We start from the raw sequence: 140,217 nt of genomic DNA on the forward strand, positions 1-140,217 counted from the left end.
ATAAGCGTGTCCTAATTGCTGACACACTATTAATACTTGTGTGTTCTGGTATATCATGGTGCCATTGTTGAAAAGCCTCAATTTTTTGTCAGAACTGTTCAGACAATGAAGGAAATTTATCCTATAAAAACTTATAGTTGTTGATTATTCCGTTATGTAGTTAAGTAGCATAACATAGTTGACGAAAGCAAAATTTCAAACATGCAAATAGCTGGATCCAAATCAGCTATGAATCTGAGCTCTCTTTATGAAATAGAACTATGTGTGGTAGAGCCATGCAGCGATTTTCATATACTTTTAAGTTGCGTGAATGAGAAATCTAGCCTTGAATGTGTAGTACTTGGAAGAAATATTTTATAGTTAATGGGCGCTTATAAGGAATGTGTACGCTTGTTCGAGCTTGTTCAATTGATGTAGTCTGCAAGAATAAACCATTTGTCACTTATCCACAAAGGTTTAAGGTTCATACATTAACGGCGATGGTTAAGGTGGCTGTAGTTTGGCTGTGTTTCCGTCACCAAGTGCGCTTCAGAAGTGCGCGTTAAACATGATACGCGGTAAAGCCTAGAACTGTAGAAGTATACGGTAGATCATGGGAATATCTATGAGTAGATGGACTATGTTTGCGATAAGTTGGCATTTTTGGTAAGTTTCTTGTTGATGTGCGTATTCATGGTAGCATGCAGTAGGCCATGCACTTGGCGTCGGGCACACTTGCTATTAATTATTCTGGGCAATCCTGTGGAACAAAGAAAACTGTGGAATAAATAAAACTATTTTCTGAGGATTTCACTATAGATCCCTTTTAATACTAAATACAGTACTGCTGTAGGCTTATAGGTAGGGTCCGCAATCCGAAAAATCAACTTCTACAAATCAATCCCCCTACCATTGTGGGATGTTCATTGTAGTATCCCATTGCTTGATCCACCATAAAACCGGAGGCACGATTGTTGTCTTCACAGAAATATCATTTTCAGTATCTCACAAGATGCAAGATTTATTTTTAAAATTTCGTGCTCAACACAAAAGACCGGATGAAACTTGCTACTTAGCCAAATCGTATCCAGAGTTGTTGTAGTTGAAAACTACGCACAGAAATAAGTAAATGGTTTGCTGGGTGCCTGGCACAGGGTTGCTTTCTTTGAAAAAACAGACAAAGAAATACGAAGTTTCGAATTCAAACTGCCCTACCACCCAGGGCAAGAGAAGCCAACTCTTCCTCATAGTGTTTCGATACGGTTGGGTGCATAGTCTGTCTATGCTGTTAGTTTGGAAAAGATCTGAGACTTCTCACCATCTGGGTGACGAGCGTAAAAATTTTTCGCAGCATCAAAGAATTGTGTTGCGAATTCTACCCATTTCCAGCGCTTCTGCAGCCACAACAATCATCAATTATAGACTAAAACTATGGCAAAAGATGTCCCTGAACGTTTGGTAGCAGCGGTTGTCAATTATTATTTCATCCACGGCTTCCACGCCTTGCTCTAAGCTATGCATCAAGGGAGGCAGCAAAATCGTCCAAATTTGACTTCACCTCTAACGCTCCACAGCAGTTTCAAATCTTCACTAGATCACCCTACATCACCATTATGCTGCAAAACATCCCAAAACAAACCGAAAAATGCACAAAATCTTTCATTTTTTATTCGAGCTGGGTGGAGCTCCTGGTGAGCTGCTGGTATACTGCATCATATGAAATCACAGAAACATCAACTACTACTACTACCAAACGTTTTGAACCATCATTTATCATCATTCTAAACAAAATTAAGTGACCAGTGTGGCATCAGAAGTACTGGAAAGCACTTTGGTACCATTGAGAGAATCCCTTGAAATGACGCACGAAAATTTTGACGTTCTTCACCCAGATGGTGAGAAGTCTCAGATCCTTTCCAAACTAACAGCATAGACAGACTATGCATCCAACCTTAACACATCACTATGAGGAAGAGTTGGTTTTTCTTGTCTTGGCTGGTAGGGCAGTTTGAATTCGAAAATTTGTGTTTCGTTTTCTGCTTTTTGAGAGAAAGCAACCCTGTGCCGGGAACCCAGTGAATCATTTGCTTATTACTGTGCGTACTTTTTAACTACATTAACTCTAGATAATATCTAGCTAAGCAGCAAGTTCTATCCTGTTCTTTGTGTGGAGCCCGAAATTTTAAAAATAATTTTTTCATCTCACGAAATACTAAAATCGATGGTTCTGTGAAGACAACAACGGTGCCTCCGGTTTCATGGTGGATCTAGCAATGGGATACTACAATGAACATCCCACAATGGTAGGGGGATTGATTTGTGAAAGTTGATTTTTCGGATTGCGGACCCTATTATAGGTTTACTTTGCCATGATAAAAAGTCCTTTTGTGTGTTCGATGAATGTGGGAATTGTGGGTCTATTAAAATCAGGAGTATATAATGGGATTTAGACTACAGTTAAAAGATATACCTTGTTCAAGTAAATCTGTCAGCCATCCAGAAAAATATCGGTAACCCTTATTGATACTTTCCAGTACCTCAGAGTTGAGACCTCGCATTTGATCATGACAGAGGAAGCCACGTTCAAACAAATGATGACAAGCTTCTAAATAAGCCAAGGTTTCTGATGTCTTCTCTACATCTGTAGCTGCAGTCTCCTCTCGATGGATAAACCAGTACAGCTCTCCCAGCACTTGTTCTTGCTATTAAAAGTGATTTGAATAACTCTAATTTTACAGATTGCCACAATCTTACCTGCATAATCTTTTCTGGCAATACATTCAATTTGGTCCAAGCGACCCACAAACAATGAGTCTCTTTCAACCGAGGTACCATCCTTGCACAGCTGTTCTCCACTCGGCCCAGTTCTCTTTTGTAAAGATCGTCTATTGTTTCCTAGCCAAACTTACATTTTCCACTGCGTTGAAAATGCTTAGTGCCATTAGTTTTTGAAGAAAACAGTCCACTAATAATGTTTTTTAGCTAAAAAAATTAAAGTTAAATAAAGAAGCATACATGCATGCACAACATACACACACAGAGCAAAAATACAGGTTGTCATAGCACACCTACAATGGCACACATACCTGATGAGATGGACAAATAAGCCCAAAATTTTGTGAGGGGGATTAAATGGATTCACCATCCATGGTTCAACTTGAAAGATATCGTCTTGGTCTTCTCTAAGTGAATATGCTCCAGTATGTCCGTGACTTTTTTTTTAATGGCAGAAATATTGGAGGATGCACCATCACAAACTAACAGACTTGTTTTGAGTCCATGAAACCGAAACAGTTTGATGGTGTCCATGACACATGCTGTGATGAATTTGCAGTCCATGGTGGTGGAAGCTGTGAAGTAAGGCCCAACAATGTCAAATTCACTTGTCAGGTCACGCCAGAGAAACTGCAGTAATAAGAAGTTTGCTGGACGCTCTCAGGCTCTTTCAACAATCGGTAAATATCATTTAGCGAAGGTAATTCTTTGTGAGTCATTGCAAGGCCCATCAACTGATGAATACGTGAATTCCACATCAGCTGGCATGCGACCTTCACTTCGTCAAATATTAGCACCCCATCTGATTTAGGCTCTTGCTTGCCAGATTCTCTACATTGCTCTTTAAAAAGCACATAACGTGCTACTTGGCTGGCTATACACTGTTTCCTTGCTCCTGGATCATGCATAAAAGCTCCTGTATAAGACTGTAGAGTGGACTTTGACGGCAACTGAATGATCCCAAAACTCTTGAGAGCTTCATAAGCAGCAGGGCTTCTAGTATACACGGCTAAAGCTGCAAAAAATGGAATATGACTTCTGTATTTTCAAAATATGGCTTACCAATTCTGATAGTTGCCATGCTCCACCTGTTGCCCCGTGCTCCAGAAACTGCAGAAACAAAACATGTTGTAAGCAAAGTGTACAAATCATTGAAAGATCAAACTCACCATTACTAGATTGGGCATGTAAATACTGCTGCTGTTGACGTTTGCTGTCAGTGTACCATACTTCTTTTATCAACTCGCCCACACCATGTTCACTTCCTTCTAAAAATACCTTCTCTAGTTCCTCATCACTAATCTCACAAACAATGGAACACATCTCCTCGTGCTGATCATCAGTTAGAGTAACATCTGCTTCACCGCACCTCTTCAATTTCCTCATCATATTAGATCTTGCAGCCTGTGCATTAGACCTTCTGTTCTGTTGGCTGGCAGGAGACATGTATTTCAGCCTTGCTCGTGAAGATGATGACTGCCTTTTCACTGTACGGCTGGGGCTCTCCTTTAGTGTTCGACGTCTCTGACAATTCAGGTCAGACACTAATCGTTTACGTGCAGAGCACTGCACTTCCTGGGCACTCTTCTCTGCTCTAGTAGCATTGCTGGCCGGTTGGAACCACAGTCGACAATTGATCGAGTCGATACGGTCAAAAGGCTCTAGTGTCTGTCTAACAGTCAGAGTTGAACCATATTGGCTTTAAATAGTATGACCTGTAATGATGTGGATCAATCCCAGGACAAAATTTGTAGTTCGACTTGACAGAAAACCTGTTGCACAACTATTGAGCATCTCTCTCCCTGTACATTTACTATTAACACAACACATCATGTGACATTATATGTAGCGTTTGTATTGATAGTTTAGCCCCACCACAGCATAACAGTATTGTTTCTTTTAAGAATGTTTGTAATAGAACTTATGCAATTGTGTCAGAGTTATATAAGAATTTCAAACTTCCCTATGTCATTCTTTGATCTGGTATTATGAAGCTTCTGCAGAGACATTTTTGTGTTATGTTGTATGCTCTTTGGATGGTATTGTAAATTAAAAAATTAATGTTTAACCTATTTAAATTATTAACAATTTTATTTATTTAGCATGGGATCTCCTCCGGATTGATGTCTACAGCTTCGGCGCTCTGTGCCAGTAGTTCAGAGAGACATATCCTATGTCACCCTTGCATCTCTCAGGGTCAGCAGTCGAGAGTTTGTTCAGCCAATACAAGCACAAAGCTGGGGCAAGTTAGACTCTGCTATTTTTTTCCACTGAGAGCATGCAGCACACTAGTCAAACAATGTGTTAAGGACCATCACAATGGAAAGGGATACAGATACAACACTTTAAGTACAGTTCAATAAAAATTGACATGTACAACCATGCTTACTGTCATTTTAACAAAATATGTATTGTTGTCCACTATTGTTGACAAATTTACTCTCTATTCTTGTATGTTGAGCTTATAGTATCGGTCTTAAGTTAGCATCTGCTTTCAAAAGCATGGGGAGGAAGAGTGTTGGATAAATACATTACTGAACATTGTGGCACACTGGATGATTTGATGCCAGGTGATCTTGTTCTTGCAGACAGGGGATTTGCTATCCAAGATAGTGTTGGGTTTCGTTGTGCTGAGGTAAAAACACCACCGTTTACAAGAGGGAAGAAATATCTTAGCAGATGTGAAATAGACTGGTCTCGTTAAATATCACATGTGTGCATTCATGTAGAACAAGTAATAGGGTTGTCAAAGCAGAGATACAAAATATCAACTTCCAATATCTTTACTCAAGAGTTCAGACTCCTGCACCATTGATGATGTCATCACCACATGTGCTGCCTTGACAAATTTAAGTGACTCGGTAGTACCATTCGATTAGGTACATTCAACCTTTTGACTAGTTATTATTATGTATAGTACAATTCATGCACATGATTTATTTCAGATTTTGATTAAACTCATAAAGGTATACTTATCATGTAACGTTTTATTAAAGTTTAAACATACACTAATCAGTCTGTATTATTTCTTTTTGGTGCAACGAAATTTCCTTTTGGTTCTACTTACTAATATCACAACAAAGATTGATTCTAGTTGGGTGTTTTTCAGGTTTAGGTGAGAACACTGCATGGTTGATAAGCCCTAATGAAGTTTTGTATCATCAGACATGCAAGGGATCACTCAAAGACGCTATGCTCACATCAAGATGTGCACTCTATCGAATTAACTATTATAGATATTGATAAAGTTATAATATTTTTGTTATTTCTTTAAGTATACATATACAACTATAGACAAAGAGATAAATACTGTGGTATACAGTAATAATGATAGATACAATGACAATATAGATGTTTGATTACAAGATAGGATAATGGCATGAAATGATGATACAGTGATAATGATATATATAATGACAATGATAGATGATAAATGATAGATAACTAACAGATAAATAACAACAGCATATTATAGAGTTTAGTTTTCAGATGAACTACTCTGGTTGTCGATGGGAATGTACCTTCTGGCTGCCGATATAAGTCCATCCATGCCATTCAATCTGATGGCTTCGAAATCTCTATCTCTGCACAGAGGGCAGCTTGCTCCTTGAGTAGATGTCAATTGCTGGACACATGGTTGGCATCCTATAATCGAATGGCAACAAGTCGACATGAAAACAGGTGGCTGTATGGGTACAGCCTGACAAATACAGCATCGTAGTAAACCCCTCAACTCATCCCTTACAGGACTGGGGACAGTATTCTCAATAAGCTGCTTTATATCTCTTTTCATTTCTGACATTTTTGTTTTGAACTCATTTTGAAAGAGCTTCATCCTTTTAGCTGGAGCTCGAGGGGCTACGTCCCTTTCATCACCATCGCTGTCGCTATCCGTGTTTGCCAGGCTCTGAAAATCTTCCTCCTTTACAGCATACACCTTACGCTTTGGAGCTCTCCAAAAAGGCAATCCTGTAATGGCATAAATTTCATTATAGCTAACGATGAAAGAATGGAACAATAAATAATACTTTGGGTCCCAGGTCAATTGTCAACTTTTAACCCATCCACACATTGCTATATGTAACTACATCACATGAGTTGTCATCATTTCTTTTGTACAGGGAGAGGGATTCCAAACATTTTGATGATGGAAAATAACCAAACAAAGTCCATAGACCACCACCTTGTCCCAGAGGCTGATGAAGCTGGCAGACTGTATGAAGAAAACGGAGGCCGATTGACAGTATTCAGTAACTTCGGACAAGATCCCCTGGAACAAAGGGAGAATTTGAAGAGTATTAGGATGGAGAGATTTAAGGAACAGTGGCCAAGCTTTGAAACTATATTTCATAGTTTAGTGAATGGCAATAAAGCCAATTTCCGTGATGGACTTTTGTGTTTTATTGATTTAACAATGCAGCTAAAAACACAAATATCATGAAACTTGTTAATGTTTTTACTTTATTTGATTTATTTTATCTATTGAACATGTGCTATCACTGTGATATATTATTAAGTTACAATATAGATAGCACAAAGGATCACAGACATCAGTAACTATTTGATTTCGTACATATTCATTATTTCAATGATGATGTAAAATAAAAAATTGTAGTAATACAAAATAATGTATATATGCATACCATGCAATAGAAAGTTACAATAATAATTTATAGTCATAATCTGCAACACAGCCTGGATGCTTGATAGGTCCATCCAACACTATAAAACAAACACAGCTTAATGTAAGCAGCGCAAAATGATTAGGTAAAGCATGGCTTGTACTAGTCACATATGTAAACTCCGTAAGTATGTGTGTGTGTGTGTGTGTGTGTGTGGGTGGAGAGTGCGTGTATGTGCAGGAGGGGAGAGAGGGTTGGCGTGTGCATGCGTGTGTGTATGTAATCTGTAGTGCTTGCTTTCTTGTTCAACTAAAGTGTATTGTCAGTTGTATGATCAGACGACAATACAAAAGTAGATTATCATTGGAAGATGACTGGCTTCAATGACTCAATGACATCTCTGTCCTGTCACTATACTAGATAGCAAAAATATACAAGTGTATCAACACATTTTGCTAATTAACACACCAATAACCAATGGAAAGAAGGTTACAGGTACACCCATGTAAAGTCAGGATAACACTGATTATACTGTGGGGTCATGTGGTACGGTACACAAACTATCTTCCTACCACATAGTAAGTGGACTGGAGTGGTTGGGTCAGGATTACTTAAAACAGTGCAATGTACAATGCATGCCGTAAAACCAAGAGTTTATAATATATATATATATATATATTATGTACTCTTGGTAAAACTATTCTTACCATTAATTATCAGTTGCAAAAGGATAATTAACAATACGTTATACAGTAAACAAACATGACACTAATTAAAGACATGCATTGACCATCAGAAAATGATGAGTGGAAATATCTGCTGCCTTGTACTGTAAGTGCTGCAGCTAAGTATTAGATGGTAGTCTACCAACCCAATTGTGGTGATGGGTACCTGGTATATGCTATTCTCTGTGTATAATCTGCAGGGCTTGTGTTAGCTGCAACAACAATAGCATAGATTTTATCCACCTTTTATGTATATCAATCATTTTTGGTTATTGTAAATAGTATGCAATGCAGCACAATAACAATGAAACTGCTTCATCATGCCTGCAAGCGAAGAGGTATTTACGTGCCTTGTTGTGGTTGCATACATCTACACTTGCATATCTAGGGTGATTAGTGTCTTAGTGTACCCCGGAGAAGCCACAGACAAAGGCCATGATGGCCACAGAATGGGGTGTCATAACAAATTTGATTATCGTAAAGTAAAGAAGGCAACAACCCAGGGGCGGATCTAGGATTTTTGAAAGGGGATTTCCAGAGGTGCAGACACATCTGGCCATGGAGTGCAGTGACCAGTCACGGTCCAAAATGTTGACAAGGTTGTTAATTTACAATTCTTGAAATTTCAAAATGTGTGTACTGAGTTGAAAATTAACCTCACAAAACTGATTATCAGATAGATTTTGTAATCATCCCAAAATAATCTGTGTGGTGACTGTTTTATTAGAGGATTTTGATTTCATTGACTGTTCTATTAGAGTATCTTGATCTTTGAAAGGTTTGCCGGTTAGCTATGCTTGCTAACCAAGTTAGTTGGTTGCTATGCTTGCTTGGTTAGCTAGGTTTGCTGGTTATACTGATGAAATGGATTCCGCATGCTGCTGCTAACAAGTAAAGTATATTGTCATGAATTAACATCTACAGGCGGATAACAATAATTCACTACTGGTAAACAAACAAACAAATGTACAGTATCTTACTGTGCAATTCACCAGAATGTTGTCCTAGCTACTTCTAAGCTCAGTTGGTACCGATGACTAGGAAAAGTATCATAACCAGTATACAGTACAAGCTGCACTCTTCATCGTCTCCTGGCAACACACATAGCAAAATAGATAATAATCTGTACATGAAATGATCATTCTATAAACAACATTTGATAGGAGGGGTACTTCTTCTCAGATGATTCAGATTTTTAGCAGACAAGTTTATTAAATTTAAACATCAATAAAGGCCTTGACAGGGGCCCGTGATATTTTTTATTCCTTTTGTTTTGTACTTTATGATGGTGTGATGAGAAAAGAGAGCGCTAAAAACAGCATTTACATTTTCCTGTTGAAAATAATATCTCGAAAATACTGAAATTTGTTGATCCACGGAAATACTTGCTCCAAACATTTGTGATTATGTGGTAACTCCGCTGCCATCAGTAACCAGCGCATCATTTATGGTATGACAGAAGTGAATGAATTACAGCAAGTAGTACTAGTACTGAAAACTATAGTATAATTTTCTATCTTAATTATTCTATAGAGAGGAACGCAAGCCTTGTGGTGGTATATATATATAGTGGCAGCTCCAGTGCATTCAAATATAGGACATGTTAGGTGCATAAAATCCTATGGATAAGACTATCGACTGTACTTGTCCATTTGAATACTATGTGCATGTTGCTACTAGAAACTTTGATGCTGCCAAATTTTTAGTTCATAATGTGTCGGAAAGATATAAACTTTAAAAGGCTGGAAAATCATGTCTCTGTCTATGCATATATACAGCAAGGCCTTAGTACGTATGTTAATATAGCAGCTGCAGAGTAATGCACTGCACACACCACTGGTTCATGCAAACCATGCAGGTTACAGTGCAGGTAACTTTATCGACTAATATGGAATATGTGATTACTAAATTAGGCCACTCCAAATGTGGAGTGCAGGCAGTCTGGTAATTACCATTATCCATTATCACTGTTCAAGCTGTGTTGGCTGTGTACTACAGCTATATTACTTGTTCATGGAGTGTATATTATTTGGTTTGTCTTGAATGCTCTATTAGAGTGAAATTTATTTCTAGTATATCAATCTAATATTCATGCTTGATGTATAGGTCTAGCTACATGCCTCTGACACAGATTCAATCTTCCAATAAGCATGTCTTGGTACTATACGCAGTCTGTACAGTGTGGCAACCTTGATCACTGACCCTCCGCTCATTACACATTTAGCAAGCTATTTGAAGGCAAATAATGAACAAATGTGCATAAGGAGAAACAATATGTGAGGCAACAAAAGCACTTTTGCGTGTTTAAAATCAAAAGGTAATTACATTGTCACCTTAAACATTTATTTTTTGATTGTAGCTAGTGGGCATGTTGTGGCCTCAATTGGGTACATGCTGTAGTACACATCAACATGGTGGAGCAGCTCAAAGAGTGGAGTCACAAATTAAAAATCCATGTTCTATTAGGAGAGTTGACTTCTATTACAGTGTCATTCACTTTACAAGAGCATAATCAGCAGAGCACACACACATTTAAGCACTATTATAGGTAGGAATACAGATTTCAATGCTGGGGTTGGTTCGTTAAAAGAACAATTGTTAGCTACCACCACAAGACGTTAATGCATACAGCATCTCCAATGTCAGCCCCCAATGCACTCAGACTGTACAACGCGTACATAATAACTTTAGCTGAGAGTGGGGCTGCATGAAAACTGAAAGAGTGCAAGTGGGCATTCTACAAATGTACGTGCTACTACTATGTGTGCAAATCTTTCTGTTATTGGTTGGTGATTTTGGGCTGGATGTGTTTCCTGGTAGTATTGACCACACAATTCCATAGGATGTGAGTCGCAACTCTATGAATATTTATTATGAAAAAGAAATCACTTTGAAGTGGTCACTGCTATACGGAGAAGAAGGTATGCTTGTTGCTTGCAGTGCTTATGTATATTGTACGCAGTCTATAATACATCCATCAAGTATACTCTATACTTTAGCTATGCTGGTCTCTTGTCAAAGTGGGGAACTCGGTCAGTGGTTAGTATATGGCTAAACTGTGAGTACATAAGCAACACAAATACTAGTCTGTCGGTCTGGGGTACTCAGGCAGTGGTAGAGGTGTGGCCAAACTGTGAGTACTTAAACCACACTAATACTAGAGTGTAGCCGTACCTGATTATTTACAAATGGCCAAACACTTTTTTATACCACATAGCTACACTTGTATTGTAAATTGGAATCAGGGAAAGTTCAATTCAAGGTGCCAGTGTGTAAGTTTCACTGTATAATGTGATTACAGTTATTTGCAACAGGTCAACAGTTGCCTTAAATGGTATTGATCAGGTCATAAATTGTAACAACTTACTTCACCTGATAATCTACAATTTAATTATTGTAGCAAGGCATCATTGCAGTAAAGTAATAGTGGAGTATTTCATGCCATGTATGATTTATGGATTAGATCCTATGCATGCAAGGTGACTCCCCACCTTGTGCATAAAGTTGTTATGCTGAGTAGCATATATGTGACCCCTTATCTGAGAAAATGGTCCATGTAGCCTTATCAATAGCACGAATTTGGAAACCCATAATTGAAATGGTGCCACCGTGAAATGTGGCCATGGTGTAGTCCTAACACACCACTGCGTTGTGGGGAGAATACATTGAAAGCAGGAAATGTTATGGTTAGTCAAAGTTGGGAATTCAGAGAGGCTATATGGCCCATTTTCACAGAGCCGGTCACATATAGCTAGCTACAAGGGAAGCCTCACAAAGAATTACAAGATGTCTTCAATTTGTTTCTTGGGTGGAGGAATATCATTATGTTTTAGAGAATCCTGTGTAATGATTAATGGCTTCAGTTAATATAGATCAATTAACACTGGGTGACCTCTAAAGCTTAGAAAACCAGTCATGGTAAATGGTGAAGCTTACAGTTAAACTTTGGATAATTGGATTTGGTGAAATCCAATTTTCAAAAACTGCAAAGGCAACTACAAAGCAACTACAAAGCATAAAACTTTAGCACTTGGCGCGCGCAGCGCGCCAAGTGCTAAAGTTTTATGCTTTGTATATATAATAGGATGATGGAAAGGTACCTCTATCTACAATGAACATCCCACAATGGTAGGGGGATTGATTTGTAGAAGTTGATTTTTCGGATTGCGGACCCTAGATTAGGTGTGTCTCTTGTTATCTATTATGCTATACTATTGTCATGCATAGGCGCACTGATGTATCAATTAAGGTCCAGAATAGGGAAACCCCCAGGGAAATCCCTCTTACTATGCCTCCATTAAAACTGCGTGACAATTATTAAGGTGCAGAGTACTATAGAATGGCATTTTCATGCATAGTTGTAGGCATTCCAGTATCCGAGATTTTTTAATTAAAAAATTCTCCGTATATTCCCCCAATAGAACCCTGGCACAAAATAACAACTCATGTTTAACTTGGGATTGCTCCGTCGTCCGAGCTCCAATCAGGATGAAAATCACTGTGGGGTTTGTCCACACGCTGATCATCATGAAAATCTTAGTTTTATCGTGCGCGTTACGTATAAGTAAGTTTTGTGTTGTTTTGTAATCTTTTCAAACCATGCAATGTATGTAGAATACTTTAAAACTTTTAAAAACGTACTGTTGGGTGGAAGGTAGTCACTGGTGCTTACTTTAAAGTGCGTAGTTACTTCGCTCGGGTTAGCGGTTTTCAGCTCCAGAGCAACTTTCTGATGGCTGTGTCATCAGCTCAAAAGTATAAACCACTTCAAAGTCAGCATAACTATGCCATAATTGAAACCATAACTCCACCTTAAGTATTGTTGCATCATTGTGGTACCTCCACTTTAGTTGTTTACCTTTATAAGTTGTTAACTTGATGTTTTTACTTACTTGAGATACTATGGGTATACACTGTTGTATTGAGAAGTGTGCAGTGGGTGAAACATATTTGCTCACCACAAAGCATACAAAGATCACTGAGATCCGATACGATCTGAAGTTACTCTCATTACATGTACAAACTTGCAGCTAGAAGCAACTGTAGTTTCAAGATAGTCCAGATTGCTAGATGGCTTCTTGATTCAATTGTGCCATTTTCCCCTTTAAAATGTATGGGGAGCCCTGGAGAAAAAATGTACCTTTTTTCAATTTTTAAGCACTGTGCATGCCAAAGTAGCTAATTCCAACCCAACAAACTATATATTTCTGAGATCAACAATCAATACTCTATCTATTGAGCATATAAAAAGCCCATTTTTCCAAAATTAAAAATCGGGCTGGAATGCCTAATAGTTGTTCTGGGTTTTTATAATAATACCATTATACAAATGCAAATAATAGGGGAAAACCCTTGGAGGACCTTTTCTATGTTTATACTGATCAGTATTAAATTATGGTCATTTTGGTGAAAATTGTGTGCCAACAGCATGTTTTAAACAGGAGATATCATCGAAAGAATGTGGGGCATCAGCTGGTGCCATTAGTATAATGTAAAATGGTTTAAAATGCTGTATGCTAAAATCTCCGTAGTGTTACACTCTTGTGCTTGTAACTTTGGCTAGGAAAATGCTATCAACATGTGGTTTGTACCAAATGAACCCTCATAAGTTGCTTAATAAGATAATTGTATTAAAACATTGGAATTTCAAATATTTAATTATAGTTGGAAATCCCTACCTTAAGCACATTTAAACAATATATTAATTATAACTAAGTACAATCACTACAATTTATTCTTAATTTAATCTGTTGTACTATAGACTCCATATGGAAGTTTCTGTACAGTAAATAAATAATAATAATAAAGTTTTTGCTAATATAATTGACTATATGCACTGCCATATACATTCTAAAAACACGTGATATTTTAATACGTCACGACGGTGAACGAATGGGATCTAATGTACATAGAAAAATGCAAAATTCGCAAAATCTCAGGAAATAGACCACTTACCAGTACTTCTTGCAGATCGATAAATTCTTTTGCCTGTATAGCAGAACAACTGAAAAGAGGAGCTGTGTCCGTAGTATCAGTGGTGAGTTATAGCTCGAGCTGCACTGATTTACTACCCGCACTTTTGTATGGGATTTACGATAGTCGTTCACCATCAAAAATTCTCGGGTGCGCTGCTGAACAGCACTAATTGATCATATTTTGATTAGTAAATAGACCACTCATATAGTCTATTAGGGATGTCAAATGGATTTTAAAAGTGTCGTAAATGCATGTTTTAGCCACAGCATCTTGTAGAGCTCGAAAATATGCTGCAAAATGATATATGGGTTTGCCACATTTGGTTTTTTAGTAGCCAGTAATTATTGTTAAATATACAAATAGGCGGTTCTCTAGACTTCTCTATTGATCACCATTGGTAGCCATGGCACAAAACAAAAACAAGTGACATATGGGTGATTATGTCACTTTGTATTATCAATTGCACAGTATTGTATTATCAATTGCACAGTATTGCCAGGAAACTAATACAGGCGTTCAAGTTGCATCTTACACTAACTGAAAACCAACCTATCGATTATCTGGAATGTTGTTGTGCATGGCGATCGACAAAACATCTTCCATACATTTTCTAGGCAGGGATCTAACATTGGGGCTTACACATGCACCTAGCTACTCTAATCACGAGGAAACTCACCCGAAGAGTACTACCTTGACCAGTTCATCATTATGAAACGAAAAAATCTAGTGGATAAACTGTCTACAAGACTCACAATTCATTGTGCCACTTTTTAATGAAATTTACGGGAGAAGAAATTTCGTAATTTTTGAGGGGTTTGACATCCCTAATATAATAAAAGTTTTGTTTGATGTTTTTGAGTAGCAGTATGTTTTTAGCATCATGATCTTTCATTATTAGGGACCCGCCGATTATTCTGGCATAATTATGAGCATAATAGGTGCCTGAAAGCATTGAGCATAATGCTAGCATAATAGGTAGAATATTTTGTAAGGCAGTATGAATTCTTGCTTATAAAAATAGCTATCACAGAAAGATCGATATGCTCTAATAGAACAGTCAGTAACTCTAATATAGCTGACTGTTCTATTAGAGTATATCGATCTTTTCTGTAATATGCATTTTGACAAGTAAATTCAGCCACTTATTATTTATCCATAAACTGGAAATTATTAGCAGAGCATGAGAACTGAGGCATAAATAATTGGGCATAATTTGAGCATATTAGGTAAGTATTGAGCATAAATTTAAGCATAATAAGTAAATTTTTGAGCAATGCAGCATAGCATAATAGGTAAAATTATGAACATAATCGGTGGGTCCCTATTCATTATACATGGCAGTTATATGGCAGTCTTTACTAGAGCTATAATAGTACACATGTTCATGTTGCATCAAATGATCAAAAGCAATTATGTGGCAATCTTGTTTGTTGTTACAAAACTAAACCAGTTCATGTACTGTAGCAGTGATACTTATATATGCTGAAAAGTTTTAATTTTCTATGATTGCAAATTTGTGGAGACCCCACTAAATTGGTGCTATGTTTGGTATTCTTAAGCTTGTGTCCTACTAAATTATGCAGATGGTCCAGATATGCCACCATAACCCTGTAGTGTTGAACTACATGAATTTCAACCATTCATTATTAGGTCACTGCAATGAGATAACTTGTTTCTCATCAGCTTCTCATAGAATAACAGATGCGGGCGGGCGGGTTATCTCATTATCTCATTATTTGTAAGTCACATAAAAACTTCATACAGTAGCTGACACATAAAGAAAAATTGTATAATACACTATTACAAAAGCAGTATGATCTATTTTTTTATTTTAGGTTTTTGGCAGTGTGCACATTGAGGGTAAAACGCTGAGTCCACATCAACTTCAACTTCTTCAGCACAGTAAATACATATTGGAGTATAGCCTGCTGAATAGTACAGCTTCTCAATAGGGTCATAGCAATTGATATTGCGCACATATACTTCTGAAAAGGGCTCTGGAAGTTCCATATCCTGTAATGAAGAGCCACATGTATAAGAATAGTTGTCAAGCAATGACTCCAGTGATGTGCGTTGTGTTTTCTTTAACTTTGTTTTACAGTACAACAGACGCCACATATCACATTCCTCACACAACATCATCATGTCAACATTCTTTACATGTTGCACACTTGCAGAAAATGGTAGTGTTTTTTAGGTGTCTTGACATGGAGAGATGGTCGATGTTCTTCAGTGGTAACTTGACCAAATATCTGGCTGAAACTTAAATAATGGTTGTCACTTCCAGGTGTAGGATCTGGCAATGAATTAAGTTGTTTAAATATTTCTTCAGATAATCGAGGTGGCTTACATATATTACATTCTAAAGAGCCACATTTACGGATCTCAAAAAAGTAATGCCGCTTCCTGCAGCAATGTTACATGAACTCTTTCAAGTTTGGGTGATCAGGCAGGGATTTTTTGTTAATAGATGTATTTATTATTGTGTCATCAATTTGCTTTAGCATAGTCAAAGACTGGTCCATAGATTCTGCAGTAGCAGCATTAAAAACATTAAAACTTTCTTGTTTTAGTTGAAGTCTTGATAGGACTTGTGCAAGACAGATTTTTGGACCAGCAACTGAATAAATTATGGCCTCTCTCAGTGTGGGATGCTTAGCAGCTGCAGCTCTAATTTCCTTCATATTTCCAGCTTTTCCCAATAACTGTTCGCTGTCATCATCCATTCCATTCCGTGCGAGTCCAACACATTGCAGTCCCAGGTTGATGACTGACATAATGCGCTCCACTGGATTTCTCCATGAATGGTAAGGGGCTGTCCTGGCTGCACAAAGATAATCTAGATCTAATTGTAGAAATAATGAAATCAGAGATAACTGAACTGCAATAAAAGTAAGCCGGTGGTCAGGACCCCCATCAGTATATAAAAACAAAATAGGCTTTGACTGAACATCTGTTTCGATCAAAGAAATAAGTTCAGAAGCATGCCTTATTGGGCTGGATGGCTCAAAAGTACCTTCTTTTAAACTAATATGGACTTTACCTGAATACCAAGAGCCAGAAATATCATCTGGGATAGCAACTTTAAAAAAGACTGATGGTATAAAGCTGAGCTTTGTAAAGTCATGATCAGCCACCAAAAACTCTGAGCCAGGTGCTGTGAATACACGACGCCCTCGCTCAGCTGCTGCTACTGGGACATTGGGCTCGCCAATTTTTATCCTATGTTTGTCATCGAGGCAATAAAATAAGCAGTGTTCCCTAAAAAGAACTGCATATTCTCTTAAATATCGAAAAACACCAGCTGCGTAATGACAATCTGGGTGATCTTTTCTGAACTGACGCTGTTGAACTTTGAAGCGTACTTTAAAACGGCCTGTGTGGTGGAGGGCTCTTAGAGAATTGGGTGCTTTGGGCCAAAACTGTAATCTAATCCATTCTACACTTGGAATTTTAGTGTCTGCTGGACATCTTGCTGCTACTTGATCTCTAAAGTCACGGATTGATATTGCACTTGCAATGTGTGTAATATTTGTATGACGACGATCATCCACAGCTGTACCAACTGATTCTTCAAGTAATTTACTACATTCATCCCAAAACACGTCATATTGAGACTTCATGCCAGAATTATTATGCCGGAGGTCCATTACTATAGATGGATCTTCCATTTCAATTGCTTGCTTCACTCGTTCGTCAATTTCGGCCTGATCAGTTGTGTCACTACTGGAGCAGTCACCTGTAAGATCTTTATAAAAATATCTTAAAACTGCTGGCTTAACTGTATGTGTTACCCGCCCAAACTTTTGAATAAATTCTTGAATCATCATCCTTGTGTGATAAACTGGAATATGCTTTTTAATTTCTTCAATGACCACTTGGCTGTTTTTGAGTGCTTGATCAAGACAATTGTCTGGTACATGCCAAACAAAATATGCATTTCCACAATTATTACCACTTGAGTAGATGAGTAATAATGCAGAAACAGATAAGCCAGCTTTAAGCTTCTTAACCATGTAATACTTTTTCTGGTTATCAGAGGGTAGATAAGAATGCAAATCAATTAGGGAATAAGGGCCTGCCTTTGAGAGCTGTTCACAGATATCTTGAAGCTCAGTGCAAACACTCCCAATTGGCTTTAAATACAAAATATCCATACTTTTGTCAATGGATCTCCAGGGTGTACCAGATGAATGAATAGTTTTCATGACTTTGCTTTTATCTTGAATTTCACATGCATAAAGATGCAAGGTGTTTGCCAGCAGTTCACAACTTTGCCTCATAGACGCCCAATTTTCTCTTGAAAAATAATTAGCTTGCAATAATCTAAATAATTTTGTACTCAAGCTTTGAATGATATCAGCAGACATATTACCTGCTGAGCGTTTGCGATGTTTTGATAATTCAGGAGCATTGAATCCCTGAAAATCTTTAAAACAAGCAGGAATTTGATATTCACGAGCAGAAATGGTACTTTGATGCCCGTCTATGTACCATAAAACCTCACACAGTGATTTTACAAAATTGGTTCCTGATGAATTTACCTCATTAGAATTCCAATGAAGTTTTTTTAATTCTAGGTAATATATGATTTCATTATATAACTTATCCTTTTTGTTTCTCTCTTGAATACATGATGGAACCTTTTTCCTTGATATTTCTAACTGAGATTGTTTCAAAATGTCAAATGCATTTGGACGTTGAACTTCCACCACACATACATCTTCTGAAGTATCAACAAAAACTTGATAAACTTTCCAAACTCTTTTGCTACTGAATTTACTGCTAAATCGGGGTTAGCCTTTAAAGATAAGGATTCCTTGCTGTTGCCAACAAATACTTCTGCAATCTGTGAATTGAAAATCTTAATAAAAAAGTAGCTAATTTGCAATATATATTTATGCCCATATTCAACAAAATCCACCTAACCAGAGCAAAAAGTTTTATTAATGCCATGCAGCAAAAGATGTTCGTTCTATATGGCCATTATAGTATAAAAAGCATCAAATAATCAAGTCTGCTTATGCATCATGGCAGCCATAATGTATGCCCTTTTCAGTATAAGCGCCCCTGGCATGTTTTGGGTTCTTTTGAGGCCACTGGGTTGGCTAGACATGGCTGGGTGGATCAATAAAATGCCATGTATTCAAGTGATTTCAATATCCCATAAACTAAACCCCACCTGGATTTTGTGGCTTTGAGAATAGCTACAAAGACCATATTTGTAACCTAATACAATATACACTGTATACTTTCCCTATACCATATTCTCCATCTTAGCTCCAGTGTCCTTTAATATCTTATCAAAAACAGCCAAGCTGTAAAAAAAGGTGCGGCCCCCAAAAAGGCCATGGTGAAAAAAGATGTGAAATCCAAGGTGGCGGCCAAGAAATGGCTGTGATGGTAGGTTAATGGTTACATTTTAATAACAACAATTCAGGTGAATTTGGTGCCAAGACCAAGCGGCACAGAATTCACCTGAATTGTCGTTATTAAAATGTAACCATTAACCTACCATCACAGCCATTTCTTGGCCGCCACCTTGGATTTCACATCTTTTTTCACCATGGCCTTTTTGGGGGCCGCACCTTTTTTTACAGCTTGGCTGTTTTTGATTAGATATCACTTCTTTTTGTATTTGTATACTGCAAAGCTGGCCTATGGCTGGCTTTGGGGCTTTTTTAACCCATGTGTTTTTTTCTTTACTACAGGAAGAAGAAGAGAACTTAAAGAAGAATTTTAGTACTTCAATTATTTTTGATTTTATTAGTAATTATACAAATTATATACATATATTTATTACATGCCCATTATGCCCCACAGGATATTTTTTTGCAGCTGATCTCTCTACTGGGTGACTTGAAATGTTGCTGAACTATATACAGGATGGTTTCTTTGTAACTGAACTCTCTACAAGGTAACCTCTTCTAGCTGGTCTCTCTACAGGGTATTTTGTTTCTAGCTGAACTCTCTACAGGTGATTTGTTTGCAGCTAAACTCTCTACATGGTGGTGTCTTTGTAGCCGAACTCTCTACATGATGGTTTCTTTGTAGCTGAACTCTCTATAAGGTGACTTCGTCTAGCTGAACTCTCTACATGGTGATTTTTTTTGTAGCTGAACTCTCTGCAGGGTGATTTGTTTGCAGCTGAACTGTCTACATGATGGTTTCTTTGTAGCTGAACTCTCTACAAGGTGACTTCGTCCAGCTGATCTCTCTACGGGGTGATTTGTTTCTAGCTGAACTCTCCACAGGTGATTTGTTTGCAGCTAAACTCTCTACATGGTGGTTTCTTTGTAGCTGAACTCCCTACATGATGGTTTCTTTGTAGCTGAACTCTCTACAAGGTAACTTCTTCTCTACAGGGTGATTTGTTGTAGTTGAATTCTCTACAAGGTGGTTTGTATGAGGCTGAACTCTCTACATGGCGGTTTCTTTGTAGCTGAACTCTCTACAGAGTGATTTGTTTGCAGCTGAACTCTCTACATGATGGTTTCTTTGTAACTGAACACTCTACAAGGTGACTTCTTCTAGCTGATCTTTCTACAGGGTGAATTGTTGTAGCTGAACTATCTACAAGGTAACTTCTTCTAGCGGATCTCTATACAGGGTGATTTGTTTGTAGTTGAATTCTGTACAGGTGGTTTCTTTGTAGCTGAACTCTGTACATGATGGTTTCTTTGTAGCTGAACTCTTTTACAAGGTGACTTCTTCTAGCTGAACTCTCTACGGGGTAATTTCTTTGTAGCTGAACTCTCTATATGATGGTTTCTTGTAACTGAACTCTCTACAAGGTAACTTCTTCTAGCTGATCTTTCTACTGGGTGATTTGTTTCCAGCTGAACTCTCTACATGGTGTTTTCTTTGTTGCTGAACTCTCTACAAGGTGAATTCTTCTACCTGATTTCTCTACAGGGTAATTTGTTTGTAACTGAACTCTGTACAAGTGCGTTTTTGTGGGTGATCTCACTGCAGGTTGATTTGTTTGTAGCTGAACTCACTAAAGGGTGATTTTGCTTGTAGCTGAACTACTTGCATTGTATCTATTTTCTAGCTGATCTCTCTACAGGGTGATTTGTTTGTAGCTGATCTCTCTACAAGTTGATTTGTGTGTAGCTGATCTCTCTGCAGGTTGATTAATTTGCAGCCGATCTCTCTACAAGGCAATTTGTTTGTAGCTGAACTGTCTATAAAGTGATTTATTTGTAGCTGATCTCTCTGCAGGTTGATTTGTTTTAGCTGAACTCTCTACAGGGTGATTTACTTGTAGCTGAACTCCTTACATTGTGTGTAGTTTCTAGCTGATCTCTCTACAGGGTGATTTGTTTGTAGCTGATCTCTCTACAAGTTGATTTGTGTGTAGCTGATCTTTCTACAGGTTGATTTGTTTGTAGCCGATCTCTCTACAGGGTAATTTGTTTGTAGCTGAACTCTGTACAAGGTGCTTTTTTGTAGGTGATCTCACTGCAGGTTGATTTGTTTGTAGCTGAACTCACTAAAGAGTGATTTGCTTGTAGCTGAACTCCTTACATTGTGTCTAGTTTCTAGCTGATCTCTCTACAGGGTGATTTGTTTGTAGCTGAACTCTCTATAAGGTGATTTGTTTGCAGCTGAACTCTCTACATGGTGGTTTCTTTATTGCTGAACTCTCTGCAGGGTGTTTTGCTTGTAGCTGAACTCTCTACAGGGTGATTTGTTTCTAGCTTATCTCTCTACAGGTTGATTTGCTTGTAGATGAACTCTCTACAGGGTAACTTGCTTGTAGCTGAACTCCTTACTTTGTGTCTAGTTTGTAGCTAACCTCTCTACAGGGTGATTTGTTTGTAGCTGAACTCCTTACTTTGTGTCTAGTTTGTAGCTGATCTCTCTACAGGGTGATTTGTTTGTAGTTGATCTCTATACAAGTTGATATGTGTGTAGCTGTTCTCTCTGCAGGGTGATTTGTTTGTAGCCGATCTCTCTACAAGGTAATTTGTTTGTAGCTGAACTATCTATAAGGTGATTTGTACATAGCTGATCTCTCTGCAGATTGATTTGTTTTAGCTGAACTCTCTACAGGGTGATCTGTTTCTAGCTTATCTCTCTACAGGTTGATTTGTTTGTTGCTGATCGCTCTAAAGGTTAATTTGTTTGTAGCTGAACTCTCTGCAAAGTGTTTTGTTTGTAGTTGATTTCTCTACAAGGTGATTTTTTGTAGCTGACCTCTCTTCAGGGTGATTTGTTTCTAGCTGATATCTCTACAGGGTGATTTTTTGTAGCTGACCTCTCTTCAGGGTAATTTGTTTCTAGCTGATCGCTCTACAGGTTGGTTTGTTTGTAGCTGAACTCTCTACAGGGTGATTTGCTTGTAGCTGAACTCCTTACATTGTGTCTAGTTTCTAGCTGATGTCTCTACAGGGTGATTTTTTGTAGCTGAACTCTCTACAGGGTAATTTGTCTCTAGCTTATCTCTCTACAGGTAGATTTGTGTTGATTTGTTCATTGCTGATCGCTCTAAAGGTTGATTTGTTGCAGCTGAACACCCTACAAAGTGTTTTGTTTGTAGCTGATCACTCTAAAGGGTAATTTGTTTGTAGCTGAACTCTCTCCACAGTGACTTGTGTGTAGCTGAATTCTGTGTAGCTGAATTCTCTAGAGAGTGACTTAATTGTAGCTGAATTCTCTACACAGTGCATGACTTGTTTATAGCTGAACTTTCTTCAGTGTGACTTGTAATGTTCTGAATCTCTATAGTGATATATTTGCTTAACTCTCCACATGGTGATTGTCTTCTTGCTGAACTGTCCATAAGATTAACTGTTTGCAGCTGAACTTCCTACAGAATAACTTGTGATGTAATAAAATTCTATAATGGAGTAAATAAATTAGCCGAATGCTCTATTAGGGTGACTGTTCTATTAGAGTATCTCGATTTCGCATTTGCTACACGGAGTTGGCTTTCGAATCATAACTCAGTGGTTTGTAATCCGATTCTTCTGTACTACTGCAAGGACTTTCTATGAAGATTATTCCAGCTATACACCGATTTTCAGCTCATTGCTCTAAGCGGTTTGCCTAGTAGGCGTGAAAACTAATACTTTTTTATTCATAAAAATCGATCGCGTAATTGTGACACAGGTTGGGTTTTGTGTCATATCTCTGTGGTCTTTATCTAGATTCCTTTCAAACCACCAAAAGGCACTCCTACGATGGTTACTCCATCTACATAGCAATTTTCAACTCATTCAATGAAGCGGTTTACCCTGTAGGCGTGACAACAAATCGATCTTGTTTTACGCGAATAATCGGTCATAACTCCTGAACCATTCATCGGATTTGTACTAAATTTGATGCTAGGATTCGCCGTTGGACTCCCTTTCTGTGTGCCAAATGTCAAGGCGATCGGAGTACGCGTTTGCTTGTTATAGCAATTTTTGCAAGTGTGCGAAAAGACGAAGAAGAAAAAAAACGAAGAAAAAAAACGAAACTTTGGCAGCTCGTATCTCGGAAATGGCTGAAACGATTTCCTTCAAATTTGGAATGTAGACTCCCTTGGCTGGCGGGCAACTGTGTAGCAAATTTGGTTCCAATCAGATAAGTGATCACCGAGATACAAATGTGTGAAAATGACGTTTTCGTTCTTCCTGTCAATATACTCACGGGTGTGGCGCGCCGGCTTCTTGGGCCGCACGACACACTACCGTGTGTCTTGAACACTACCGTGTGTCTTGATCATACAATATAGCTTTTAGGCTCCTTGGCTATGGGTAAACACCTCGAACAGGCTCTGCCTTCTGTGTCCACCCTCCAGTGCCTAACTGGTAAAGTAGATAAGAAGTAAGAAGAAGCTAGAAGCAACCATAGATCGACACTGTATAAAAGGGCCACCTATAGACAATACGGCTACTGAAGTTTTTATAGGCTCTTAATTTATAATGATTGCATGCAGTCAATTATTAAACTTCAACAGTGGCGACCATGCATATGATCATTTCAATTCCAAAATACGCTCATATTTTTAAAACAATATAGCTAGCAGTGGCGGATCCAGGATGGGGCATTTGGGGCAAATGCCCCCCCCCCCTTCAAGAAATTGCATACAAGATCGAGATACTCTAATAGAGCAGTCAATTACTCTAATAAAGCAGTCACAATGTTCGTGAGGCAGTGTAGCTTACCTATGAAGCTATAAATAGGATTTTATTTTACATAACAGACGTGATATAGTTGGTAAGGATAACTAGCTATTATTGTTGTGACCTTTTTTTTTTTTTTTTGGTCTTCAACTGGTTTTCAGTAAGTTTTTTTGGTCTTCAACTGTTTTTCAGAAAGGTGCCCCCCTCTTTCCAAACTCTGGATCCGCCCCTGGCTAGCTAGCTAGAACTCACCTGTGGTGCTTCAGTGGTGGTTGATGAGCTAGACAGCTTCGGAACCAACACAGAATTGAAAAATTCATGAAAGGTAGCTGTATCCGAATGGGATTGAACGATTTCCCAAGGAAGCAGCGATTTTCTACGAGATAAATCCACTACCGTCACACACAAGAGAGCCATGCTGTTAATACCAACCTTATCACGTGCGATAATGGGTGCGCATGTGCATAACTAAAAATTTGATGCGGGTGGTTGATGAGAAACAAGTTATCTCATTGCAGTGGCCTTAATACCTGCAGTCGAATATTCTAATCCAAAAATAATGCATGTAATAAAGATTTACAATATCAGTATAATGACATAATAAGCATTCCCTATGTACTGTAAGTTCTGTCATGGCGATGCCTCCTGAAAGATCTGCACATTACAATTCCTGGGACGGATCTTCATCTCCACAAATGATGCAACTTGTTGGACACGTGGTAGTTGAGAATTAAGAGCTACTACACCACAATTGCTATACCACCATCCACTGCTTCTAGTCCTTGCACAGTTTGAGTTGTCATTGTCTACTGTGCTAAACCTCCGACCAGTATTAGTACTAAGGAAGTTAAATCCTATCCCAGTAAATGCAGTAGCAATGAGTTGATATCCTGTAGCAGCAGTGTTCACACTGAATGTGTTGTAATGAAGAAATGATGTAGTTCCAGTAGCAAGTTGATAATCTATCCTCATCTCCCATGCAACTCTTTGAGTGAGACAGTGCAATGCTTCAAGCCCATACCAAAAGTCTCCCAATAGATTTCCAAATCCTTGTTCATATTCTGTGTAATTCCTGTTGAAATCAGTGGTGCTGTTGATCCTATTTCTTTGTATGACCATCCATCCTCCATCAGTAGTGTTCATGTCACAGTAGGCATCAGCAGTATCAAATGGTGTCTTTCTTATCCTGTACACACCAGATGGAGCTACTGAAAGTTGGAATGGTTGTAGGTCACAGCAGCTGTTGAGTACAATACTGCTCACACTACATTCTGATCTGAATCTAGTGTACTGGTCAACATAATTCCTGCAAAATTCATCAGCATTGACAGATGATAGAAATACCACCAGAGCTACAATTTGTATGTAGATGATCTTCATTATTATATAGAACCACGCTGACTTTCTTGCTGTACAAAGAGTTGATAATTTTTCTTATTGGATCAGCTTTGCTGTAGGCAATTTATACACATTTTGTTTTGTGATTTTGAAGGTGTTCTTCCTCACCTACTAACATGCTAAGCTTCAGTTGATGCTGCTATTAACTTCATTAGAACACTAGTAGGACTGCTGTACTTGTGTGTGATCAGTTATGTTTTACAAGTGACATTCCATTACGCCACAATAGTGGCTATGTAGCTATCCACTAAGGCTGGTCTGGCATACAAATGAAAATGTATTTGCACACTAACAGCAGCTCTGTGTATGATACTGCAAGCCCTTAAGCTTTATGCATGGTTCACAGTTTCTAGGAACTGTACATGTGCATTTTTACACATGCATGCTAGACTTGTAGGCTTGAGTCCATTATACTGGGCCTTTATTGGCATAAAATTTCTGGTATAGTATAGGATGGCAAAAGTGCCTGCAAGCATAAATTTGGCAGAAGCTAGCTCCTAGACCTCTACAAATGAGAAGTTGTAATAAAATTACCAACTTGAGCCATAGAACATATCATCACTGACACTGCAAATGAAAATAATATTAAATTTTGATCCCAGCCTGACTTATCAGCTGATGTAACATTTATTCATGATTCAGTAGCAAATATTGCTATGTTCAGAATAAGATCATGTGATACAGTGTTTTAAATTAAAAATAGCATAGCAGACTGGCAATACCAAAATTAAGGCATGTAGTAACTTTATTGCATAAACTGTATAGACCAGTACCTTCATTACATTACATAATGGATTAGTTGATTGCTTTGATTCTACTTATTGTCAAATTTGAACTTTTGCTGAGGTGTTTCTTAAACTGATTTAACATAACTAGCTAGTAAAAGGTACTACTATAAAATTCTCAGTATACTACTAGCTACTCTGTTCTATTACTGCTTTTCTCTATTGAACCCCACACAGGTGCTTCAACTGATCTCGACTATTTTGAGTGGATGGTCTGAACTAGTAATTATAGCAATACAGTCACTATACAGGCTGTAACAGGTGTTTGTGTGCCTGGAACAATGTGTGAATAGCTTGGAATGCAGTAACTATAGGTATGAATACCTTGAACTTTTAAATTCAATTGCCACTTGGAGGAGCTATCAGAGAGTGTTACTACCCAAGTGGGTCACTATCATCATTTCCCCTCATTTTACTATCACTGGGGAAACTATGTACCACCACTACCCACTTCCTCCTGATGTACAAGTGATACAGTTGTTAACATTATTATGTGACTGTGTGTGTATTACATGCACAATTCTCACTATATGTTGTTGTGGCTAACTGCATTATCTATAAATGTGAATACACCACATGTCAAAGCTACAGTGTGTGGTTGAATACTGCATGTATAAAATGTACGGTCATTAATATCAATGAATCATTACAGAACAGTTACAGCATCACCATACTAGCTGTACAAGGTACAGGAAATACAAGTACACCATCAAAGGATAGCAATAACCCCTCACAATAACTTGTGTCACACACAGAAAATGAAAGCTTAACAATGTTAACACTAATAAGGTACATAGGTACAACTGCATGGTGTCCATTTTTGCTTGAGAAAATAGCATAGGAGATTAGGAGTGTAGTATGCATCCCTTTACTCATGCAGCGTAAAGGAAGTCAGCTAGTAACTCTGTATAGCTACAGGATGAATTGTTTGCATCTGAACTCTCCATACACATTGTGACTTCTACATATTACTTAATTATATATAAGTAACATCCCTTGTAACTAGTTACAACTGTCCAAAAGTAGCTATATTAGTTACACCAGTAACTAGGTACAATTGTTATAAAAGTAATGTAAATTGCACATATCTATACAAGCCCTAGGATTTAGCTGAGACTGAATGAAACGGCAAAAATATATTTCTAGTAATATATTTCTGGTGCAATTTAATATGTTCTATCACTTACACATACTTTCAGATTGCATCATAAGAGTAGCTACTAGCTTAGCTAGACAAACACTCTGCTGTATTATGCATATATCAGTTATAACTTCTTACATTTCATTGAGCTGCACACACATGCATGTTATAAGAATACAATAACAGCTAGGGTAAAAATTATTGATCACATCAAAGGTCTGTCAGTGCTGTCATAAGATGGTATAACCATGCTAATAATGTTGCATATTTTATATGTTGATGATTAAAACTAGTTCAGGTGGTCTTCTGAGGTGACTTGAAGAACATAATGTAATGATCAACTTGGGATGATTTATGCTGAATGCAAGGCTATAGTCTTAAGTTTCAGCCAGAATCCTTTAAGTAAACTCAAAAGCACACCCTACTGCATAGCCAATACTTCTTTATTGAAGTGCATGCATGCATCCTGTCAGAAGTGTGGAGTTGTAAAGGTGTCTATTGTGACTTCACGGATATGTGCAAGTGGAGAAGACATACCTTGCAACATTTAATTGTCTATTGAAATAGAAACAACTCACATATAGTATACTCTTAAGGATATCATTACTACACACTCTAAAAAATGAAGTGTAGTTTGCACACAAAAGTGGTGTTATGAAGCTCACTTTGGGCCTAAAGTGTGGACCATGACACTGTTTTGGTGCAAAGCACACTTCATTTTTTAAGTCTGGACCTTGGGGACACTGACCACATATATAACATGAGCAAAGTAGACTATAATAATTATATGTTTTATTAAAGCTTTACAGCACAAGTGCTGAAGGTCTATAGGACACCTGGTCCTACAGCCTGCTCAAAGACATTAGATACAAAGACATTAGTTACATAAGGTGTGTTTGAAAAGTTGCAGGAAGGAGAAAAAATGTTAATGACTATAGCTGGTACATAGTTAACCATTTACCAAAGTGTAGTATCTATTGGTTGCAAAATGGTGAAGTGCATGGGGGGAGGGGGGTGGGGGGCTTTGAATATTACATCAACCAGTGAATTCTGTCCATGCCATCTAAATATCTTAAAGTGGGTTCCACATCAGTATCACTGGATTAGTGAAGAGCTGTTGGATCACCTCTGTAATTATGAAATTGTACGATATGACAGGAAATTTTGATGAAAGAAAAAATTGACACATTTGATGAATAAGTATTCATCATGCAAATGTCCATAAGTATTTTTGTTATCAACATTTAATTCATCAAGGTTGTTAAGTGTGGATTTGTCAATTAATTTTCCTTTAGTCAAAATTTCCTGTCATATGCAGTATAAAATAGTACATTGAATTATATGGGTACTCAAAATTATTAATTTCAAAATTTGCAGGTATTACAGCTATTTCCTTTCATTATAAAGCTCTTTTAAAGTTTAAAGCTTCAATTGCTAAAAAATTGATTTAGTGAAATATATGGCTAGTTACCACTATTAGAAAATCAATTTCAAGTCTATATTATTTGGGTACAGAAGTATCAGGCTGTTTTCAATACAAAACTGTTGATTAATTAGTGAATTACAACTTGTTTGGACTAGAAGAGATTCTGGATTAGCTATAGGTGTTAGATTAAACAGGTTTGGGCATGTATTCAGATACAGGTACATAGTTTATAGCACACTGACATTAAACATAAGTCCTCGATTGTTGATCTCAGATAATAAAACAATCCACTCTGGGATGTGAATTGAATTTAATTGTACCTATATAATAGATCACTATCTTACTATTTCCTCAACAAGTTTCAAAACCTAGTTTTGACTAGAGAAAACAGTTTAAAAATAAGTGTTTTTTTCTTAAGGGAAGTAACATTTTATGACACAAAGGGTATGAAGAACAGACATGGTAATTTGATTTGATCACAAGTCCATCCATACTAGATTGTATTATGGCTTCCTCATGACAAAAACTTTGATGGTTTGTAAATGATATTTGAATGAAAATGGGTTATGTACTGTAATAGTACTACAAATTTCAAGATCCTGTGTAATTCTATCCATATAAGTTGTTAAATGTTTTTGAGAAATAAGTCAACGTAAATGTAGTCCAGTAGCTAGTGTCTCAAATGACTTATGTGCATAATGCCATCTGTGGAAATGGTTATAAGCCTACATTTAAGAAGATGGAGGGGATTGTTCACAGCTTAAGTTAAAACCATAGCTATATGTTTGCCAAACAATTAGTTTTAAACAAGATCATTTACAACTCTGTTACTCGTTCATAGAGTTTAGTGGATACAAGCATATCACATGGTTTTGAGTTTTGCAACATTTACATCCTAAATAAATAATTATGCTCGCACTAAGAATACTACCACTTTACAAGCTTTTTAATGATCTCAGTCCCTCTACTCATGATCAATATACACCCTTCTATGAAGACATTCTTTTTATCACAGTAACAGACTCTATAAGTGTTCTCTAATTTCCTTATCCAGAGTCATTCCAGACCAGTGTTAAAATTCAATTTCCTCAAATGCATATAGCCGTGATGCTTGTAACTATACACCTCTTTCTGGCACTGGATTCTGTTGTGTCAATTACAATTCACACCTATATAAAGTGTGGCTTTGGCAACTTTCACTTTATTGAAAGATGCCAAAGCCACATTACGTAGGTGATAGGAAGTATGTACGTACGTAGCTAGGACAGCAAAGTTTGTCATGGGAAACGAAACCTTAAGATCTGTCATTATAGTGATTGGCTGCATGGGAAAGCTACACACTGTAAAATTCTTCTACAATTCAAAAAGGGGAATATAGCTAGCAAAGTGCTTATAATTCTACAGTTATCCATTGTAGAAATAGCAATGTATAATTATACCAAATGCATCTGTCAATGTATTGCTTTAGCTGCATGTGACTAAGTCAAGCTACTTAATATGTTAAGACAGATGCATAGCTGCTGCAAACTTGTCTTTACAAAGCTTTACTGCAGAGACTTACATAAGTATAATTAAAGTTCCATGTATATTTACATTCAGGGAGAGAGCTGACAATGTTAACGTTATCATCTATAGTTTGTACAGTGAAGCACACATGGCTCTTGTCCACATATTATAGAGCTATGCATGTATTTTGTAATCCCATGCAGTAAAGGGTGATCATGAGTTAACACACCAGTGGTTAAAACAACTAAACCACATGTAGTACATTAAACACCTGTACATATCAACGTTGAAACCGGGTCACTACTGCTGACCCGGATGACCCACTGACCCGGATAGCAATCCGAGTCAGACCCGGATGTGACCCGGATTAATTAAAGCCGAGACGTGTTTCGGCTAGTCTCGAGCGAGCGAACGAGTCTACATTTTCAGCGTTCGATTCGTGTTGAGTAAATATTGCAACTTCAGCCTAGCTGTAGGTTGAAGACCAAAAAAAAAAAAAAAAAAAGGTCTTCACCTACTGACAATAGAGCTACCCCTCACCATAGATACCCTCAATTTCGTGCTACATACTACACTTACTAACAAATGAGCGTGGCTGAGCATATGTTGGTAATGCGATAAGTGGGCGTGGCTCACGAAAGAGCTACGCGATAGCGTTTATAAGTTTCCACGTCGTCAAACGAACAATTTCGTTTCTCACGTGATCCAATCCGGGTCAGACCCGAATAAATTGTGAAGCGGGTCAGACCCGGATGACCCGGAGAAAATGTGACCCGGATGACCCGACCCGGTTTCAACGCTGGTACACATACTACACATTCCTCTGTTGTATGTGATATGTAGGAGATGATAGTTTAGGTTTGCTCTATTGAATAACTAAAATACTACAAATCACATGCCCCACAGGAAGAAACATTATACCTTAAAGGTATTTTTTCACTACAGTAGAATCTGGGACCAGGGGTGGTCTGAAAAGTCCGTATTTCTGTAACTGTGTATAAATAATCTTAAAATAGCATGAAGAATTTTTTTTTAATATCAGTATTTTTATCTACCCTAGAACACTCACTACTCTAATAGAGCAGTCATTTCCGTAGTTTTGTTAACCGAGAATCCAGGTCCGGATAACTGAGGTTCCACTGTACTTGCTATTAAATAGCCAACTTTACTAATTCTGATGCAGTTGCATTATGCCTCACTCCTCAGCTCTATAGGGTGACTTGCTACATGACAATTATAAAAGAATAATAGTATAACATTATTGTAAAAGTAAAACTAACCTGGATCAAATTTTCCTTTAAGAACACCACTGCATGCCTGCATGGTGGTAGAGTAGCTAATACTACCCATTATCTTAGATAAATTCATTAATGTATATATATATATAATGCTACCAGCTTCTATAAGGTGATAGACTGGGAAGCATTGGAATCTGATTGGCATGCAGTGCAGGGATTTAGTTCACATTGACATAATACGCAAATAATAATAGTAATTATTTATCATATTAACAAAAGAGTGTTATATAATTAGTATAGAATCATTTTACTGGCTGCAAGGCCATGCATGGTGGGTGGCTAGCCACCCCATCCACAATCCACCCTGGATCAGTCCCTGGACATTAATGGATTTCAAGAAGTCAAGATGCTATTACAGCATTTGAATTCCCTTCCAAATATCCAGCACCATTGGGGCTATGGGACTGACAATAGTACTTAAAAGTGGGGAAAATTTTGAGATTTGAATGCTTTGAGATTAAATCTGAGAGTGGTACTTTTGTACTCAAATATAATCAAGACACACGGTAGTGTCGTGCGGCCCAAGAAGCCGGTGCACCACGCTGTGAGTATATTAACAGGAAGAAAGAAAACGCGATTTTTACACCTTTGTAGCTCCATGATCCCTTATCCGATTGAAACCAAATTTGCTACAGAAATGCCGGCTAGGTAGGGGAGTTTACATTCTAAATGTGAAGAAAATCGCCCCAGTAATTTCCGAGATACGAGTGGCCAAAGTTTGGGTTTTTTCTCTTGGTTTTTTTCTTCTACTTCTTTTCACACACTTTACAACATCGGCCATAAAATGCAAATGCGTACTCTGATCAAGCTGAAATTTGGTATACTTAAAGGGCTCATTAAGGTAAATCTCAGTACCACATTTGGTAGGAATCTGATGAACATTCACGGAGTTATGACTGATTATTTCTGTAAGATAAGGTCATGCTCACAGGGTAAACCTCTTGAAGGAATGAGCTGAAAATTGCTATGTAGATGGAGCTATCGTAGGAGTGCCTTTTGGTGGTTTGAAAGGAATACAGATAAAGGCCATCGAGATATGACACAAAACTCAACCTGTGTCACAATTATGCGATCAATTTTTATAAATAAAAACGATCTAATCAAAAGCAGCCAAGCTGTAAAAAAAGGTGCGGCCCCCAAAAACGCCATGGTGAAAAAAGATGTGAAATCCAAGGTGGCGGCAAAGAAATGGCTGTGATGGTAGGTTAATGGTAAAAATTTTAATAACAACAGTTTGGGTGAATTTTGTGCCAAGACCAAGTGGCACAAAATTCACCTGAATTGTCGTTATTAAAATTTTTACCATCAACCTACCATCACAGCCATTTCTTTGCAACCACCTTGGATTTCACATCTTTTTTCATCATGGTTTTTTGGGGGCCGCACCTTTTTTTACAGCTTGGCTATTTTTGATTAGATATCACTTCTTTTTGTATTTGTATACTGCAAATCCGGCCTATGACTGGCTTTAGGGCTTTTTTAACTCATCTATTTTTTTCTTTACCACATGCAGGAAGAAGAAAAAGATTCTTAATACTTCAACTATTTTTGATTTTAGTAGTAATTATACAAATTATATACATATCAAGACACACGGTAGTGTGTCGTGCGGCCCAAGAAGCCGGCGCGTAACACCCGTGAGTATATTGACAGGAAGAAAGAAAACGCAATTTTCGCACCTCCGTAGCTCTGTGCTTCCTTGATGAAACAAGACGATTTTTGCTGTGGACATGCCTTCTAACTTCAGTACTCCACATTCCAAATTTGAGAGAAATCGCTTCAAGCGTTCCCGAGATATTCGACTTCAAAAGTTGGCTTAGTTTCTCGGTTTTTTCCCTTCTTCCTCTTCTTATTTTTCTTCCTCTTTTCGCACACTTACAACAACTGCTATAAAACACGAATGCAATATCCGATTGCCTTGAAATTTGGCACACAGAAGGAGGGTATAAAGGCGCACCGCGGTACCAACTTTGGCTGGAATACGATAAACAGGCAAAGAGTTATTATCGATTATTCACGAAAAATAACACCAATATGTTGTCACGCCTACAGGGTAAACCGCTTACGGGAATAAGCTGAACATCGGTGGGTGAATAGGTTAACTATTGAACCTCAAACCTTTTGTGGTTTGAAAGAAATCGAGCTAAAAATCAGGAAGATACAACGAAAAAACTAACAGTGTGTAACAATTACGCAATCGAGATTAGCTAATAAAGAACGACTATTTGTCACGCCTACCAGAAAAACCGCTTGGAGTAATACTTTGAAAATCACTGTACAGATGGAGTATTCATCTTAGAAAGGCTCTTCAATAGTGTAGAAGAATCAGACTTAAAGCCACAGAGTTATAACACGAAATACAACTTGGTGTAGCAAGTTCGAGATCGAGATACTCTAATAGAGCAGTCATCCTAATAGAGCAGTCACCCTGAAGAGAATTCAAGAGAACAGCTAGAAACTAGTAACCTGTACAGAGATCAGCTACAAACAAATCGCCCTGTAGAGAGTCCTGTTACAAACAATTCACCCTGTAGAGAGATCAGCTAGAAGAAGTTACCTTGTAGGGAGTTCAACTATATGCAGTTCAGCTAGAAGAAGTCACCTTGTAGAGAGTTCAGCTACAAAGACACCATTATGTAGAGAGTTCAGCTGCAAAAAAATCACCTGTAGAGAGTTCAGCTACAAATAAATCACCCTGTAGAAAGATTAACTAGAATAAGTCACCTTGTAGATAATTCAGCTACTAACTAGTAACCCTCTAGAGACATCAGCTAGAAGAAGTTACCTTGTAGAGAGTTCAGCTACAAAGAAACCAATATGTAGAGAGTTCAACTACAAACAAGTGACCCTGTAGAGACATCACCTAGAAGAAGTTACTTTGTAGAGAGTTCAGCTACAAAGAAACCATCATGTAGAGAGTTTAGCTGCGAACAAATCACCTGTAGAGAGTTCAGCTACAAACAAATCACAGAGATCAGCTAGTAGAAGTTACCTTGTAGAGAGTTCAGCTACAAAAAATTCACCCTGTACAGAGATCAACTAGAAGAAATTACTTTGTGGAGAGTTCAGCTACAAACAAATCACCCTGTAGAGAGATCAGCTAGAAGAAGTCACCTTGTAGAGAGTTCAGCTAGCTACAAAGAAACCACCATGTAGAGAGTTCAGCTGCAAACAAATCACCCTGTAAAGAATTCAGCTACAAACAAACCACCCAGTAGAGAGATCAGGTAGAAGAAGTTACCTTGTAGAGAGTTCAACTACAAAGAAACCATCATGTAGAGAGTTCAGTTGCAAACAAATCACCCTATAAAGAATTTAGCTACAAACACATCACCCTGTAGAGAGATCAGCCAGAAGAAGTTACCTTGTAGAGAGTTCAGCTACAAAGAAACCATCATGTAGAGAGTTCAGCTGCAAACAAATCACCTGTACAGAATTCAGCTACAAAAAAGTGATCCTATAGAGAGATCAGCTAGAAGAAGTTACCTTGTAGAGAGTTCAGCTACAAACAAAACACCCTGTGGAGAGATCAGCTAGAAGAAGTCACCTTGTAGAGAGTTCAGTTACAAAGAAACCACCATGTATAGAGTTCAGCTGCAAACAAACCACCCTGTAGAGAGTTCAGCTAGAAACAATTTACCTTGTAGAGAGATCAGCTAGAAACAAGTGATCCTGTAGAGATCAGCTAGAAGAAGTTGCCTCGTACAGAGTTCAGCTGCAAACAAATCACCCTGTAGAAAGATTAGCTAGAAAAAGTTACCTTGTAGATAGTTCAGCAACAAACAAATCACCGTGTAGAGAGATCAGCTAGAAGAAGTTACCTTGTAGATCATTCAGCTACAAACAATTCATCCTGTAGAAAGAGCAGTTAGAAGAAGTCACCTTGTAGACTGTTCAGTTACAAAGAAACCACCATGGAGAGTTCTGTAACAAATATATGTATTATATTATAATTAGTACATTTACTGATAAAATCAGAAATATTTAAAGTATTTAAAATCTACTTCATCTTTTCTTCTTCCTGTGGTAAAGAAAAAAGATAGGTTTAAAAAGTCCCAAAGCTGGCCTTAGGCCAGCTTTGGGGTATACAAATACAAAAAGAAGTGAAATTTAATCCAAAACAGCTAAGCTGTAAAAAAAGAGTGCGGCCCTCAAAAAGGCTATGGTGAAAAAAGATGTGAAATCCAAGGTGGCGGCCAAGAAATGGCTGTGATGGTAGGTTAATGGTAAAAATTTTAATAATGACAATTCAGGTGAATTTTGTGCCAAGACCAAGCGGCACCAAAATTCATCTGAATTGTTATTAAAAATTTTTACCATTAATCTACCATCACAGCCATTTCTTGGCCGCCACCTTGGATTTCACATCTTTTTTCACCATAGCCTTTTTGAGGGCCGCACTCTTTCTTTACAACTTGGCTGTTTTGGATTATTATTACATGCCAATTATTCCCCACAGGATAATTTGTTAGCAGCTAATCTCTCTACTGGCTGACTTGAAATGTAGCGAAACTCTCTACAGGATGGTTTCTTTGTAGCTGAACTCTCTACAAGGTTACTTGTTTCTAACTGATCTCTCTACACAATGGCGGATCCAGGATGGGGCATTTGGGGCAAATGCCCCCTCCTCCTTGTGGAGTAGCCATATACAGCTAGCTACTTCTTTTGATTAAAATATTTATTTCATGTCAGGCCATAATCTACTTATAAATCATGAAAATATGCACAATTCACCAGCATTTGTTATTACAAATTCACCCAAAACCAAACGAATCAGTAAAACTAGCTATGAAATTGTCTGCCAGCACCTTCGTGTGTACTATGCGCCTCTAAAAATAATTATCGTGTTGTTGCTTTTAAAGATTTTTAAGACTTCACAACCGTCTGCAAAGGCCAAAATGGCAAAAATCAACAGTGAGACACTACTAAGAGGTGATTATTAAACATTTTGCTGCTTCAAAAATGCAGCAAACTAACAAGAAGATCTGGCTCTCCCCAACAGTTTGTTTGTGCCCCTCCCCTTGCCAACTCCTGGATCCGCCCCTGCTACAAGATAGATAACTTCTTCTAGCTGATCTCTCTGCAGGGTGACTTGTATCTAGCTGAACCCTCTACAGGGTGATCTGTTCACCGCTGAACTCTCTACAGGATGATTTGTTTGTAGCTAGAGTCTCTACTGGGTGACTTTTTTCTAGCTGATCTCTCTATAGGGTGATTTGTTTGTCTATACAGGGTAACTTAACTATAACTATAATTCTGTAATAAACGGTAACAAAAATTGTTCCTACTTTTTTTTTCACCTTGGATGTCAGCACTTGTTGCTGGCATACCTTCAGCATGCAATTTTGATTTCTTACTTGCATGCATGCTGTAAAGCTAAATAAATAAATTTGAACTCTCTATATAGTCTCGTGCCCAGATCGCTTTTTCTTTTTGTGTGGGGACGGAGAAAAAAGGGTCTGGTGGATCTCCAATACATTTTTTGTGCAGCCGGATCTACAACTTTAGGGATCGTTGATTAGTGGTGATGAATAGCAAAGGCTCGTTAACGAAGCAACAATAGGAAATACGGCGCGCGTACCCAAGGATGCAGCCTTGCCAAGCAAACGCGTGCCGTATTTCCTATTGTTGCTTCGTTAATAAGCCTTTGCTATTCATCACGACTAATCAACGGTCCCCAAAAGTTGTAGATCCGGCTGCACAAATAATGTATTGGAGCAGAGGAGGTTGGACGCCATTTAAGCGCCCCTGAAACAAATTATGCGAAATTCATTTATTGAAGAGGTTTATACATCGATCTCAGTTTAATTCGGTAAAGTATCATTGTTCTGATTAGGCCCCTATTTGGTGATTATTAGTTTCTCATCCAGCCTTTCTAATGCTTTCTAATTATTATGATGCGGGCGGAAGGGTATTATCATTATGCCATTATTTAATAATATTAACACACTGATGTACAGACCTACAGGGCTTTTAATAACAAGAGAGTTGCAAGTATCAAGAGCAGAGTTGTCATAAGGCCAACTACAGAAGAAGAAGGCGACGACCAAGATGAGACAGTCAAGATTAAAGAACTTACTATCTCTTCCCATCCTGAATAAGACGTTAAACTGTTTGGGTTTGGGGTTTCCTGTTTTGAACCTCAAACTCTAGTTACGCTATTGTGACTATACATACATATTACATCTTGGTATTTTCCCTGGGATTGTACCTTTACATCATTGTATGTATATGTTTTTGTATAAATGCACGTATGTTTTCAAAGTCATGTTAGTATTCAGACAAGTTACAGATATAACTGTTACTTCAGCTATATACAAATAACTTAAGAACTTGTTCGCTCTCGTATCAGCTTTGTTCTGTCTGAGAGTTGTGGTGATTTAGATTTAGATTTAGATTGACCTTGTCCAAATTGTCTTCCTTTCTTACTACAAACATTTCCTTCACCACTTTTCGTGATCGCCAACTGTTTTTCGACAGTCAACTAAAAGCCTGCTTTGATGAAGTCGATAGAACACGATTGCACTGGTGATATATAGCGCATTGTAGCGTTCATCAACACAAAATTATAACAGTTTGATATCACGTATTCTTTTGAGCATGCAGAGTAAATAATGGCTTACCATGCGGTAGCTTAAGGATGCGGGAGGTGGATGAGAAACTAATAATCACCAAATAGGGGCCTTATAGAGTACGTATGTGACAATTCTGGAGATGTTCTACACACCAAACCGCAACTTATTAATTTCACCCCAATCACCAATCGCTTTTACAAAACAAAGTACATCACCTTGAAGCTTACGTGAAGCACCATCCGATTATCTAATCAACCCCATCGTTTTTCAAATTTATTATTATTATTAATGGACAAAAATTGCTTGGCAGTACAAGACTGTCAAGCTAGGCAGCAGGCCTTTGAGAGTGCCCATATCTTGTTGTTCTCCATAAATCATCAAGATTCTTCTTAAACAATGCCACGGTTGGTGCAAAAATAACATCTGCTGGAAGAGAATTCCACAAATTAACTACTCTGTTGGTGAAAAAATTATGCCTCACTAGCAGCTGAGATCGAAATTTAAAGAGTTTACGGTGGTGACCTCTGGTGGTATCCGTATTACTCAAAGTGAAAAATGAGGTAGGGTTGATGTCATAGTAACCATTCAATATCTTGTAGGTCTCAATTAGATCTCCCCTTTGACGTCTACAATACAGTGAATATAAACCAAGTCTCTCTAGACGAGTTTCGTATGGTAAATCAAATAAACTAGGTAATAACTTGGTGGCATGTCTCTGTACTTTCTCTAGGAGATCAATATCTTTAGCCAAGTAAGGGCTCCAGACCTGGATGCAATACTCCAAGTGAGGTCTGACATACATTTTGTACAAAAAAAGTCTACAAGTCAACAGAAAAAAGTTTGAAGGACCTTCTTAGCAAACCAAGAACTTGCATAGCTTTTGCTGCAGCCTTACGACACTGTAGAGATGGTTTCAAGTCTTCAGTGCACCAAATACCAAGATCTTTTTCTTCTTGCACTTCTGTGATTTCAAAGGGTAAGTTGGTGGAACTGTCCAGCATAGAGTAGGTGAACAGAGCAGAGTTACCAATCCGCATCAGCTTACATTTAGCTATATTGAACCGAAGCAACCATGTGTGAGACCACTGCAACAATCGGTCAACATCACTTTGCAGCCTAAGGTGATCATCAAAGCTCTGAATAACAGAATAAATTTTTGTATCATCAGCAAACATTCTTACATTACTTTCAATAAGGTCTGGGATGTCATTAACATATAATATAAACAACAAGGGCCCTAAAACAGACCCCTGGGGGACTCCACTCACCACCTGAGCCCAAGACGACAAGTGACCATTCAACACAACTCTCTGGAAGCGGTTGGAAAGAAAGTTTGATAGCCACAAAGACAAATTACCACGAACACCAAATGCTTCCAACTTGGAGATCAATCTATGATGAGGTACAGAATCAAATGCCTTACTGTAGTCTAGAAATATGACATCAATGCCAAATCCTTGATCCAAAGCAGAAGTCCACTCTTCAAAAGTTGATAACAAGTTAGTAAAACAGGACTTCCTGTTAACGAAACCGTGTTGCTCACCATTAAGTATGCCTTGCCCATTGTACTAGGACTATTGAGGGTCACGTGAATTACCAAAGAAAAGAATGCAGTTAAGAGCAATATATTTATATGGCACTTAGAGCGCGTCCAGACCCTTTTTCTCCGCCCCCACACAAAAAGAAAAAAAGCGGTTTGGGCATGAGACTACTCTCTAGACCATGTGCGCGCTAAGGCGTGGCACTTTATTACATCATCAAAATAATGCAACCACCATTTTTGAGGGCAAAACACATCGCATGCTATGGCTTACAAACATTTTTCAATGCAAATATGAAGGAATCGTACTAAAAGATAGAGTAGCACTGGTATAAAGTAAGTTACTGGGTAAAAGTATATAACATATTTGCTGCATGGCAAGTTATTCTAGCTAGGGAAGGTTTTTGCAATAGAACGCTCGATAATTTTGCCTCGACTTTTACCCTCACTTTTCTCGTAAACTATCATGAAACTTGAAGCTGTAGCAACTTTTTCCGGGTTTTTGACAGACCACACCTTAGCACGCACAAGGTCTATAGGGTGATTTGCTTGTAGTTGAACTTCCTACATTATGCATAGTTTCAAGCTGATCTCTCTACAGGGTGTTTTGTTTGTAGCTGAACTCTCTACAGGGTGATTTTTTAATAAATGAATTCTCTACAGGATGATTTGTTTGTAACTGAACTCTCTACAAGGTGACTTCTTCTAGCTGATCTCTCTACAGGGTGACTTGTTTCTAGCTGATCTCTCTACTGGGTGACTTGTTTCAAGCTGATATCTCTACAGAGTAAATTGTTTGTGACTGATCTCTCTACAGGGTGATTTGTTTGTAGCTGATCTCTCTACAGGATAACTTGAACTCTCTATAGGGTGATTTGCTTGTAGTTGAACTCCCTACATTTTGTATAGTTTCAAGCTGATCTCTCTACAGGATGATATGTTTGTGGCTGAAATCTCTACAGGGTGTTTTTTGTAGCTGAACTCTCTACAAAGTGATTTTTTCTAGCTGATCTCTCAATGATATGATTTGTCTCTACTTGAATTGAACTCTATTCATGGTGATCTGTTCGTAGCTGAACTCTCTACAGGGTGATATGTTTGTAGCTGAACTCTCTAAAGAGTGAAATCCTGCAAAATTCATCAGCATTGACAGATGATAGAAATACCACCGAGCTGCAATTTGTATGGAGACCTTAGATTTCTTGCTGTATGAGAATTTATTATTGATTTTATCATTGGGACTGAATCATGGCTATTGAACTCTGTACTAAATAATGAGGTCTCCCCTCCTAATTTTACAATATTTATTAGAAAGGATAGAGACAGTGGATATGGTGGGGTACTGTCCTCCATACAATGATCATGAATATACAGAAAATCTCACTGACTCTATCAATTGCATTGTGAGTAATTACAAGAATTCTACTACAGGGGTAGGTCCAGACTTTTAAAAAGGGGGTTCCACTTTGGAAATGCAACTTCAGCCTAGCTGTAAGTCGAAGGCCAAAAAAAGGTCATCACCTGCTGACAATAGCTGCCCCTCACCATAGATACCCTCACCAACTATATTTTCTTATTTATAACTCCACACATAGCCTGCTACACTGCTCCTCTTAAGAATACAGTGACTGCTCTACTCAATCTTGACCGCTCTATTAGAGTATCTCGAGTAAGAGAGGTTCTTTCAAAAGGGGGTCCCATGGAACCCTTTTGAACCCCCCGGGGATCCGCCCCTGTACTATATGGTTTGGTGGTGACCTAATATCAACTAGGTTGACAACACTATCAGTGGCAACAATGACACTATGTGACACCTTTCTTGACCTACTTACAAGTCATGGCTTTATACAGATGAATTTACAACCAACTAGAAACAACCATGTATTAGATATTTTTCTCACAAACCATCCAGCTCTAATCTCCGATATCAAAGTTATTACTGGAATAAGTGATCACAAGGCTGTGTGTGTTGAATGTGCTCTAACTATAAAATCTGTATCATCTACTAAAAGGAAACTCTATTTGTGGAACAAGGCAGATTTTATATCTATCAATCACTTAGTAACAGAATTTTCCAACACCTTTCTTGATAACACCATTGATACTCCAATACAAAATTTATGGGATGCCTTTAAGATGATGTGTATGAACTGTCTACATCTTGTACCTACCAAATCTGCTCCTTCAGGCAAATCCAACCAACCCTGGGAAACCCCTATAATCATACGTCTCTCAAGTAAGAAACAGCAATTATACAACCGAGCTAGAAGGAGCAACCTAATATCGTACTGCTAAAAACTTATGCAGAAAGAGTGTTGACAAGTGCATAACAGATATTTATGTGATATGTTTAATCCTGATTCCACAACAATCTATGGAAAAAGTAACTATTCCAGGTGCAGATCTAGAAATTTTCAAAGACAGTTTCAGGTTCTCTGGAATTGCAACTTCAGCCTAGCTGTAAGTTGAAGACCAAAAAAAGTCGCTATGTAGTTTTAAAAGCTGTGAAGGGATTTCAAAGGCAAAAGTATGAAGTTTTGCCAATAGAAAAAGCCATGATATAATACGGTATGTATAACTCTTTTTAATTTTTTATCAATCAGATGAATCATAGGGGGCACGGTATTTCAGATGGGGTTTCTGTAAATCCCACAAACCCTCTAAAACCGCCCCTGTATTCCACCATTAGATGTTAATGGGCTAACTGTGAGTGACTCACAAGAGAAGGCTAATGCTATCAATAAACAATTTCTATCTGTTTATACTGAGGAGGATGTCTCTACCCTCCAGATCTAGGGGCTTCCCCATACAATTCTATCGTTACAGAAAATATCACTGTAAAAGGCATGGATAAATTGTTAGCTGATACACAGAGCCATAAAGCCCATGGCCCTGATAAGATCCCAGCTCACTTATTAAAAGAGACTGCTTATAATATGGCTCCCATACTTACCCTTATATTCAAGGAATCGCTAAACTAACATCGTCTCCCCAGTGACTGGAAAGCTGTCCGTGTTACGCCAGTCTTCAAGAAAGGATCATGTAAGAATCCTGCTAATTATAGGCTGATATCCTTGACAAGCATACCGTATAGTAAGATCTTTGAGCACATAATACTGATATAATTCAGTGTACAAACACCTTGAGACTAACTCAATTCTCTGTGACGCCCAACATGGATTTAGGAAGACTGATCGCTCATGCGAGACACAGCTTATCACAACAATACATGACATAGCCACACACCTTAACTCTGGACAGCAAGTTGATATTCTTTTATTGGACTTTTCAAATGCCTTTGACAAGGTGCCTCATGAACAATTACTCCATGAACTGGACTACTATGGGATCCGTGGAACTTATTTAGAGTGGATCAAGCAATTTCTTATTGATAGAACTCAGCAAGTTGCTATTGAGAATAAGCTTAGTGATTTGACCCCTGGTGTTCCTCAATGGTCAGTACTTGGCCCTTTACTATTCTTGCTATTCATTAATGACTTACCTTGTAGTATTGACTCTGTAGTTAGGCTTTATGCTTGATGTTTTAATGTACAGAGGTATCAATGATCCTAGTGATCATCATGCACTGCAAAATGATCTGAACAAGTTAGCTCACTGGTCCACCATTTGGCAAATGCCTTTCAATTTAACTAAGTGTGAACATCTCATAGTTACTAACAAATCCTCCCCTTTTGTATGTCACTACAGGTTGAATGGTTATGTGATACAGAGAGTACAATCTGCTAAGTACTGTATCTAGGTCTAACAATTTCAGGTAATTTGTTGTGGTCCGCACATAGTTCAGGAATTAATGGTCGAGTTAACTCTGCCTTGGCAATTTTGTGAAGGAACTTTGGTCAGCACATGCAGGATGTTAAAATTAAATACTACCAGACATACATCCGCCCCATCTGTGAATATGCCGCAGTCATCTGGCCACCCCACTTACACACTAACATTCACCAAATTGAGATGATTCAAAGGAAGGCTGCCAGATTTGTATTTAGTGATTATTCTCGATATTCCAGCATTACAGCTATGCTAAATCAACTTGATTGACAATCATTGGAGAGATGAAGAGATGATTCGATTTTGGTTGTTTCATAAAATTATTAATCCGTATGTAGATATCCCTTGTGATCATATCCTTCATAATGTTCCCAGTGTCAGCCATTGTAGCAACAAGAAATTCCTACACTTACCCTCAAGAATTGATTCTTTCATATATTCGTTTTTTCCAAGAGCAATCCAATTATGGAATCACCTACCCGATCACCTTGTGGAAACTGATAATGTTGATACTTTTAAATCTCTACTAGCTACTTAATTTACATTTAGTTTGTTAACTAATCAGGTAAATTATACTAGTGATTGAAGTCTGTACATTATACAGTAATAATAATAATGAGAAGTGCTAGCTATTTATTTAGGCTTTATGGTGTGAAAACGCCTTGGTAGCAACCAACAGCCATAGCAACAAACATACAATTATTACTAACTACTTAAATAATTATATGTGTTTACAATTGGTAATTGAAGGTTTTGTTTGGTGACATCTGGAGCATGGACATAAGTAATGTAAAGCGCAGTTATTATTCTCATCAAAGTTTCTTAGGAAATGATCCCACAGATACAATTTCAGTTTAGATTTCAACAAATAAACTTACATATTTAAGTCTAGAATTGGCATGGCATCAGTGGCGTATATAGCCAGGCCTTCAGGGATGGGTGGGCACACTCATCCACACATTTCACCCCATTCATCCTTAGTACATTTGGTTTAAAACTGTTTCAAAAGTGCATAAATGTATCTAGCTAGCTAATAATATGCTACGCTGCTGTTCCTGCAGCTTATTTCACTAGTCTAATGCTACTGCATGGATGATATAGAAGCTAGAAATCAAAACTAACTTAGTAAACCTCCTTGTCTTGTTCTCTTTTAACTCATCTATACTTGTACACTACTTATATTCCAGTCTGACTCATGAGATAATCACCGCATGGCTTAGGGGGCATCTCCAAACTGATTTTGGTACGCTTAACATCATAATGACGCTAACTTCAGACCCCCCTCCCCCCCTCTCCTTAACTTCACACTATGAAAACAATGCATTGGCAATAGAAGCACAAAACATTATATTCTTTACCTGAAAACATAGTCTACAAGCAGTATAGCTGCTTAATCACGTCAATTCCTCTATCCCTAGCTGTTTACACTATAACTGCTTTAATAAAATTTATAACGTCATGAACCCCCCTCCCCCCTTAACGTCATTATGACGTTAAGCGTACCAAAATCAGTTTGGAGATGCCCCTTTAATTCACCCACTTTCTCATCTCCAAACAACTAACACCAGATTTTGTCTTATAGGTTGCTGAAACCCTGACTGAAACCCAACAAAAGAATCTGTGCTGTTACTCAGTATTCCGTATGTGAAACATGGATGGTGGGGTCTATTCTATGGAACGGAACGGAACGGAACGGAATGATGGACTAAACTACGGAACAGAATGCTTTCTCAAATTGAAACTTGCAGCCTACCATTGCTGTACAAGTTATCGGTGGCACCATAAGCACTTCCAGCAGGTAATCAAACGCATCCCAAGAAAGGTAAAATGAATTTAAGGATTGATTGTGGGTTCTTGTTGGTTGTCATTAGTAACAAAGTACTGATTGTGGGAATAGCTGACTCAATGTGTTCATCTTCGGATGTATCAAGTAGGGAACTTAATGCATGACTTGTTTTTACCAGTATGTGAGTTTTTTTTGCTTACTTTGACTTTAGAATGTACATGTCTGGGGCCCAGCCTTTCTAATCGGCATAAATCAGTATGTAGCTACACTACAAAGGAAACAAGTATGGTGACAAGCTGAATCAACTCAGTCTAAGCAGAATCTAAACGAATTTTGTGCAGTGTGTGAGGAGCAAATAGTCCGATACCTCGAGGAGGCTATATCGTGTGAACATCAATGATTCATTAACAGAGTAGTGGACTAATGCCAGATATCTTAGCCTGAGTAGTGAGGTGAATCCAGGATGGGGTCTATTTTACAGAATGGAATGCTTTCTGAATCAAAAGCTTATCATTGCATTTTATCAGTGGAGCCTCCAGAAAAAATGGAATAGTATAATAATAAAATATTAATAGCTGTCTCATGCAGTGATTGTTCTACTACCTGATATATCAAGCAGGTCTCTTCAATTCATTTATTGCATGACCAAGGCAAGTTTTGTTACAATACAGTAGCTGATTGGATGTCAGTTGTTTCTGATCTTGACAAGATAAATAGTTTAGAAGACCACTTATTTTCAGTTTCAGAGCATAATATCCACAGAGAAATTAACTAGAAAGTTACTGGTGACAGGAAAAAGCTAGGTGATCATCAGTCTAATAAACAGAATATGTGGTTGATTGAGTGAGGTATTACTTTCAAAATGTTCAGACAACCAGTGATGAGATGCATGGATTCATCAAATTTTTGTTGCGGTTGGAGACACCAAAAGCAAACTGATTGTATATTAATTCATTCACTTTATATTTTCTCAATTTTGAGCCTGTATACAATAATTAAATTTTTCTTTGTTAATAGAAATCCTAGAATAAGATGGGAGAGAAAATTTATCTTTGTTTACCTATACTGTACAACTTCAAAGGAAAATGAAAACAGACAATCAATAAAATTAGTACAACTACAACAAGGTGAATTACAGATTTAAATACTTAGAGCCTTTAGATAATTATTGTTCCAAAGCAAAATTTTATATGGAAAAAACAAATACTGGTGAGGTCTTGGTTAATTAACAACAGTGGATGGAGATTAAAAGGGTGGTAACTTCTTGTTCTTGAATATGTTGCAAAGTGGAGGTACAAATCAAAATGGGATATCAATTTCATTATGAAAATTTGTATACATAAACAATCTAGCATTACTGTATTCATTTGCTCTCCACTTAAATATGCTACAACAGTGTCAGTACATTGGCAGTCTACCTTGAAATCTCAACTCTAGAGTAGATCCAAAACACAGCAGCCCGCACTGTAACAAATACATATGATCTCACTGTAACTTCATGGATCAGCTGGACTGGGAATCACTTGAATACTTTCGAACTAATTTAACTTGTTTTGTTTGAAGTGAAGCATGTGACATGTTACACTTAAGAAATTCTAGGATTCTTAAGTGGTATGTAATTAATGTGAGTGTTCCATTTCAGGTCTGACTAGATGTATATGTAATAGGATGGATGGCTGTGGTATTCGGGATTAATAGTGCGAGCATTGTAAACAGGAAGGAGTAAAATAGTGCAAGGCGAAGCCGAGCACTATTTCTTTCCTGTTTACAATGCAAGAACTATTAATCCCGGATACCACAGCCATCTGTCCTATTGCAAATTAATCCGACAACCATAGCAACTGTTGCTAAGCAACAGAAATTCAAAAAATAACTACTGCAAAAGACCAATCACGCATAGCAACCATTGCCTAGCAACTGTTGCTATGGTCTCAAAGGTGTTTCCTTAGCAACGGTTACCTAGCAACCATTGCTAAGCAACCATATTGGGTTATACCGCATCTATCACTATGGTAACAATAGTTGTCAACTCGGACATTTACTTCTAATAGAAACACACCACACTATTCTAGCCAATCAAATTAGTATTATAGATTTTTGTCAAGGGACCTTGACAAACAAGTGTAATACTAATTCTATTGGCTAATCGCTTGACGTATATCAATATAATACGTCAAGCTGCTATTGAGTGTATTATACAGTAACACATTCAGTTGTTGGATTAACATTGAAATTATACACACACACACACATCTTGGCCCAAATCACGTTTGCCTTGGTGGCTATGGGCATGGTTTCACATGCATAGAAGGCTTATAATTAAGAATTGGTTGATCTTGGAGTTTTCGCATTCAAGGCTAGCAATCAGACACATCCTTGAATTTGTGCAACAGAAAAAAAGCAGCTCACTATTGAAGACGGCATTAGTCCACTGGACTGGCTATTAATAATTCCATGCATACACTTCAGTGATGTTTGCAGAATATATCCTCTTTGTGGTCTGCCAAAATATTTGTTCCTCACACACTGCACAGAATTCTTGAAGTTTTAATTCAGCTGGCTCTTTCCTGTTACCAGTGTCTTCCTGCTTGCTTTGTACACTGATTTATGACTTGAAAAGCTGGCCCAGACTGTTTTCTAAAGTCAAAATAAGCAAAACAGCTCACATAAAGTGCCCTTTTTGATATATCCGTAGATGAACCATGGATGAACATCACTAGTACAGCTCATCCCACAATTACTACTTTGTTACTAATAACAACCAACAAGAACCCACAATCGATGCTTTAATTCTTTTTATCTTATGTTTAATCACCCACTGGAGGTACCACTGATAACTTGTAAGGGCAGTTTCAGCAATAGTAAGTTGCAAGCTTCAATTTGAGAAAGCGTTCCGTTCCGTGGTTTAGTCCACCATTCCGTTCCGTTTCGTTCCGTAGAATAGACCCCACCAACATGGACTGGATTCCCTAAAGTTCCTCACGAGTCTGTTTTCAGCCTAAATTTTGGATCACGTGATATTGTGCGTTAAATAGAATGCACTGGAATTAGTCGGATCACGTGATGTAACTATTGAACTTATCTCAATATCTATATATCGACTGCTACTTCACAATGGAAGTATCGTGCTACACTACTTGTCTCTTATTCATAATAGTAATAGCCAGTGGGCGTCGCTGTCCTAGGGAAGTTCGAGTGGGCACACCCTTGGCTACGCCAATGTATGGCATTCCACAGGGATGGTAAATGATGAAAATAAGAATGTTGTGATATGTTGTTAAGATGTTGAGGTAACAAGAGTATGTTACCGCTGGCACCTGATCTATAGTATTAGTATAGAGTTGAAAGTGATGTAGTTATTGAACTGATTAGTTTATAACTTGATAGATTTGATAGCAAACAGTATGTCCTGTAATTCAAATATGCAGTGTTGGGAGTAACGCACTACTTATGTAACGCGTTACGTAATATTATTACTTTTGTGGTAACAAAGTAATATAACAAAATACGCTATAAAAACAGGTAATATAACGCAAGCTACTTTACTTACAAATGTAACGCGTTACCTAAGTAATATAGTTACTGTAACGAGTCTAATATTATGTAATATTATTACTACAAGTAACGAAGTTACTAATCTCGTTAGTTATCCTCTGAGTAATGCCTAGCCACAGCGAAGTAACGAGGCCTACTGAATGAACACCAGCTTCTTACTTATAACCAAACTTTGCATATTGTCCAACAGCGCAATCATGTCACGTGATAAGGTGGTAGTTTCACACGTGACAGCTTAAGGCTGTGGACACAAAGTAATATAATATGTAATATTATTACAGTTACTTTATTTTATGGGTAATATCAAGAGTACATAATATATATATATATATATATATATATATTATGAACTCTTGGTAATATGTAACTGTAACTAAATAATTCAGTTGCAAGTAATATGTAATATGCATGTAACTAGTTACTTTTACAAAGTAACTTGCCCAACATTGCAAATATGTACATTAAAGGAAGAAGCCTCAGATTTATCAAACGGCCTTTGTAATACTAACTGGTGTAATTGTTCAAGATGTATTTGGTGGCGCAACGTTGAATTCTTTCAAAGTTTACAATGTCTTTCATTAGGTGTGGATGCCAAACTTGTGTACAGTACAGCAATTGCGATCTTACCAATGTTATAGGCAGGTTATATAGAGCCGGTACCGGTTACACTGTTTTGCCGGCTATTTTGCCGGCAGTGGAGGGTATAATACTTAGAATGTTACGTGCATTAAAAAAAACTTGTACAAAAAACCTAAGAAAGCGAAAAAAAAGTTGTCTAAGCGAGGGTTCGAACCCGGACATCCGTACTCATAAGCAATGTTTGTAACGTTTATACCACCAGTGCTGCAGCTAGTCATATTATTTAGTTTCTACGTTATAAACATCCGACTGAAGTGACTTCTATACTATATATAACAAGAGTGAAGAAGAAACCAAAGCTGAACCCTAGCCTACCCCTAATGCTAAGGAACTAGTTTTCGCATCCCCTAAAGTTGAATGCTCGGGGCAACCTACTAGACGCGTGCCCTAAAGTTGAATGCTCGGGGCAACCTACTAGTGCCGGCACAATAGCCGTTAGTGTTTGCAAACCGGTACCGGCTAAATATACACTTCGAATGTTATATGCATACAATCTAACCGATGTAGACTAAGAAGGTGAATGAATGGGGACAAAAGTACGGCGAATTAGTTCGAGTGTTTGGCCATACCTATTTGATCTTATGTTGCGCGGGCCCGACCGACTGCATTTTTCTTCAAATGAAATAATTTTGAAAATCACGTGTGCGGTCACGTGTTCTTAATTAAAGACTACACCCTCGTGATATAGTCCAAAAGGGACCATTGAAGATCGTCCAATGCTCTAAAATTGTAGAATACGATGGGAAAGCTCTTTTGGAGATTTACGCTTAAATCAGATTAAGTATATTAAATACAGAATTCTAACTAGCTTAACTACCAAACTAAGTACTTTAACTACAAAACTAGCTACATTAACTACAAAACAACCTTAATTAATAACTTAGTTCAACAAGTCTATGCCATCTTCTGGGCAAAAGCCATAATTCCTCAGGATCATTTTGGCATTATATCGCCAGAGAGTAACTGACAAGCGCTGAAGCAATTGTTTCCTTGCAAACTGTCTGGGAATACCACTTTTAACAGTGGTACGGTCGGTAATCGTGGATAAGGTTGATAAAGCAACCTTATCCACGATTACGTTTAAATCTGATGCTACTAGAAGAGTATGAAACTTAGATTTTTAACTGTGTAGCTATATGTGCTATTATAGCTACATTCATTATTTGCATTTTGTATGATTGTGTTTAAATTTTTTATCATTTTCATTTTCAAACCGACCTACCTACCCAAATTTAAAATAATTTTGCCCGCGCAACATAAAATCAAATAGGTATGGCCTTTGTATGCACGAGCGGTGATGTTTTTTTATATCGTATCCCTACTGTGCTCAAGATACCGGCCATGACGGAAAAACACAGAAGGGATATAACACTTTTTATTGTTTTACTGTGCTTTAATATCTTACATTAGCGATTTCCAACCAACTAATTTTTCACACATATTTTTGCTACTTAAATTACACACCTTCAATAAAATAATGTTTCACAAGCTGCCGTTCCAGTTAATGGTAGTCAACGCTTCGTAATTCGTAATGCACTTTACTGGATTAAAATCCATGCGTTATTTATTGAAATATGTCAAATCAAAGTTTGAGAAATGAAAATCCCCATAAGGAGCCCGTACAAATAATTGCGTACGTAATTCTCGCATTTATTATACAACAACAGGTTGATATCATCAAAGATCACTAATGTTATAAACTCTGACAATGTGACATACATAGGGGAAAACTACTAAAATATTAAATTAGTGTGTGCACTAAACCTGTAATAACAGCTTTTGCTGATGCTGTCTCCCTGTTTAAATAACATTAAAAAAAATTAAAAAATTAAAAAAAAATATTACTAAACCATGTTGGATGTGTCAAGTGGTAATAACTTGAAGACGTTGATTACTAGAGTCTGTAACAAAGATAGTACCAACACTGTTGATTGCTATACCAAGGATGTCATTGAATTGTCCTCTTCGACTTCCTGTTGTTCCAAACTTAGTAATCAACTGGTGGGTGGGGCTGAACACTGTGAGGGTGTTATCATCATTAGTTATTATATAATCATCAGGAGTAAGACAAATAGCCCATGGCCTGTTACAATTGATCTTCTTGATAAAGTGACCATCTTCACTAAACACAATTATTCCTCCACTACTACTACAGTCAGTCACATACACTTGGTCACTGCTGTCCATGGCAATATAACATGGATCCTGAAACTGTCCTGGATTAGATCCTTTGGAGCCAAATTTGAATAAAAATGTAATATTATTGTTACCAAATACCTGAATTCTACAGTTAGTATAGTCCACCACATATAGTAATCCTTTACTATTAAACGTTAGTCCTTGAGGATTATTAAATTGGCCATTTCCACTGCCATAGGAGCCAAACTTTGATAGGTAGTCTCCTTGTAGAGTAAACTTCTTCACCACATGATCATCATACTCACTGACTGCTATTACATTGTGACCTACAGCTACACCTAGAGGATTGTTCAGTTTACTATCTCCACTTCCTTGACCAAATGATCTGATCAACTTAATGTTATTATCAAACACTACTACATCATTATTGTAATTGTCTAGCACAACAACATCATCATTAGTGGTGGTGGTAATATCATGTGGACACTGAAACTTCTTCCCTCCATATTGTGTGATCAGTTGACAATTTTGTACTTTAATTTTAGTGTAGTCTCTCAATGTCGTTGTCATTCTAAAACAATGCACAATTGTGTTATTATTTGTAATGCAAACTTTAATGGAGCAAATAATTGTTTTTTTCAATGGATGTACATACATACTACATAATTATGTGACTAAATTTTGGAAAACTGTTGGATGTTTGCACATAGACTGTGAATTGGAAATATATTATGTGAAGCTTCAGTGTTAAAAGCTACTTCAGCAAACTGTTTACCAGCTACTGTGAAATAACAACCTAGTGGTATGGCTGTAGTGCAACTGTTCAGTGCATCAGTGTGGCTGTCCAATAATGGTGACACATCAACTTCTATGTAGGCTAGTGCCAATTATGCTTTGAAAATAGCCTATTATACTTTTGAACAGTGCTAAAAAATTCAGTCTATTATGCTCAAAATTATACTCTAGAGTTGGCTGTTTTATTAGAGTATATCAGTCTTTCCTGACTGTTGTATTAGAGTAAGTGACTGCTCTATTAGAGTATCTTGATCTTTTTTCTGTGAAGTGTAAATAACCAGCTAAGAAACAATAAACATAATAACATTGCATGTTTTCTTGATATGAAATGCAGAACTAAGGTGTAGTGTGTTCATTTTGCTGTATTTTTGGCACGCACATTGCGCATTTGATTAAAATTCTTGAAAATTGTCCTATTATGCTGGCATAATACTAGATGCTTTTGCTAGCCTATTATGCTAGCCTATTATGCCGGCATAATTGGCACAAGCCTACTTCTATGGTGTGTGCAAAGTTTGATAACATGATGTATTTGCTTGATGCAACAACATGTGGTTATAGTGTTATGGGAACACATGTACAGTCTCTGATTAGTATGCCATAACCAGACCCTTGTGGAACAAGGCTACACCAGACTAGTCTCTGATGTGGTGAAAATTTTGGTTATCCACCAGTGAAATAATTAGAGAAGTTATGTTTAAGTACTGGTTGAATGCAGAGGACTCCAGGCTGTGTGGCTCTTCAGTCACTTTCCTAGACTACAAGCTGGTCACCACCTGGCCAGGGATTTTTTTCTGCATTCAACAATTTTTGGTGACTCTGTATACACTGGATTTCACGTTGTGTCACCTCTTTATAAGACCACCTTTAAAACTATAAAAACTTTTAAATTTATAGGAATGGAAATGGTGGAATGGACTACTGGGAATGATGGTGAATTAGAATAATTTCACCTAGTAGTTACCTCTTTATAAAAACCACCTTCTAACAAAGACCGTTAACTTCTAACAAAGACCATTAAAATTAATTTCTAAATTGCTTCTATCTTCTTGTTTAGAGTGTATCCCCATAGGATGATTTTTAAATCTAATTGTGCATCACATGGCTAGGAGTCAGATTTGAAACCGGGTAGGGTCATCCGGGTCCGATCCGGTTTACAAATTATCCGGGTCTGACCCGGATTGGATCACGTGAGAAACGAATTTGTTCGTTTGACGACGTGGAAACTTATAAACGCTATCGCGTAGCTCTTTCGTGAGCCACGCCCACTTATCGCGTTACCAACATACGCTCAGCTAGGCCCATTTATCAGTAAGTGCAGTATGTAGCACGAAACTGAGAGTATCTATGGTGAGGGGTAGCTATTGTCAGTAGGTGATGACGCTTTTTTTGGCCTTAATTTACTCAACACGAATCGAACGCTCAAAACGTAGTCTGGCTCGCTCACTCGAGACTAGCCGAAACATAGCTCTTATCGCACGCCTCGAATCCGGGTCAAATTCGGGTCAGTGGGTCATCCGGGTCAGCAGTGGTGGCCCGGTTTATTATTATTATTATTGTATAATGTACAAACCTCAATCACGAGTATAATGTGCATGATTAGTTAACAAACTAAACGTTAATAAACTTAATTACATGTAACTATAATAGTAAATGTTTCTGTCATGGACTGACTGTATGTAGCGTACCGTAATGTAATATTATTAGTAAGATAGGCCTTATTTAGAACGTATGATGTAATTGCTAGCACGTGCTTAAGGCCCCTATTCGGTGATTATTAGTTTCTCATCCAGCCTTTCTAATTATTACGATGCGGGCGGGAGGGTATTACCATTATGCCATTATTTTATAATATTAACACACTGATGTACAGACCTTGTCCAAATTGTCTTTCTTTCTTTCTTACTACAAACTTTCCTTTACCAGCTGATTCTACTTTTCGTGATCGCCAACTGTTTTTTGACAGTCAACTGAAAGCCTGCTTTGACGAAGTCGATAGAGCACGATTGCAACTGGCACTGCAGCAATTTGCTAAGGAAAACAACAGTTCTCCTGGTGATATATAGCGCATTGTAGCATTCATCAACAAAAATTATAACAGTTTGGTATCACGTGTTCTTCTGAGCATGCGCAGAGTAAATAATGGCTTACCATGCGGTAGCTTAAGAAGGATGCGGGCGATGGATGAGAAACTAATAATCGCCAAATAGGGGCCTAATATACAATAAGATGGAGTCATAGTGTGTTCCTCGCGGTCCGATTGTATCCGTCTGAGAAGAGGCGATCCTTCCCGAGATTAATCCGGAACCTGTCTGTACTATCAGGCCACCCCTCATAATTAGGGTTCGCAACGTGAAATTTCGACCTCTGAGAATCAACTACCAAACTACCCACAAATGCTAGGCTAGGTACCACTTAGAAAATGCCAGATTGGCGTTATTTTTCATTAACGTCTTGTCGTGCAAATTGGCGAATATGCTTACAAATTACGAGGTTTTTTGCTATATCTTCAAGGAAATGTCTTTTAAAGCTACAATACGCGCTCTCAACCTTTCTTACTAACCGTACTCTAAACTAAAACCATTAGTGGCTGCATTGTCTAGAGCAATTTCCAGCCGCAGCATCGCGAAAAGGAAATTTCGGACTTTAAAAAAGTTTCGATATCACTGGAGCACACAGTAGCGATGCCAAAGTAACCCTCCCAGGTCAAACTGGTCTGGCATGGGCCCAACTACTACCACACCAAATATGATCGAATTCCAAAATTGTTTGCCATCTGGCTTAGCTCGACGTCTGTCAAAAATTCGTCAAAAATGTCGATCTTATTCACTGACAGGAACTTTTGCTAGCCAGATGTGCTAGTTTATTTCTCAAAAGCTTGGTAGACCCATTGCCAGTAGCTTTCATTCATAGGATTGGTCTGGCAGCTCTTCAAGCGACCTCAAAAATTGCCAAATGCCGATATCTACGAATTTTGCCTATATCAACTAATTTACAATGCGTTAAAGAAATTTTGTACTCCAAACGTAATGCTTTGCCTCTCTTAAGTCATGCTGCATCCTTGTTTAGTTGTATTCGTCCATAGGGTGGCAATGGCGGCTCTGTTATCGAGGCCAAAATCCATCAAAATGCCCATCTCACCATTTGTCATCAGTTTTAGGAAGTTTTACATGTCAAACATGCTGGTTTGCCTTTCTGCATCTTTACTGGACGTTTCAATCACCTTCGTCTGTGTAGGCACCTTTCTTCAGTTTCTTGAAAATGTCAGAGCACGCCAATTGGACCGCAGCGCAACCATCAACACCACTTACTGCTTATTTTGTTTCATTGATTCGACGAAAATTCAGCAGTAATATTGCATAACCCAAGTAGAGTTAGTCTAGTTTTGAATATCCACCCTTCGGAACTCTACACGAATGAAATTTTCGATTGTGGTTTTTGAGAATCGGAATTTGCATTTCGGTAATCATTTGTATAAACATGTAGAGTACAATATTTAGAGCTACACTAACTCCATTTTCGCTCTATTACATTTCTACTGGTTTTCCTGTCATTCTTGCGTGGAACCAATGAAACAAAATAGCTAAGCAGTAACTGGTATTGATGGTTACACCCAATTGGCGTGCTCTGGCGTTTTCAAGAGACTGAAGAAAGCTGCCTACACAGACGAAGGTGATTGAATGGTCCAGCAAGGATGTAGAGAGGTAAACCAACATGTTTGACATGTAACACTTCCTAAAACTGATGACAAATGGTGAGATGGGCATTTTGATGGATTTTGGCTTCGATAAGAGAGCCGCCAGTGCCACCCTATGGACCAATATAACTAAACAAGGATGCAGCATGACTATAGAGAGGCAAAGCATCACGTTTGGTGTGCAAGATTTCTTTAACGCATTGTAAATTGGTCAACATCGGCAAAATCCGTGGATATCGGTATTTGGCGAATTTTGAGGTCGCTTGAAGAGCTGCCAGGCCAACCCTATGAATGAAAGCTTCTGGCTATGGGTCTAGTAAGTTTTTGAGAAGTAAACTAGCACATCTGGCTAGCAAAAGTTCCTGTCAGTGAATAAAATCGGCATTTTTGACGAATTTTTGACAGACGTCGAGCTCAGCCAGATGGCAAACAATTTTGGAATTCGATCATATTTGGTTTGTTAGTAGTTGCACCCATGCCAAACCAGTTTGACCTGGGAGGGTTACTTTGGTATCGCTACTGTGTGCTCCAGTGACATTGAAACTTTTTTAGAGTCCGAAATTTCATTTTCGCGATGCTGCGGCTGGAAATTGCTACAGACAATGTAGCCACTGGTGGTTTTAGTTTAGAGTACGGTTAGTAAGAAAGGTTGAGAGCGCGTATTGTAGCTTTAAAAGACATTTCCTTGAAGATATAGCAAAAAATCTCGTAATTTGTAAGCATATTCGCCAATTTGCACGACAAGACGTTAATGAAAAATAACGCCAATCTGGCATTTTCTAAGTGGTACCTAGCCTAGCATTTGTGGGTAGTTTGGTAGTTGATTCTCAGAGGTCGAAATTTCACGTTGCGGACCCTATCATAATACTGGTGCTGTGAAGGAGTTATCCCATTATTGGTGCTGCGAAGGAGTTGCCCCGTTCAGCAACATTTGTAACCCGATACTCAAACGCTGTGGTACCGTGGCATTGGACTTTCTACTAACGGTACCCGGAGAGGCAAGCACCCGCGTAACTAAGACAATTGTTTGCTGTTTGTTTTTCAGTGAATTTACTGCCACGATGGAAGAATCGGCTCGCCTACGCACCTCGCGGAAAGCATACCGCTCGCACGTGACTAGAATTCTGAACAAAGTAGAACAGACACTAGCCAACGATATTGATGCACTGGCCCTGACCTATCTGAAAACCGCCATGACTCAGCTGGAGAAGAAGAAAGAGCAAATCGCTGCCATTGACCAACGGATCATTGAACTCGCACAGGATGCTGATGAACTAGAAACAGCTATCCTAGACTCAGAGGAACTACAAGACGTGATTTTGGAGAAGGTCAATGAGCTGAACCAACGAGTGGAGACACTATTGAGACAACCTCATGTTAAAACTACTCCAGTCGTGTCAGAACATGAATCAGGGGAAGATGTAACCCCAGAAGCCACCCAAGAGAATGTGAGTACCACAACTAGCACACCACAATCAATTAACACAACCCCCAGTGACACACCTGCAGTTTGTGCTAGTGCTGTAGCAGCTAATAACACTGCTTCAATCACTTCAACAACATTTGAACCAGTTGTTCCTAGTACATCATCACTCACAACCACATCACTTTCAGTCTCATCAATTTCTCATCCATCAGTGACCTATTTACACAGCTTGGGACCTCCTCAGTTGATACCAGCTTCTACAGATACCTCTACACTGTTCCCACAGTTATCAAGCCTGAATCTTGGGGTCAGCAGTTCACCGAGCCTTGCAAGAATACCTGCAGTAACTTCTCCATCATTATTGGGTACTAGAACCGCAGATCACAATCAGTTTGCCACAAGCAGATTACCGAAGTTGACCTTACCAACGTTTTCTGGAAACCCCCTCACCTGGTTAACCTTCTGGGATTCATTTCAGGCTGCAATTCACTTGAATCCTACACTCAGTGGGGTACAAAAGTTTAACTATTTGAAGGCTCAACTTCAGGATGATGCTGCTCAAACAATTGATGGAATTCCACTCAGTGATCACAACTACCTTCATGCAGTCACCTTACTGCAAGACCGATTTGGGCAAACCCATAAGTTAGTTGCTGCCCACATGCAAGCTTTGTTAGAAACACCAACCCCAACAAACAGTCTAGCTAGTTTGAGAAAATTCCACGACACAATTGAGAGTCATTCTCGCGGTTTATCCTCCCTTGGGAAATCCGATCAGACCTATGGTGACCTGTTAGTGCTGATTATTCTTGGCAAGCTACGCAAGGATATCAAACAGAACCTGGCAAGATATTCCCCAAGTGCAGAGTGGAAGTTCTCACAACTGATGTTGGCTATCCTCAGAGAAATTGAAATCCTAGAAACTGGTAGTAATAACTTGTATAGATCCCCATTTACAGCTGCATTTACAGTGAACTCCAAGCCACCTGGAAATCACAAACCCCATGACAAGGGACCACAATCTTGTGTGTTTTGTAAGGGATCCCATTCAGCCAATCAGTGTACCACAACTGACCACCAACGAAGATTAGAGATTATCAGAAAGAACCAACTTTGTTTCAATTGTCTGGGAAAACACAAGGTCAACACCTGCTCATCAAAATATCGCTGCCATAAGTGCCATCGCAAGCACCATACCAGTCTTTGTAGTGAAGCCGCTTCTTCTAAGAAAGAAGAAAGTGCAGAGACAACCCCAGTCACCCAGGAAGGTTCTTTAAGTACAGTGGTCTCCCAACCAGTGACAACAGCTTCACTCCATTTGGCGAGTAACCAGACCTGTCTACTGAAGACTGCGTAGCCACTATTTCAGCTGGTGGCACCTATGTGGAATCAAACATTCTCTTCGATGAAGGATCGCAACGTTCCTTCCTGGTCAAGGGACTTGCAGACTGCCTTCAAGTGCAGCCACATGATACTATTGAACTGTCACTCTCAACCTTTGGCACTGGTGCTAGTTGTACTGACAAGTTTGATGTAGCCACAATCAATCTTCACACTATTTCTGGCCATTTGTTACCGCTAACTGTTTTGATTGTACCAACCATTGCTGCACCGATACAAACAGTGGATCAGAGGTCAATCACCAACCTCCCTTATCTGAATGGACTACGTCTGGCTCATCCACTTTCTTCAGCAGAGCAGTTCTCCATTACCCTGCTGATTGGAGCAGATCAGTATTGGAAGATAGTAGAGGACCATGTGATCAGAGGCAATGGTCCAACTGCCGTAGGATCCAAACTTGGTTACTTACTCTCAGGTCCACTAGATACACCCACTCAAGGAAAGATGGTCACAAACATGTTTCATGTAGCAGCCCAACCGGCTCCAACTCCTGAATTAGAACAGTTCTGGAATGTAGAGTCAGTGGGAATCACACCCAAGGATGAATCAACAAACAGTTTTCTTGACTCCTATATCATGCAGAGTGTCGAACGCTTAAGTAATGGTTCCTATTGTGCCCGTTTTCCGTGGAAGGACAGTCATCCTCCTCTACCAATGAACCTTTCAACTTGCGCTCATCGTACCAGATCATTGGCTCGCAAACTGGCACTGAATCCTACATTGCTCACCAAGTACAGTGACATCTTGGCGGATCAGGAGCACCGTGGTTTCATTGAGAAAATGCAAGATCCAGTTAGTACCACAAGATGCCATTACATTCCACATCATGCTGTCCGTAAGGACTCACCTACAACCCCAGTACGCATCGTGTATGACTGTAGTTGCCATCAAACAAAGAACCAACCAAGTCTGAACGATTGTTTACTAACAGGCCAACCCCAACTCAATGATCTGTGCTGTATCATTTTAAGATTTAGGCTACACCCTGTCGGAATCTGTACAGACATCGAGAAGGCCTTTTTGCACATACAACTTCACGAAGATGATAGGGACTACACCAGATTCCTCTGGTTAAGTGACCCACAGGATCCAGACAGTGAGTTTGTTACTTACAGATTTAGAGTTGTCTTGTTTGGTGCTGTGTGTTCCCCCTTTATGCTGAATGCTACCCTACACTGTCATTTAGCTCAATACAATTCACCAACTGCACAGAGCATGCTTGCAAACTTGTACGTAGACAATGTAGTATCTGGGTGTCCATCAGAATCTGAAGCTATCAGTTATTACAATGAGGCTCGTTCCATAATGAATGGTGCCCACTTCAACCTTAGAAGTTGGGCCTCCAATAGTTCTCAACTTATGGACCAAGCAAGCAGAGACAAGATTTCAGATACCAGCAATCCAGTCAATGTTTTAGGGCTGCAATGGAACACAAAGGTAGACACATTGTCACTTACATCTAAGTCTTCCATCCCCAGTATCACCTCATTGATCACCAAGAGAGAGGTCTTGAAGGAATCATCCAAGGTATTCGACCCCCTGGGACTACTTTCCCCAGTGACTGTCAAGGCGAAGATCTTCATGCAGTCACTATGGCAACGTAACCTAGACTGGGATGAACCGTTATCTAATGAGGACCAACAACAATGGCTCAGTATAGCAGAGAACGTCCAAGAGGCCAGGTGTCTACAGATTTCAAGACAGTACTTCCCTACAGTTGGTGTTTCAGAACAACCTGACACGCTACACACATTTGCTGATGTGAGTCTCACAGCTTATGGTGCTGTAGCCTTCCTTTGTAGTGGCAACAATAAATCCTTTGTTATGGCAAAGTCCAGAGTAGCACCCCTCAAACCACTGACCTTGCCGAAGCTCGAACTGATGGGTGCACTCACAGCAGCAAGACTATGTGACTTCATTGTTCAAGCTCTACATCCTCTCACCTTGCTCACTCATTTCTGGTCAGATAGCCAGATTACTCTTCATTGGATCAAGGGAGAGAAACGCACTGGCACCTTTGTCACTCATCGTGTCACCGAGATCCTCAACCTCTCAAGACCAGATCACTGGCAATACTGTCCAACACAGGACAACCCTGCAGACCTTCTCACCAGAGGCATTACTTCTTCACAACTGAAGTCATCTACATTGTGGAAGCAGGAATCTCAATGGCTACCATCCAAGGACAGTTGGCCCACTTGGAGCTTCTCGCCTACCATTGAAATGCAGGCACTGGCTGTCACCACAACCAGTTTTACCCCATCAGCTACCCAACAACCTTCAGGTACTATACACATCAACAATATTATTGACATAACCAGTTACAGCAGATTGTCCAGACTTTTGGCAGTTACTGCATATGTGTGTAGATTCATTACCAACTGTAAGAAGCCATTGCAGGAACGGGTAACTGGACCGTTAACACCAGCAGAGCAACACCACGCTCTAATCATTTGGGTGAGACAGTGTCAAGAAGAAGATTACTCAAGAGAGATCACTAATCTTAATACGAAGTCTGCAAACAGACTACCACTTGTCCGCCAACTACGTTTGTTTTTGGATGCAGATCAGCTAATACGCAGCGGCGGAAGAATACACAATGCCCCCCTGAGTGATATGGCTAAATTTCCACTATTACTTCCACCCAAGCATTCGCTGACATCGCCGATCATTCACAGTGTACACCTACGGTTGTTTCATGCTGGAACCAATGCTACGTTAACAGCAATAAGACAGAGGTTTTGGATACCTACCGGTAGACAACAGATCAAATCTCAACTACGCCAATGCATCATCTGCCGTAAACATAGTGGAAAACCGTACCAGATACCAGATCCTCCACCTCTACCACAGATTCGCACTTGTGCTTCAATCCCCTTTACCATTACAGGCATTGATTTTACTGGGGCTCTCTACGTACGTAACAATCACACTGAGGAGAAAGTGTACATTTGCTTGTTCACCTGTGCCACAAGCCGTGCCATTCACCTTGAGGTCGTTACTGATTTAACAGTGGACACATTCCTTCTGGCATTCAGGAGATTTGCTAGTCATAGGTCACTCCCACAGATTGTTGTATCAGACAATGCAACTACTTATCAGGCAGCTGCAGATGAACTTTAGCGACTTCTACAATCAAAACATCTTACTGAGGCACTGGGAAGGCAAGGAGTACAGTGGCAGTTTATCCCAAAGCGCGCCCCCTGGTATGGTGGGTGGTGGGAGCATCTTATCGGTTTAACGAAGATGTCCTTGAAGAAGGTTCTGGGAAGATCAAGAATTAGCTTAGTTGTGTTGCAGACACTAGTAGTGGAGGTAGAGGCCATCCTCAATGACAGGCCTCTCACACATGTTTCCTCAGACCTAGAAGATGCCGAGCCACTCACACCAGCACACCTTCTACATGGTCACCGCATCACATCATTGCCCCACACAGTAGTGGATGAACAGGACTTGAATGATCCTACCTATGGTTGTAAGACAGATGTTACCCAGAGAGCTCAACTGCAGGCCTTCCTGCTGAACCAGTTTCAAGCACGTTGGAGATTTGAATACCTAACTTCCCTTAGAGAATATCACAGAACTACTGGAAACAACAGCCAGCGAGTCAAGCCAGGAGACATTGTTTTGGTGTACGATGATAGTCCAAGAAACACATGGAAGTTAGCAATTGTTGAAGAACTGATGACTGGGAAAGATGGACTAGTACGCGCAGCAAAGATCAAGACAACACAGGGAAGAACTAACAGCCCCATAGCCAAGCTGATTCCATTGGAGGTATCAACACCAATTGTTCAAGAAACACATGGACCCAACAGCACTGCCCAGCAAGAAACACCAACAGAAGGGGATACAGTGGAGAGAAGACCACACAGGGCAGCTGCTCAGAGAAGTAGAGAGAGGGTCAAGAATTGGACAGAGCAGCTTGGTGGGCCCCCGGAAGATGTCATGGACTGACTGTATATAGCGTAACGTAATGTAATATTATTAGTAAGATAGGCCTTATTTAGAACGTATGATGTAATTGCTAGTAGAGGTGTACCGATATGGGTTTTTGGCATGTACCAATATCCGATATTGATGCCACCAAAAGAAGCCGATAACCGATAGTCGATCCGATATTTGCATTATAGTTAAAAGTGTACATTTACCTACCCTACAACAACATGTACATATATTCATTGCTATACTCTACCTGTGGTGGTATACAGCTTGGGTTTCTATTGTGCAATCCAGACAATTAGGCACCCACAAACATTTTTATGTATACTCCCATGAAGCCTTATACGGACATTTCTGCATTCTAATTGTTTGTGAGAAAGCTGGTACAGCAAGTTTCCTTGGTTATCTTGTGACCCTTTTTATTACAAGGTACTCTATAACTGCTTCATTTATAAAGACTGTGATAAGCTTTCTAGCAACAGACAGTAGAATCACGTGTGTTTATATGGCTTCTCGTAGCGTAGCGCTTGTTTCAGAGTGAACAATAAGCCACTGGCACTAAGGAGCCACATGAATAACGTAGAAAACCAATGCACAATCCGTTTATGTACAAACTATTGCTACTGTATAAATATCGGTAGCAATATCGGTCCTCCTGCTGTTCTGTACAGATACCGATATTGGTAAAAATTACCATATTGGTGGTCGATATTATAGCCGATCTGATTATCGGTACACCTCTAATTGCTAGCACGTGCTTAATATACAATAAGATGGAGTCGTAGTGTGTTCCTCGCGGTCCGATTGTATCCGTCTGAGAAGAGGCGATCCTTCCCGAGATTAATCCGGAACCTGTCTGTACTATCAGGCCACCCCTCATAATAGTTTCAACGCTGCTAGGAGTAATATCTGAGATATATGTAGTAAACAACATACAAAAAGGGGCATGTCCATGAAAATAAAAGTGACCTTTGACTAAAAGAGCTGATATGTGTTCACTGTGGTGTGGCCAAGAAATAAATGTTATAATACCAGCAACTACCTTAATCAAGGTATAGATAGTGTTTTCCTTATATTCTTCCATGTGCAAAAAGATGAAAGTCATTTCAGTAAACTTTGCTGTAAATAAGTGCCTACAACTCATGTGCCTTTTGCTGTATGAACACACAAAAAAAAAGATTTTAATATTTCCATGAACAGACGAATCTGATGTTGTACCATAGGACAAGAAAGTTTTGAGGTATTTAATCTTCGTGGATTGTCAAATTGTATATAGTAAAATTAGAAATTTTCATGGTTGAGACATCGATCAATATACAGCTTCCACACAAAACAGGCTGTGAAATATTTAAATTTCGTGGACAAGACATCCATGAAATTCATAAAAATTTCTGCCATATGGGGATCCCTGGTCCAAACCCCGAACATTTCTTAATATTTTCCTTGCCCATTTTTTCTACTTCTTGGTGACTTTCCTAATAGAGTATCTCCATGGTACCTGTTTCACATGTTTGTTTTTGCTATATATCTCCTTCTTAGCTAATACTCTTAGTACTTTTAAATCACAAATGGTCTGTGCTATGATGGACAGCTAATTCGCTTACTAAAGTTTCTGTCAGTAGTTTACCCTGCAGGCATAACAAAAAATCACACTTGCAAGTTTGGAAATTGCTTCTAACTTTGCTCCATTCTACACAAATTGGAAGATAAATGCACATGTATAATATGCTCTTTACACCCTACAATAGGGTCCGCAACGCGAAAAATCGATATCCTCCAATCAACTACCTAACTATTGTCATGTGTTAGGCTAAGTGTAACTTAAATAACACCAGCGTGGCACCCAAGTTTGTCACTTTCTTCTGGTAGAAAACGATACAAATGTCTTTAAATCACGTGATTTTTCGTTGCAGTGGTTCGTAGGGTCCTTCGTATGCCACGATATTCACTCTCAACATTGTTCAAATAGTCTATCATCAACTCAAAGTATCGGTGGTTTGATTTTATTGGTCAGTTTCTGGTGGCAGCACGGTCTGTGCGGATTTTTGGCGACAAACAAAATGTTTCTTCCTCTGGAGCACAGGACAAGCAGAGCAGCAACTGGGCCGTGGGTCAGCAATGACCAGTACTAGGTAAAGTACCTGCATGCGGAGTATGGTTATAATTGAAGCTTGTTAGCCATCTGGCTGAGTCATCTATATGCTGAAATTCGGCCAAAACGACGCGATTTTTGCAAAAAAAAAACCAGAATGGTTGATACATCAGTGAGACAGTCTCCAACAGCAAGAATACGAAGCTTATAAACACCTAACAATACGGCTATCTCGCCCAGTAAACGCATAGAGCAATCCAATGCCGGCATGAAATAGGCACTCACGTGATCAACATTTGAATCACGGAAAATACAACCATAATCCGTTCCAATGACCTTAAAACCGCTTGAAATCAAATGACAATCAGTTTGTGTGCGTTAGGTTCAGCATCTCGATTAGCCCAGCAGTCCAAGACTCTCCCTATGATGTCATCACACACCTGCACTAGCCTAGACCACGCCTGAGTGAACAATTAACACAAATCTTTTCAAAAGGAACTCACTGCATGGTTCTTGTTCAGAAATGAAAGCAATTTCATGGGCATTTCCGTGATTTGAATTTCGATCACGCGAGTGCCTATTTCATGCATTGGATTGCTCTATGCGTTCACTGGGCGAAATAACCGTATCGTTAGGTGTTTATAAGCTTCGTATTCTTGCTGTTGGAGACTGTCTCACTGATGTATCAACCATTCTGGTATTTGTTTGCAAAAATCGCGTCGTTTTGGCCGAATTTCAGCATATAGATGGCTCAGCCAGATGGCTAACAAGCTTCAATTATAACCATACTCCGCATGCAGGTACTTTACCTAGTACTGGTCATTGCTGACCCACGGCCCAGTTGCTGCTCTGCTTGTCCTGTGCTCCAGAGGAAGAAACATTTTGTTTGTCGCCAAAAATCCGCACAGATCGTGCTGCCACCAGAAACTGACCAATAAAATCAAACCACCGATACTTTGAGTTGATGATAGACTATTTGAACAATGTTGAGAGTGAATATCGTGGCATACGAAGAACCCTACGAACCACTGCAACGAAAAATCACGTGATTTAAAGACATTTGTATCGTTTTCTACCAGAAGAAAGTGACAAACTTGGCTGCCACGCTGGTGTTAAGTTACACTTAGCCTAACACATGACAATAGTTAGGTAGTTGATTGGAGGATATCGATTTTTCGCGTTGCGGACCCTACCTACAAGTGTGAACAGAAAATCCAATAAGACTTGTGCAAGTTATGGCACTTTTTTTAAGTGTTGCAAAAGTAAAATTAACAGCAAAAGAGAAATAAGAAGAAAATAAGACAAACTTTGAAGGTGCATATCTCAATAATCACAGGACTGATGATTAAACTCAAATTTGGAATGGAAGAGAGGAACTTGTTGTGGAAAATGGGGTTTGAGGTACTGTACAAAGGGCTTGAAAAATAGCATTATGTTGGTTCCTGTAAAATACACACTTGTCTGTTGTTCACCCAAATACATTGGCTTTCCAAATACATTGGCTTTCCTTGGCCACACGACACACTATTGTGCATCTTGAGATTTGTAACTGTATCTGCAAGGATACAGTATGCTTGTCAAAAGAGATACGGTATCATGTATAATGTAGCTAATGAAGTACTCAGTTACCCTACCTTCATTATCCATAGCTACCCTTGTTTATTTGAAATTAGTATTGACTGCTCTATTAGGGTATTTTGAGTGTAAGTGTTATGGTATTTCAACAGACTTCTATATATAATGTGACTGAATTTTGGAAAATCTCCCTTATGGGTGCATTCAACACATTAAATATTTAATTCTGAAACACAGCATTATCAGTTAATTTCCCACCTATTTAAGGGTAGAATAAACCGTAGATACCTTGAATTACAAGTAAAATATTTGAAAAGTGTTTTCTGCTATTAACAGTACCATGCTAGTTCAAAAATCTAATTCTTTCAGGTGTGACCATAAGGATGATTTTCCAAAATTTGGTCACACATACGTTTCAGTTATCTGAGCAATGCACTTATCTGGATACTTTTACAATTGGAACTGAGGGTCTACTGTAGTCCCTGGAAGTGTATTGGTGAGTAGCACCTGCCTGTCACAACTCACCACAGTAATACCACCAACCTTTCACACTTATTTCCTCCAGGATGCAAATCACTACCAGTGCTCAGGTGAATAATTCTTGGTTAATTTAGGCACTTGTTATTAGAGACTTGTTTACCATTTAGATAAGGATTTTGCAGAATGTATACCATATATGATAAGCGTAGCCACAAAGCATGGTATATCACTTATATATCACAGTTTGTCGTGGTATATCAGTTATATACCACAGCACGGCACTTTTGATCTCAACCACAGGTGTGGTGTATATATTACATATATATATATAAAATACTTTCACATTTCAGATCAAAGGAGCCACATGCACCTGGGTTACATACGAATGGGCAGTGATTATATAGACGTTAAGGTTGTAATTGATGGATCGATTAATACTCATGTGATTATAGTATGCATGCACAACTTGGATTTCCCATGAAAGCCACTCAGACAGAAAGTGATTTGTTATCCTCGCTATCCTACGAGTTGAAAAGTATTGGGCTAAGGCCACATAAACTTAATTATTAGTTTCTGATCCTCTCCTGCACTGCCATTTTTCTACCTCATCAAGCACCACTGGTGGCTAAGGGAGGCCAATTAACACCTTTTATAGTTGGTACCTTGCTAGAGCAGTCTAAGAAAATTGCATTTTGAGCTATTTCAGCTATAGCTAATTTAACTACCTAGTCAGTAAAAAAATTAAAATAAATTATATATCAAAAATGCTTTGTGGATAAGCATGCACTGCACTGCATGTGTCAAGGTATTTCATGGCATATGTGGTCAGATCTGTATAAAACTGATCCAAATCATGCAATCACACATCAGGCAAAATTAGTTTTTTTTTTTGATACAGCAAATGGGTTGGAGGTATTAGTAGTTAATAAAAAGAATTCAAATGTGGTTTTCTAAACACAGAAATTTTTTGTGGCCAAAGTTTAATCATGGTCATAATTTTATATATGTTTCCTGATTTGCGAAAAGGGGTCTTCCACACACATCCAATTCTATGCATTTGGATGACCATAACTCAGTGCTTAAGAAACACATTCAGCTGAAATTTTCTCCACCTCCTAAGCTATGCTGTTGCTAACTCTTGACCAAATTGCAAGTTCATAGCCTTTTCCACTCTGTAGTTATGGGTTGTCAAATGTGGTAAATTGGATGTGTGTGGAAGGCCCCTTTTCGCAAATCCGGTCACATATACATGAATGCAAATCAAGCCTCGTACAGACATGACATGTTTATGTTGCAGACAAGTGCAGACTTACATGTGTACATGCATGTAGAAGTATATTCTCCTGCTTTCTAATTTGTTTACTTTTGTGATAGCCTTTGTGATATACATTAATTTTGTTATTTTATTTGTTCATTTAGAAAAATTTAATACTATCATGGGAGATAGGTGAGGGTGCTTTAGAGTTTAGACCCATCTTTGTGAGTGTAAAATATAAGTATTTCAAAAATACAATACAACCATCCCTACCATGAAACAAAACTTCTTATAGTTTTCGGCTAACCTCTGCACATTACATAGTATGAAATGCATACATGTAGGATAATAAAATGTATGTTTGCATGTGTACAAGACCTGTACTATTACTAAGTCATTTTGTTTTCAAGTGGTAATAAGTTGAAGACGGTGATTGTTATTCTCTGTAACAAAGATAGTACCAACACTGTTGACTGCTACACCATAGATGCAGTCGAATTGTCCTCTTTGGCTTCCTGTTGTTCCAAACTTAGTAATCAACTGGTGGGTGGGGCTGAATACTGTGATGACGTGACCATCGCTAGTTATTATACAATTATCGGGAGAAAGACAAATGGCATATGGAGTATTACAATTGATCTTGTTAATAAAGTGACCATCTTCACTAAACACAATAACTCCTCCACTACTAATATCACAGTCAGTCACATACACTTGGTCACTACTGTCCAAGGCAATACAACGTGGAACCTGAAGTTGCCCTGGATTAGATCCTTTGGAGCCAAATTTGAATAGAAATCTGTTACTACTATCAAATACCTGAACTCTACAGTTACTATAGTTTACCACATATAGTAAACCTTTACTATTAAATGCTAGTCCTTGAGGATTATTGAATTGGCCATTTTCACTGCCATAGGAGCCAAACTTTGATAGGTAGTATCCTTGTAGAGTAAACTTCTTCACGACATGCTCATAGAACTCACTGACTGCTATTATATTGTGACCTACAGCTACACCTATAGGATTGTTCAGTTTACTATCTTCACTTTCTTGACCAAACGTTGTGACCAGATTCATATCTTTGTCTAGTATTACCACAGTATTATATTCTCTCTCTACCACTACAACATCATCATTAGTGGTGGTGGTAATATCCCAAGGATACTGAAATTTCTTTTCTCCAAATTGTGTGATCAGTTGACAATTTTGTGCTTTAATTTTGGTGTAGTCTCTTAACATTGTTTTCACACTAAAATGATAACACTATTGTCAATAATATTATTATTTGTAGGACAATTGGCTAACTTAATGCAAAGTTTAATAATTACTTCTCAATGGATCACTTATTTTACATACTACATAATATGTGACCACATGTTGGATCCTTGCACATGAATAGATTGGAGATCAGCAATTTTATAAATGCTTCAAATCTGGTATAAATTCAAAAACCATGGGCTTGAAATTTGACTGTGAGTACAGCAAACGATAGTGCTTGCTATCTACTGTTAAACTCAGCCTAGTGGCATGAAAATGTACATACAGTGTATCGGTGTGATTATCCCATCAATGGTGATAAGTAATGATCAAATTCAATAAAGTACGAAAAATTTGGTCATTAATTTTGCTCGATGCAAGTGCATGTAACTATTAGTCTCTAAAGTGGTGAAAATTTTGGTGACCTACCAGTGAAATAATTAACAACCTTTAATGAAATGTGAAAGTCATGATGTGCAGGTTGAAATTCTGGATTCCAGGATGTGTGGCTGCTCAGGCATTTACCTAGTCTATGGATCAAGTCACTACCTGGTCAGGGATTTTTTGGATTTCTTTGTGTAATGCTAAGTATGTTTCTAACGTCTTACTTTACAGGCTTCAAGTCTCTATAGTCAGTTCGCATTCACCTGAGCCAAATATAGTCACATCAAAGAGGTAAACATGTGTTCATTCCCAAATATGGTTATGTACTGGAACAAGGATGTTTTCATGTTGTAAACATGTTTGCACGTCTGAATTGTCTATACTAAATGTATGGGATATTTTAAAGCCTCATAACTCAATAATTGTTCTTGCCTGTATCAAAGCACTTTTTGATAAACCGTTCCAGCATATAAAGGGCTTCACAGTACCAGGGGCAGAGAATGGTATTCAAAAGTGTGGGTGTGTGTGTGGGGGGGGGAGTGTCTGGGGGAATGTGCTGAATGTTTTGAGACTGAGAGTATTTTAGGTGGTACATGTGTACTCAAATAGGATACTCCTATAACATTATAACAATGACTATCACAGGTGACCACAAATGACTGTCAATAGTGGGATAGTGAATAATAAACAAATACCGTACTAGTGCAGTACTTGACCAGGGTCTGTATTGTTAAACTTCATTGTAAGAAGTAGGATATGAAATGTCAATCTGAGAAGAACTGAGATCAGTTATTACAATAGATATCTTACAAGTGCAGGTGGCATTAAGGATTTTTCTCACTAATTTTGGATGGTGAGAAACATATTTCCCACATCTCTTGGTTTCTTTTTAAAAAATATTATTATTAGTTAACAAGCACTGTTCTATTGGAAATTGTGGCGGTTTATGTATGTTTGATTAATCTTATGAAAGATATTTAAACGAGTGCCTTCAATAATTTTGTAACGTACATGTTTTACCTTACTTGGTTCTATGACTCAATACTGCCAGTCTTGATGTAAACCTTGCTACATGCATCACATTAATTTATTATACACTTGCAGCAGCTATGGTAAATCAAACATCCAGCTGATTGAGACAGAAAAGCAGTTAATCAGATATTTGTGACTAGATTTGCAAGGACACATGTTTGCATAAAGGAGATTGTGTAGTAGTATAATACAGTAAGTAGCTATTCAAGTAGTCCTGGAAGTATATTCAGCTGGCTTTCGCATCCGCTATAACACATTTGTTTAAGCAGATTACCGAAGGATCAGATTAGATTACTGATAGTTTACAAACAAGTGGAAGAAAATTCATAGATTGTATAAGTGGTTTAGTGACAACAAATTGTACTATTGCCAGCTGTTCTATGAAAGCATCTTGATCATATGATTGTGTTGTGTACATAGCCTATCTTGTTTTGACTATTTTTTAGTACTCTAATATAGCACACATTTTTTTCTGAGCATAGGTGTGGAGGTCCCCTTGTGCTAATTCGATCTGTACAAAAATCAGACTGTCACTATGCCTCAAAATCATGAAGTACAGTAAATCGACTGAAGCACACATGAGTTATTGCAATTTTTTAAAAGAAAAAAGAATACATAAGATTAAACTTTCATCACAAATTTTTTTTTACGAGAGCAGGTCACCTTATATAAATCACCATATCTAATAATGTTAACTATTGTCAAAAGAATCTACTGCTTCAACCACAAGAATGTTATAAAACCATAAATCATAAAAATTGGACAGTCAGATTTGTGAACACGTTCTATATACCATTTAATTTAACAGAGTTCTAGTGCTCCTCACTATACAATAAACACTGTTAGTCTGTTTATCATCGAAGTGACATGCATTAAGGTTGGTTGTCAGGTGCTTTTACAACTATGCATGCATAAATGCATACACAAATGGCCTAAAATCTGTCTGACAAAAAAAGTTGGAATGCAAACTCATAACTTGACCTTTCCTTACCCTTCTCTTGTGTAGACTGTGTGGTCATTGTTTTGAAAATCTCTTTGGTATGATGATAAAACATGTCATGGATGAACAGGTGATTATGTACAATTACACATGAGAAGAATCCAGTTATATACCCATGTTTTAGGGGAATGCCTATTTCATGATAGGTGCACTGGTTGGTTTAACACATGAAGAACGTTATAGATAGCACAAGGATTCCATATAAGATGAATAAAAAAAATTTAAAAATTTTAAGAGGGAGAGTGGTAATGTAAACCACAAATCCCTAAATTGACTCTCTGTCATAAATATTTAGTTACGTGCTCCGTCATTTTGAAACAAGTCAAAATAAGGATTTGTGGTTTACATTACCACTCCAGCAATACCTTCTAGTTTCATGGCTTTTTTCAGCGATCCCTATTCTCCCTCTTAAAATTTTCAATTTTTTTATTCATCTAGTTTATGTACTTTTTATTAATCCAGCAATGGATTATGGATTTGTTTTATTGATAATGAAGACTGTTGTGAATAGTGTATTTTTGCATTCTGCATAGTAACGCCGTCAACATTTCAGCACACACATGAAACTGATCAAATTGCAATGTACATACAGAGCCTCCTAGTATGAGCTAGAATTTACATTACTTACTAGTGCCTTTAATAGTCCAAGTGCAAGGGTTGCTGTTATCAGAAATACACTTGACTGCATTATTAGAATATTTACGTGACTGCTCTATTAGAGTATTCAATTGATAACCTGTCTGCGTACAATAATCACACAGTGAAAAAACCACCTTGCAACAAAGTCTTCAGCACAGATTAAGCTTCCTGGTCTATACTAAGTTTTATAAGGACAGATTTTATTAGCAACAAGCAGCATACACTAGACAACCTAACTCTGAATGCAATTTTGTATGGCTTTGCATACGTAATGGAATTTTGGCAAGAAGAAACGGTCCAGTTTGGGCTGTTTCCATCCAAAACTGAAATAAAAAATAGGTCTTTGACACGCACAATGATCCATTCAGCAAGCCTTGCTACTTTTTATCCCAGGATTCTCCTCGTAAAGTTCATTATACCTGTGAAAGAATAATATTATGAATAATAATAATAATAATTATGATCAAAATGGCAAATTTCAGTTTTGTCTGAAATGCATGTACTGTTTCCTTTTCACTTGATACTTACTAGTGGACCTATACTCAATGCAAAGAACTACTAGAGGGTTGTATTGAGTTGAAGGATGCTTTTCAAGGTGGTTTTTAGGTGTGCATTCTAGTAGGAATTTTGCAAAAAACTTCGGCGATCCCTATTATGAACCCACTGTCGTGATTCATGATGGTGTCCTTAGCAGGGACCCACGAGGATCCAACTCTTCTTGGAATTTTATACACTTCACAATATTCTATACTTACCTCTGCAAGTAGTCTTGCATGGCCAATCCACTTGTTCCCCATCACAGTGTCTCACATGATGTTTAAAAATTATAAGCGCCTCTGAAAAGTGTCTGAAACTGATTGCATTTATAGGCCACTCACCTGCTGCACAATGAGCATACTAGTCTATTATGTCAACTAGCTACTAAAGCTTAGAAACATTGTGCAATATTCAGGGAAATAGCAATTAATAATGAAGCTAGTTTCAGTCCAGCAGCTCAACAACCAGACTTCATACATCGTGGTACATTTGCACAATGTTTCTAAATTTTAGTAGCTAAGCAACATAGTAGACTAGTATGCTCATAGTGCAGCAGGTAAGTGGCCTATAAATGCCAAGTAAAACAGTCAGCTTCAGACACCTTTTCAGAGGTGTATACAATTTCTAATTGGTTTAAACATTGTGTGAGACGCCGTGACGGGGGAAAAGTGGATTGGCCATGCAAGACTACTTACAGAGGTACCTAGTACAAGCATAGAATATGGTGAAGTGTATAAAGTTCCCAAGAAGAGTTGGATACCCATGGGTCCCTGGGTCCCCTGATCCACTGTTTTTACCTACCCTCATGGGATATGTCCAAGTAATACTGTGGGCACTATGATGTATGTATATGGCTTCATATTCAGTTTGCATAAACATGTTATGCTGAGCAGTCGTAGATTTTAACAGTTGTCCTTGGCTATATATGAAGCCATATACATCAAAGTATCGACAGTCTTTTACTTTTAGATATAAGCTAGTTATATCGGGAATTAGTAAAACGCGGAATACAGAATAACGGAATTGCGGAATAACGAAATAAGCAAAACTAATATTTTGCAGATTGTACAAATAGTTACATGCTCTATAGCAATCATACTTTATTACACCTTGCAACAGCTCTGCATGGCACTGGATAGCTAAACAGCAGCTGGGCGAGCATTAAATGGGACGAGTGAGCAAACAACCAATCACCCTAGAACGATCTACCTTTGCTAAACTTACTTATCTATACTCCTTAGTTGATATAGCTACAAAACGCCAAGATCTAGTTCTATTCTTAGGTTAAACTAGCTGCCCTTCATGTGCATATGACCGAATTTTAGAGTCACACTAGAGTTCAGTAGGGAAGTCCAGTGGTTGTGTGTCTTTAAATGGATTTCAAAACTCTTCAGGTTTGAATCAAGAGTGTAGGTAAGTGAAGTTAGCGAAGGTAGATCGTTTTAGAGTGATTGGTTGTGTGCTCGTCCCATTTAACGCTCGCCAGCTGCTGTTCTATCCATCACCGTTGTGCGCCATGCAGAGCTTTACAAGGTAAATAAAGTATAATTACTATAGAGCATATAACTATTTGTACAATCTGCAAAAGATAAGTTTTGCTTATTTTGTTATTCCGCAATTCCGTTATTCCGCGTTTTACTAATTCCCAGTCATATCACAGCAATCGTAGAACTGTGACAACTTAGTTATTAACACTTGTCCTTGGCTTCATCTTGGACTCAAGTCTGATGTCAATAACTAAGATATCCTACTCCTGCTATGATATAACTATAACTTGTGTCATACAGCCAAAGTCAGTACTGGAGAAAAATAGATTACATCTTCCAAGAGCTAAGCTTTCTCAGAGATATGAACCTTCAAAATTCACTTTAGTTTAATCATCTTTGCTTTTTATTCACATAGAGTATGTTTACCAAATTTACTTGACATCAGGTAAGTTAAGGCTGGTTTCCATATAACTGCAAACTGCCTGCGTTATTGCCTGAGTCAGAGTGTCAATGGTACCATGCAACTTGCTGTGGTTGGCCTGCAACTTGCTGTGGTTGGCCTGCAACCATAGCTGAGATGGATTAACAGTTCACTACACATCTGTATTTTTCTGTATATTGTAAGTTTAGCAAACCTTGGAAACGACCCTGGTAGCAAAGATACATCTTAATTTGTTATAACATGGCATCATGGCACATTACAAGTGTTTTAGAGACACTATACGAAGCATGGTATACTCATAGGAATCATGCTTGGCTTCTTCATGTTGAACATTGCTGGATTTTACTTGCGGTGTTTGCTTCCATTAACAAATCATTTTGCCAGCGATGCCAGAAGGTTGAACTTCTACCAATTTTTACGGTGGCTGCGGCACAGTTGTTTCGATACCAGTGAGGTATGTTTCCATACCTGTGCCAAAAACAACCCAGCTGTAAAAAAAGGCGAGGCCAAGAATGCACAAGTACATGTTCATGGAGTAACCAAAAGACATGATATCAAAATCTGGCCAAGAAAGCATTTACAGTATAGGCACTTTTGTGCATTCATTTTCTATATGCTTCACATTATCACATCCAGCTAGCTGTACATGTGTGCTTGCAGTATACACAATACTACTGAGATGATAAAAGATATTACACTGCATTGTTACCAAAATTAATTTAACTAAAAATTTACAATTGGTTTCAACTTGGCCATCTTTTTTGCACTGTATATTAAAATAAAAAGATGGCCAAGTAGAAACTAATTGTAAATTTTTAGTTAAATTAATTTTGGTAATAATGCAGTGTAATATCTTTTATCATCTCAGTAGTATTGTGTATATTGCAAGCACACATGTACAGCTAGCTGGATGTGATAATGTGAAGCATATAGAAAATGAATGCACAAAAGTGCCTATACTATAAATGCTTTCTTGGCCAGATTTTGATATCATGTCTTTTGGTTACTCCATGAACATGTACTTGTGCATTTCTTGGCCTCGCCTTTTTTTACAGCTGGGCTGTTTTTGGCACAGGATATCACTACTTTTTGTTGAATAGAGAACATACAGTTAGGTATATTACATAGGAGACACTGCATGCATGCATGCATAATAACAGTTTCAGCAACAGATTAGCTAGCTAAATTAGTAGCAAAAGCTCCCAAGTTCAGTGTTTAGAAGCGCTACTAAAAGTGACTTGCTAAGAGAAAATTCATTCAAACTGAAAATAATGTTTAAATTCCCGCAAGGACTCACGTGATATCTTGCGTGATGTTTCACGTAAATAAGAACCAGCAAAGTCAAGGCTACAGTCTTAACTATTCTTGCTGAAGCAGTGGGTTGGTGATATAACTAGTCTAGTCAAAATCTGTGCGTGACAAGTGGAGCCGAATCAGCTGCGAGTTGTTGCTGAATGTATGCCTCAGAATGGACATGAAGCCTGACGGCACTGAATGCATCACTGTGACACTATTCTCCCAGCAAATTGCCGGGTAAGTTCGTGTATAGCTAAGTCATTGTAAACGGCTATATAACTACAGTTGTAATTTTAGACAGGAATCTCCCATGCCATAGTAGCTTCCTGGGATTATATACTATGCTTGTGTAGGCCAGAGCCTCGTAGCTGGCTTGTTCTAGCTATGTGGGTCAGGCCGCGAACAAGTTGAGCTGAACCCTGAGAAAACAGCTAAAAATGAAAGAGGATATTTTCTCAACGTTTCAACCAACCAAGATGGTTGGTGATGACAACAAAGATGTCAAGAGCAGACAAGTGCTTCCACCAACAGTTCAGGAAAGGTTAATAGGCTATATACTTTTATGGCTTCCTATAATGTATGGTGAAAACTATGGCTATAAATAATGTGTCAGGCATTTGAATGATTAGCAAGTAAGTCAATGCTATACAAATGAGTTAATATTTTTGAGGGCTCAGCTCATCCATGATGTGTACATACAGTAGGCCGTAATTACTATGTATCGATTGATTGATGTCATAATAATATAAGCAGATCTGAGACAACCATGCATGGACCCTACTATATAGTAGCTGGGCAGATATAGAGTTATGTGTACTCTGATATAATTGTTGAGTGTTGTAGTTTGCCAATGGTCAAAGCTAAATTAACCATTCTAGATAGCTTTTTGTGATGTTAAAGGTATCAGGCAAACTCCAGTTAGGGGCAGGCAATAAAAGATTATTTTTCAAAACAGGAGAGGAACATGCTTAGGCCCGCAAGGTACAGCTAGGCTTAATCTATTTAACCCAGTAGATGCACCATATTATATATAATGCACATATCAATGTATTGCCCTACTAACCCCCCCCCCCCCCTCCCTTCGGGCACATATAGGGCTATAGTGGGCACAACCAAATGTTAAATGCCCCATGGTAGGACAAACCTATTGTGTCAAATCCCCACCATTGGCTTCAGTTGCAACGTGGGGGATTTGACATAGCGTAGAAAAAATACTTGGGTGCTTAATAAATGATTGTCAAACGCCCCATAGTGAAGCAGCAGTTTCATGTCAATTCGCCTTGTAAAGCCCCACTTACAGGCTTTACATCCAAGGGGGGTGGTGGGGTAACACATTGGTAGGTGCATAATGAGTTTACAACATAAACCTTATGTTAAAATTCAGTCTGTCTTGCTTTTTTCATGCTTATAGCAGCTAATGTGCTTATTCTCAAACAATCAGGACTGGAAAAACTACAAATTGTCTTCTACTTTTATCTATCAACTATCTATCAACTATCCAATCACTGCTAGTTTATTAAAATTTCCTTTGCTGTTGTAACTTGTTTACCATTATGCTATAACCATTAGTCCCTCCTAGTTTATATGTCTCCTAGCAACAAAAATTGTTATGTTAACAATGTAGGTGAGAACCACAAAACAAGTCAGTAATATATTCCAAAATTGGTCATCAACTGCTGCAGTATGCTGAATACATCTTGAGAATGGCTATGTGGGATGCTCACTTTAACAATAATCATAATAGTGGAATTAAGTGCTTGTTGACATGTTAGTCTGACTATAAGAGTACATGTTTTTAGTTAGCTGTGCCTTACCATACTGTATCCCTTTCTGTATATGCAGGGTGGATACTGATGTTGTGACTGTTGGCGGGTGAGTTTATGGTCAATGGATAAATCACGCAAATGGTGAAGAAAAAATAATAAGTGGTACTAAGACCCCACTACTATATTATGAACTCTTGGTGGTACTTCAGTCAAACACTAGTGTATTTGGCTTCTTGTGCTATTGTAGTTATTTTTTAAATTTTCATAATGTAAATGTTTACTATTACAGTATATTCATGCTATCATTAAAGAGTTTCTATAATTGTGGGTTAAATGCTGAAAGGTGATGCGCTGATGCTGGCTTTTTAAGTGAACACTGAAGTTTCATGGCTGGGGCGGGATTAAAGACGTGCACGGGTAATGTAGCAGTAAGTTACTTCAACTATATCACTACAGCGGGTATGAAACAGCTAGCTATAGCCATGTACGGCCCTGCATGGGCCGGAGTCACACTATAACGAGTCAGTGGAGGCATACCGTGGCGAATTTAAAACAAATCAGTGACTGGACTCTGACTCACAATTAAACCAAGAGTTGATAGCACAATGTCTATCAAATCAGCCAGCTCGCTATGGCTAATGACCTTGCCCACTTCCACACTATTTGGGTTTGGGAATTGAGGAGGGTGCCTCACACCTCGACGTCATGGTGGCAAGTTTGAATCTTCAAAGAGCACAAAAGCGATCTCATAAACTAACGAACAACTTTTAGCGAAATTAAATGTACAGATACATTGTGTAAAAAGCCCCTGATAGCCGCAGCCTTTTTACAATACGACTTCATGGTTGAAAGAAAATCGCTCCAATGGGATGCAATGGCAAAGAAAATGAAAAAAAGAACAATGCACATTTGAATAAATAAGTTAATTAATGCATTGTAAATGGGTGGGCAATGGAACAAACTACTCCAACAATTCACCTGACTTTTCGTGTGTTAGTTACTCATTATACAAAGGGTACATGCCACTGGTTTCGAGGCGGAATCTTTTAGTAAGGCTGAGATTTCGCCATGCAGATTTTAAAAGATTGCATAATCGATCCCTCATGTAATTACATGAGGGATCGATTATGCAATCTTTTAAAATCTGCATGGCGATTACATGAGGGATCGATTATGCAATCTTTTAAAATCTGCATGGCGAAATCTCAGCCTTACTAAAAGATTCCGCCTCGAAACCAGGGGCATGTAATGACTCACAGTAGTTGTCGCGTGTTTATTTTATTTATTGTGAGCACGCGCTTTGTGCTTCTTGGCCTCGTGACTCACTACCGTGAGTCTTGATTGTTTAAAGTGCCCCCATCAAGACCCCGGTATTAATCGCAGGCAATGCACAGGCAGCTTGTGGCTATATAGAAACTAGCCTTTAAGTGGCATACCTTAGTTAGACCTCCTATTTTGGACTACCACTGTTGTCTTCCAAATGTGTGTGTGGCACTCAGTCCTCAGTACAGCATGCCTTTTCTTGTCCATGTGGGTGATCTCCCTATACTATTCATCACAATGAGCTTTGGGACATTGCTAACTGAACTGTTCATATCAAAATTAATGTCAAATTTACCGGATTCCGCTAGGCTTTGCCCATTTTTGGTATAAATTACACCACCTCGAAACAAAGCACCATAGCTTCCGCATACTTTAGTTTATGGAAACATAGTTTGGTTTATTGGATTCCCTGATGTCAGGCGAGTCCCATGGTATATTAGATTTTGCTCTGAGACAAACGGAAAGGGCAGAACGAGCCTTGTTCTGGTGAATTGCACATCATCAGGTATGTAAATAATTACTGGGAAAACAAGGTTTTTCGTGTATTTCTCTGTAAAATTACCAGTTAAAGACTCAGTACGGGTGAAATCTTAATCAGTACGCTTCACTACATAAAATGACACCAAGTTTAGTGGATTTGGTTGAGGATAACAGGTTGTACTTTTGGGGTTTTTCCAGTCGCGTAATCAATATTTCCATAAGACTGTTGTATGGAGTGAGCATTATGCCTTAATCAACAATGAATAAATGACACTGTAATAATGTTACAACCACCGTACGGGTGGCATTGTATAGAGCAATTCAAGGGCTTTCTTTCATTGTATAATGTGTTATAGAGATTATGGGTGCTAATGCCTGTACTTTTGTGTTTTCTGTAAAAATAATAGTGCAAAATGCATGTACACTGTGTATTTTGTATTGGACAAGGGAATAACAAGGAATATACCACTTTAGCATGGGAGTTCAAAGGTGTCGCTCGGTGTTTAACTCGCATATTGCCCGAGCAATATCAAGATATTTCCCGGGCAATATCATGGGAAAGCGGTTTGCCACTGACTTTGATACCCAGCCAGTTCAAAGAAACGATACACTTTGACTCGTTATATTGAGTGACATAGAGCTTTGTATTGTGGGACTCATTTTTGTAGTGGTTGCTAAGCTAAGTATATTTGCTAAGAAAGACTAGTTGGTTGTTACTAAAGGATAATGAAAGCACAAAATAATTGTTTGGGCGATCGTGGATGCGTATTTCTACCCACCACGTATTAGCCTTTGAACAGACCACGGAACAGCAAAGCTACTACTACTACTACTACGTTGAAATAGGTTAGTAACTTACAGTCCTAAGTACTTAACTTAATGTAATAACTTACTTACTGTCCCAATAGCGAAGTTAGTTGGCTTAACTTAGTACAAAAATGATAACAATATAAACTCCATCCCACAATCGCAAGTTTTCTAACATTGCGTGTTGAAGCATAGTAACGTATTAATGACATTTTAACGTATGGCTAACATTCTGACGGTTATTAGCCCACGCTATTAAAACCACGATCGATCTTCAGATGCTACTGTATAAAACAAACGGGATGAGTTCTCAGTAGTTCTTTCACCTATTAGGTGAGTGCGCCCCAAGTGATATATATCACTTATACCACGGCTGCTTGGTATTTGCTGATATTATACACCCACAGCCCTCGGTTTTGGGTGTATATATCAGCAAATCCTTCACAGCCGTGGTATAACTATTAAATGACAAGATCTTTTGAATCAGCTTGTTTGACCAACCTGAGATCGTGAAAGGGATAAAAAGCAGATATTACATCATTTCAATGATTAATTCTTCAGAATTAAGGGTAAAACTTTGTATTCTGAGAAAAAAAATTTACCATTGGATTTGACAAAATGTACAGACTAGTTTTGATTGAACCATTTGACTCTGCAAACATTGCCAATGGAACCACATCAATCTGATATATTGAAGATAGGAGGACACTTCAGCAATGGCTTTTGGTAACGCAGACAGAAAGCGTATCTTGATTTCAAAGTTAGAACATCAGCATGGGGCATTTTGTCTTATTTCGCACTCCTGCTTGCACTCGAGGCATGGGTCCTTTGGTCACAGTGGTGTACAAAAGAATAATTGCTACTTATAATAAAAATGGACAGCCTTATACAGCAAGACAAAATTGACAACATTGTTTGTAATGTATGTACGTACTGGAAATATTATCCGCTCACAAGTCCATGTGGTATAGCGTGAGGCTTGAAACTGGTAGGGTGTGAGTTCAAATCCCAGTTGTACCGCTTTTTTTATCACACCTGTGCGTTATAATCACACTGATTTTTGCACAGCACACACAAATAATAAGAGTGGCTAAGGGGCGTAGCCGGCTAAGCCGAGTTTTTTCATTAGCTACTACTCCGGCTATTCCGGCAGCGCGGATCCGGAAGAAAAAAGGGGCCGGGCTACGCAAAGAATAAAAAGTGGTCTGGCTACGCGAGACAAGCTGGGCCAAGCGACTGAGACGCGCCGGGCAGCCGTTTAACCTGTCCACGAAAACATACCTATCATTAGGAATATATATTTACTTAGATAAGGTTGTAAAATCGTTGTAATAAATTGACTCACTTGTTATGATGAGCTGAAGATCGACGACTGGTTTCTCCTATCTCTGTTTCGTGAACGTATGGTACGGCAGCCATTTTTTAAATTTATTGTCTGACTCACGTGAGTTTGTCAGAGGGAAATTCTCCAATGAAATGGCGAAGCTACCAGTGTTTCTTTCAGCTTGATACAGCTAAATGGAGGTAATCATGGATAGTTTTCTGAAGGTATGCATTGGCATGAGTGGTTGACTTACTTTTAGGGGCTAGCTAGCTAGCTATATGGATAGCTATAGCTACTTAGCTATACTCTATTCTGTCCATATTTTACTTATTATTATTACAGTGAAACCTCATTTATAGGGCCACCTTTGGGACCCACAATAAGTGGCCCTATTAGTGAGGTGGCCTTATTAATGAAAACCTCATTAATCCGGCCATAAACAAAGTGGCCTTATTATCAAGGTTTTCAACAAATCAACACCTGGCTATAGTTGCTGTAACAGCTATATACGTATACTACAGGCTTCATCATAATGCACAGATAGGATTATTCATTACTTGAGGCATAATGGCTACTAAAAGCATGAAGCACATTGCTAAAACTATTGGCATAGCTTATGGCAGGTACTCAGGAGCAGCAACTTTTGCAGTGACACCTTGACTGTCTGCTCAGCCGGGTCCCTTTACTAAGGGAATATTGTGTTGGTTTTACCAGTTTGGTTCTGCAGTATGTGGCCACTGGCCTTACTAATGAGGTGGCCCTATTAACGAAAATTAAATCAATGGAATAGTATGGAAGATTCATCTGGACTTTCTGGACCTGGCCACTATAACAAGGTGGCCTTATTAATGAGGTGGCCACTAAGTGAGGTTTCACTGTACTAAACTTATATCACATACTGCAATTACTAATTACATTTAATGTCGGCTGTTTGTGAGTCAATCCTTGTGGAGGTTTCAAATGCCAGAATGTTTCTGACGGTTCTCTACACTTTCCTCTACTTTGTCTTCTAGTCTTCAGTTGTCTCTGAAACTTGCTGGTGAAAAGGGGGCTTCCTCTTGGCTATCCACCCTCCCCTTGGAATGTCATGGTTTTTCTCTCTACAAGAGTGGTTTTTGTGATGCTATCGCTCATCGATATGGTTGATCTCCTCAGAATCTTCCTTCAAGTTGTGCCTGTGGTAGATCCAACAGCATTGAACATGCTCTCAGTTGTCCGAATGGAGCTTTCCCTACTATCCACCACAATGACATCCAGGATCTAACTGCTGAGTTGATGTCTGAGGTTTTGTCATGATGTATCCACCAAGCTTTCACTTCAACCTTTAAAATTCTTTCTACATTCCGATGTTGGTGCTCACTTGGACATTAAGACTTCTAGTTTTTGGGGCTGTCGGTTTCAGTCCACTTTTTTCAATGTCAGAATTTAATCCTTATGCCCCTTCTAACCAATCCAACACCTACTGTCAGCATGAGTGTGCGAAATGCCGTCAATATGAGGAGGGGGTTCGTGAGATTGGTCATGGTAACTTCAGCCCACTTCCGGAGGTATGGGTGCCTCAACTACTGTTGCTTATAAACGCTTGGCATTCCTATTGTCTTGCAAGTGGAAGACGCCTTATTGCAAAATAATGAGTTGGCTACGTGGTCGTCTCAGTTTCTCCTTACTACATTCTGCCTTCATGTGCATAAGGGGTTCTTGTTCCTCCTCTAGTCAACCCTGTAAAGATCATGTTCCAGCTTCAGTCAACCTAGTAGGGATGCCTCGGGGGTATCTAAACCCCGAGATCGTGTTGAACTCTTAGTTAATTAAATGCTTTTTTTTCATGGTGTGTTTTGTTGTATGTCCTTTTATTACCATATAGAAGATGGAAAAAAATCCTTGTGGAGGTTAGCAAGCAGCCAGCTATGGCATTAAATTTTAATATTAACACATTTAAATATCTATATACAGTATATCTGCAGCTGGGAATTATTGACAAACAATATATCCCAGGCATGTCAACTACCCAGCTTTGGGGGATAATTTAGAGCCCAATGTAGGCTCTAACAGTCCAAACAACTTGTTCCTCCCCAGACAACATCCTTCTTGTTCCACTTCTTTACCTACAGTAGATCACATAAGCATGCAAACAACAGTAGTTGCAAGAGAAAATAGTAGCAGTAATTAATCAATAAATGAAAACTAAATTTATCTGATATCATGTAGCTAGTAACCAGGATCCTTGAGAACTCTGCTAGTTCTTCTTGTGACATACAAATGCATGCACCATAAGAAAGGCGTCACTATTCCAGCATCAAAGTTTGCATATGAGAGAGTCTTCTATGCCACATCCAGCTGCAGCACACCATGCCTTGCAAAGCCATGTGAGGTAACCCACATGCTTGAAGTGCTTGTTTGGTTTAGTTAGTGAGTGTACATGTCCTGTTTTGATATTTGAAGAAAGGATCCAACTCTGATTCTCAGATTGCCATGTAGGAAAGTATGGCACTTACTGGGCACTGACTACAAGCCATCAGTTCTTATAATGAACCCTCCTATATTGGTTTGCCTTTGACCACTTTAATTTCATGCGCTCGAAAAGCTTTGGAAATGTAGGATTATTGATTGCAACATCACCCTAACTCAGGTGTGTCATGGCAACATATGGATGGAATGGTAATTTCACCAGAGTGGAAGAATGTAAGCAAATAGTACGTGACTGCTGCCCAAGCATAATACTGTACACTGAAACCTCTCTAATCTGACACCTCTGTAATTCAAAATACCTCTATAATCTGACATTGTTTTGTATAAGATTTTTCCTATGCAATACTGCCTCAATAATCTGACATCCTTGCTAATCCGATACAATTTTCTTATTTCAATGAGTATCAGATTATAGAGGTTTCACTGTACTGATGTCTGTGGGTTGGTACTTAACTGTGTTGATCAGTGAGCTTTTATCTTCTGTAATACCTGGCACCTTGATTTTCTTGGACACTGGCACATGTTGTGAAAAGGTTTGTTGAACACCTAGGCCTGTTTGCATTAGATGAAGATGTGGAAGTAAGGAGAAGACTCTCAGCTCTGGAAGACTTTTGTACATATACCTGCTAGATAAGTTTTGAATGTTTGTGGTGAGAGATTTTGAAAATGCAACAAATTAAAATAACATAGAAAATTACTTCTGACACTGAGAATGGGATACGTATTCCATGAGTTTAACACATATTACTTCAGAGCAGATTGGTAAACAAAGTTTTTTGAGTGTCCTTTTGAACAAATTACTGAATTGTTGCATCCAGGTGGGAGATGTCCAGTTGAGATCCATGTGGAACTGCCACTGCAAAGAGGAACACGTGATAGCCAATTGTTTTTCTAATATCAATGTAATGATAAAAGTGTACATGTGTACAGCCTATCATGGACAGTCTGCTAAACTATTATGCTTACCTGGAATGTGCACTACACGTAGCTGAAATTGAAAGTATGCATGCTTATACAAAATGATAAGTAGCAAATTATGGAAGCATCTGCATCATGTGGTTACCTGTATACATGTGCTGTACCTATAGCTACTGTTTAGGATGGCAACTACAGCTGTGGTGTCACAGAGAGCGATAGCTGTCCAATGCTTACCCCAGATGAATGCACTTATCAGGATGGAGATCAACTCTTTTTCAAGTTTTCAAGTCATTATAATATTATATAGTTAATCAATTCCCACTGTAGTTGGAACCACTAGTCATAGTGCCAAGCCCCACAATCCTAATCCATGTGCATCAAGTCATTTCCGGTCTGGATGAATAACGAGGACTGAAACATTCTAGCTGTGAGCAAACTTCCATTTCTGAGTAAAAATCAAAATTAAGCCTTTTGTGATCATGATGACCAGGATTCTTTGGCTTACTACATACAGAAGGCAGTTTCATAATCAAGATGTATTGGTATAGTTAAAAGGATATTACAGCCATTTTATGAGTCACAAGACTATATAGCTACATAGAAATGTGTCAGCCTTTTTTGGCAGTGACAGTGAGTGGTTACCTTGACTTAATGGCAAATTACAAAGAATTAGCAAGGAATATGCTTGAAGCTGGCAATTCTCGAAGGCACTGTTGTCCATAAAATCCAATGAGCACATATGACCTTAGAATAATCTGTAAGCCTAAGCTAACTATAGTTCATATTAATAACATTGAATTTATCTGGAATCACTAGACCTGTTCATCATTACCACAATTAGAAAAAGCAGTGTATAGAGTAAATGAAGTGAACTCACCCAGTTGCAGCTTAATTAACAAATAAATAGTAAATATCACAAAAATATTCTATAAAACAACCAAATGGTCACATCACTACAATCAAGTAAGATGTAAGAAGTCACTCATTTTCATCTTCCCCATCACATCCACACTTCCATACATGTTCATCTTGTAGTTGGGTTTACGTTTGAACATTGTGATGAGGTCAAACTTGTTGTCTTTCATCTGTTGTAGTTGACTTGCTATTTGATCTAAAGCAAAAAAGAGTCCTCACAACTCAATGCTACAGTGTAGATATTTCAAATTCAACTTGATAGCACTGAATGTAACTTTATGTTTTAATGAATGTTGAACTAAAACTATAATATCTTATAGAAACTATTTATGAAAGTGGCAAATCAGGATGTGCAGTTATAAAATAAATAGTAAGTTGTATAGTCATGCATGTAGGGTTGAAACCGGGCCAGTACTACAACCAAATAACCCGCTAACCTGGATAGTAATCCGGATCTGACCTCTAAATAGAGGCTTGTATCAAAAGCTAGATTGTGTAATAAGTGGGGTGGTTTCAGGCACAACACTGTAGCAAGACCCATGTATTTGACAGACTGCAGTTACTCCTACTTTTAAAGGATATAGAAGGCTACCACACACTGACTGGCTACCTTTGCATAACGGCCATGGTCATGAGGTTCCAAATATTTTCCCATACAATTGTATGCATTGTGGTCTGCATTAAGTGGTCACCTGTCTAATGCATATATATAACAGTCAACCAAGAATTTGCCTATGAATCACTGTATACATAACTTCATCCTTCGTATAGTAGTTGCTACCTTTTATGGTAGCTTGTTAAGCCAATTTCCTGGCACCACAGCACCGTTTCAATTAATGAGCAATTATCATACTTCCTCCCTTTCAATGAATATAATCTATCAGGCTTCATTGCTTAAACATATTCAATAGCTATAACCAACATTCACCTTGCCCTTTCTGTACTAAAAACTAGTAAAATATTACTGTATTGTGGTTGGCGCGAGCCTCCTAATAATAATTACTCATTTATAACGGTCATAGCCACTAAAATTCTGCTGACCACCTCAAGCAAGTTTTCTCTATAACAGCCACCTGTATATAAAGGCCAGATATATCTGGTCCCAAGGTGACCATTAAAGACAGGTTCCACTGTATTAACCCAAACAGCATGACACTGTAATTAACAGTTGGTAAGTGGGAATGACTCTACAGACAGCAAAAACACAATTCCAACAAGGGTGCATGTGACTCCATGTATGTGTACAGACAGCAATGCACAATTCCAATAAGTGGAAGTGGTCCCATTTACACAAACAGACAACACACCTCAGCATGACTCAGTCAAAGTGTACTATCACACATGATCCAATCCGGACCAGGCATGGATGTTCTATAAAGCAGATAAGACCCTGAACACAATGCCCTAGACCCAACTTGGTCTCATCCCCATAGTCATGTATGCAGCCCCATAGTCATGTATGCAGAACTGCACACATACCACATGTACTGGTAGCTACACACAACACTTCACCTTGCATGTCTACTGTAATCTGTCCTGAAGATTCAGTGTTAAGCTTTTCACTGAGCTTGTCAATCTGTTCAAACATCTTCCATGCTGCTGTAGGGATCTTTGATGGTTGATGATACGAGTACTATAAAAACAATGTATATATCCACATGGAAAAATCTTTAGTTGTGGATTGTGAATGTATATTGGAAAAGCTATACATGCTCAATTAGCAATGTGGTTAGCAATGTACACTAAAGGCCCTAAGAGTTTGCCTAGACTATTCTACTCTCTTTGCCTCTACAACTAAATCCTATCCATTATCAACTTGTATTAAAGGTCCAAAATAGTAAAATACACTTTGGCTATTATCAATCCTTGCTACTAGTGGGATAGATTGGTGTATGTGATTTAGTTAGATTTTGTTTTGTTTAGTAGATATAACACATTTTAATGTATTGTGGTTTGTCAATTATATTATGTCATAATGCAACTTTAGTACACATTGAAGCGACAGAAGCGTACATGTACAGCTATATTCGATTTAGTTTCATGTCATAACAACTTAAGAACTTGTACTGCAACCAGTTACAAGCCAGTAAGTGAATCTACACTGGTCTTGTGGTGAAGAACGCTCAAGAACTCCTGTTAAAGGGACTGTAAATCAACAGTACAGTGGTCGAAACACGTCTGAGTTCATTTCTTAAAATGTTTTGAATACACTGAAGGGTCCAATACAGCGGATGGAGGTAGAGAAACGCGAGGAAAACAATTGCGATGGTGCCACTGGCAAGACATTACTGATCCCTACCACGACTCAGGAAAGTGTAATATAGATACCATCGTTTGTTTCATGGTACTGCTAACCCAGCTTTGTAAACAAATCGAACTAATCTTACTTCAGTGGAGCATAATGAAGCGTGAGCTTCAATAGTGCAAAGCACTGGACACAGACCGAGCTGCTACAGGCAACTACAGAACAACTCCGCTATTGTTTTCCAGCAGAACATTCGAGTACTCTTGGAACACTATGAAGTTGAAAAGGAGAGCTTGGGCATTGCCGCCTGCACGTGACGTAACTAGACTTTGTGGCTTAATATCTCGGAATAACACCATAATTGAATTATTAAAAAGGTGTTTTTGTGCATTGCATGATACAAACAACCTATTTATTCAATAAAATGGCAAGTGAAATTTTCCATTTCAGTGGACTGTACCTTTAATATGTATTGCAGCTTGCAAGTACTTTGCCCAATACCAACATTTAAGATTGCATATAATTATGCAGATGGCCTTTATCTCTTTGTGTATTATATAGGACAGCATAAACATTGCATAATAGTTTGTATGCCATCATCCAAACAAATTCAAACCTCAACTGTCATGCATTCAAGAGACATTATATGCAAATAATATTATTCTTTTACACATTCAAGTTCTGTACATACTGTACAGTGAGTTTGATGTCTCTATAAAAAATCAAATTGACACTTTTGTGCTACATATACAACAGCTTTTTTATTTAATTTACTACCACAAGATATATATGCAAGTTATGATTTGTCAAGTCATGCCAAAGCACTGTCATACCAGATCACGTATTTTCTGTATAATAGCAAGTTTTTCTGAGGGGAAATTTTCATGTTTTTCACGGATTGGCTCTAATTCACAAAACTTTTCTCTCAAAATTTGCATCTAAATCAAAATTGCATTGTTTATAATGTATAAAAGATCTCAACAAAGCAAAATTTTCCCCTTTAAAATTTTGGATGGTGGCTAGGCTTGCACCAATTATTATGTCAAGCATAATAAGCTAGCAAAGCATCAAGCATTGCGTCAGCATAATAGGACAATTTTAAAATTAAAATGTGCATTGCAAGTGCCAAAAATACAACAAAACATGAACACATTACACCTTAGTTCTGCATTCCATATCAAGAATATGTGCAGTGTTATTATTTTTATTGTTTCTTGGCTGATTATTTACACTTTGCGGAAATAAGATTGAGATACTCTGATAGAGCAGTCACTTACTCTAATACAGCAGTCAGGAAAAACTGATATACTCAAACAAAACAGCCATCTCTAGAGCACAATCTTGATCATGATTTTTGAGCACTACTCAAAAACACAATAGGTTACTTTCAAAGCATTATTAGCTCAAGTATGATAGTGGCGATCTATGAATATTTCCCCTCAAAAGAAACTGTTATACAGTAGTATAAATTATTACACATAATGTAGTTGAACCTTTGTGTAGCACATAGTCATAACAGAATAATTATGCATCGTGCTTTCTTGTGTGACCATGCTGGCACTTACATTTCCAGTAGACCATTGTACACTTTTCTGCCTTTCACTTTCATAGTCTTCCTCCTATACGTAATTATAGTAGTATAACAATGTATTGAAATTCTACATATATACGTATATATATAAACAACTGTAGCTTATCACTTTCTATAGTATTTTATTAGCATGTCTCACAGTAAATAATTGCTCTTTCTTAAATTTACCAGACATAAAGTATGGAAGGAGGATCTATGTACTTACCATATGACAGGTAACTTTTGATGAAAGAATTTGACAAATTAGCTATATTTGTCAAATTTTAATTCATCAAACGTCAATAAGTGCCTCAAAAGTCAGTGTTTAGATCTGTGATTTCTTGCTTTTCGTCAAGTTTTAATTCGTCAAAGCTGATTAATTGTGAATTTGACAAATTTTCCTTTTGTCAATATTTTCTGTTATATGGTATATAATACACCCTGTAATATAGTAATCACTGTATTTCTAAAACACAGCATGAACAAATTTGGGTCTGAGCAACAACGTTTCAAGTAGGTATGGCATAATATGACACAAACATTTGACAACAAAAATTTTCATATCCACGGTATGCATCTAACTTTGTAGTTTATTTGACTTACAGTCAATGCCACTTCCTTATCAAACATCTCCTTGTAATGAGGTGTGCAGGAATGTACCTTTTCCTAAAATTGTTAATGTAAGTACAATTAATACTTGTGCTACATACGCACCTGTATAAACTGGTGCAGTTCAACTAAAGTTTTATCCTTCCACTCTGTACCAGTAAAGTAGTCAACCATTGCATCAACTAGGATCGACCCATCAGAGCCACAATGATCAGGTCCTGTTGACATGGCTAACATTTCCCTACCATCACCTGCAACTCCTAGTACGTAATAGGAGACAGATTACTGGTTACATCAATGAAGTTTTCTACTAAATATTAACTATATCTTTCAACAAAAAAGGAATTTGCTGCTTTGCAAAGACAGCTACTAAGAGCAGCAACCATTATACATGCTCCTATTATGCTCTCAGGCTGTTCCATTGTACTGCAGATATATGTGTACGTAAACTCTGTGTCTTTAGTGCTAATTTTCCTGTGAATGCTCTTTTAACTTGTGGTGACTGTTCTATTAGGTCTTAAGAATGCTAATATTTTAACTTGTGTGACAGTTTTAGATGGATATCCTTATTACAATTCGCAGTTCTCTGATATCCAACATACCACAATTGTATAGCAATACAGTAGGAATCCGAATCTCAATTATCCAAACCTCAAATATCCAAACAGTATACAGTGTAAGTGACTGCCCTATTAGAGTATTTCCTCATTAGGTGAACATTCTATTAGTATGTTCTATTAGAGTAGTTGAACAGAACTTAGTATATAAATGAATGGGCTTCATTTATCCGATTATCTGAACACTTTTATGATTTAACTGGCACACAGGTGTTCGGATAATATAGATCCTACTGTACTTTAACATACTGTATATATAATATTATGCTGGCACAATCATGCAGCACAGGCCTATATAACTGTGCGTACAGTACACATGAAGAATTTTAGAGTGCTTGAATTAAACTAATACTATACGTATAATTAACCACTTGCATACTTTCAATAATGATGAATGTCTAAACTAAACTGAAATGTGTTACAAAATATGTGGCATCTGTAAATGTGCAACTACACCACCTGCTGTTGTTGGAAACATAGTCCATGCTTTGATGTTACAGTGCAATAGTTATCTGATTATATTGTGCCACAGTTGCATGTCATTATGTTGAAATCTTAATACAAAAAATCAGGCTAGCTATGTTTGTCATATTTCTACAATATCTAAGAATAATAAATGCATTATCCTAATAAATTCATTTTCCATGCTATTTTGTTGCTACAGTAAACATAAATGTACTATTTTAATATCTGTTAACTGCACAAAAATCTTTCAATTTGGACATATAGTAAGGAAATGCTACAGTATTACAGGCTACATGTATGAGGATTGCTATGTATATACAATGCCTGCTATACTCTATGTACATAGAGGACTTGCACATTGACAATTCATTGCAATTTTTGTGCAACCACAGTTGTCAGCTGTTTCAGGACAATGTGGTGACTAAACAGTGTCTTCTCTATTTGTAATGGTCTATAGTGAAGTGAATGCATATCTCATGTTGAATAAATAACACCCAGCTTGTTAGAAACAGCAAAGATTGAATCAGTGAGTAATTTACCTAAAATTAAATTGCCACCTACAGTATTTTACCGAGCAAGTGTTGAGGAATTCTAGTTCAAAACTAGTCCTGCTTCCCATTGCCGCTATACTCCGCCCATAGTGAGTATATGTTATTATTTCATTCTGACCCCACGGAAAGTTAGGCCACCAGACAACCATTGCTAGCCCGTGTCATCACACGGTGCAAGTCCTCTATACATGGACATACATGCATTCATACTTTTAGCAGCATCTTGTAGCACATTTCCAGAATATGAAGCCTGGCATATAAAGAGAGTGTTCTTAGCGACAAATTCATCCTCCAGGTTGAGTATACCATCAAAGCGAACGCTTGATCCATTAAAGAATGCCAAACTTCCAGCATTGGGTATCATTGATGGTGGATTATACCCTATTGGTGGAATCCATCCTTCTCCAATGAAAATCACAATCACTATGAACCAAAAAAAGAACCCTCATTAAGGACAGTACATATTAGATCTCTGCCTATTTAAACATATGTGTGATACCCACATACAGTACTGTATTTATGTTACTTTACGTAAGCATAGAATCACGATCAGTCATCAGTTTTTCTAATCATACATTGAGATAAAATGGTTGTAAAGAATCCAAACCATTATAGCTTGCCAAGGGCAGCAATACACATATGAAATTTATTCATCAATTCAAAGCATTTCCAATACTTGCATGTAGCTGTTTGTTGAGTTCCCCACTAAATAAGATTAAAAATTTGATGAATGTAGTACTGTAGTATAACAAGTGCTCACAAAAGATGTGGGCAACAGATAGAATTTGTAATGGATGGGGTCCACGATATGTCTGGAGATAAAGTTTGAGTGTTGTGCTTGTAGTTTGTATGCAACAGAATCATCACAGAAAACACTTGGCCAAATTGTAACATGCCATCCACCAGTACACCCTGAATCTCATCAAGCCAGGTCCTTACCAAGGCCGGAAATTACCATTATTTTGAGCTTGCAGAAGGTGACTCTTCAAAACAGTCTCGCGTAGATTGTGTAATGCTGAGATTTAAAACCTACCTGTATGCTGTTAGTTGGATTTTTGCCTGATGTGTGATTTGGACCAGTTTCATTAAAATCTGACCACTTATGCAAGGAAATACCTTGACACATTCAGTGAATCCTTACAGTTTACCAAGAATATGAAAATGTGCTTTATGACAAAATAATAATTTGTAGCTATAATGATACCTCCAGATATTGTAATACATTGTCGCACACTATATCCAGCACATGATAATTAATGTGCATGCATTCATGAAAAGCAATTGTATAAACACAGTGAAGGCTACGTACTATGTACAATACACTTAATTACTCCTATAATATGTGTTAAAAAGAACTTAGTGTTACTATTATAAATGTGTTACCTGAATCTGTATCAGTCATGAGTACAGTTTTCATAGGCTTTTCAGTAGGCTTGCTCCAGCCAAAACCAAAACCACCACTATAGTTTCCTGAGCACCCTACACAATTGCAAGTAATATACAATTGTAAGTAATTGCAGTTTAAACAATAAAAATTAAGTATGTATCCATGTAAATCACAGAAACATACGTAACAGTAAATACACCAAAATTAATATTTATCCAAAATGCTGTGTCCTATCACACAGTGCGGTAGTACTGTATATTAGGGATCATGTAGAACTGGGGTTTTCCAGCCAAATATATCACCCTAAAATTAACCTCAATTTCTCTCCATGAGAGCTTGGCAGCATTGGTTGGGCATAGCCAAACCCAAAAATTTCTTCGGACCAACTCCACAACCTTTCCAAAAAGTTTCTGTGGAATTTCTTTTTAAATTTCTGCTTAACAGAATTTTACGCTGACTGACTACTGTAACTAATGCCTCCAGCCAAGTATAACTCGACAATGAATAAGGCTAAGGGCTTGATTTCTTCACTGTTTGACGTTGCTTTGTCCTGAGATATGCCTTTTCACCAACCACAGTACACACAACACATGCATCATGTATTTGCCTTTGTCCTCCTTTGTGTTCCAGTTATTTTTGCCTACAATGCAAGCTGTCGATTGCTATAATGTGATGCAGCTTCCCTGTGGCTGTGTTGACTATGATGCTTATCACCTGTATTTTCAGGATTGATTGCAGAGACATTTTTCGTACTGTTGTTCATTTGTTACGAACACTGTGCAACAGGCGGAGCAAAGCTGAAACAAAGTGTAATGGCCACCTCCCTTTTTGTTACTTAACTGATTGTTGAGGTACGTGTACATTCTGACGCTGATATATTTTTATGGAATTCCAGGTACCATTCTTTCTATGCACTGTTTCAGTAGTCATAATTATATTATGAAAAAGTGAACAAACAAGTAGAAGGAAAATTAGGAATTTTAAGTTGGATAGGGATCAAAGAAAAAATAGTGAAACAAGGAAATAGCTAAAAAGTGGAGGTTGCCTATGTGCGTAGATATACGTACTAGTGGACATTAAATCCTTAATGCAGTTATGGTTTTAGATTGAAGTTTAGGGATTTAATGTCCACTAGTATGTATATCTGCAGGTATAGGCAACTTCCTTGTTTCATCACATTTAGCTTTTGCCTTGTTTTTTTTTTCTTTGATCCCTAATCCAACTTAAAATTCTGCTACTATATTCTTTTTACAATCTAAGTCTGTTCACTTTCAAAACATACTCTATCATTTATAGCTACACAGTGAAGTAATGGCTTTGAATCATTAACAATATGTAAACATATTAGCATATTTTACATTCTACTAAGTTTAACAACTTTAACACACATAAATTACAAGAAGTAACACAATTGGTTACACTGTAGTGTTTTAAAGGAAAGCGACTCAGTAAAATTTGCTGCTATGCTTTAATGATATGATCCACATTAGTGTATTATGTCAATTGATGTAAAAATACCAATGAATGACACTAATTTGTATTTCTTGTGTGCTAAGATATCAGTTGTTAGTTAGTTGTTGAAAATGAGTAGTGAAGTTCAGTAATGACATATATTACAGCCACAGAATGGAGTCCTTCAATGATACAACCCTTACAGATGGCAGCTACATGGAGGTGCCCCTGTTTGTCAGCTACCTCAAAATAATGATGATGATGCTGGCTCCACCTGTGCTGGCTATTCCAAGTGGCTTGGTGATGCGTGTGATTGCCAAAGAAGAGAGCCTGCACACCAAGTACTACTTTTTGGTTGGTAATTTGCTAGCTACTGATTTTCTGGGTGTTGTGGCAGAAAGTTTGGTCCAAATCATTGGTCTGATTATGCATGTGGCAGGGTGTCACGCTGAATTTAGTTGTGCTCTTCTGAAGTTGCTCGAAACACCTACTTTTGCCAGTCAGCTACTATTGGCCACCCTTGCTATTGATCGGTTTACAACCATCTCATATCCCCACCAATATCATCAGATCATGAACAATAAAATTGCAGTCGGCATTTTAACAGTAGTTTGGATGATGGCAATTCTTACCTGCTCAATCATAGTTTATGGTATGTCTTTCCAATATGTAGCGGGATTCGCAGCATGCCACAGCTTGGATGGCTTTCCTCTAGATTACCTTTTTAAAGGAAGTTTCATGGTCCTTACAACTGCGCTAATGATAGCCATCAATATCTACCTATACAACAAGATCCATGAGACGAGTGCCAGATACAGAGAAGGAGTGCAATTACCCGGCCATGGTGTACACCTAAGGAGAGCCACACATCTAGATACACTTAAAACTCACATCAAACCCACTGCATCCATTTTGCTTCTTGGTGGGTTAGATATGCTATTCAACCTGGCTATGCGAATGTTATCATTTTACTCCCTCAATAATGATCCAATCACAAGGCTGTATGTTATGGAGTTTCTGGTGCAACCAATCAAATGCTGTCAGTTGATGTGCCATCCTTTGGTTTTTGCAGTTTTGATTACTACAATTCGTAGTAAGATATTTGATTTTGAACTGTACCACAGGCTCTTTAGCCGTCACAGCAAAGTTATTGTACTGAATAGGCAGTGAAACCTCATACCTGCACATAAATCTTAAAGATACACACAACCATTATATCTCCTTGTACACAGAATTTAAATTAATTTTATTTATTAATTTATTTGTTCACTGTGTATTGTTATTGTTATTGTTATTAGCACTTCATTGCTATATATGCACTTGACCAATAAGCATTGGTTATTCAGACGCTAATAATTATAGAAGTGAAAAAGAGTAGAAATAAGTTGTGTAATGTTAATGAAAATTAGTTGCACTTCATGCCAAAGAAAACCAGCCATTATTGCACATTCCTCAAATTCCATGTTATTACTTCTCTGCTATCTATAGTAACAAAGGAGTGGACAGTCAAAGTTTTGACTTTTTGTGCATGATGAATAGTCCTGGTATAGTGCTAGACAGTTGGAACAGGAATAAATTTGATTTGTATAAATTACAGGTGCTTATTTAATCAATCATAACTCATGACTGAAATAAGTTACGAAGACAGGGTTTGGCTCAGTATGTTCACCATAAACTAGCACATCGATTAAAGTATAGTGTTTTCCCTGCATGTCTTCATGTGGACATTCCATTGAGTAGGCCATTCCATTGATTCCAAAATGACTACGGTAAACTTTATTTCTACCGCATCATAAACAAGCGCCCATAACTCACATGTCATAGGCTGTATAAACATGCAACAATAATTTTCTTACTCCTCATGAAATGATGAAAACAAAAATCTGATGGTGTATAGATATGAGCTTTGTTTCAATGCATACCATACCAATGCGATTAAAACATGTGTAAAATCTGTATGTAGAATGTGTATTTTTATCCAGTATGTTTTTATTACAAAATAGAATTTTGCGAAAATGGCTGGTTTTTGCTCAACGTGTCACATATTATTCTGTATCGCATGTTTTTCACACTCTGTAGCCTGTTTTTCACACTCTGTAGCCTATTTTCACACCCTGTTTTCATACTTTTGTATTTTAAACTGAATTATGAAAACATGGCTGAGCAGTGTTAAAACAGAGTCACTACTGCTGACCCCAATGACCAACTGACCCAGATAGCATCAGGTCAGACTTGAATTTGCCCCGGATGTGACCTGGTTTAAATGAAAGCAAGGCATATGGGAATGCCACACCACTCAAGAAATGTATAATACTCTAAAACGTTTAGGAAAACATACCAAGCATGACCGAGACTCTATCCATAAGAAGATGAATACATCAGTTCTAAAATTAACACAAATTAAGCCTTTTAAAATCATAGTTCCATTTTTTATTATTAAAGACAGGGTATTATCCGTCACATCTCATCTTCGTAATAATTTCTTTCATAAATCATACTAGCTATCTATGGTAACTCCAAAACAAAACATCACAAAATTTGGTAATCACCATGCTTACTTGTGACATGCTATAAATTTTGAATGCTTGAGTGTGTCCTGACCTTTACCAAAAGGGGCAGGTGCAGCAAGACTATTGCTTATAAGACTCACGAAAGAAGCTTAAATGCTGTTTAGTCGACATGGCTTCATGCAGACAGTCACACACCATCTCAGATTGGTGAGCATGGCTCACAAAAGAAGCTGGGCCGCTGCTGCATATATACATTTCCACATAGTCAAGTTAATTATGTTGTTTCAAATGTGATTTGAACCCCCAGGTATTTTATAAAGCAGTTGACCTGCACAAAATGTGACTTTTATGACCTGAACAATGGACGACCTGACCAAGTTCAACCCTGATTTGTGTAGTAAAAGCTGTGATTTTAAGCAACATTACCTTTTTATGACCGTATCTTCAAGCATATCACCATACGTATGTGATGGCAGGGCTGATAGATATATCAACTTGATCAGGTCATATGGAATCTCCTGCCTTAATATAGGGTTCTCAAAACCACCTGACTCACTCAAAGTGAAAGAAATATACAGTGAAAACATTTGGTGACTGTCCAAGGGTGTTCATATCTCTAGCCTGTGTTACAGCTGGCCAGTGACATTTCAAGGTGCCAGAGCATTTCCAGTTCATGTGACTGGCACATGTTTCTAGAAACCCACTCCCTGGGCAAATCAGTGGCATGGCTGTCATGGCTGTGGAGTAAACATGTACTGTACTGGTGTGGCAATCCATTTATGGCTAAAAGTCAAATACAGTGGTGCATGCATAGATCGAAAATTTTCAAAAATTTGGTCACAACAGTAGACCCTCGGTTATCCGAACCCCACTGTGTCTCAGGTAATGGTAAAAGTGTTGTGAATTGTTCGGCCTATACATATATATACAGAAATAACCTAATAGAACATAATACGTATGCACAAAATACTCTAATAGAACAGTCATTTCTAATTTTGGATAAACGAGGGTACAGATAAACGAGGGTTGGATAACCGAGGGTCTACTGTATTGAGAATCATTTACACAAGTTGTCCTGACACATAACATACATAGTCTGAGTAGATATTGATATTCAACATGAAATTTTCACAACTGACAGCCTACCTAATGTTACATGCAATAGTGTGTGAAGAATCCAGTTACCTATGTTCCCATATTTTTAGGGGTATGCCCATTTCAGGATAGGTGCATTGGTTGGTTTAATGCAAGAAGAATATTATAGCATGTCTAAATCTCCATTGCTGTCCGGTTTATAACACAAGGATGCCATATGGCATCTTTAGTGATTAATTAAATTAATAATATTATGTGACTGGGCCTGCAAAAATAGGGCACATAAAAATTGCCTACTTTTTAAAACTTTGATAAATCATAACTTTGTATTCTGTTATTGTTTGGCCATGAAATTTCAGCACTTCTTAACAATATAGTGGGCTTTAAAATAAAAGTTATAGAATAAAAATATCCTATCTCAGCATTGAGATACAAGATGTTATGTGGTGGGATATAGCTTGTGCCCACATGCCCTATTTTTGCAAGTCCGGTCACAAATTTGTTTGCATCTACCTTTTTGTGTATACTGTATCATACTATGAATTTTTGAGGAACAGTGTATTTCATAGTTATACTTATCGTCTGTTTGTCCATGGTGTTTTATCAGCATACCAAAGAGATTTTCAAAACAATAACCACATAGTCTACATAAAGGAAGGGGAAGGAAAAGGTAAGTCATGAGTTTGTAATACTACTTTAAGTCGGATGGGTTTTAGGCCATGTGTGTATTTGCACATGCGTAGTTGTAAATACACCTGAAAACCAGCCGTAATGTGGGTTGCTTCGATTACAAACAGACTAACAATACTGACTTATGGAACATTAGAATTCTGTTTAATGGTAGAATATGTTCAAAAAGTTGATGACCCATTATTTATGATTTATGGCATTCTTGTGGTTGCCTTTATGTACACGATAGTGATATATTAAATTCTATAGACAATAATGAACAAAGCGGGTATTCCATGCTAGTTTAGATTGTGAGATATGGTAGTTTATATAGAGTGATCTGTTCTCCTAAGAACGATTCAGTGGTGAAAAGGTACATACAATTATGTAACAATTTATTTTTAGAACATGGCCAAATACGTATAAATCTTCTAGTTATTGTAATGGTACACAGCTAGGAGATGAAGTCATACGTTACAATAAATTATACAAGTATAGAATTTTATAACAAATCAGGGATCAAAGAAATGAAGTAGTGAAACAAGGGAGATCACCTACACTTGAAGATATACTAGTGGACATTTTATCCTTACTTAGTCTATACCCATGACTGAATTAAGGATTAGGTGTAGGCAACCTCCCTTGCTTCACTACTTTTTTTTTCTATGATCCCTAATTGAACTTAAAATTTCCAAGGTACTTGTATAATTATCTGTCCATTTATTGTTGTAACATGTGACTTCATTTCCTAGCTGTATAGCGTAAGTGACCTATTATCGAACGGTACCTATTATCGAACATAAAAATCACGTAACGTATTCGGAAGTTTACAATTTTATTCCGCATACTCGTAAGGTGTTTAAATGGAGAATTCCAATAGTGTAGCCTATTCTTAATGAGCTTTCCATCCTTTAGAGTTTATGTGTGGACATCACAGCAGTCTTGATACTCATCACCACTGACGAAGAAATGAAGAAAAAGAACACAGGAATCGCCGTGAAAGAAGTACAACTCGAGCGTGACTTTGGCAGCGGGATTGGGCCTCTGTTTGTCGTTTTCCTGAGTAAAAGATGTATCCACGAAGACTGTACAGAAGGGGTTGTTGTAAACAAGGATAATAAGAATGTGTTATTGGTCGTAATGTGCTGATTTTTCACTGTACACATTTTACACTAAATGATTTGCCGTTGTAACTCACAAGTGCATGTTTGTATCAAAACTATACTTCAGTTACAGTATCATTGTACTTCAGATAACACGTTGGTATAATAAGTAAGAGTGTGTAGGTTGCACTGAAATCACCACAGTAGAAAAGGTGCAAAACGTTCGATAATTGATTAACGCAAATTAATGGGCATTCAATAATAGGTATCGGTGTTCGATAATTCATATTTTACGGAATGCTGAAATCCACTCATAACACGGACGCTAATCAGATACTATTGCTCAAACTTACGTGAGGTATTCTACAAGAAAGGCGCTACCTCCTGGTGAAAATTCGAAGTTGATACTACTTTCCTCGAGATATTTATGAAGTAAAGTATAAACGTTGTTCGATAATCGGTCACTTACGCTACCACTACAATTACTGTACAGGTCATGAAGCATATATTAAATGTACTCTGGTATGCCAAAAGCTACCTGTCGGGCTGAAGCAAAGTCCAACAATGAAAAAAACAAGCCGTAGTCTTAGCCGTTATTGAGCTACACTTGTCTGAAGGCATCAGTTAGGTAGCAGAGAAAAATTTCACAAAATGTAGCAGCCTATTGGAAGTGTTTCAAGTCATACTGAAGGCTTGGTTATACTTGCCAAGGCACCATAAGGGTACTGTAAGGCTGGTTTTAGGGTGGTTTCTTTGGTCAGAAAACCCCAAACCTTTTACTTTCGTACTGTACGGTAATATGTAAACTATTATTTAGTACCTATGTACCTGTGAGAATCTTTCCAATACTACAGGCATTTACAATGGTATCCTCCACTCCACACATGATACCACAGGTACCAGTTGCACACACAACATTCTCAGCTTTAACCACAGCATTAGACACAAACACTTTGTAAAGCTTCTCAAAGTTCTCCCTAACTTTTAGCTCTTCTTCAAATGTCTGTTGTCCTCCATTAACCAAAAACAGCCATGTGCACGGATCACGAGCCCTGGAATCCAAGGCAGGCAACCTTTTATCTCTTTTTTTAGCCTGCAGTCCTCTAGGTGTCCCAAATATATTTCCTGCATTTTGGTTAAAGCCTTGGCCAAATCCTCCCTGGTTGTCCCCTCCTTGTCCAAACATTCCTTGACCTGTAGTCGCTCTACCAAATGCTCCCCCTGCTGCAGGTGTTCCACCAAATCCTGAACCACATGGATTTGAGCCAAATCCTCCTGGGAATTGATTTACACCAATAGTCTCATTAGCTGCTAATGGCGCAGGGGGTGGAGTGGCTGCAGTTTGGCCAAATCCTCCAGAACTACCAAATAGTCCTCCACCTCCTGAGTTAAACCCGCTTGTACCAAACGTTTGGTTAGTCTTTGCTGGGGAAGCTGTACTAATTGTATTTTGAAAACTCAAACCCCCTGCAGCCGACTGTCCTGCACCAAAGAGTCCACCGCCTGCGCCAACTCCACCTGACAAGGATGCTCTCAAACCAAAACCCTGACTAGCAGCTGAGGTCGCAGAACTGCCAAAAAGTGAAGCCCCTCTCGGGGACTGCGACGTGGCAGTAGTAGAGGATTGACCAAATAGGTCGCTAACTGTTTGACTAGTAGTGCTTACACTTTGACTCGACGGCTGTTGTTGGTTTTCAGAGTTGTTCCGTGAAGAAGGTAGCATTGTAATCGTTTAGTACCCGATACACTCCGTCACTCCCTCTCTGTTAGTTGACGCCCTTACTAAAAAAAATTGCACGGTAATCACAAAAAAAAATTTTTTTAAGCGGGCAACGAGTGCTGGGTTGTTACTGCTACAGTACTAGTTTGTTTCATCTAGTCACTCGCACTATCTCCTATATACCTGCGTGTGTCTGAGCAAATGTCAGTGTTTCTTAGTTCAGCACACACTTCCGAGCTAGCTATAGGTGCTGGTGTCTGGGCTCAGCTGCTGACAGATTTTGAACATTTGAACTTTCGACATTTACTAGATAAGCTATTTCATGGATGTGACTATTTTTCAATAGCTACTGGCTCCTTTAATGCTGATCAGGTATTATTGATATGTTAATTGAAATCTCAAGATATAGCTAGCTGTGTCTTAAACTTCAAGTTATAGTGTTAGTAATAGTATTATTCTTTAATACCCATTGTAAAATTGTATTCCATTATAAATGTTTTATTAGAGTGTAGTTTGACTGCTCTATATAATAGAATACATCTGACTGCTCTATTTGAGTATCTCAATGTATTACCCTTGTACTCCCTTAATCCTCTTTTGAGGAAGCAATGTAAGCTTTCTAGTAGATACTGTTCCCATTTATTATTCTGCATATGTGACCGAATTTTTGGAAAATCACCCATATGGGTGCATTTGACACCTAAAATATTTAATGATCAAATCACAAACTTTATAGTGCAAATCTACTTGTTGATGGTTTTAAACATGAAAATTCTAATTATTTCACGTGCGCCCATATGGGTGATTTTCCAAAATTCAGTCGACTCCGGCACATATTTGTGATGCAAACTGGTGTTCCTGCTGCAAAACCACAAGTTAAAATTTCAGTGGAGGTTTTTGGAACCCCATGCAGGAACACCCCCTCCCTCCCTAAATATGCTTTGATCTGAGATTACAATTGTATGACAACATGTCATCGTTCTTGCACTGTAGTCCACATGTGTTAAAGGATTCAATTCACAATCACATAAAGGTCAGCCATCCTAAGTGTTATCGTCTTGTGTACCGGTAGCTATAGCTATGTGTTGTACAAATAAATAATACTATACCTTTCTTACAGTACTGTTTCTTCTAAGCAAACAGCTTGTAGTGTCAGTATAGCTGTTATTATAGAAGTTATACATTATGCTATCCACACTGTGCAAAAAAATGTGTTTTGAGATTTTGTGCATAATGAATTGTGGTGTTTCCTGAGTCAGAATGTGTGAAATTCCTGAGGAATTGTCACAATTAATTTATTTTTTGGTAATTTAGCTATGTAAAGGAATGCCCCAGATCCCTTCCAGGTAATAATATTATATGCATGATATATGCGACAATTTTTGTGATAAACTTATACATTTCCTGAAAATTTCATTTACAGAAGTACCATGGAAACATATTGTTTTGCACAGTGCCAGCAAGCCAAGGACTGCATGGCCATTGCTACCTGGTTAATAGTGTTATCACATTAAAATATTATTTAAATACTCATAACTGCATGTCTGGCGGATCCAGGATGGGGCATTTGGGGCAAATGCTCCCCCCCCCCCCTCACCTAGTGGAGGAGCCAGCCATACTTCTACTAAACTTTGTCAGGCCAAGATCAGTTCATAAAACTCATGAAAACACATTTTACTACAAATTAACCTGAGACCAAAGCAAACCAAAGTCAAACTAGCTGTGAAATTGTCACCCAGCACCTTCGTGCGTACTAAGCGCCTCTAAAATAATTATCGTGTTATTCTTATCCTCTTTACCAGTTAGCGAGCCAGTTAGGCACTGGAGGGCGTACACAGAAGGCAGAGCCTGTACGAAGTGTTGCTGTGGTTTAACACATTCACAGCCATTTAAACAGTTTTTAAGACTTCACACCATCCCAGCTGCAAAGACCAAAATGGGAAAACCAACAGTGAGACACTACTAAGAGGTGATCATTTGCAGACATGAGAATCTGCATGGCTATCCCTAACCACCTACGCTACAACTTAGCCTGTTTGTGCCCCTCCCCTTGCCAGCTCCTGGATCCGCCCCTGTAAGGTGATTAGAAACGTACCACTACAAGTTCCCATATATGATACGTGAACATAAAATTAATGTGTCTACTTAGTCCATAGCAATGTATAGAGGACTTGCAGCGTGACGTATATCATCGTAATTGCTAAGCAACCGTAGCTGTCGGCCATGTTTCGGGACAGTGTTGTGGCTGAAAAGCGCTTTCTCAGGATTTGGTACAGGATGTAATGAAGCAAATCGGTGTTCAGTTGTGTTGTAAATATCACTCAGCTCATTAAAAAAGGCGGAGAAGTTAGAATTGGTGAGTAATGTATCGAAATTTAATTAGCCACCTATTTCACAAAGCCAATGATAAGATCTTCTATTTCGAAACCAGCCCCGCTTCCCAGTGCCACCATACCCAGCGCTTAGTGAATAAATCTTGTTACCTTCATTCTGACCCAATATGGCCTGTTTAACTGTTCCATGTCTCATACATCTGATTTAAACTATAGCAGCCAATTTGATTCTTCTCCTGGCCCCTGCACTTTTGATAACTCTGATTCCCCTGAAATTAGTTTTAAACTACCACGGCTTGCCATTGCTAATTTTTGTAGTGTTAGAAACAAACAAGCTGAATTGGAATTGTTTCTGAGATAATCAAGATATTCACTTATTAATAGGAACTGAATCGCACTTAAGCGATACAATTTTTGATTCAGAAGTTTTCCCCAGAAACTATTCTGTATTCAGGAAGGATAGAAATATTCATGGAGGAGGAGTATTTATCCTAGTTGAAAAATCCATACCATCATCAATTCTAGAGATAGACTCAACTTGTGAAGTTATCTGTGTCCTTTTACATCTCCAACTTTCTCATGACATCATCCTGGGAGCTTTCTATGCTCCTCCAAATTCTCCATCATCTGTATGGGATGAGCTCTCTGAAAGCTTAACACAAGTAAGACAAAAATTTCCAACCACAATGATTGTATTGGGAGGTGACTTTAATTGCCCTGGGGTGGATTGGTCGTCTGGTTCACTTATGGACTCTTACGTAACATCAACTTTCCGAGAATCCTTGATAACACTAGCTCATGATTTTATGTTGGAGCAAACTGTTAATTTGCCAACCAGAGGTAATAACATTTTAGATTTGTGCTTTACCACCCACCCTGACTATATCCATCAGTGTATAACAGTATCAGGCTTCAGTGACCATGAGACAGTTATTGTAGAACTGGCCAATCTTCAGGTTGGCCACAAGAATGTTCAGAAGAAAATATACCTTTATAATAGAGCAAACTGGGATATAATTAGGGAAAAGGTCTCTACAGTTTCAGACATGTATTTAACTTTGAATGAAAATAGCTCTAGAACTGGAACAAAATTGGAACTTTATTCATGAAAGTATTCTACAAATCGTTAAAGACCATATTCCAGCTAAGCAAATATCTACATCAAGTCGCTTACCATGGATGAGGCTGATTAAAAGAAAACAACGTTTGTATAAGCGAGCTAAAAGATTTAAACGCCCTTCTGATTGGAAAGCATATAAAGACATGCAATCCCAAGTACGATCTGCTTTAAAGCAACAGCGCCTTAAATACCTTACTAGTAGTCTAAACTCAGATTGTGACAATAACAGAAGAAAAACATTTTGGAGGTTTATAAAGTCTCAAAAGCAGGATACAACTGGCATTAGCACATTACAGACACCTACTGATCAAGTAACTACACCCAAAGAAATTGCAGAAACTTTAAATAACCAGTTTAAATCAGTCTTTACAGTAGAGGACTTGGAAAGCATCCCTGAAATGCCAGCATCCTCATATCCATCTATAAACAACATTGATATATCACCAAATGGGGTTTTCAAAATACTATCTGAGTTGGATCCCTATAAATCCCCTGGCCCTGATGCTATCTCTGGACATTTAGTAAAACAAACTGCTGCTGAAATTATTCCGATGCTGACCCATCTCTTTCAACAATCTTTGTCCGCTGGTGTGGTCCCTAGACAATGGAAACTAGCACATGTCACTCCCATTTACAAATCTGGCAAAAAGATCTGTCCCACTAAACTACCGACCAGTATCTCTGACATCAATCATTTGCAAAGCAATGGAACATATACTCACAAGTCAAATTATGAAACACTTGGAAGCTCATGATATCTTAGTTCCCTGTCAATTCGGCTTTAGATCAAGGCATTCCTGTGAATTGCAGCTGCTTACTGTTACTGATGACTTTGCAAAAGCATTGAATAATAAACTCCAAGTAGATGTTGGTATACTAGACCTGTCCAAAGCATTTGATAAAGTTCCACATAAAAGACTGCTAAGCAAAATTGAATTCTATGGCATTAGAGGCAAGATTTTACAATGGCTAGAGTCAATCGCTACCAACAAGTTGTCGTAGATGGTTCCTTTTCTAATTATTGTAAAGTCACATCGGGAGTACCACAAGGCTCAGTTTTGGGTCCTACCTTGTTCTTACTGTACATAAATGATATAACTGAGGGTATTAGTAGCCAAATGAAACTCTTTGCAGATGATTGCTTAATATACAAAGTTATTCACAGTTCAACAGACCATCAAACACTCCAACAAGACTTGACAATACTGTCAAAGTGGGCAGATAAATGGCAAATGGCTTTTAAAATCAGCAAATGTAAGATAATGCAAATTTCTAATCACCATAGCAAAAGTTTATTTTCGTATGTAATGAATGGCACCTCACTGTCAGTTACAGAACAACATTTGTATCCTGGAGTAAAGTTACATCATAGACTTTCATGGAAGCCACATATAGATTACATCTGCAATAAGGCAAACAGAGCTGTTGGTTTTTTGCAACGAAATCTTCAGCATTGTCCTAGCCATCTACGTGAGCTAGCATATAAACAATTTGTCTTGCCTATTTTAGAGTATTGTTCCCCAATATGGGATCCATATCACCAAACCAACATAAATCAAGTAGAGATGGTCCAACATAGAGCTGCTCGTTTTGTCACAGGTCAACCATGGAGACGAAATAATAGAGACAGCATCACTAACATCCTTGAAAACTTGCAATGGCCTACACTACAAGAACGTCGCAAATCAGCTAGACTAGTTTTACTATATAAAGTACTACATGATTTATTAATTATACCGAACTGTTATCTCCCATTTAAATCTACTGTATTACGGACCCGACACTCACACAACTTTAAACTAGTACCTTACCAACCAAGAATTGATGTATATAAATATTCCTTCCTCCCAAGAACTGTACCAGAATGGAATAGATTAGATGATGAGATTATTGAGACTGACTGTGTTGAAGAATTTAAGCAAAAATTAGCCCCTTCTATGTATATAGTTAAGTAACTTATCGTAATTGTATATATTTTTATAGTTTATTATTGTAATTGTACATATGTATATAATTAAGTAACTTGTCGTAATTGTACATACTTATATAGTTAAGTAACTAATTGAAATTGTACACATGTAATTGCACATCAGCACTATACCCCTGGAGGGTCCTGCTGATTAACAATAAATAATAAAAATGTGCCATAGAAAGTTGTCCCGAAACATGTCTGCCTAGCAACCGTTGCTTCACGCGTGCAAGTCCTCTATATAATACGTAGCTATAGCTTTTTTTTTTCCAAATTTCCAGTGGAAATTGTAAAATGTGTTTTGGTTAACGTGCATGCATGTTTTTATTCATAAGTGTTTTAGTCAAGTGTGCATGGTACTGTACCTGTGGTTGGTGTATTATTTCTCAACTAAGTCTGTACATGTATTATGTCAAAAATTTTGGTTAGGAATTAAGATACTTTGTGAGAAATAATATATGTTGTTCAATTTGGTAGACAATGTTTACATTATTTTGATAGTAAGTGCATGTAGCTGCAGTTAAGAGTTGGTTTTAGAAACATTTTTGGTTGCTCTATTAGAAATTAGAATCAGTGTTTGACTGTCATTAAAGTACAGCTGTATTAAGTTATTATTGTTAAAATGGTATAATTTTGACCACTGATTCTTAGAAGAACTTAGCTCTGTTTTTCCATTGCTATAGCACATTGTATAATTTTATACAGGACTGCTTTAGCACACACACCACTCCCTTCATTCCACCCCGGTATTAGCTAATAGGTGCACAAAGATTAAACCATATAATTATTTATGTGTACACAGTAATCTTAATTGGGAGCCTCAGACCTAAAGGTGGTGTATACTATGTGTTTCTACCAACTATTATATCTATTTATTAGGTACAGCATAGCTATTTAGCTATACATTTATTATACATACTTCAGTACTATATATTCTAAGAGATAAATGGATGGGTGCTAAAATTTACTATTTATTTATTTATTTATTACTTTAATGATCATTTAACACAAGTACAGGTACATTAGAGAAATCAAAGGGGAAAAGTTACAAGATCTGAAGGTCAGGAAGGCAACTAGTGTCATGTAGTTGCCTTAATTACTAGAACATAAAAATGCAAAGTACAATTATTATGTCAAAAGTATTTTAAAAATGATCCCATAAAAATTAATCAGTTTGCATTTGATAGTTATAGGAGAGGAAAGGTAAGTCAATGATTGGTAATACATTCCACAATCTAGGGATTATGAATCAGCCGTTGTCAGAATTTGTGTGGCATAAGTTGCTGCTGAAAAATCTGGTACAACTATTAATAAAACAAACATGGTTAGATATATTGAAGTTATGCCTGTAGGAGTATTCAGAGATGTTATTGAAACTAAAATAGGTACAGCAAAATTAATGCTAGTCTATGTAACACAGAGTTGTATTGTTTTTTTTTACTGTGCCTATTCGGTGGCCATGCATTTATAAGGTTATCCAATTGCAAGTAGCCATTTCTCATTCACTTAAGCCATTAGGTCTTTCCCAATAACAGCCCTGTATCATGATCATCAGCAATATCTTTTGATAACTGGGTGTTATTTTACATATACAGTTACATCACTAATTGATATTTCTGTTTATGCTTTGTTTGGTCTGCCGTACGCATGCACTGGGATACAATGTTCTTATATTTCCATGCATATGCAGTTATTCTTATGTGAGCATTCACTATTCCATCAAACAGTCTTGAATTTCTGCAGCATTGGAAAGCAACACTGGAAGTGATCTCCCTCTGGTCATGCATCCGTGGTTGATTATTAACACAAAATGTTTCCATATTACTGACAGCTTTATGTCAAACAAATCATTAAATAATTACTTATGTCATGCTTATTATGAATTGTCATTAGTAAACTAAAAGTTCAGAAACACACAAAACTTTTCATTATCAACTTCAGGATATCTGCAGGTTTGAAAAATAGTATCCTCATGCTGCAGTAGTAAGTTTTTAAAATAATCTTTTGCAAGATCAAATTGGAACTCCTAAGCCATTTTCTTGTTTAGCACATAGCAGTAGGTCAGTGTCAGTGATCAGGGCTGCCCAAAGAAATTAAGGGACCCAGGGCAAAGAATTAAAGTGGGCCCCAGAGGCAAAGAGGTTTCCATTCTGAATCACAACTTCACCCAAGCTGTAAGTTGAAGACCAAAAAAAAAAAAAAAAAAAAAAAAAAAGGTCATGACCTACTGACAATGACAATAGCTACCCCTCACCAACCATATCTCCTTATCTATAAGCTTGCTACACTGCTCCTCTGAAGAATACTGTGACTGCTCTATTAGAGTATATCGATCTTCTTAACAGATATTCAAGGGGCCCTTCATAGGGCCTTCTGGGGCCCCTTTCAGGCTGGGGCCCGGGGCACAATTCCCCAGTTGCCCCCTTTCCCCTGTGGGCGGCCCTGTCAGTGATGAGTTGTCTGGCTGGTTATTAGCTATAGCAAAAACTGCAGCCATTTTTGTGCCAAAAAATTCTCAATCTTTGTATCAGTTGTATTAGAAGTGACTGGATCCTCAACAACATAACAGTTCATAATACTATAGGCACTGATGGACACATGAACCAATGTGATAACTCTAGTGGGATAGCATTCACAGAACTCTTCTTCAGTTTTGAAGACTTATCCGCTCTCAAACTGGATGTGAAAAAGTATACTCTCATATATTAAGGGTGGCTGCAGGTCTAATAATGTCAGATGGTGTACGAATTATTGTTCCTTTACACATTTGAATTGACGTAACCTTCCTCATATGTGACCCGGTCTGCGAAAAGGGCTCTTATAGCCTTTCCAATTATCCATGTTTGGCTAATCATAACTCCCTAATCTACTAAAGCTATCACCATGTAATTACACCCACAGCTACTGCCAGGTTAGGGTTGTTGAGTGACCAAATTGTAGGCTTGTACCATATTCACCAGTCAAGTTATGGGTTACCATATATATGCAATTGGAAAGGCTATAAGAGCCCTTTTCGCAGACCGGGTCACATATATAGTTCCTCTGATTAATGTATTAAATATTTGATCGAACTGCTTATCATACTGATGTTTCGTTCCTTGGGAAAATAGCTTTCCTCCACTATTGATACAATATGAGATACGGTAAACTAGTGTGTGTGCATGCGTTGTATGTACATATGTGTGTGTGCGTGCATGTACAATAGCATGTGCATGTATATAACTTTACTATTATTATTATTATTATTATATCATCTTGGAAAAAAGGTAAAAATATAGCCTGTAAGGTAAAAATATAGCCTGTACACCAAATCATCATACAGTAACAGTATACATGTTGTCAGTCCAATACGTATATTCAGTTTAGCCTTGAAGAAATACTTAAGGTGCACATTTCAATTAGGTTTTGTGGTAAGTTATTCTATACATTCACTACTCAACAACAGAAAGAGTTACTTCATAACAGACAAGATAAATGACACTTGTAAAACTTTAATGTCCTCTGGTAATGCATGAAAAAATCATTGACATTGATGTCCACTAAACTGTTAAATATAAATATAAGAATATCATGTCACCACGCTGATGACGATAATGAGTGAAGACAACCCTAAGTCTGTAGGTCTTTCTTCATAAACACTATCGTATAATCTAGAAATCAATTAGGTTGTTTTACATACTATTGTTTCAACTTTCTTTTGATCCATTACGTAAGTACTCACATTGCTACAGTCTTCTCAGCTGTTTACATGGAGACCAAGTTCCATGCCCAGTTATAATCAGTTGCTGTTGTTGTTGTTTCTTTAAAACTTTACTCACATTGGTAACCTGATGTTGTCAACTGCGAAAGCAGCCCACGCAGCTGTAGCATCAATTAGTACCTGGTGTTAACAGGAGAAACATTAATGATGACTGTCTATGCCTCACACAGTGGGTGCTAAAGGTTCAGGTAGAAGTGCACTTCTTCACCTGTGGGAAAGAGTACAACCTCCTGTTGCCCTGCTTCTGCACTGGCTTGTAGTACCTGAGTAGTGCAAGTACTTATTTTATCTTGCAGTGTATATATATATATATATATCTTGCACATTACTAGACTACAAATTGACACCTTTCAGAGTTCCACTACCACATCGTATTGATGACTGATGAGAACAACCATTAGACATGTGATCTGCATGTATTTTCAGCATACAATTGGTGAAGCAATCATTTTGCCTTAACGCATAACAAAAGTATATAGCCTTTGTGTACCATACTAGCATGGTCATGCCTACCCAGTGAATCAGACCTGGCATGCAAATATATGGGTGAATGTGTCTGTGTGTTTGTAGTGTGTGATGACAGAAAGTACAGTCATGTCACAACACTATTAATGCATTCAAAATCTATTATGTGCTGTTATCCTTTACTCCCTCTACTCTAACACAGCAATCAAGTAACTACTCTAATGGAGCAATCACGGAAAAATCCCTACTTTGGAATTGAACAAAATGATTAATATAACATGCCTATGTAGGGATTTTCCCACTGAATACCATCATTCATCTTTTGTTTCACTACATTTTATTGCTTGGGTCCCTACTTCATTTATAGTCTTTGATATACTGGTTTATCGAAGGTTTAATTTACAGAAGACATAGAATATTTAATGTGTACAAAGGTGTTCCATAATAGCATTATGGACAGATGAGGAAGCTCCATCTCTGAGACTGTGACTCATTGATACTGCAATCTCAGCTTCAGAATCCACTCTTATGCACTCTTCAGGACAGTGTCTCACATATATTGTGACAAGCTCCCAGTGCTGTAACTGCATTATCTATCTGCACATCAATCCACTGTTGCAATCACCTTTAGCCTTCCAAAAGCACTCTCCACACCTAATTTTGCTCTACTTTGCCAGTAGTTAAAGTTGCATTGTATATCAGTAGTATGTGGATTAACAGCTATCGGGTATGTTTCATGAGCCAAGGTAATGCAGGGTAAGCAGGATCACCTAGGGTAACTAACGGAAACTAAAACAAACAGATGTGTAACATTGGTAAGTTTTACACGCTTGAACACCACCAATGGTGGTTTTTTCCAGTTTGGAAATAGAGTATCCTATCTTCCTTTTCGTATATGTCAGAATTGGTAAACACAGGAGCATCGTGTACTTTTCCAGGCCAACCAGCATATACATCCATGAAAATACCATAATAATCTACCAAACCCTGCATTAATATAGAGCAATATCCCTTTTGATTATATATAGTAATCTTCCTGACTGTGCTGTAACCATATTATTAGAATGTGTGTCCCATCTATAGCTCCTGCAGCCTGTGGGAAGCCCCAACAAGTTTCAAAACCCTCAATTATATCTTTATTAATAAGCCTTCTCCATGAGGAATTCTCACACTTTGGTAATAAATAGAGTACAATTTGTCAACACGTCTCATTTACAATCTTACAAACAGTGGATTTTCCAATTACAAACAGTTCAGACAGTGTTCTATAATCAACATTTGTTGCCAGTTTCATGCTGACAACAACTCTTTGGTCCACTGAAATTGGCAGCCTTAAATGTGTGGCCTCCCTTGCTATATAATCATGTAGCTCATTCCATACGACAGCAAAATTATTGCAAGACATATGCAAATTTTCCTTCCACCAGCTGTTGTCCTTGCCTCTTTCCACTGTATATGTATGTTATGTATATGTGCATCCCTTGTGTTTGTATCCATCCCATTAGATGTCCTATATAGTACCATTTACATGCATACAATTGTAAGGATATTTGCATAGGTGTTTTGTGAGGCTGCATGTTATCTGTGCATATGGAGGTGGTTGCTATAGATAGCATTAGTAAAAAAAAATAAAGGTAAGGAATTGTGTGCATCTTTGCCAATTGGTTGCAGTAATATAGTGCAGGCAGCATGTACCATTGAACATGTGTCATTGCCTGAAACAACACTTATCTAACCTGTCTTTCACTCAAAACAGCTTCAGGTCGACTTTTCCAGTGTTAAACATCTCTAAAAATAATTACAGTTATATTTAGCTTTGTTTCTCTTTGTAGCTACTTCGGAAACATTCCTTACAGTGTATAAACTCAAATGCTAAGTTTTAAGAGTTAAACAGTGTGTTGCCTAGTAACACATTTTGCATAAGTTTGAATAACAGGCATTGTTCAATTATGTATCTTAGTGGATAAGGTATATGTGTATAGTGTATATTACAATAGGATATGAGGCTTCTTTAAAATTATTTATTAATGGACACTATAATATGTTTTTATAAGCTCACATTTGCCCGCATTAGTTACCACATCCATAGCAAGTGATAGTATTCACAACTAATAGACATAGAGCATTGTAAGAGTTCCTCAGTAGTCAACAGTAGTATTATTCGTAGCGTACCTTGTTCTTTTTCTTTTAATGAAAGTACATGTGTAAGTATATGTGTGTTTACTTTTCTGCTATACATGCAGGCATTATACTATCTTCCCAGACATGTATGATACAACTTAAATTGCCATTTAAGATGTATTCCATACTTTAACATCTATAATGTAGACATCATCAGTAGGTTGCTATCCACTGATGTGTAGATTATAATCAGCCAGCATTGTGTGTGTTATTATGATATATGTATATATGATACAAAGCCTTAGTTTTGCTTATACACACACCTGAGGTATGTATGTCACCTGTCAATGTTACATATGTATGTATATAGACCTCACCGTAGACGTATGTTTACTCGTTGACAATTAACCTCAGTGTAAATATCATATAACACATTGGAGCAATTTGTATGAAGATGTAATAATGTCTTTAAATGGCACATTGTATGTATAATTGTGCAATTCTTTTATATACACACTACATTGTTGTATACAATGTATACCACATGTGACAGATGATAGGCCTCTGGTAATATATAAATAAAACAGTTAAAAGGTTTAGCCACCATACCTATGTATACAGTAAGAATTTAGAAACCATATATGGTTGGTTTCCCCTGATGTTTCCTTTGTTGACTGTAGTTTGACCCTTCAATTGTAAGCCATTTTCAAGAAGGATGTGTGTTCTTGCTTTTATCTGGCTCTTGTGACACCTTGTGCCATCCTTAAAAGTAATGGTATTATATAAAGTTTTAGCCTTCGTGTCGATTCTTAGTGGTACAGTGAATAAATAAAAATATGTAAAAAGTTCTTAACTTATTTCCAAAGGTTTATTTGGTGATCTACAATCAAAGTAATCAGAAAATGATATATAAAATGTTATATAAACTTTGTAATGAATTTACTTTAAACCAACCAATCTACAGCTGAAGATCTTAACTACAGTATATACATATAAGTTTGGTATAAATTGTTTTCTGGATCCTACGCTAGTGTTGATATGGTACTCACTGTGCATGCCTTGGCTGGGTAAAGTAGTGGACTGTCCAACTCCATCTTTATAAAAAACTCTATTAACAAAGCTTCAACTTGAGGAGCAATTTAAATAGAAACACTTTGGTGTGATTACATAGTAGTCCAGGAAGGATCTAGTTATCCCAGAAACGGGAACCCTATGGGTCTGTTCATTTCAATACTAGCACATCTTGCCATGATACACATGACACAGTTTATAGTGAGGTGAAATTTTATTCTATGAGTTAGTCACTCAGTCAGTAGAAAATTTACTATATACAATTTAATAAAAAAATTGTACCAATTAACTTATTGGAAGCATTTCAGGTTGCAAAGAAGGCACTTTTGGGCTTGATTATACCTAACCAATACTGCGAAAGCATTGCGAAGTTATTGTAAGACTAGTTTGTGGCCAATATATATTTTTGTTAGCACTATACCACTGATTTCATTAACTTCAGCACTAAATGATGCGATTCAGTGCTTTATTCACTTTCTGTATCTTAAGAATGGGTTGTTAAAATGTAACAAGATGAAGTTTTACTGAGGGAGGAAGAGAAATCTAAATACAAAAGAATTTTAATATTTAAAAAAGAAATAGCCTACTACAATGCAATTTCCATCAATGGTAAGAGTTAATACTATTAGCAAGGATTCCTGCACACAATCATTTCCTTGCGTAGGAATTTATGAATGCACCTTTCTATGTGTTCTCTGAATGTGATCTGCAACAGGTATGAAACTAACAAGTTTGTGTCCTAACTAAGGTTTCAGATGTAAACATTGTACATAGTTTCTATCACCTGTATGGTCAGGTTATGGTCAGGTTATGGTCAGGTTATGGTCAGGTTATGGTCAGGTTATTTTGCCTGTTCTCTGTATTTCATTAATACCATATTTGATAGTGCCTTATCAGACTGGGAATTCAAGTTGCATAACAACCAGCAGGATATTTTCTGCAAATCTGTGATAATTATGTGTATTTTCTTGTGGAATGGCTTCTGTAGACTCTTTGTAATATTGTAAACCTGACCGGACTACAGAACCCTATACATGTTAGTGTATTTTTGAATTACATTTTCTTTATCTGGAAAGCCAAAGGAATGGTCTACCAAAGTTTCAACTCTAGAAGCCAAACACTTACAAAGTTACCCGACAATATGTGACCGGATCTACAGAACCCTACATGTTAGTGCATTTTTTGAATTACATTTTCTTTATCTGGAAAGCCAAAGGAATGGTCTACCAAAGTTTCAACTCTAGAAGCCAAAAACTTACAAAGTTACCTGACAATATGTGACCAGATCTACAAGAATTCTACATGGTAGTGCATTTTTTGAATTACATTTTCTTTATCTGGAAAGCCAAACAACTCTAGAAGCCAAGAACTTACAAAGTTACAACACTACAAAGTGGTAACATCAGAAAATTGATTTGTACAGTGACAATACAGAAAATAAACTACAGGCACTTTATTAAATGGTCATAACTTACAAATGCAGTCCTCTACTGAGATACAACTTAGACCAACAGGTTCTCCATGAACAGGCAAATCATTGTTGGGTAAGTTTTATCTCCCAGATCCTTCCTACAACCAAGGCGAAGGCAAAAGCATGAGAAAAAACAGTAGTGAACCGCTCATCCAATACGAGGCAGACTAACACTCACATCTTCCGTCTTCTTGGGAGTACTGACACGAAACAAAGATTTTCGAACTCCTCTTTTTTGGGGATCACAATAATGTCAAGGTTTTTGCCATTAGCACCTTCTTTCATTGTGCGCTCAACAAGTTACAGAATTTTTCAGTAATTATGTAAATATTTTACCCTTTGCATTTATTGCATTCAATTAGATTGTGCTAACATGTGGGATTCTTGCAGATCTGGTCACACATTCTGTAGCTTTTAACTTTAACTGGCTGAGCAGAAACTTCATGCATTCTTGAAGTTCCATTTTAGTACTTCTCTGTTATCTATAATAACAGAGTAGTGGCCTTCAGCTATTTATGTTGAACAGTCAGAGTTATACCACCAGACATTTGGAGCAGCAAGAAATTTGATTTGTACAGCAAATAAATTACAGGCACTTAAGTAATTAATCATAACTCACAACTGAAACCAGCCATGAGGATGGGACTTTGTGCTCAATTAGTGTTTATTATGATCTGGCTAATCCATTAATGTATGGTGCTTTCCCTACATTCCTCTAAGTGCACACAAGAAGAAGGCCATTACAACAAAGAAATGGCTATAGTAACCTTAATTTCTACTGCTTTGTAAATAGGTGCCCATTACTCATGTGCCATTTACTGTTTCAACATGAAACAAAGATTTTCTTACTCTTCATGAACAGACAAATTTGATGGTGTGTAGGTGTCAATGATTTGAACTTTGTTTCACTACATACTGAAAGTTTCACTACATACTGAAAGTTTCACTACATACTGAAAGTTTCACTACATACTGAAAGTTTCACTACATACTGAAGCAATTAAAATGCACACATTTTTTATATGTGGCAATGTATTTTTACTCAGTTTATTTCAATAGCAAAATAAAATTTTGTGAAAACGACAAGTTTTCACCCAGATAGTCACAATTCATAGTATGTACACAGCTCCAAATACTATCTACTGTATCCTGACAACTCATCTTAGCTGCCAAATTACATCATTTACTGATGCAGTTTTAAAGACAAAGTAATCTTTCCTTAGTTTTTAAACCAGACATGCACCCACTGAGTCCACGCCTGAATTCCTGAAATCGTTTTTACAGAATTGTGTGACTGTGTACCTATTTGTCTGTCTGTCTATATATGTTTGTCCATGTGAGCCAATCCATTTAATTAGGAAAAGCCAGCATATGTGATAATTAAACACTAAATGAAGTTTGTATTAAACATCTGCACAAGTAAACTTTGCTCTGAGGTAGTTTCTTTTCAGTGGTTTGAAATACAGGTGTAGCAACTCTCTACAGACTTTGTGAACAACCTTCTCATTGGGCTCTTCAGGCATTTAACAACTAAAAGCACCATAGCAAGCCTTGTAGGGCTTGCATCTCTTTGAGTTGAAAAGGGACATTTCCTTTCCATAAATGAATGAAAATGAAGGAGGAAACAAGCATACTTGTGTGTATATACAGTGTTTTTCATAAGCACAATTTGGGGAAGTACCCTGGTTTACAGAGAAGTAATGAATGGGTTGCTCAATTTGTCTAACTTGTTCTAAAAGGTTTTTTTACATATATAAATGTTTAGCTGACCTGGGGCTACATGTAGGTATAGATTTACATTATAAATTAATCTGCGAATATCATATAACACGATAGCACTATATATTAGGGATCATGAAGGTTTTGGGCTTTTCTGGCCAATTATATCACATTACAACCAGCCTCACAATACCTTCATGGTGCCTTGGCATTATTGGTTAAGTATAACCAAGCCCAAAAGTTCCTTCAGTACAACCTGAAATGCTTCCAAAAAGTTGCTATGATTATTTTTTGTTTACTTAGTGGAATTTTCTACTGACTGACTACCTCACTGACTGAAGCCTTCAGACAAACATAACTCAGTAACAGCTAAGGCTGCAAACTTGATTTTTTCACTGTTCGACATTGCTTCAGCCTGACATGTACCTTTTTGGCATACCGCAGTATGTACAAAGTACGCATCATGGACTTACCTGTGTCCTCCTTTGTGTCCCATTCATCTTTGCTGACAGAGCAAAGCGTCTATTTGTGGTAGCGCCTCATGATGGCTTCCCTACGTTTGACAGGAATTGTCCAAGATTTTCATTGTGATTGGGTTGATTGCGGAGGTCCTTTCATTTGTAATGCTGCATAATGGGCTGAACATAGCTGAAAATGAAGCATAATGGCGTAACTGTTAGTTGGGGCGCATGTTCAAATGAGCACAATAAGCCTGTCACCATTCTTTCTGTTCTAATGCGGTATGCATGCATGAGTTCACCAGTCATAATAATGTTTCAAAAATGTAAACAAACAAGTGTAAGGAACAATTAGGAATCATAGAAATAAAAGTAAGTCATCTACACCTGAGTTCAGTCTATACACTACTGAATTAGGGATTAAATAAATATTCACTAGCATATCTTCAGCTGTATAGGTGACCTCCCTTGTTTCACTGCAGGACAGTAATATCCTGTTGATATTTCAATAATGGAAGAACATGATATACATTCAGTAAAGCAAATTCAGTGATTACTGATGAAGAATATTACTACACGCATACATACATATGTATACATGCATATAGAGAATTGTATAGTTTGCATTGCAAGCAAATTCCTTCAGATATGCATATCTAATGGGATAAAATCTGTTACACAGTGCTTAGTGTTTTCATTATTGTTCACCACCCACAAAAACCATACAAATCCTTCCTAGTATTCAGGTGGAAGTGTATAGGAAACCATCTAATGGGAAGCCATATGAAAAGAAGCAATGTCACCACAAAAAATTTTGGTACACTGCTTGTCAAAGTGTGGCTTTGTTGTAAGAAGAAATTTGTAAGTAATAGTACAAAAGACGTTCGTAAAAGTAAGTAGAGTAGTGTAGGAACTTGGCATAAGAAGATTCATGTCTTTTGCACAAAATTTCAGTGGTAAGGGTAATTTGTGGTTTTAGTAAGGTATTCTAAATAACTCATGTACTGAAAGCTACCTAGACTTCTCTGTTACTGGGTGCTAGCTAGCAGCCTATACTATTATATGAAAGACTGTAGGTTCTTCCTGCATCGCAATTTGATGCCAAGTAGTTATTTTGAAGGTGCATCCAACCTGTGGTATACGTAACTCAGCAAGTAAAGATCTCACTCTTTCTGAACTTGTAGCTATGCATACAAAGTACATTACTTTTTCAATTACAATCTGACTTTTGTGTAACCTGTAAAGTTTGTGTGCTAGAACTGCATTTTAAAAGGTATGTGTTTTTGGAATTTCCAATGGTTTTCAGTATACTGCCGCCTTGATCATCAACATATAACCTTATTTTTGTGCATCATTGAGTGGTCAAGTACCTGTGATATGTTTTGCATAATGGATTTCTATAAGGGAAGTCACTCCATAGTAGTAATACCATGCTACCTTTGTGTATATACAATTTATGAAATGACTGTGTTTCTATTTACCTTTGTAAAATTGATACTTCCCCTTTACTGCACTCAGGCTATTGTATAAGGGGTGGAAGTTCACAACATTTAGGAGGAAATTAAATCTGGTCTTTGTAAACAGTGGTTATAACAAAAGAAAACCAAGAGGAAACTTTGATAAAGACAGTGCTTTAGTGTGTGGATGTATGTAGTTCAGCAGTCATAATTTTTCTTGATAGCTTCATCCCTCGTATTCTTAGGTACTCTAGAATGTATAAGTTTTACAGGATAACTTGTCTGGGTGTACATACATATAAAGAGAAGAACGTATATCAAACACGCCCTCTTGAAGATGCATACAGCTACCTATCAACACTTGCCACTCTGACTTGCAACCTTACATAGTATTGTACTGGCAGAAGGTTGTCACACAGATTTGGATCCTCAATGAACAATTATGCATGTACATATATAATATGCATATACATATATGTACCTGCAAATCTGTCCTTGGTACAGTGACTATACCGTAGACTCCGGTTATTAGGCGCACATGGTTATTAAACGCATATTGCCTGTTAAGCGCATATGGTAGACTTGTGCAATATAGACACCTGTTTGTTAAGCACATATGGTTGAAATCGCTTCTGCCACCTCGTACTACATCCTGAATTAGGTTAGGTAATCCTAAGGCTGCAGCACATGTTGCTGTCAGACTTTCAGTGCTGGTCACAGTGAAGTGCTAATAATAATAATAAAATAAATAGAATTGTTGTCAGAGTGAATCAGACATGTCACAGCACACTCAATGCCTCGCCAGGCCCGTGTCTAGCAGATACTGCCATCTGTAATAACGATAGCCGTAGCTGCTACCTAACTTCTAAGGATTTCCGTTTCCACGGCTGAAGCACACTATTAACTAGTGTTCAAATCGCTTGAAAAATGTGGTGGGCACAACTAATGCCCTCCTAGCGGAAATTCCTTACCGTAATTTATAAGCGCATGCGCTTAACAAGCATAGTAAATTTCACAAATAATTCTTCCGAAAATTATAAGCGCATACGCCTAATAACCAGAGTCTACGGTATATAAAAATCATGAATTTGTACTATTGCTAGCAAATGCATTTGCTTTTATTGTATTACTTGGTTTATAAAAGGTTTTGCAATTAGTGTATGTGAAAGGTTGTAGTTTCTTTTAATTGATGTCAGCAGATGTAATCACAACTATTTTGTAAATACTTTTGGGTGATTACATCTATTCTTCAAGGAAGCTATAGTACTTTTCAAATTGCATATATGTACACATATGAATATCATTAAATAATTCATAATTTCTATGCAATCACTTTAAGCTTGATACAAATCAATTTTCATTAACATTTTATGCATATTTAAAAATATGATTGCATTGCAGTTACAATGGCAGACATTCACAACATGTGTACACAAATATGTATCTATTTAAAGTGTTCATTTTTTTATTGATACTATTCTTATAATTTATATCAATATCAAAAATAACATTGCTAAAGACCAGGATACAATATTTACAATCACACAAACTTGATTAAAAGCCTTTTGTTTTGAAGTAGTTACTTCTAATCAATCTGTATCCAATGATTCCAATAGTGAAGTAGTATCTTATAGTACACATGATACATCATCCTGTATCCATTTGTTGATAATCTTACGTACCAACGGTTGCTTTGCTGTCTGGATTGGATTTTATCCTTCACAGTAGCCAAAAAATAGTAGCGATTATAGTTTCTCAATCTGCTGAGAAGTTACAGATGAATTACACTGCTCTCCCTTGTTACTGCACCTCTTGATCAACTTAATCTTACACTGCACCTCCCCCGTTACTTTGGCTTGGGTGACTGGTTGTACCAGCACTCGCCATGGGATTTTTGCCTGCATATAGGCATAGCACACATTAGTGTCACATGTCTCAAACCACAGGTGAGTGAGTGTACTTACCTAACCACAGGTGAGTATATATATATATATATACTATCTATTAAAATTTTATTCCCCAGCCATTCTTTATGTATTAGATCACAATAAGCTGCAAGTACAGTGTGTTATAAATTTTCTGAGTAATTTTAATGTGGTGTTCTATATCTGTATGTATAGGTGACCATTATGTCTATTTTTCACTGTATACTTCTAATCTGCTTGTACTTACATCACTCTATTTGCTTGTCTTGTAACAACCTCTTTGGTCCTTTGCTCTATGTTTTCATTCACGTAATTGCTAAATATGATTAGTGCAGTGTGCAGGAATGGGCATATACACGAGGAATACCCATGCAATGCTACTACAGAAGCTAAATGTACATATGTGACCGGATTTGCGAAAAGGTACCTTTTCCACACATTTTACATACCAGCAAACAAAATGGTGTAACATTTGACTCCTTACACTGATTAACTTGCTCTTAGTTTCAAAATGCAGCTAGATACTGTAGCTACACGTATGGAAAATTTCAAACAATTATATGAAATGATCGAAAAGTTATGAAGCTTCAAAATTCATAAAATGGGTCAAATTTTGTGTGTGAAAAAGGTACCTTTTCGCAAATCCGGTCACATATATACATATATATTATGATTACATTGCATTTGGGAGATGCTGTACGACAGTACAACCATTGAGATAATATGGAGCATGAGTGACAACAAATGCAAAGATCATGAACTGATTTTGGTGCTACTATGCAGTCATCAACTATATATGTGCTGTGCAGTCATACAGATTTGTACATAGAAACAGTTTGTTTAAGATATGCAACTATGCAGTGTTTCTGATTTCATATGTATTCTCCAGTATGCTCCTGTTGTAGACAATGCACTTTGGCAGGTGTTAAATGTTTTTATTATATAAATATGTACATATGTACTTTCCTATATTTGCATTAGTAAAGAAGCCATTGTATTTTTCAGTTTAACTGTTCAAATTACAAACAACGACGTATCAGTTTTCATACATTCTTTTGTGTAAAGTTGATAACCATCAACCTTCACTACTGCTACATTACTCCCTACTACTCTCCACCATTTAGTGTTGTATGAAATTTATCATTGTGTATAAAACAAGCTTTCATATTGTGCATATGGATTACCGGTTGTGGAGTAATAGAAAAAATGATGGTCTATGTATACCGTGCACTTGCTATACTCAATTTTTTTGTGACTCGCTTGCATGTCATAAATACATCATAAATAGTGGGCTATGTAATTTCCCATTATTTACGTAGTAAGTGGATTTGACAGAAAAGTTTTTGTACATAAATACTTATGCATGTACGAACGTAGCTACAAGTTATGTCTTTATGGAGTAAATGAATATTCAGATATGTTTTAAAAACCCACTGACAACCAAATTCTCAGGGATCATTGACCGAATTGCCAAATCATCATACTAACCATCCCATACACAGAACTAGCTACTCTATAAACTAAGGAGTTCGACTATGTAATTTTTTTTACATACATTAACCATAGAAAGTTATTACACGTACAGCAAAGGCTAAACTTTGGTAAAAACCAGCCCTAACAAACAGCATAATCCTTCACAAAGTTGTCTTACACTCCAAAGAACTATTCTATACAGTTTACTTACAATGTGATCCATTCCTTAGCTGGTTTCTTCATGATATGTTTCATTTTTGCTGTTATATATGTACTTGTGTCCACCATGCCATGTCTGGGATAAAGCAGCCAACTGTCAACTCTACTTGTCTCTATTGCACTTTATTTATTATCAGATAATACCTTTCAATTAGAAGAACAATTTAACTCACCTATTGTGAAAAGGAAACACTTTGCACTATTACATAATGAACACACACTAGTCACCGGAGGACTGGTTTTCTCAGAAATAGGGCCTCTATAAGCGTGTCCGCTTTAGCACTAGTGCATCTTGTTATGAAATGCATGATACAGGTTATAGGGAGATGAAATTTTATTCTATAGTGAGTTATGATGCCATTCTGCCATATGGTAGCAGTGGCCATTAATGGTAGGTTAGGGATGCACTGATACCACTTTTTACCAACCAATTTGATACGAATACATTTTTAGTGGAAAATTGGCTGATGCCTGGCCAATACCAATACTTTGCCATAGTGCCATCATATGTGTGCAATGTGGCAACAAGAATTATGCTTGGAACACCTTCTCTACTGACGCTACGTCCTTGACGCTTTCACACTTGTTCATCAACGCACGCATGAGGCGTGGCGCTAAATGGAGTTTAAAAGATTTCTGCTTAAAACACCTTCCCTAGGGAACTTATGGTTCTACACGCTTTTACAACTTCTTTATCAGACATTAGAGCTTGTGTCCACATTTTGTCTTTAAAAGTTATTGTAGGGATTAGAGGTTTGATCGAAGAAAATACGCGTATGAACAAACCAGGATTAGATAATGTCAGTGCTAGATGGACTGTACAAACATGGGTAAGTTGACTGGTATGAGGTGACGCTAGGTGTAACACAAGGTTGAGAAATAAAGCGAAATATGTCTAAATACGCGTTTCATACCGGTCTCAAGAAAACTACTACCGTATGCAAGGAAATTTCGAGGGAAATTTTGACATAAGAAAAATTTGACGAATTCAGACTTCAGCAGATTTGACGAATAAAATGTTGACGAAAATCAAGAAATTGTAGGCAAAACCTGTACTTTTAAGGGCGCTTAGCTATAAACATTTGAAGAATTTAAATTTTTTTGACGTCAAAATTTCCTTGCGTACGGTACTACTACTACTACTACGAAAAATGATTTTTTTATTACGTAACGCATACAAACCTATTGAAAGATGTTGCGTAATCCAGGACTAATATTGCGAAACCGTCCCTACACGTAAATAACTCACAGTAGTGGCCGCGCGTCTTTTAATTGGACGTGCGCTTTGTAGTTTCTTGGCCGCGCGCCTCACTACCGTGAGTCTTGATTCATTACTCACTTGTGCCTCTGGTACTGTTAGTTGTATTTCTGTATAGCTATGTTTGGGTTCGTTTCCACAATATTAATCACTAGAAAATGGCAGCTGGAGTTTCTAACGTAGACAAGGATGCTAGTTAACAATGAGGTGGAAGATCTGATCAGGAAATTTCTCATAGTACACCATGAAGAGTGGTTTGGGGGTGTGTCATTTTGCTACCTGGCTGTAACTGAAAGTGCTCCTTCACAACAATCCAGTATCACCGCTGTATTAAAATTTATGCCGCACTCATTGTGATTCTTAATTTTTCGTTACAAACTTTGTGCTCTTGTGCGGCCCTGTATCAAAGTTATGTCCCCCCAAAGCATACTTTAAAAAGAAATAATCTAACACTATATACATTTCAACATGTCTTTTTTTTAAAAATCACGCATGTTCTTTTATTAAGTAACTGTCAGTGAAGCGAGAGATTGCTAAAGTAGTTGCTATGCATATGTACTATACAGCCAATACAATTCAGAAAATGATATTTTTAAAAACCTACGTATATTAACAATAAAGTTAGTGACATTCACACAAACACTATCAATAAAATGATAATGAACGAGATATTCGGTGAATTCTCTTATGACTGCAAGAATTTCACCTTAGCCATATCACTTGAACATCACATGTAGAATTATTTGTTCAAGTAGCACAATAACTTTTCAGAAGATTAAAAGCTTTTTACCAATACTGACTTCCTTTGCCAATGTATTGAGTAAAATCCAATTCAGACAGCAAAGCAGCAGCCAGTGTGTAAGACCATCATCAGATGCAGGATCATGTATCTGTACAATGTGGTACCCCACTTCACTATTTAGCTCAGGATAAAAACTGAAATATCATGTGGTCATGAAGTAGTATACCTCACATTGTTATAATACTGTTTAGCAAAAGCAAAAATATATTTTATAAAATTTAACAAACGTATTACATTTAGCATGTACATAGTTTATTGTGTGTAACTACATATATATGTACGTACTTATGTAGGTACATGGCCAATAAAACTGTAGGAAGTTGTATGTACATTTAAGTGCTAAAAGCTACATAAATCATTCAGAGAACTCTTTGAAATGCAACCCTGAACACCACAACATAGATCAAGTGTGCTTGTAACATGATTAAACTATGATAGTAGAATTATCAAGTTCATTATTAAACATATATGATTACAGTATTTTACATCACAACTAGACTGTAAGGAAGTATCACAAGTGCCAGAAAAATTACAGGAATGCGGATATAATTTTAAAGACAAATTCCAATTTACTAAGCACACTGAGAAAGGAAACACTGGCCACAGGTATCTAAGCATTTGTTCTGCAACAAATTTTGTAAAACCTTTCAATATACCAGAGTCACCAGACCACATCTCAGATTACACTACCAAAATTGTCGTATAATGCATGAACACATTGACAAGCAGCCAAGACAAGAACTCCTAATACAGTGAAGTCTACCTACAATGCGTGGTACCATGCAACCGTACATCATGTGCCATGCAGCCATGTTGTGTTTGCCATGCATCCATGTCACATCAGGCAATATGTCATGCGTGTGTTGTAAACTACTTGTGGTAGCACTGCAAAACTGGCCATGCATGTTCCTAAGACCAGAGTCATGTTGTCCAGATGATATAATGCTATAAGTACAGATATATGTTCACCCAACCTGTTGTTATTTGTTTTTTAAGCTATACACACATTGATAAGTACACTTTGTCACTCTCTTCTTTCAGGCATGCCTGCCATACTGTGGAGGATACTTCAAATCATCAAACTGTTTGCTTTTTTGTTGCATACTATTTACTGTGTTATTGTTTAGGTATACTAGATAACTATTGAATTAAGCAAAAGCCTACTGCTACACTCAAAAGAAGATACCATGAAGTGGAATTTTTTGAGGATATTTTTCATGGATTGCTAACATCCAAAATTTTGAAGGGGAGAAATTTTCACTTCTTCAGGATCTTTTATGCATTTATAATACTCAAACAATGTCATTTTGATCAAGCTGCAAATTTTGAGGAGAAAATTTTTTTGTGGATAGCAGCCAATCTGCAAAAATCGTGAAAATCCCCCCTCGGAAAAAACTTGCTATACGGTATTTCATTTGACCTATGCTCTTTAATCCAGTGCAGCTCTCATGGCTACAGCACCTCATGGTAGTCAGGACTATTGTTGAAAAGACTTCTGGCATCAATTCAGGTTGCTGGAAAGTGTATAGCTATTTGAGTTGTTAGTGTGCCTAGACAATTTTATGGCATGGCCAAGACATTGCTGCTACCAGTCATATTGTAGACTAGTGTTGGTTTTAAGCTGGCCTGCATTGAGAAAATTCAGCACTAATGGTTTAACCATACGTACATAAGTAGCTAACACTGTTCTTCACTAGAGTAGTGCATCACAGGCTTAGCAATCACACCATGGCATGTATGGGGCCATAGCATTCCTGTGCATGACTTTAGGTACATCCATGCTTGGCTTTAGCTTTATCCATGCATGCAGAAAAACTTGTGGCACCACGCACAAAAATTGATGTGAAGTTATAAATGAACTGTACTTTGTGTAGTAAACATTATGCTACTTACATTGTATGTACTTATTAGGCATTTAAGAGCAAAGCATCATTGGCACTTGTTTGCTATTGTGTATAGATGCACACATTTAAGCAACATTCCTAGCATACTTCATAAACACATGATTGCATTTGATCATTAACGTGATAATGCATATCTCACAATTCTCCTATATTGTGTATTAAACAGTTGCATTAATGCTAGCAATAAGGAGATATGCCCCACTAGTTATGAACCCTCATAACACAAAAATATTTTATTTAAATACATACATATATGGAAATCATTGCAATTGCTCATGTTAGATATCTGTTTATTCTTTGTGAGTACTCCTTAGGAATTATTTGTGAAAATTGTTATGCTGTATTTCCTTTAAAAACTACTGTTGCTAGGATATTACGCCTTCCATTGATGATTATTGTATAACACCTCCATACATTTGTAGTATATAAACAGCTGATCAATCCTTGTTTCATCAGATAAGTTGTTCAAGTATTACCTACTAAGAGTGGATAGTTTTATTACTGAAACATGTTCCTCCTGAAAGTATTTATTGTTCTTCTTTTCAGCTGCATGGTACAGAGTTCTGACCCTTGTGATAACAGTAGTGATTCTATACTTGATACTGCTCAGTATAGAACAGTTGATCAGAACAAAACAGTTATAGTATACTGTGCAGCTAATGCAATACAGACAATTGCTCAGCGTTTAAACAATTTAACTCTTTCAGTTGCTGCAGAAAATCCAGTTACTAGTATTATACTAAACACAATATTTCAACAGTTTTCTAGCGAATGCAAGGATTTCACCTTAGCCATGTCACTAAAGCATCAGCTGCAGAATTATTTGTTCACACAGAACAATTCAGATCTAACCAATCACACTAGCCAACTATCTTCAATACTGATCTACCTACAAACAATAGCTAACAGTTTGGATGACATCCACTCCAGACAGCAAAGTAGCCATTGTGTAAGATTATCAGCACATGGTTACAGGATGATGTATCATGTACTATATGATACTACTTCACTATTGACTGAAATAGAAACTCAAGGTAGAAGTTGGGTTCAGAATGAAAACTACAAGAAAGAAGCTGGCTCCTGCATTTGTAAAGTACTATACCCTACCTGGGTTGCAGAGTAGCTACTGAAACATTTTTATAATATTTTCAATGCAATGCAGCACAGTTACATATTCTTTGTTAAATTGTCACTTTAATTAGAGTTTTAAGTATTAATATTTTATTTTTGATATATGCACTTACATGCTTGTATATTCATATCCATGTCTTGTAGTACTTTCAACTAACATTTTATTTATTAAACTTTCTTTAATGCCAATAATGGCTATACATATAGACAATTAATTCTTCTGTGCAAATCACTATAGTTATACAGTATCATAAAGTACTACCTCCTACAGTATGGTATACTGCACTGCTGCACTTTATTATAGGAATCCCCCCAAAGTGATGCACGCCCCCCAAACTGCCACCCATGAAAACCATCATAAAGTATTTTACACAATGAGAAGCACCTTTATAGAAGAGTCAAATATGTGTCACACGTGAGATATCCATCCTCACATGTCTTCTGTAATGTACATGCACTTGAAGTTAACCAATGCTGTACAGTAAGATTGGTTCTCATATTTTGCTGCCAAGTGTTAACAGAATGTTATAGTAGTGTCAGTACTATAGCTGTTGCAGCTTCTGTTCTGAATTCTGACTGGGAGCATACATCACATTTCAATATCTCAGACTTAGTATGTATTCATACCTTACCCTTACAGCACAGATACATGCGGCCAGTAGTAAAAAGTGTTCATTTTATTAACCTGTTAATATGCTACCTTCATGACACATCACGGCACGCTATGGCATGCCTTACACAAACTATCCTTCCACCGCACCGAGCTCTAAACATATTACTTCACATGGTAACTACATAGAAATATCACTTCACATACATGTATACACATACGTACATACAACTCTTTGGGGGAGGTAGGGCAACTGAGGTGAGGTGCATTTGCTTGAAGGGGAATCGTGTGTTATCACTGTTCCAGTTGTGCCATGCTTAATGCTATCTTTGATGATGTAACTTACAAGACATTAATAATGCCCAACAGTACATACACCCAACAGTGCCTACGCCCAACAGTACTTACGCCCAACAGTGCCCATGCCCAATTGTAACTTCACCTAATATTGCCTACACCCAACAGTACTCACAGCCCACAGTACCTACACCCAACATTATAACACTCTAGGATTACCAACATTCAGTGACAGTCCACATTACAAACATCTAGTCGCAACAAACATTACAAACATTAAGTCGTAACAAACATTACAACATTTAGTTGCAACAAACATTACGAACATTCAGTCGCAACAAACGTTACGCACATTGCAACAAATAACCACACGTAATCGCAACACATAATCACATTTAGTCGCAACAAATATCGCACATATAATCACAACACATAAGCACATATAATTACTACAAAACATAAGCACATTAGCTGCAACAAACATAGGCATATTTAGTCGCAACAAACATAACCAGTTTGAACATAGCATTTATTGGTAAGTCGCATTAGTGATAACACACGCATCTTTGGACTGAATTACTTTTAACTAAGTTCAGCAATTTGTGCCCAATTTCCCCCAAAATAGTTGTTAGCAGTGATATAAAACATAAACATGATGATGTATATTTTTGTAGAACTTGTGTGGTATCTATTTGTCATAATTGAATTAATGTTTCAGTACTATTACCGTATACATACAATATCAAAGCTCACAATGAATACAACATCATGAGTGACAAAATCCAATTCTTCCATTGACTGTAACTCTGATTTACCATAGCACTCATTACTGTTACATTATGACTATGTAACACTTCCACATGTGATGGTAATTAATCCTTAATGATGTCAGAATCTATGAATGATGTAATGTATATAGTAGTAGTAAAATCAATATGTATCTGTATATTATTATCACAGTGGTTGTGTTGAAACCATAAATGGAGTCTACCACTACTGGGACGAGCCATCAAATTGTGCTGCTGTCCCCCTTTGAATAGCTTCTTATGTACTGACCATAAGATTTGATGAAAAGTATTATTCCATTTACCATGGCTATGGGATGTGTACAACCGGTTATAAATACATGACATGTTTTTATGTGAATACATTGTATCCTCTGGTGATATTCTATGTACCCCATATATTTTCAATGAAACTACATGACTGACTTCACACGTGAGACATCCATCCTCACATGTCTTCTGTAATGTACATGCACTTGAAGTTAACCAATGCTACAGTAAGATTGGTTCTCATATTTTGCTGCCAAGTGTTACCAGAACGTTTTAGTAGTGTCAGTACTATAGCTGTTGCAGCTTCTGTTCTGAATTCTGACTGGGAGCATACATCACGTTTCAATATCTCAGACTTAGTATGCATTCATACCTTACCCTTACAGCACAGATACATGCGGCCAGTAGTAAAAAGTGTTCATTTTATTAACCTGTGAAAATTACTGCCTTTTATTCTAAGTTACATAAGTACATACGGTAAACACTTATGGGACAGATGTTAGATGGTGGAAAGTAAGGACTGTCATCTCTTGTCCCATTTATCTCTTTCTTGATATTCTTGAGGCTCCTCTTGTGTCATAAGTTTACAGGTTTAAAGAGAATGTTGTATTATTAGCTCTCATATACGTACATTTTTAATTCCATGAACTCAATTTTTTTTCTTAATAAGTTAGCATACAAGTTGTTTGTATTTGTGTTTTGCATTATTCTATATCTTTGTACTAAAACAAAGCAACTTTGCATCATGGAATTCACGGTTATTTGTTAATTTTGTTGTTGGCGAAATACATTTACAATTAATTGAAACAAAGTGTTTTACATATAGCTCAAAAAAATTGATGAAATTATTATTGGTCAGCGAATCCCACAGATAGAAGCATTTTATATGTTCATGCATAGCCTTTTTAGGTGTTTTGAGTTCGTATAATTTGTTTAATGTGTAAAAAAAAAGTGGTTTGAAAGTATATTTGTTTTATGAATACATATATACATGCAAGCCAATCTGTATCGTACATAAAAATAATAAAAACTCTTATAAATGTGACAATTTAAAAAGTTTCTGATAACATATACCTATGTTGTGCATTAAATAAATATTTTAGAGTAGCTATGGCAAAAAAAATCACTTCCAGGTAGGGTATAGTACTTCACAAATGCAGGAGCCAGCACCTTTCTTGTAGTTTCACTCTTAACCCAACTTCTACCTTGAGTTTCTATTTACTCAATAGTGAAGTAGTATCATATAGTACATGATACATCATCCTGTGCATGTGCTGATAATCTTACACAATGGCTGCTTTGCTGTCTGGAGTGGATGTAATTCAAACTGTTAGCTATTGTTTGTAGGTAGATCAGTATTGAAGATAATCGGTTAATTTGGTGAGGGGTTAAATCTTGATTTTTCTGTCTGAATAAAGAATCTTGCAATTGATGTTTTAGTGACATGGCTAAGGTGAAATCCTTGCACTCATTAGAAAACTGTTGAAATGCTGTGTTTAGTATTATTTCAGTAACTCGATTTTCTGTAGCAATTGCAAGATCTAACTGTGTAGGATGGCCCTTCAAACCTTGAGCAATTATCTGTACTGCATTAGCTGCACAGTACAGTATGACTGTTTTGTTCTGAGCAGCTGTTCTAGACTTAGCAGCATCATTTATTATATGGCGTCTTTTATTACAAGAATCAGATGTAGGAAGGCTCTGCACCATGTAGCTGACCAGAAGGATGGAAAATGATTTCAGGATGGACATTTTTAATCCAAATAGTTAATGAACTCTTGTTAGCAGTTAATACTTGAACTTGCCTGATGAAACAAAACTGATCAGCTCTTTATATGCTACAAATTTGTAGGGGTCTTACATTACAATTACATAATGGGTAACATGATAATCGCCTATGCAAGGACTAATATCCTCACAACAGTAGTTTTTAAAGGAGATACAGATTAACAATTACCACATGATTCCTTGGTGAGAATTACAAAGAATGCATTAAAATAAATGATATCATTTTATTTCATAACATTGATAATATGTTAATGACCTGATGGGGTATGTAGTTTTCACATTATATGACCTGATTTGGAAAACTTATCTTTTAAGCACAAACAGTTGAAATAACACCAGCATGAGACGGCTACACTATCTGGTTAGTATATTCACACTAACTTTCCCTTAATCTTGCCAGGTCTGCTTTGTGGAGATGAACTTTTGTAGGTATGTAAAGGCCCATACTTTTCTGTAGAGGCCCTTGCAAGAAAATGCTGGAGTGACTTCAAACGATTTTATTGGCTTGGAGTGGCTGGCAAAGTTGCAAACATGAAATGTATGTTTTGTGTCATTGTGTCCATCTGCCTGGTGGTCCATCTACATTCCCAGGTGTGTAATTTGGCTTGCAGCTCTCTATTCCATTTTGTACCCCAGTGGTACCCACCCACCCCACCATCCCCTACCCTCCACCCCTTTGTGAAGACTCGTGATCCAGCAACACTCATGAAAAACTATCTACATTGTAGAGGTTGCTTCTCAGTTGTACTCTACATGCGTTCAAAATCCATAAATGTCTCCATCTTCAGGGAAAATTTCACCTGCATAGCTGTTAAGATTCATGAGTATTATATAAAATATCATTTGTCTACAAATGTACATTGTGTCCAAAAGGTAAGTTTTCAAAAACATCAGGTCACATTATATGAATGAAATGGTTTGTATTATCAGGATCTATATCTAATGTAGTGCATAAGATTTATTCAATGTTTAGACTTCAAAGCATAGGGTCCTATGGAATTGGAATTTTATAACCCAAGTAAGGCCTTGTGTTGTGGCGCTTAGCTCAGGCGCTGCTACAGGATGTGAGTGTTTTTAAATTCTGTAGTTCTGTAAAACCCTGTGTTTCAAGCAGCTTGTTGTTGTACCTTTACAGCTGTTTGTGACACAAGAAATGTAATGCTAATTAGTAGAAACAAACCCATACATGGGTTGCCTTGTTACAGGCACATAATTACTGTGTTTTGTATTGCTCCAGAGATAGGAATGAATTTTTATTAAGACTACAGGATTCAAATCCCTGTAAGTAACCAATGAGATTCAAGTATTTAATCTTGCAACTTAGTATTGGTAACAGTGTTTGATCCATATAGCATATAAGAGAATCATAATTAAGATACATACGTATAGCATTGTCATAATTTTTTATGTTAATGATCAAGTTCAATTGTGTGTTTGTGAAGTATGTTAGAATATTGGTTATGTGTGTGTGGATACACAACAGTAAGCAAATTCCATTTGAATTTTTGTTTTAATTGCTCGTGTAGTTTATTACAATGTAACAAATTGAAGTTAACATACCTTGGTGTGGGAGTAGAATATGAACCTACATGCAGTATATACCACAGTAAACAAAGCTAACATGTTTTAGGAATAAATATAACACAAACTAACCTATTTGTGATTTATCATCCATAGCTTGATAAACTGAAAGCGACATGCTTGGTGTTGGCTTAGAATATGAAATAACCTTGTGGAATTAACAGAATCAATGATGTTACAGTATAATGCGTAAACTAGTTCAGCGGGTTTAGGGTGTGGGAAACATGCTGTTGCAGCTACTGCTAATCATGATTGTATGTGTTTTACTGTACAGAAGTTCACTATGTACCCCTTTGCTATTACTGCTCAAAATATAGGTTGTATTTACATATGCCCATTGGTTAGATGTGTTCTTTCCATTTAGTATTTGTATGATAATAACTGATATGATAGTATTACTATAAAGGGTGATAGGGAACTGAGGAAATTTTGGGCGGATGAAGTTTAATTGTTTGTGCATGGCTAAAATGCATGGTTGCAGTTTCTGTATAACATTATGTTGCTATTGAGATACATTACTGCAATCTAGTGCTGCCTATTGGATGACCTATAGCTATTTGCTTCGTCATAAACTGTATAATCTAATTATGTATTGTGCCATATATGGGATGGTTATTTACCCAGTTTGTGTGGTAGCTTATCCTGCCCAATTATTTCCTCAGCTGCCCTTCCCCATGCAAAGTAATTTGTATATGTAAATAGATAGATATTTGCTTGAGTGTTGATTTGTTAAGTGTGTTACAAACACTACATGGCTTTGTTAAATGTGTATAAACGTATTTGCAGGAGTGTTTATTTGTAAAGTGTTGTTATGTGTGTTTCATGGCTTTGTGGAAATGTTATGTGTTCTTTGGCAAAAGGTAGGCAGTAGAGCTACATAGGTGCAGTGGAATGGTAGTGAGTATAGCTAGGAAACTGTTATATAGTCATGCTACGTTTCTGTATGTGTTATGTTACTAACTAGTACACTTGATCTATGTGTTATGCTTGGTTATGTTTTAACAAGCTTTCTGATATTGATTACCTAAATACACATAGGAATCTTCTTACAGTTATAAAGGCTATGTATACATACATACATACAGAAAATAAACTACATGCAAAATGGTATTAAATATGAATATATATCTTTACAAAACAATTTATTAAAGTGTATTGCATTGTTGGCTTCACAATCTCTGTTTTGTGGTATCTAGGTCCTATAAACCCAGCTGTGTCTGGGGATACAAGGAATCCATCAATCACGCTCATCATTTATGGTAGGTAGCCTGTCATTTGTTAGCTACTATAATGTTTACGTTACCAATTGGTTTCCAACAACTTCTAGGTACTATTCATAATCAAGTGTGGGTAGTGTTAGTTAGTATACGGTTAGACTACTCTTCTATATTACTGCCTATCTGCACTGAATATTTTACCAATGAAGAAGCAATAAGAGCTTACTACTTTTTTCACTTTGCTTGAAGGCCTAAATCAACTAAATCTATTGTACCACATGTACAGCTAGTTTGTGCGTACAGCTGGTTTGCACCGCATTTATGTTATGTGTAATATAGTGTGGTTTCAGTTAATATGCAGTTTTGGAAGGAGGTGTAATATTAGTTCCCATGTCACAATTCCTTGAGGCTATACTACAAAGGATGTATAAGGCCAGGTGATGACAGACAATGGTGTATGATACTTTAGAACGAAGTTTAGATGCTATGTATACGTATGTAATTTGAGTGGGAATATGATGCAAGTTGTGGCATCCTTGTAAGTTTTAAGAAAACTCTTTTATCAGTAATTAATCATTGCATGTGTGCAGTCGGTAGCATTATGTATGAACCTTACAGTGTAGAATCCCACATACATGTATGCACACACATAGAACAGTGTGTGTGGGGTGTATGTAATATACACACACGTACGTATCTCCATACATGCATACTTTTGACTAAAAGGTGTGAAACTAAACATAGAAATTAGAAAAGCAATTTAATTGTTTATGAGTAGATTTGCGTTTTTGAGCCAAGATGCACCACTATTTGTGACCGGATCTACTGGAATCCCTCATGTTTGTGTAAGTGCAAGCCTAATGTTAGAATGCACTAAACATAATGAGTGAAATGCTATAACATTTTGAACACTTGTTTTGCAATGAAGAAATAAGCTAACAGCAAAGCTGTGGTATCATCATATTCCCCCAAAGCAAGAGGAGTTTGAAATATTTTGTTTCGTGTTAGGATACAAAAATATGAATGTTAGTTTACCTCACGTTGGACGTGTGTAGTTCAATTTGTTTCTCACACTTTTTGCCTTTACCCTAGCCGTAGGAAGGACTTGTAAGACATAACATAGTGAGCAATGGATCCACCTGTTTATGGGGAAGGTGGCAGTAAAAATTATATCTCCATATAAGTGAGCACTGGTAGTTTCTTTTCTGTAGTATTACAAATTGATCTTTCAGTTGCTGCAACTTTTCTGCATTGTAGCTTCTAAAGCTCTCGGCTTCTATATGGGACTGAAACTTTGGTTGATCATTTCTCTGTCTAACTAGATATACTGCAGGAAAGTAATAAAATTGAATTTTTTTAAAAAGTGAGGTTCTTGAAGGTTCAATGACATTTGAAGGAGCATGCCCAATGAATTGTTTTTCAAGTATGTATTCCTTTTTGCCTTTTCTTGTTAAAAGTTTGTTTGAGTTGACATTTTATTGATGGAAACAGTTTGAAAATAGCCATAGAATGATGGGACTTGATAAAGTCATTAATGAAGTAAACTTTTATTTTATTCATTTATTACCTAATTTTTGCAAATTAGAAAGGGTGGCTCTAAAGGCGAGGCCTGCATGAGGGTGCTTCCCCAAAATGTTGTATATACACACATACAAGATGCATAACTAACTATGCATATAAGCAAAAAGTCACAACAGCACATGAAACATACCAAATGCAACTTACTTTCAAAGCAAAAAAGTAATGGAAAGATTACAAAAAAGAAACATTTTACAGTACGATGAAAATTATTGTAATTTAACAGCAATGAAATGTTGAATGAAATTTTGTTCTAGATGTTGAATATACCAACGAATTCATGCATCCTTAGAGATTATCAAAAAACAGAATGATGTATGGAAATCGTATTACTTCCTTCCAATATTATAGGGTATATGTGCCCCGCTGTGTTTTCACACATTCCTCGAATTCTATTTTATTGCTTCTCTGTTATCTAAAGTAAAAAAGGAGTAGGCAGCAAAAGTTTCAGGAATAACCTTGGAGTTATAGCACTAGACAGTTGGAACAGGAATAAACTTGATTAGTACAGTAAAAATGTGACAAATGAATTACAGGTACCAATCATAACTCACAATGAAACAAGCTACGAAGACAGAGTTTGGCTCAGTCTGTTCATGAACTAGCAAATCAAACAAGGTATAGTGTTTTACCTGCACATCTCTATGTGGATAAAGAAGAAGCTTAAGGCTATTCCAACAATGACATGACAATGGTAAACTTTATTTCTGCTACATCATAAATAAGCACCCATAACTAATATTTTGTACAATGTACGAGCATGAAATAAAAATTTTCTTATTTCCCATGAACAGGCAAATCTGTTGGTGTTGAGGGATTTGAGCCTTGTTTTAGTATATACCAAAACGATTAAAACATGCGTAAATTCTTTTATGTAGCACATGTATTTTTACCCAGTTTATTTCAATAGTAAGATAGAGTTTTATGAAAACGTCCAGTTTTCGCTCAGTGGGTCACATAATATAATGACTGCATTGTTAGTTACCCTATAGGAAAGATCAGACCCTATAGGAAAGATCAGAAATTTACATTTGAGTAGGGATCACAGAAAAAGGGCAATAAAACAAGGGAGGTCATCTACACCTGCAGTTATACAATACTACATAGTGGGCATCTAATCCCTACTTCAGTTTACTATGACTGAGGTAGGGATTAAATGTCAACTAGTATAGCTGCAAGTGTAGATGACCTCCATTGTTTCATTGTGTTTTTTTCTGTGATCTCTGCAATTTCTAATTTTTCCTTACACTTGTTTGTTTACTTTTTCGCAGTAACAGATTCATTACCATCACATATCACATCAAAGGAAACAATGACACCAGACACATCAATTGCAGAACTTAACGGGTGCCCCAATTATCAATGACTGAAATATGAAATCGCCTTCGGCTATGTTCCACCCATTATACACCATTACGACTAAAGTACAGTATAAGAAACACCTCTACAATTAATCCAATCACTACGGAAATTACAGGTGAATGCGTGCCTTGACTAACAATTGTGGAATGGTCGTTTTGTGTCAGTCTCAGCTGTATTCCACCCTTATACAGCATTACAAACAAAGAACAGTTAAAAAATTCCTCTGCAATCAACACAGTCACACCATGGAAAATAAAGCACTGATTCAGAAGCCATGTCACTATTTACCACCAATCAACACTTGGAAAAAGAAACTGGAGCAGCGACAATTCTTATATGACACACATGTACAGGATGCAAAATAAAGTGTAAAAGAGGTTAGAAAATTTTTAATGTTACAAATATACAGCGCATCTTATGTGCATATACAGAAATAAAATTTAGCTTTTTATAATAAGTGAAAACTGTGTTGACATATAATTTGTCTTAGTATATGTTTAGTAGTTTGCAGTTGCGTGGATCTGGTTTGGTCTCTGATTCATAGTATTTCCAATGGGACCAGTTACCTCTCAGTTTACTTATTGACTGCAGCAGTGAAGTAGTAGAGTATTGTACTTGATACGTCCAGTTATGCATTACCTGGACGACTTCCTCACCATGGGTCCACAGCATTCCCCCTCGTGTGCCAATAATCTCCAGTTGATCAGGCAGCAATGTAGAATTCAAGTGTGACAACAGCAGCGTTGTGGACTCAATCACCAAAGGATCCGCAAAGGAGTTAATGGTCATGTACCTTTTGCGCTGTCTTTGGTTTTTCTCAGCCCATTATGATCTTAAAATCTTGGCCTGCCGTATTCCGGGCATACCGAACACTGCTGCTGACCAGCTGTCCAGAAACAGATCACCAGAATTCTTAAAGCAGAACTCTCACATCTCCAGCATCCCCACAACTATCCCATCACCACTCTTAAAACTCATATTTCCCCAAAGGCGAGACTGGACTTCCCCCTCCTTCCTGCGTCACTTCAAGCGTACCATCAACAGGCTTCAAGAGCCTCCACCCACTAGCAAACAAAAAACTCATATAAGATGAAGCTACATTGTAGTTAAGCATATACCCGTAGTTTATTGTAAGCAATTGTGGTTGTCTTTCATTGTAGTTCATCATATGGTTGCTAGCCCTGTTGTTAATTGATAATAACAAATTGCAAATGAAGTAACACCTGAGTCATTGGTTGCATCATTTTTTTGTTAGACCTTATGAAACCACCAAGGAGCAATCACCTCAACAAACTATTTAGCAAAGCCCAGAAGTTCTTGCATTATGGTTTGGCCAAGTCAAGCAGGAACACCTATGCAGCGGGCCGAAGAAGATATGTGAACTTCTGTAAAATGGCAAGGATCAAGCCAATCTCAACGTCCGAGTGCGCTTTAACTCTGTTCATAACACACCTGGCTACTTCTAACATCTCACAGGGAACCATAAAGGTATATCTATCAGCTGTTAGACACATGCACATCTGTAAGGGATTACATAACCATTTCAATCACCAAATCACTCCTCGGCTC

General features: G+C 37.6%; 3 protein-coding genes across 4 annotated transcripts; all 3 read right to left on the minus strand.

The window, feature by feature from the left end:
- Positions 1-24,822: 24,822 nt before the first annotated feature.
- On the minus strand, positions 24,823-25,572 carry LOC136253654 (fibrinogen-like protein A). The gene has a single exon (XM_066046314.1). The coding sequence runs from the start codon at positions 25,570-25,572 to the stop codon at positions 24,823-24,825; it is 750 nt and encodes a 249-aa protein (XP_065902386.1).
- A 25,901-nt stretch (positions 25,573-51,473) lies between these two features.
- Positions 51,474-82,318, minus strand: LOC136252979 (RING finger protein nhl-1-like). 2 transcript variants are annotated; one of them, XM_066045563.1, is made up of 2 exons: positions 82,231-82,314; positions 51,474-52,340 (listed from the first exon to the last, which is right to left on the minus strand). In XM_066045563.1, exons 1-2 carry the CDS (start codon positions 82,302-82,304, stop codon positions 51,494-51,496), a joined length of 921 nt encoding a protein of 306 aa, XP_065901635.1. In that variant the 5' UTR covers positions 82,305-82,314; the 3' UTR covers positions 51,474-51,493. The 2 variants fall into 2 exon arrangements, with proteins under 2 accessions (XP_065901635.1, XP_065901634.1); XM_066045562.1 differs by lacking the exon at positions 51,474-52,340 and adding an exon at positions 68,663-69,684 and having other exon boundaries at positions 82,231-82,318.
- A 4,170-nt stretch (positions 82,319-86,488) lies between these two features.
- On the minus strand, positions 86,489-102,577 carry LOC136254184 (uncharacterized). The gene is made up of 8 exons (XM_066046858.1): positions 101,613-102,577; positions 93,952-94,047; positions 92,779-92,991; positions 91,041-91,195; positions 90,930-90,992; positions 90,322-90,375; positions 88,024-88,144; positions 86,489-86,707 (listed from the first exon to the last, which is right to left on the minus strand). Exons 1-8 carry the CDS (start codon positions 102,505-102,507, stop codon positions 86,556-86,558), a joined length of 1,749 nt encoding a protein of 582 aa, XP_065902930.1. The 5' UTR covers positions 102,508-102,577; the 3' UTR covers positions 86,489-86,555.
- Positions 102,578-140,217: the final 37,640 nt, after the last annotated feature.

Source organism: Dysidea avara, chromosome 4 (genome assembly GCF_963678975.1).
Source record: "Dysidea avara chromosome 4, odDysAvar1.4, whole genome shotgun sequence".
In the NCBI taxonomy this organism is placed as follows: domain Eukaryota; kingdom Metazoa; phylum Porifera; class Demospongiae; order Dictyoceratida; family Dysideidae; genus Dysidea; species Dysidea avara.

Bases quoted from the DNA above. Each gene is read 5' to 3' on its own strand.
- LOC136254184 (XM_066046858.1), bottom strand. From the start codon at position 102,507: ATGCTACCTTCTTCACGGAACAACTCTGAAAACCAACAACAGCCGTCG. The intron at 90,376-90,929 runs GTAAGTCAAATA...AATTACGTATAG, and splicing joins ATAAGGAAGTGGCATTGACT to GAGGAAGACTATGAAAGTGA. The intron at 88,145-90,321 runs GTAAGTGCCAGC...TTGTTTTTATAG, and splicing joins TACAATGGTCTACTGGAAAT to TACTCGTATCATCAACCATC.
- LOC136252979 (XM_066045563.1), bottom strand. From the start codon at position 82,304: ATGGCTGCCGTACCATACGTTCACGAAACAGAGATAGGAGAAACCAGT. The intron at 52,341-82,230 runs GTGAGTCAATTT...GCATTGTTTTAG, and splicing joins TCTTCAGCTCATCATAACAA to AATGACAACGACATTGAGAG.
- LOC136253654 (XM_066046314.1), bottom strand. From the start codon at position 25,572: ATGAAGATCATCTACATACAAATTGTAGCTCTGGTGGTATTTCTATCA.